This window comes from Nuphar pumila, chromosome 15 (assembly GCF_984573655.1).
Source record: "Nuphar pumila chromosome 15, dmNupPumi1.hap1.1, whole genome shotgun sequence".
Taxonomy (NCBI): domain Eukaryota; kingdom Viridiplantae; phylum Streptophyta; class Magnoliopsida; order Nymphaeales; family Nymphaeaceae; genus Nuphar; species Nuphar pumila.
Window position 1 is genome coordinate 4755680 of NC_143263.1, and position 144179 is coordinate 4899858.

Sequence of the window (144179 nt, forward strand, 5' to 3'; positions counted from 1 at the left end):
AACAATGTCAGGTCTGATGATAGTAAGATATTGTAGCCCGCCAACGACGCTTCGATATAAAGTAGGATCATGAAAGTGAGGAGCATCATCTTTTGATAACTTGGCAATAGAGTGCATGGGAGTAAAGATGCGCTTTGCATCAGTCATAGAAGCTCGTTGAAGTAAGTAAGAGCATATGTGTGCTGACAGAGATATAGACCGAAGGAAGCATAACGAACCTCAATACCCAAAAAGTAATTTAGACGTCCAAGATCTTTAATAGAAAGGGCAAGACTTAAGCAACCAATCATCTGTTTAATTGCAAGAGCGAAACTTCTGGTGATGATAATATCATAAACATAAACTAATAAATAGACACTCAGACCTTTATCTTGAAAAATAAACAGAGGCATAAGAGTGAGAAATAAAAAAAACCACAAGATTGAAAATAAGAGTTGAGAGACTGGTATCAGGCGTCTGGGGCCTGTTTGAGTCCATACAAAGCCCGTTCCAATTTGCACACATGATGAGGGTAAGAGAAGTCTCACTACAACAGAGCAGTAGATTAGCGACGACCACCTTCCGTCGCTAATCCGTCGCTAACCATGTTAGCGACGGATTAGCGACAACGCGGCGACAGTATGCTTACGTCGCGAATATTTCGACGCTAACTGGCGACGGAATAATTCCGTCGCCAAGTCCGTCGCTAATTGCGACGGAATAACGAGCGCTATATTCCGTCGCCAATCCGCCGGTACTAAACGGCGACCACGGCGTGGCGACGGATTTAATTCCGTCGCTAAGCCGTCGCTAGATTAATATGAATAGCGACGGAATCATCCGTCGCAAAAACGAAAAAAAATAAAAAAAAATTTATTTAAAAATTAATTACGGAGAACTGTACAATTTATATTTCCTGTACAATTTATATTTCCTGTAAATAAAAAACAAACCACACAAAAAAATTCATATAACAAGTATCTATAATAATTAATCGTTCCACCTTAAAACTAAGAAGTTTAATTATTTACAATTCAACAATTACAATTAGGAAAAATAAAAAAAATAGAACTTCTTCAACACAGTCCTCTAATCATCGCCAAGATTTTGTGCGTCTTCTTGTTCATTGTCTTTATCTGTCCCTTCAGCTCCACTACCCTGATTATCGCTAGCAGCCTACACAAGAAAAGAACAGTCAGTATTGATAAACAAAATATAATGAAATAAATTACACACTATATGTGATTCTATCATGTGCTCATGTGTGATCTAAGGCAATAAAAAAACTCTATATGTGATTCTATCATGCTCATATGTGTGCTAAGGCAGTCAAAAAATTGAATATGTGATTATAGCATGTTCATATGTGTTCTAAGGCATATAAAAAAACTCTATATGTGATTCTACCATGCTCAGATGTGCTTTAAGGCAGGCAAAAAACTATATATGTGATTCGATCATGCTCGTATGTGTGCTAAGGCAGTAAAAAAATTGAATATGTGAATATAGCATGCTCATATGTGCTCTAAGGCAGGCAAAGCCAAAATTTTTATATGTGATTCTATCATAAATGATATATAACATGTTCATATGTGTTCTAAGGCAGTTAAAAAACTCTATATGTTATTATAGCATGTTCATATGTGTGCTAAGGCAGTCAAAAAACAGAATATGTGATTATAATATGCTCATATGTGTTCTTAGGCAGTAAAAAAACTGAATATGTGATTATAGCATGCTTATGTGTTCTAATGCAATCAAAAAAACTTTATATGTGATTCTATCATGCTCATATGTGCTCTAAGACAGACAAAAAGTTAAATATATATATATGTGATTCTATCATGCTCATATGTGTGCTAAGGCAGTAAAAAAATTGAATATGTGATTATAGCATGTTCATATGTGTTCTAAGGCATCTAGAAAAACTCTATATGTGATTCTACCATGCTCAGATGTGCTTTAAGATAGTCAAAAAAACTATATATGTGATTATACCTGAGAGGGACCTGGAATCGAATATCCCCTATCCTGAACAGCGGCCTTGATCTCATTTCGGAGAAAGGGGGCGACGGTGTATTGGAAGTAGTTATTCAGTGATTCATTAATGATCTCGCGTACATCATCACCGGAAAGAATAGTCGGCTGCTTGGAGCTTATGTCGGCGCAAGAAGTTGGTGAGCCGTAACTGAAAGAACCAATAACTGGTGAAGTGTTCATATTACTCGCAAACCCGAACACGCGACCTTTTTTGGGTTCACCTGCTGCAGTCACCCATGCTGTAGGATCAAATGATGGATGCTGAGTAGCGTCTTCACCATATCGCTCTACCATTTGTTGCTCATATGCCTCCTACAAAATAATGTTTAAAGTATTCATTAATAATTAATGATAACATTATGATGACTTGCATATATATTGCAATGATTATTAATAGAATTAATACATACCGTTGTCGTTCTCGCCTTCTCTGATACGAAGACTCCCGTGGTCTTCCGTTTATGTGTTTCTACAAACACATCCTTATATGGTACACTGCCTCCTTTTTCTGCTTCCTGCGAAGTTAAATGACAAAAGATTTAGTACACAAATTTGCAACTATACTTATAAAATTAATATTATATATTGATGAGTTGCCATTTTCTTTAGGTGGCTCCCAAATGTCTTAGATCCACCTGTGTGTAGATGGGCTTCGGGCATCTTCGATCGATTTTGTGAAGCCTTCGCAGAGCGATTTTTAAATGCATCTCCCGCCCACATATCGCACATTTCATCCCAGTAATCTCTCCTGATAGTAATAGGACCATGGCCCTTCCACAGTAATGGATCATCTACTACGCCAGATGCTTTTTTTGCTGCAGTCTTCATAGTGTGCAGCATGTCTGCAAATCGATTGGCAGCCACCTTCTGCCACACCTTCCTTGCATCATTTTCTTCCACCGTAGTTGCAAAGCGATTCGAAGCCTACAAATATTTTCAGAAAGTTAGTAGACATTGCTTAAATAAATTAAATATGAAACACATTAACTATGACGAACAACTGTATACCATGAATGAGGACCACAATCTGTCTAATACCTCCTTTGGGTACTCTTTCCATTGAGCAACTGGTCCTGGTAGATATTGAAGAAGTGAATTCCTAATCTCCCGTACTACTTCTTGTGGCTCAAACCTCGTGCTGCACATGAATTGTTACACAGTAAATATCAATATAAAATATTTAAAAGATATGCAATAATTGAAAACAAAATACTTACGGTCGATTATCGATATACACTATTCGAATGAGTCTTCTTGTGCCAGCCTGTGAAGACCCTATTTCCTGTGTTGGCTGTTGACTTGTGCGATCAACTGGTGTAGGTGAGTCGTGTACAGGCGCAACATCATCTGTAAAAAAATACACACCAAGTTCTCAGAATGTGCATTTGAACTAATCAAGCATCTAATTAGTTATATGATATACCTATCACAGGAGCCCGTGAAGATGAAGGTTGAGCCTGGCTACTACTGGATGAGCGACCACTATAACCTCCACGAACCATATTCTAACAAATAACATATGTCAAATAATTCACATCAAGTATTACAATGCATTCAAGTCATTCACATCAAGCATTGCAATGCATTCAAATAATTCAAATCATTGACATCAAGTATTGCACTAATTCAAATCATTCGTTAATTGCATAAATTATAATACATTCAGATAAATTACAATGCATTCGAATCATTCGTATCAAGTATTACAATACATTGAAATAAAATTTTTAATCATTCACACCAAGTATTGCAATACAACTCACATCAAGTATTACAATGCATTTAAATAGAGGTTTGTAGTATAAGATTTTTTTCACTAGCTTGAGAATTCTTCCTCGTCACTAGTTTGACTTTCTTCTTCTTCTTCTTCTTCTTCTTCTTCTTCTTATTCTTCTTCTTCTTCATTGTTTGCCCATCCACTTGGTACATCATTTGGATCACATTCCTCTATGAATGTTTCATCAGCCAATGGAGATATGACATGCATATCATGCGCAACATCGTGACCATAAGCGAAGTCACAGACATCATCTGATTGATAGTAATCACTGTCTTCAGCTAACTCATCTTCTTGTAACTGATCATACTCGGGGTATAGTTTGGATTTCACCTTGCAAACTGCCCACCATTCATTTCTATCTGACTTTTTTATACTCGGATATGAAGTATAATAAACTTGTTGAGCTTGCGAGGCTAATATGAATGGTTCATATGTTCCAAACCTGGATTTATGATTCACCTCCACATTGCCTGAAGCTTTGTCGAGTCTTGTTGCAGTTGGATCAAACCAATGACACTTGAATACCGTAACCCTGTTATTCATGCCTAAGTAAGTCAACTCCATTATTTCCTCTATAACACCGTAGTAATCATGTTCATTTTCACCGTAGCTGCTACCCTTGACACACACGCCACTATTTATCGTTGATTTGTTTATACCATAGTCTTTTGTATGGAATCGATAACCATTTACGATATACCCGTTGTAGCATTGCACAACTTTGGTCGGACCATTTTCTAAATCACATATTCCTTGATCTTTAACATCACCATGGCGAACCTACGCACAGACATAAACAATTATTGTGATCACGATCAATTAAGTAACTTAGTGTTGTTTATAAGTACAAAATTTATGTTAGCTTCTTTACCAACTGTTTCAACCACTCCACAAACTTAGTTTCACGTTCTTTTTGTACTTCTGCATTAGTGAGATGTGAAACTTTGCTTTGCAACTCCAGATCAAATCGTCTGCAAACCACAAATACTTATATTACCGAGCCATGTATCCACATATAGAACATAAAAGGATTTATAATTGAGTTGCATATACATATACTTACTCGATGTATGGGTCGATCGCTGAACAATTAAAAAGAATATAGATGTGTGCTGCATCTTTCTCTCGATCTGTCAATAGCCTTGATCGGCAACTACCAAATGCATGCCCAAGTCGTTGAAATATCGACAGCTTGTCAGCTACAGTTACTTGTTCTCCATCATCGTTACGGGGCGGGCATGTGTAACGTGTTGAAATATGAGGTTCGAAGTACATAGATGAGAAATTTGAAATCTCTTCTAAAGTGTACGCCTCACAAATAGAGCCTTCTACTCTTGCTTTATTACGAACCTTTTTTTTTAGGTCGAGCATGCATCTGACAAGAATATACATTGCAAATTTTAAATATCTGTCATTAAAGAGACAAATATAAAAAAACATATACCTTTCAAATGGGTACATCCATCGATATTGCACAGGGCCACCAACCCTTAGTTCATATGGCAAATGTATGATCAAATGTTCCATAACATCGAAAAATGCTGGCGTAAATATCTTTTCTAACAGACAAACAGTGGTGATGACAGAGTCCTCGAGATTCTTTACATCTGATACAATGACCTCCGATGCGCACAATGTTCTGAAAAATCCGCTCAACTCAGACAATACCCCCCATATAGGTTTGTCTAACATATCATGGAATGCTAGGGGTATCAATCGTTGCATAAAGATATGACAATCATGGCTCTTCAACCCATATAACTGTCCATCGTCAATCTTCACAGCCCGAGCAATGTTAGAGACATATCCATCTGGAAATCTCAGTTGTCTCAACCATTGACATACATGTTTTATTTGATCAGGTCCGAGCACGTACTTCGCCTTTGGTTTCAGTACTTTGCCATTATACTCTTTGAGTTCCAATTCTGGTCTTTTACATATTAATTTTAAATCCATACGGGCCTTCGGATTATCCTTCGTTTTTCCTTTAATATTCATTACTGTATTGAACACATTATCAAACACATTTTTCTCTACATGCATCACATCCAAATTATGTCGTATCAATAGGGTCGGCCAATACGGTAGTTCCCAAAAAATAGATTTTTTCGTCCAATTGTGTTCCTTCCCAAATCCACGGAAGGGTGTAGGACTGCGGGCATCTGTTAATACATCTGGAAAGTATCGCAATCTTCTTAAAATCTCTATGCCAGACAATCTTGAGGATGGACCTTCCATTTCAGTTGTGCCTGCTGTAAATGCATTATTTTGACGTCGGAACGGATGATCGCTGGGTAGAAATCGACGATGGCAATCAAACCAGCAAGGCTTCCTTCCATGCCTCAATCTAAAAGCTTTGGAATCCTCCATGCAGTACGGACAAGCCAACCTCCCATGTGTGCTCCAACCAGATAACATACCATATGCAGGGAAGTCACTGATTGTCCATAGAACAGCGGCCTTCATGTTGAAATTTTGTTTTTTGTGGGCATCATACGTGGTAACACCGTCATCCCACAGTACTTTTAATTCATCAATCAATGGCCTTAGATATACATCAAGATTTTGGCCAGGTGAGGTCGGACCAGGGATCAACAGAGACAAGAAAAGATTTGGACGTTTCATACACAAGCTTGGTGGAAGGTTGTACGAAGTTACAAATACTGGCCAGCATGAGTATGGAGTTGATCTACCCCCAAATGGATTAAATCTATCTGTACATAGACCGAGTCTAACATTTCGCACTTCCATTGCGAAGTTCTGATGAGTACGATCAAAGTGCTTCCAAGCTTCAGCGTCAACAGGATGCGTGATCTTGTTTTCATCGTGTCGAACTTTATTTGCATGCCATCTCATGTGTTTAGCTGTCTTTGAAGACATATACAATCGCTGCAATCTAGGAGTGATAGGAAAGTAGCGGAGCGACTTGTATGAAACTTCCTTTGATCTCGTTCTACCATTGCCTCTTGTCTTTGGCTTGAACCGAGGATGCTCACATGACGGGCATGATATGTCGTTTTCCTGCTCCTTGAAATACAACATGCAGTGATTTGGACAAGCATCAATCTTTTTGTAACTCATACCTAGAGCGTTGACCATAACTTTCGCACGATAGAAATTTTGTGGCAATTTCTCATCTTTAGGCAACATACTCTTCACAATCATGCACAAACGGTCAAAACATGATTGACTCAAATTATACTCGGACTTCAAATTCATTAGTTGAAGAACTGCAGACAAGATAGTGTGACTCTCACAACCGTTCCAAAGTGGCTCATCAGCATCTTTAAGTAAATCATAAAATCTACTAGCTGCATCGTTTGGTGATTCTTCATCTACGACAGTTCTTACATCACTAGAACTCATAGCAGAACCCAGTTCTGTTCCTGCAACATCAAATATCAAATTCGTATATGGATTATCGTGCACCACATTCACCCGTGCATCAAAATCGTTTCTAAATTCTTCTCCATGAAACGCCCAGTTCTGATAATCACTCACAAAACCCTTCCTGTATAGGTGATGTCTAACGCCATGAGGTTCTACAAATCGATTATTCTTACAAATCTTGCAGGGACACCTAATCCGACCTGTGGGATCTACCGTACTGACACTCGCCGTTGCAAATTCAATAAAACTATCGACACCATCCATATATTCATGCGATAACTCATTGTCCACTATCCTACGGTACATCCATTCACGGTTTGCAGTCATTCTGTCGTATGATGTTACGAATAGTATCCTAACGAATTAAGAAAAAAACAATCAGAATGCGACGATGAAGAAAATATCAAATTTATCATGAAATATACTATGTCAAACAATAACAAGAATTTTGATGCATGCATTGATAACTTAATATTTTCATGTGCAAACTATTAATGACATGATACAATCATTTGAAGCATGCTTTTATTATAAAATTTCACATGGAAGTCAAAATCAAATTGAAAGTAACTACATGCAAGCATGAATACAATTACATCAAACATTGCAATACATCATAATCATTCATATCAAATAAATGGCAAACATGTACCTGCAGCAAACACACTTCAATATCTCACTAACTACTACCATGCTTAGCATGGACTCCGTACTCCAAAAATAAGAACACTTCCATATTTCTACATTAAAATCATGCTCAGCATGATCTCCGAACTCCAACAAAGCAGTCCTAGATATCAACAACTAAGTGAGTGTGTGAACAATAAAGTGCTGCATTCAATAAATTAAATAACATGTGATACGTTTGCATCACTTACTCACCACGGGTATTTACCCGATTTGCATTGTTTTTGTCATTTACTTACCACAGGTGGCCGAGCACGAGTTGGTTCCGTTGAAAAATCTGCACAAAAACAAAACAAATTAAGTAACAAACTAACTAATCAAGAAAACAAATTGAAGTAAAACTAACTACCAGTAGACATTAACAAACTAACAAATTGAACAACATGGACAACTTGTATATATACATTATAAAAAAAATTTCAACTTAAAATCCATATGGACAACATATATGCAAACTACACTTAAAACCATATGGACATCTTATATACACATATTACAATTTTTTTTTCAAGCTAATCACATGGACAACATAGGGATCACATAATAACTTTTTTTTTTTTTAAAAAGAGATCACATGGGCAGCATAGGTATCCATAACAAAAATTCTTTTCAAAACAGATCACATAGGCAACGTAGGTATCTCATAACAAATTTTTGTTAAACCCAGCCGAGTGGAAGAGAAAGAGATAGACTAAGAAGGTTGGAGGCCTTGTGCTCAGCCAAGCTCCCTTCCACAGCCCCTTTTCGCGTTTTTCTCTCAAGGTACGGGTATTTTCTTATGTGAAACGTTTGAGAAATCGAGTAGAGGTAGGATTTCCATGCATGTTTTGATGGAAATCCATGGCGAATCAGTGGATCTACGAATCCACTATGTTATATTGATATTTTTCCTTGTTTTTCATTTTTTTTTCAAAAAGAAATCCATGGCACGATCGATGTGGTATGGGTGTCGGCTGACAGACCAGCCGAAGTCAAGCCGTGAACCCTCGTTGTTGGCCCAGCCGAGTGATCGGCTGGGTATGATCCCTTTATTTCAAAAAAAAAAAATCTTTTTATTCACGTTGGTGGCTGTTGGCTGGCTGGCAGCCAGCCGAGTAGCACTCGGCTGACTGCCAGCATGCTGGCAGGTGCGCCAGGCCCAGCACCCAGTCGGCTGGGTGCTAGGCGAGCCTATGACAGGGCCATAGCCGGCCCAGCCGGCCCAGCCGACAAAAATTCTTTTCAAAACAGGGAAGGGGGTTAAACCCCCTGCCGGAAAGGCAGTTCCGGCATGGGGGGTTGACCCCCTGCAGTGCCTTCACGGCAGGGGGGTCGACCCCCCATGCGTTTCCGGCAGGGGGTCGACCCCCCTTGCCGGAAACGCAGGGGGTCGACCCCCCCTGCCGGAAAGCACGGCAGGGGGTTAAACCCCCTCCGTTTCCGGCAGGGAAGGGGCGTACCCCCTGCGTTTAGAAGAAGAAAAAGAAGAAGAAGAAGAAGAAGAAGAAGAAGAAGAAGAAGAAGAAGAAGAAGAAGAAGAAGAAGAAGAAGAAGAATATTACCTGCGCTTCGCCGGACGGTGGCGGGAGGTTGACGGGGAGCGGCAGCTGGCGAGCGCCGACTGGCGAGCGGTGGACGGGGAGCGGCGGCTGGCAAGCGGCGGTGGCCGGACGGTGGCGAGAGCCGACGGGCGGCGGGAGGGAGCAATACAGCGAAACAGGGAAAAGAGAAAGAGGGATGGGATTAGGGATTTACGCGACATTTAGCGACGGCTTAGCGACGGCAAAATTCCGTCGCGAAGCCGTCGCGAAACCCAAATACCAAAAAAGCGACGGAAAATATTCTGTCGCTACTCCGTCGCTAATTAGCGACGGAGTAGCGACGACAGAGTTCCCTCTCTAAATCCGTCGCTAAAATGGTGTTCTTGTAATCAAAAGTAGCGACAAAAACATGCAGTCGCTAATCCGTCGCTAAGTAGCGACAGATTAGCGATAAAAATCGTTTCCTCGCTAATCCGTCGCAAATTAGCGACAGATTCTATCTCTAGCTAATCTGTCGCTAAGTAGCGACGGGAAAAATCCGTCGCTAATTTCCGTCGCTAATTAACAATTTTCTTGTAGTGTCTTTAAAACCTTGAGGTTGGGCCATATAAATATCTTCAAAAAGTAAACTATTTAAGAATGCATTATTAAAATCCAATTGATGAAAGAGCCAATGTAATGAAACCGCAAGTGCAAGAACAACACGAATAATGGTGGGTTTAACAACGGGACTAAAAATTTCAAAAGAAATGATATCTTCTTTTTTATAAAAACTCTTAGTGACCAGACGAGCCATGTAGCGAGCCACTGAGCCATTGGTATGCCGCTTGATACGAAAAAACCATTTGAACCTAATGACATTATAGTAGGATTGAAGTGAAATGAGATGCCAAGTATGATTGAGTTGGAGAGCGTAAAACTCATCTTACATAACGGCACACCATTTAGGGTCAAGGTTAGCTTGTTTAACGATAGTGGGTTCGGGTGCTAGTAAAACAAAGCTGAAGCAAGCAATGAAAATAGGATAGAGGAAATTGAAAAACGCTCAAGGCTTAAGAGAGTTGGTCATAAAACGAGTTATCATGGGATGAATATGATCGGCTAACGAGACCATCATCAGTAGAAGAAGATGAGACAATAGAGGATGAGGGTGAGAGTCAAGCGGAGTATGATACAACATCAGCGGGAAGGAAGACCACAGGAGAGGTAGGAGTAGGGGTGGCAATTTTTGACATGACCCGCCAACCCGCTTCTTAGCCGGGTTCAGGTTTGGCTTAAACGGGTTCGTGTTGTAAACGGGTCGACCCGCCTAACCCGTTTATTAAATGGGTCAAGTTCGTGTTAGGGGTATGCCAACCCGCCAACCTGTTTAATAAATGGGTTAGGTGGGCAGGTCAACCCGTTTACCCGAACCCGAGCCGCCAACCCGCCCGCCAACCCATAAACTTTTCAATGTAAAACCCTGAACCCGACCTGCCAACCTGTCCGTTAACCCGCCAACCCGTTTACCTGACCTGACTCATTTATTAAAAGGGTTAACTGTGTCGTGTCGGGTTACCCTTTTAGTAAATGGGTCGGGTTCGTGTTTGCCACAACTGACCCGTTTAATAAACGGGTCGGGTTCGTGTTGAGGTATGCTGTCCCGCCGACACGATCCGCCAACCCGACCCGATTGCCACCCCTAGGTAGGAGCAGTCAGACCGGGTGAACTTATTGCCATATTCCACTAACCTAGATTTTGGCTAAACAGATTTGGACTCGAATGGTAAAAAGCTCATACTAAATCCATTTTTTTACAAATAAACAGATTTGAATACCAGTCATACTCGAATATTTGTTAGATTTGATAGAAAAAATCATAATTATATCCACACCCAATTGTAATCAGATATTGTTTTGGCTTATCAAATGCAACTAAATATAATCGAATTTGGTCGGGTATTGGATAAAATCGGATTTATTAACATCCCTAATTTATCCTAACCACACCTGTCTTCCGCACCACAATGACCTGCCATGTGTTTGACCATCTAGTTTGGGCATTGTTTTATCATGCAAGTTTTGCCCTCAAATAAAACATGAATATATCCTACTATTTTAATCCAAGGTCATTATTAAAATTTTAAAACCTATAATCCCACTTTATAAAAGGGGATTCATCCCATAAGAAGAAAAACTAGAAGAGTTAGCCCATTAGCAATGGAAATGAGCACCAAGTTCACCATTCTACTCTTCTCTCTAACTTTTCTTGCTCTCCACTTTCCCTGCACCAACTCTGCTGAAGTTGGTTCTTCTAAAAAGAACCCTTCTGAAGAACTTGGTAACTCTCTCTCTCTCTCTCTCTCTCTCTCTCTCTCTCTCTCTCTCTATATATATATATATATATATATATATATATATATATATATATATATATATATATATATCATGGATACCATGTTTTTGCCTTAGATATAACTTTAAGAAACTATTTTTGAGAATGAGCAGAGGAGGAGAAAGAGTTTGATTATACAAAAGGAAGCAGTAAAGGGCCAAAACACTGGGTGCAGATCCACCCTGAATGGAAAGCTTGTGGCAATGGAAAGAGGCAATCCCCCATTGATCTTCTCAACAAAATGATTGTAATTTTTCCAAAACTTGGGAGACTGAAAAGGAAATACAAGTCTGTCCATGCTGTTTTGAAGAACAAAAGACATTATATTATGGAAAGTATTAGATTCTTACCATCCTTTTCTACCCATTTGAGCAACCTACTGAGGTTTCAGCCTAAAAATAAAATAAAATTTGTTTTTAATAAGTGTGTTATGATCCTATATGCTTTTGGCTGGTTGGACAAAACCCAAATGTGTCTTACATGTCCTAAGCCACCAGTTATTGTTAACCTTCCTACAAATCTAAAAGTAAGTCCCTAATTGCCCCATAATATCCTACAATCATTTCATTAATTTCCAAATGCTAGGGATGCAAACAGTTCTGATTCGAGCCCCATTTAAAAATTACAATTATACATGAGCTGGTAGATCATGTGTCATACCCCCATTTGACCTGCTCTCATTTAGATATGAGGCAGTGGCAAAGAATGTGGGCAGTTTACCGTTTATGCAGGGGACAATCTATAGATAGAAGGTATGGAATGTGAACCACCGTAACTCCAGTGACAAATAGACCTAGCACCCTGCCACAATAGTTGCCTGCCCCTCTCATTATATAAGGGATGTTCATCTCTTAAGAGGAACACGTTAGCCCATAACAATGGCCATCAGCACCAAGATCATGATTCTCCTCTTCTCTCTCACTTTATTTGCCCTCCTCTTTCCCTGCACCACCTCTTCTAAAGCTGGTTCTTCTCAAAACGCCCCCCCTAAAGTTGATTCTTCCCAAAAAAACTCTTCTGCAGTTGGTGGTAAGATTCTTTTTCTCAGAGGGATGTAAATGGTTCGGATTCTGATCAGTACCATAATTGATTAGTCGGATGTTGGCTCAACGGATTCAGATTCAGATGGTAAAAAAACTCATACCACATCCAGTTTTTTTACGTGGTCGAATTCGTATATCCAACAATATCCATCAAATCCGGATATTTGTTGGGTTCAGTAGAAAAAAAATCAAAACCATATCCACACCTGATTATAATTGAATATAGTATCGGCTTACTAAATCCTACTGAACATAGTCGGATCTCGGGTGAAATCCAATCAATTGTGATGACTCTCTCTCTCTCTCTCTGGATTGCCTCCATTGATATTTTGACGAACTTTTCCTTTTGAGAATGAGCAGAGATAGAATTTGGTTACAAAAATGGAAGCAGTACAGGGCCGCAAAACTGGGAGCAGCTGGACCCCAATTGGAAAACTTGTGGCAATGGGAAGATGCAATCCCCGATTGATTTTTCCCGTGAAAAGATGACAATTTCTCAAAAACTGGGGAAACTGCAAAGGAAATACAAGCCAGCCCATGCCGTTCTACGTAACAAAGGCCATGTTGTTATGGTTAAGTACTGATCCTCTCTATTTTCCTTTCCTAACTATTTTAATAAGTGTCGAATCGGTTTCATTTAAAAAATAAGCCACCTAATTGCTGCCTAAGGATGGCAGTGGACAGGTCTCCACCCTCGCCTCATCTCAAAATCCTGCCCTCTATCCCTACACGGGTTTTGATTTTAACCTACATCACCATTTCATGTCCTCCATCTCCGGTCCAAACGGGGCAAGGCCCCGTTTCCCCTCGGTCCATTGCCATCCCTAAAGAAAGATTGGGGACGAGGTGGGGTGGGGCAAGGCGGGGATCGAGACAGAGACGGGGCAGGGAGGAAAGCCTAAGTCCATCCCCACCTCCATCCCCGCATGGGTTTTGATTTTAACCTCCATCCCCATTTCATGTCCTCCATCCCTGATCCAAACGGTAAGAGGCAGGGCCCGCCCTGTTTCCCCGGTTCCACTGCCATCCCTATTTCTGCTGACATACCTACAAATCTAATTAATACTAATCCTTCCAAAGTTTTCTAACCTCATTTCATTACTTTTCAAATGAGCTTTAGTTTTCCATGCAAGTGGCAGGACGCATGTTGGTGGCTTGACTTTTAAGTCTACCAAAGCTGGGTTTATTTTCATAATTTTTAGAGCATGACAATAAACCAGTATTGTTTACTCACAAGCATAGTGACAAAAGTTTTTATGGGCAATTTCTCGTTTTTCAAAAACTCATGAGAAATTGAAAAAAATCCATAAATCTCGCATTTTTGGCAAAATCTCAGCAATAAAAAAATAATTAAAAAAATACAAAAATTAATTTTATAAAAAAATAGTAATAAAATTTATTTAAAAATAAAAATGTAGGATTTTTTTCACGATAAATAGCCGTTTAAAAAGTAAATATCGCATTTAAATCACGGTATTATGTTTTTTTATAAATCTCGCGATATTTTGAAAATCTGGCGAGAATTTGCCATTTTAAACTTTCAGGCAATTTCTCGTGAGATTTTCCATAAATTTCTCGGTATTTGTCACACTGCTCACAAGGGCTCCGCACACTAGGTCGGTTTGGAGGGAAGGTCAGGTTCAATATGCACACTTTTAGTGTTCTGCTGCACCTGATCACCCTCCATCTTTGAGATGCAGCTTGTCAGTTTCCCGGCTCAAATCAGGTGCAGCAGCACATTAAAAGTGTACAATCATATTGTACCTGATATTCCCTTGATCGGTTTGAGGCTTTAAGTTCAAGGTGGTGGAGCGATTGACACTGCTGGGTGTGCGTCCTTTGCTGCAAAGCCTAAGCCAAATGGTCTATGTTCCATTTCCATATGGCACTCCTGAGCCCATAACGCCACGTACAAACCATATGGTGGTTTCTCCAAGCTAAATCCTAAAAAAAAATGTAATTATTGTCCGTGTTTGTTGGTTATAGAATTATAGGTAGGGGTGTCAACGTGTCAGGTTTGGTTCAGACCCAGGTGAAACCAGACCCAGACCTGATTTGATATGTCCGGATCTAATCAGACCCACCATAAGAAAAAACCATACCCAAATCTTATAAGGGTTACATGAGCCAGACTCAAACATTACCCGGTAAAATAATTTTTTTTAGCATTTTTACATTGAAAAATTACAGATCTTAGTTGGAACTCGGGTCGGTTACATGAACCAGTCTCTAACCATACCTGGTAAAATAATATGTTTTTTATAATTTTGACATTGAAAATTTCTGGATCTTAGTTGAAACTCGGGTCGGGCCCAGGTCTGGTATGAAATTTTACAAACCATACCCGGCTTCATATATTAATCGAACGCTTTGGGTCGGACCCAGATTCTAATCTGACCTTATTTATCACCAAACCCTAGCCTTATAGTGTTTGGTACGGGTCGGGCGTTGAAGGTAATAGAAAAGCTATTTCTTTTCTTTTTAGAACAAAGATATATGGAAGCAGTGAATATTACAAAGTGTTCGCGTTATATGCAGCAGTGCTGCATGGTGCAGCGCCACAGACAACCACCCATCTTGGCATTTCTAGAGATGGGTGTAGTCTCGATCTCGAGAAATGTTGAGATGGGTGGCTGTCAGTGCGGGCAACATCACTGCAGCTGCATAAAAAGTGTCCTCTATTACAAATGCATTGCTATCTTTGATTGAGTGCACTTAATGGGAGGGAAGCAAAACATTGAGGGGGTAGTCTAATGATTTTGTGTGTCTGATAAATGGACTTGTTTTAATTTATCATGTTTGGTTATAGCTGGAATGGCAAGGAGATGCTGGAGCTATTACAATCAATGGGACCGACTACAGTCTGAAACAGTGCCATTGGCACACACCTTCTGAGCATACAATAAGTGGGACAAGGTAGTAATTACGCTGTTAACTGCACTGTGAATCAAGAATAATAAAGCTAATTATGGTCCTAATCTTTTCTTTTTATCTCTCATGGTGAGTGTTTGCAGATTTCAAATGGAGTTGCACATTGTTCATGAGAGCAATCAAGGAGCCAGAGCTGTGGTTGGAATTCTTTACAAATTTGGGTCACCTGATTCCTTTCTTGTCAAGGTTGAAAACTATAATTTCTAATTCATGTGCATGTTTATGTAATCCTTTGTGTGTGTGTGTGTGTGCGCGCGCGCGTGCGAGCCTGCATCCGTATTGGGGCATACTTTGGGTCAAATATCCAACAAATCTTGATCCATCTAGTAAGATTTGGTACATATCCATACTTGTTAAACAATCAGTTTTTGAATGAGTTTCCAAAGTAATGCTGCAATACAGAAGTATTTCATAAATATTTGCCATTATTTAGCTAATTATTTGTTTGTTTATTCACGTATTTACATATTTGTCAGATGATGAATGCAATAACAACAGTTGGATCAGGTCATGATGCTGACATTGGAATTGTCGATCCAAATGATATAGAAATTGGAACCAGAAAATACTACAGATACGAAGGCTCCCTCACCACCCCTCCCTGTACTGAAGGAGTAGTTTGGACAGTATTGAAAAAGGTATGCATTTAGTACATCAGGGTGCTAAGCACCCTGGCAAGGACTGACTCAGTTCATCAAGATCGGGTCTGATTGGCCTGCAAAATAGGCCCAAATAATGCTATGGATCATATTCATATCAGGTTACACCCTGATCCAGTATCTTGGACTTGGATCCAGTTCCAACTCAGATTTGTTGCATTGTCTGTATGTCCTGAAATGTTTCATATAAGCGAATAAAGAGACTTCGGACCTAGAAGTTGATCCTGAACTGGGTAAAGTGTTGAGCTCAGTCATATCCAGACCCGGACGTAGCTAGATCAAGCCCATTTACTGCATCATTTGCAGCTTTCTCACGTGCAATCAAGGTAGAAGTATGTACACTGCAAGCCTTTGGAAACATATAAAGATTAGCCCCAAAGGGGTTTGGCCTAGTGGGATGTGACCTGAGCCGCTAGGCTGGTGGTCTAGGTTCAAATCCCATGGGTGTCACCCCTTGTGCACAAGCCAAAGCATCACGACAACCTTGGGGAATGGGGTAAGCCCATGGAGTTTTACGCTGCCAGGACAACGACCGTAAGTACGGCAGGCAAAGCCAGCACGGCTAGGTCTTTGATCCGGGGGTGGTTTCTCCATGTAAATATAAAAAAAAAACTGGGTGAGTCAAGTTGGGTTCAACCAAGTGAGCTCAGTTTTGTCCAGTCAACTTGTGTCCTTATGAGTGCATTAATTTCAAACTTTGCACCTTATACTTAAAACTTAAAAGGACAACGTGCCCTTTGATTGATTAAAAAAAAGAAAGGATGCATTAATTTTGGCAAATGATTTAGGAAATATGATATGCCTCTTAGTGTCTCTGACTGTTGCTATTGTATGTACAGGTGAGGAATGCCTCAAGGGGACAAATTAATGCATTAAAAGGAGCTGTTAAAGATGTAAGTAATTACATTCGTGGAAAAAGTTCAAAGAGTAAGCCAAAATGCAGTCAAGACCAGGTGGTTAGAGCCTATGTTAACTCAGTATGAGTCAACACATGACCAGGTGGAAGCTTGTCCGGGTCATGCAGCTCAGTCATGGGCTAACTCGTGATGCAGGCCAACCGAACTCAGTCATGTGGAACATTGAAAACTTGGCTTACTGGGTGTCTGATCTGAGTTGATCAAGCTAAATCGGTCGATATAATTTTTAAAATTCAAAAAATCATAAAATAAAAAAGGGCCAATTCAGCTCGAATCAGGCTGATTCTACCAACTTGGGATTGAATCAGTCTATTTTTTTAATGAATGAAAACTGATTGCAAAAACATTTACAAATGAAGGAGTCCAATCTGGACTCATATCGGATCATTGTCTGTTCTGATTTTGAAAACGCTACTCTTGCTTGAAACTTGGCTAAGCTGTTCCTGTCCCTGTGAACGAATTTAACCATGACTCGTTGAAAGCTTAGCAATCTAGGGACAAGGCTATCCAAACCCGGTCTGGTTGGATTCGATTCTGATAACACTGGTTTTGATGTCAAAAATTTAGTGCAAAACCATGCTAATTGCCAACACTAAAGAGAATTGCTTTCTTGTTTCTCAAAAAAGTTTATTTTAAAATTGAACCCTTTTTTAAAACTATAACAACTTTTAAAATGTGTTAAGTTGGTCTTAAACAGTATATTAAATAGGAGTCCTAGTCTCGGAGTTTTACGTAGCCCGGCGGCGATGACAGTAGGTATGGCAGGCTGAGCCAGTGCAACCAGGTCTTCGTGCCGGGTGCAGTTTCTTCGGGTTATAAATAAAAAAAAAACAGTATATTAAATCTCTTGTTCATTTTGAAGGTTTGCACCGCCATGGCGATTACCCATGTAGTCAGCGGGGTCCTGTGTCAAGCTGAAGGCCCAGGATCGAATCCCACTGGTGCATGGGGGGTGCCGTTGCTTTTATCACTGTTGGGGCACTTAGTGCTGGCTGGTTGTGTCCTTAACCCGGAGTTTTACCTCTCAGGGAGGCAGGTCCGTTAGGGTTTTCCTTAGTCATTTTGAAGGTTTGCTAAACTTTGGCTGCTCTTTGATTTTACAGGGTTATGAAGAAAACTCTAGGCCAACTCAACCCCTCAATGGCAGACCAATTTTGAAGTACAATTCCATGGATGCTGAGCCAAGTCATGAGTTGTAGAATCTTGCAGCAGTGAGAAGAGTTTTTAGGATGTAGTAGAAGTTTTTGGAGTGTAATAAATAGTACAGATGATAAATAAGCAAACCTTTAATTTCAACCACTACTGGTTGATGCTTTGGTGCTTTGTACTCTTGCTTTTGATAAGCAAGGACAAATTTTTTTTTGAAAGAATAAGAAATAACCGTTGAAATAAAAAATTTATTAGGAACTTATACTTTTTGTGGTCAATTTGTGGCAATAATATTTTCTCAGAATATCAGTAATGTCTTTGTCATATCTACAACCTAGGTCATCCCAAACTCCGATATCTCTGGCAATGTAATGGTCCCCCCCCCAAAAAAAAACTACTCAAACATAGATCATTCATGCAACGTGAAACCCGGACACTCATGCACAGATCACATCATGTGTGTGTGCACGCGGGCGTGCATTAATTTGTATTCATGCCAGGGCTGGCCAATGGACTGGACCTAGGGTGGGCAATGGGTCGGGCGGCCCAGTCGACCAAGACAACCTGGCCCACCATGTGGCAGGTTTGGGTGAGAGTTTTAAGCCTTGGCCCGTTAGCTACTGAGATGAAACCCAATCCACTTATAAACGAAGCAGGCCAGGCTCCGGCCCATGCATGGGCTTGAGTTATCTAATTATTTGCTTAAGATGTAAGTTGGTAACTATTAGTATTTACTTAATTTGTTGGATTAACTTTATGAAAACTACAAAGATAATTAGTTGGGTGAATGGTAAGTTGTTACTATGTATCTAGTTTAAATGCATTAATTTTATGGGAACTAGAAAAATAATTAATCAAGTGCACTGTTGCTTGACTTTTTTTTTTATAGATTCAGTTGGTTTACCACTTACATCATTGAATTTTATGGAATTGTGGAGATTTTGCTTGTCTATGATGTTAATGGAATATGGAGCTTTTAATTAGTACGATGATGCATTACCATGCATGATGCATGCATCCATCTGGAACAAACTGGTCGGCCCGTTGAACATTGGCCCATTCAGTTAATGGGCTAGGTCATGGGTTCCTTTCCAAACCCAAGCCCCTTAAGAACCAAGCCTAAACCTTACCCATTACTAAATGGGCTAGGTCATTTCCAATCACTTTTCATAATCACAGGATTCAATACAAGTTTCTTACTAAACAAACCATGTAGATCACAACCGTAACATTTGATCTACAAAAAATCAGAAAATTTTGAAAAAAAAAGTGATTTTTACTCATTAGTTTGGTACCTTCATTAATAGCCAATATTTACCATATATATACATATATAGTCTACAAAATCCAATGAAAATGCAAACCTACAAAATGGGTACAGTGCTAAATGAAATAGGCTAATATATTACCGGTGTTTTTTCAAAATTCTGATAGTACAAATGTGATCGATATGTTTGTTTTTATAGGAATCACTTCTTCGAGAATTTGAGTTGGATGCATGGATAGGTCTTTATAAGGTTTAAAAATTCAATGGCCTACAATTTTCTTAAAATTTTGAGGCTCTAATACTATTTTTTTCATCCAAAACCCATGATCCAAGTATCAATTTCTAGTAAATCAATCACGCTGAAGACATCTATGGGGCCAAATTAAAAAAAAAAAAACTAAAAATCCAGTATAATGTTTCATTTAGCGACATGCCCATTATATATATATATATATATATATATATATATATATATATATATATATATATATATATATATATATATATATATATATATAGAGAGAGAGAGAGAGAGAGAGAGAGAGAGAGAGAGAGAGAGCTGTTTCTGAACTTCACCATGAGATGGAATGTTGCAAGTTCAAAACCCATTGGTATATAGGTGGTTGAATAACTGATAGGAGTTTGCCCAACCCTAGCTTGCCTTTGAAGGAAAGAAAAAATAAGAACACTTCAAAAATCCGTATTGTTCATAACAAAATCGCCATTCAATATCCTTCATCAAACACTTCAAAGAATTATATTTTTCATAACAAAACCAACATTCAGTGTGCAAACAACCGCTGGCACACGCACACATACACAAATTGTGGACACACACACAGATATTTCATCCTATGCAATAAGGAAAGGCAAAACTGCGAGCATGAAGGCTTCATAAGCAGAGGTGCCCGAGCCCGTGTATGCTATATCCTTCTCAAACTTCTTTGTCAAGCCCTGTGCATTCATTCAATAAAAAATATGCGCTTTTAGTACCCGAAAAAGAAAAGATGGCGGATCAGGTGCAATTACATTGCACACTAAATGTGTGCCGCTGCGCCCTGGCACCCTCCCTCTAACTATTGGGCCTTACAACCGACAGGCCGTATCTCAGAGATGGAGGGCGGTCAGATGCAGCGGCACACATTTAGCGTGCAATGTGATTGCACCTGATCTGCCCTTGAAAGGAGTTTGACAACTCCGATAACTCTGCCTGTGCAATCCCATTACGCACCAAAAGTGTGCCGCTGCACCTGACCGCCCTCCATCTCACCGCTGGGCCCCACAGCTGACAGGATGTATCCAGAGATGGAGGGCAGTGAGGAGTAGCGGCACACTTTTGGTGTTCCATGGGATTAGACCTGATCTGCCCTTATAGCTTTACATCAGCCATCAACATGTCTCAGAAATATCGTGGTAAGGCAAGATTTGAAGATTTTTTTTTGTCTCAAGTAAATCTTGGAAAAAATAGAAAATCAAATGTATAATAATGCAATGAGAGAGTGTGTACTAAAAGCATTAAAAACTAAGAGAAACAAGAATTTGAAAAGAAAACATCAGATTATTTTTTGGAAATTTCATCATGCTTGAGAAATTTATACATCATTCTGAAGTAAGCTCATTTCCAAATCATCTGCAAAATCTCCAGAAGGAAAAAAATCATAGCTTTCAATATCTCATAAAAAATGTTATGATATCTTCAGAATACCAACAATATATTTTTTCAAAATATTAGCGATATTCGTCACTATGCTGTACTGGTAGAGCCAGCAGCAAACACCAGGCCTCAAGAACTCAACAAATTCTTCATTCCCAAAAAAAAATAGATAACTTTAAATTTACAGAGCAGATTCAAAGAAAATTTCTTACCTTCACAATGAGACCGCACCTGCACCAAAGAACAAGTAGAAATAAGCAAAGAGAAAACAAGGGACAAAATTATGAATGATTGTAGTGTTCTTCTGGGGACTACATGAATAGAGATCATGCTAATGAACTTCCGTTTCTGACTGTGAGAAGAAACTCTTAAGTTCACAAGCTTGGTCACCTTTCATTTGATGCATAAAAAAGAAGCAAGCAAGAGATGCATACTCTATGAAATTATCATAATTGGTGGCCTTGGCTTTGCCCGTTGGATCATACTTAAGATGAGCACTTCAAGAATGATACTGAAAATCCAAGGCTGAGGAGCGCATCGCGCAGCTCGTTGGCGTCGATCTTCCCACTCCGATCTCTATCAAACTTCTCAAAATTTGACTGAATTTCCAAGATAGATTGATAAGATATTTTTTAAGAAAAAGGTTATTAAAGGTGGAGGTCAACAACTATGAGAAAAAAGAAAACATGCCTTTGTGTCCTAGGCTGCCACCTGAGGTTTACAACGGAGAAGATCCAGTGATAGGGCCAGAGTACTTTGTAAAGTACTCGGGACACAGAAAATCGTTTAATGCACCCCTCCCTCTCCTTAGATTATAAACGGAGGCGTGGTTAGGTGATCGGGCGTAAGTACTTTACAAAGTACTCGGGCCACACAAAACACAGAAAATCGCTAATGCAGGTAGTTATTTTCTGTTCTCGTGTTTTACACAGAAAATCACTACCTGCATTAGCGATCTTCTGTGTTTTGTGTGGCCCGAGTACTGTAAGTACTCATGCCCGATTACCTAACTAAGCCTTCCTTTACAATCTAAGGATGAGGGGTGCAGGGCCTGAGTTACCAAATCCAGGCAATTTTTTTTTTTATGAGGAACCTACTTAGGAAGGTGAAGTTTCATTTATTTGAACAAGCTTACCCTACTTTTTGGAGCCGAGTTTGGGTTGGCTCGTCTAGGCTCATAAAAAAGTCCGGCTGTTCAAGCTCGGTTCATGCTCAAACCAAACTTGAATAGCCTTTGTCCATGTTCGCTTGAGTTGAGCTCGAGATGCTTGAGTCAAGCTCGGCTCGACTCAAGCTGAACAGTTTTAGTTGAAAAGTTTTTTGAAAGAAGCGGAGGAGGGTTGACATTCAAACTCACCACCTCTCCCAAAGGAGAGCAACGTCTTATCCATCAGGGTAGGACTCTTTTTCTGCTCATTTTGTTAGCATCTTACATTAATGAGGTCAAGGATAAGCTTTGCTCAACAGAAGCTAGGTGACTCTCCAGGGGCAAGGGGTGTGTCGCAGGTTTACAACAATTGTAAGTACGGCAGGCTTAGCCAGCAATAGTAGGTCTCGGATCTCAATGGAGTTTTTTCCATCCTTCATAAAAATAAAAAATTGGAGTCCACTTTTTTATTTTGGCAAACTGGGGGTAGCACCAAAGGATTTGAACCAAGAACCCTAGGTTAATTACGATCATGTGGCCGAAAATAAGTAGAATAATGTTGAATATTTAAATATGACTAAATTGGTGACACGGGCAGGGGGTCCACTGCCAGTGCCTTATGAGTCGGTCATTGGTGTGTAAAATCAGTGTTTAAAAACCTTCTAAGTCAACCCGGTGACTCAATTGACTCAGCCCAACTCGGTCAAATTAGTGAATGACTGATCAGGAATTCACAGAACTCAGCCGAATTTTGCATCTCACCCAAGTCATTGGTTGAGTGATATATATATATATATATATATATATATATATATATATATATATATATATATATAAAGAGAGAGATAAAAAATATGTCAAACCTGCCCACCACCCTTCTTATTAGATTTTTATTATTCTTTTCAAAATTCTGACTGTAAAGATGTGATCTATATGCTTGTTTATACAGGAATCAGTTCTTGGAGTATTTGATTCAGATGCATGGATGGGTTTTTATAAGTTTCAAAAATCAACCGTGTACAATTTTCATAAATTTTTGAGGCTCCAAATACCATTTTTTCTATTAAAAAATCATGATCCAAGTGTCAATTTCTAGTAAATCAATCATGTTGAATACATCTGTGCAGTGAAAAATTTAAATAAAACACCAAAACCTTTTCATTGAGTAGGTTTGGCATGTTTTTTAGTAGGTAGGTTTTCATTCCTCTCTCTCTCTCTCTATATATATATATATATATATAGAGAGAGAGAGAGAGAGATTATATATTTTATATATAATTACATATATATTATGTATATTATATATAAAGGGATGATTATTTATATATATTAATAAAATGTATACAATAACATATTTTTACATATTATATACAATATATTGGTAATATACTTTCAAATTTGCATATTATATAAAATATAAAGTTGACATTACCCGACCAAGTAACCCATGATGAGCCGAGTGGCAAGTCACTGGTTTTTAAAACTAAACCATTAGCAATGGCCCTTATCAAGCCTCTTCATCTAACAAATAGGGATGATGGATCAACTACATGTATTGCATTTCACATAGGCGGTGTGGCTCATGTTTCTGGTCATGTGATGGCAGCGGCTAAGGGGAGACCCACACCCAACTCATCAGATCTCAATCTCCATCAGATTATTTTTCATGTCTTTCGCTTTTACGAAAACAAAGTCCACTGCTTCTGTCACTAAGCCACCTCTAGAGAGAGAAAAAATTAGAGACATGCCATATAGGTAACACTGCCTTTGCTGGTCACAATTGCATACTTTGAGCGTGCCGCTGCACCTGATCTCCCTCCATCTCTGGCATAAAACCTGTCAGCTGTGAGGCCCAACAGAAAATGGAAGGCCCATCAGCGGCACACTAAAGTGTGCAATATGATTGTACTTGATCCGCAGTCCTATCAAACGGGGGATCTCAGAACAATGCTTACTGGGATTTACATGCATCGAGTGTTCCAACTTCCAACCAGACATTTTTTTCAGTAAATATCAGCAGTCAAAATCTCATGATATTTTGAAATTCTTTTATAGATCTCATGTTTTTCAGAAAAAAAAACTAAATTAATAAAATAAATCACCAAATTTTAAATAATTTTTACAAAGGAAAATTTAAATGAATTAAAATTAAAAATCAAATAATTAATTCCTGCTGATATTTACTGTAAAGAAAGGGGCGGCAAGCAATTCCTTGGATTTTTTTCATGTTTTTTGGAATGAGAAATGCTGATATTTGTCGCAGCGATTCCAACTTCCGGGCTGATTTGTTTTGCAGTGCTTGCCGGTTTTTTCAGTGGGTCTGGTGTTGATTCTGCTTCTGTAGTCCACCCCGTAAGCGACTAATTTATTTGTCCTCTGATTCTACTTACAGAGCCAGACGCTAGTAGCTATTGAGATACACACATTTGTGTTTTTTTGATGAATGAGACACTTGGACGTGAAACGATTTCACAGGTGCAGTATGTACTGCGTTGGAAGTTTCTGAAAGTTGATTCCACAAACTCCCACCTGATCAAAGCTGAACACAAGACTGATAATTGTTAGTTATATCCTGATTCACTGCAAACCGAGTAACCAACTTTTCTTTTACTTTTTTTTTTCTTATGTAACATGGAGAAACCACTGTAATGGTTCAGACATCCCATAACGACCAAGAAGTGTCACGTTAACCATGGACCAGAGTCGATGTCTGCAGTATAAAAGTCTCTCTCTCTCTCTCTCTCTCCTATTACGCACTCATTATCAAAGTAGCAAGAGGCATTCCAAACTAGGGCTCACGCACCAGACAGGCACCCTGAGTATCGAACTCTCCACCTTCAATTTGAAAGCCTCAAGTAGACCAACCAACCAGGTGTATGGTGCCCTTGTGGGCAGGCAAACAGAGCAACTTGCAAACCAGACACCAATATTTATCCAAACAATTTCCAGGCAAGGCAAAGTTTTTCGAACATTTCCATTTTATATCTTTCTTGTCCAAGGCAAACTTTTGCTGAAAGCGGACACAGAATGGTCTATTTGGTGCAAACCGGTCTCAAGTACTCACAAACTACTGGATCAAAGATTTCCATAGTCTATGAATCTGGTTTAATTTGCGAATAGCATCTTAACACATCAAAAATAGCACTAACAAAATCTGAGGCTTACTCTGAACTTTTGAGGGATTTAGCATGGTGTTGGATGTGATCATCGATGAAGGTAGAAATGAAAAAGTATGAATGATCATACCCAGGCTGCATTCGCAAAATGAGAGGGGCTCCCACACTCTTGCAGGCCTCCTCAAACCTGTGAGCCAGTAACTGATCATTCAAAAACTTGTCTTCATCTCCCTGCATTTAAAAAGGTTTCCAACTTTAATCCTTGTAAAGGCCAAAAGACCCAAATGTTCTTGTGCAAAGGTATATTTCCCTTATATGCCTGGTAGATTATAGCTGAAAATGGGTAAATTTCTGTCTATTTCTTCGCAAAAACTTCCGGTGTGCATATCTTTAATCGTTTAACCTTGTGTCACCCCTACCTATGTTGAACTACAAGTGGATTTTTAGTTTTTTACTAAATAAAATCAAGTGTGCCATCTTATGATGGTGTAAGTACAAAGGCTACTCGGGACAACATGACTTTCAACACGAGCAATGGTGTAACCCTCCTTATGGGAGTTGATGCACATGTACCAGACCCTGAACACTGTAGGAAAGGTCAAATGATGCACCATGCTTCCACACTGAACATAGTGCACCAGGAGCAGTATTTTCCACTACAAACGGTTATGCATCCAGGAGCACCACTATTATGATCCTATGGAGACAAGCTCTCACCCATTTTTTTAGGCCCTCGTGCTTTATCAATGCAAAGCAATCCAAGTGTAAGTTACATAACAGTCTATATTATGTGTCGGTTCTGTCCATATCATGTGGTAGTTGCATATGCAAACTTAGATGCATGTTTTTAAGATAAAAAGGCAATGTACTAATATCCACCTGATCAATTAGGATAGGTGCCGAAAATTTGTTTGAGTTCTTAACCAGACAAGTTGCATCATATTCCTGCAGGTCAAAGGCATTAAGGCTGGAGTCATCAAGAACATCAGGAAGGCAAGGAAATTAAACAGCTTGTTCAGAATCTATATGCAACTAAGAATCAAACATTGTTCTTACCTCCCAGAGAGATTTGTCGCTGCCTAAGTAATTTGAGAAAGCCTTCTGACCCCATGGACAATCTATAGGATTTACAATTGGTGCAAAGGCTGAAACCGACTGTTGCAATGGAAAGTGAAAAGAGAGTGAGTTCATGCATCTAACCCTGTGTTCAACAAAAAACAGGCCAAGAGACATACCTTATAACTCAAAGGATTTTTTAGGTAAATTGTCAAAGCACCATGCCCTCCCATAGAGTGCCCAAAAATAGAAGCACGTGAAGTATCAAGCTGCTGAAAATTTTCACTTAAAAGCTTAGGCAGCTCATTCACAACATAGTCATACATTCGCCAGTTTTTCCATTTCTCTTGAATGGCATTCAAATAAAATCCAGCACCTGCACTAAGTATATGGAATCTAAGGACAAGTACAGGTCTCAAATCATGCAACTGGAATCTTTTACAAATCCTTCAGCGTACTTAACTGCTAGGAGGAGGCTAAGATTTAGAAAAGTGAAAAACCACATAGAAGACATTCAAATGAAGTATCATAATTTTTTTAATGAGCAAAATGTTTCTGAAATCAAGGAAGTAGCATACCCACACCAAAGTCCCAGCTGTCTGCTTCTCCCTCCACATTCAGGCCTCCTGTCATTTATGGAAAGGATATGACATTATATTGCGTGTATCAGGAACAACATTTCAGTGTAGTTTTAACATGGGATGATATTTATGACAAAGATTTTGGGCTGGAAGAACCAAAGTCACTTGGCAAGAATTTCCACTGGAAGTATCCATCACCAAGAAGATGGAACAACTGCAGTACAAATACCCAAGATTCCAAGAAGATAAATATGCCCCGCATGACTTGACACCAGAAATATATAACCTTGGATTGTGGGGACAAAATACATCAAACATTGTGATGAATTAAGCACAAACATAAGTCACTATTTCCCTCTCTTGATTACTAGAAAAAATCCATGAGAAGAAACACAGGCATCATTCTTGTAAAGTTACAGCAACCAATCAGTGTCGCAACACAGAATATTATAGGCATCAGTTTGTATTTTTGGAACTTCCATGAAGAAATGCTTTGGACTTGTATAGAAGAGGTAGAAAGAATATTTAAGCCCCGTAAACTTTGCAAATTATGGATGGCATACATGCAGAATGGCAGAACAAAGCATCATTTCTTATAGCAATCAATCATGAACCATTACAAAGAATATTGAAACAATCATCAACAGTGGGCGTTCTGCTAAAAACATTTCACGAATAGTCTTATGCACCTTTTCCTATCATGAACACATCCCATTAGTTAAGGTCATTTAGCAACTCACTTGGCGACGTATCTGGAGCAACCAACACAATACCCTCACTAGAAGCTGCACGTTGAGCTCCAGATTTAATGATAAAATTCTCATCTGAGCATGTGAGCCCTGACAACCAGTAAAGAACCTGTCGAAAAGGCAAATGACCATTACAAGGTTATGACAAAGAACAAACATGGAGACACCAAGATACATGTATTTTCCTGGTTAAATGAAGAAAATGCAAATTCTGTCATTGGTCAAGAGAAAGCTAAACTAAAAGCAACACACAGAGTAGTATGTACTATGAAAACAACTTGATTCTTATATAACCAACATATCAGCAGCACCACATAAGCAAATGATGAATCTTTGCAATTAAAAGGATAAATTTATCAATGATACATGGGTTTCCATACTCAATGAATGGTGCTAGCAGTTTCCTGGGAAGAACATAAAAGAGTGGTGAAAGATATTTATATACTTGCAGCAACCCAAGTTGGTGGCATCTGTATTCTCTAAAAGTTTATTGTTTGTGGAGTTGTAGATGGAGGGTTTCAGAGCAATTCATAAACCATACAAAATCCATCAAACATGACTATTTTATAGGTCCACTTACTATCTTAATTGGTTTTAAGTGCTTGTTCCAAGGTATACTTAGAAGTTTTCCTGCAAAAAATGATCGCCCCTTGTCCCCAGGCTTCACTTCTCTTAACTCTAGTGCTCCAAGTGGGTCTAACAACCAATCTATACGGAATGATGGACTCAGCAATCTGAGAACTAAATCTTTTATTTCACAATACTCAGCAACAGCCCCAGAGATAAAGTGATGCAAACTCACCTGAGCTACAGAAATTGATGTTGTGTGTGGCTTGAACATGGATTTTTCCATGGGACCCACATGTGCCTCATATGAGTCCTTTTGGGACTTCGTTTACACAACCCATTGTGAATGGGATATGGAAATAAGGGGCCGTGTGGGGTTCCTTGGATGTCAAGGTAAATAACAAAAGGAAAAAACAGAAAATAGAAAGAGAGGTTTGTGCTATCTTTTGGGAAAGAGCGAACATTAAATGAAGAGAGAGGAAGGTTCTCTCTTGGAGGATGGTATGTAGCAGTGTTGTGAAAAGCGTTGAGGAGTAGCGAGGCGCTCCACCAAAAACCGAGGCAAGGCGTAAAGCGTAAGCTTCAAATTTTTTTTTAAACTTTAAAAAATTATAAAAAAATATCTAAAAATACAAATAAATAAAGAAATGCTTTATTGATGAAATAACGACAAATAAGAAATAGAAAATCTCAAATAAGTACTAAAAAATATGAGATTAACATATAAAAGTAACTAAAAACTGATTATATAACTGGAAAATATATGAGATTAACCAAAAAAAAAGTTAAAATTTACTAAGAAACTGATTATATAACTTAAATAACTGGAAAATATATGAGATTAACCAACAAAAGATAAAATATACTAATAAACCGATTACATAACTGGAAAATATATGAGATTAACCAACAAAAGTTAAAATATATGAGATTATTCTAAAAATATGAGATTAACATATAAAAGTAACTAAAAAACTGATAAAATAACTGGAAAATATATGAGATTAACAAAAAAAAAATTAAAATATACTAAGAAACTGATTACATAACTGAAATAACTGGAAAATATATAAGATTAACCTACAAAAGTTAAAATATATGAGATTATTCTAAAAAATGTGAGATTAACATATAAAAATAACTAAAAACTGATTACATAACTGGAAAATATATGAGATTAACCAACAAAAGTTAAAATATACTAAGAAACTGATTACATAATTGAAATAACTGAAAAATATATGAGATTAACCTACAAAAGTTAAAATATATGAGATTATTCTAAAAAATATGAGATTAACATATAAAATTAACTAAAAAATTGATTACATAACTGAAAATATATGAGATTAACCAACAAAAGTTAAAATATATTAAGAAACTAATTACATGACCGAAATAACTGAAAAATATATGAGATTAACCAACAAAAGTTAAAATATAGTAATATACTAATAAACTTATTACATAACTGAAATAACTGGAAAATATATGAGATTAACCTACAAAAACTTGGTTGATTATGTCTCTGAAATCTTGTTGTAAAAAAAAAAAAAAAATTGCGCCTCAGGCTTGCGCTTTGAGGCACAGAGGGCCATGCCTCAAGGCGAGGCGCGCCTTTTGCCCCTCAAGGCACATTTTTGATAACACTGGTATGTAGGCTCTCTCTTGGGCTCTTGCGTAAGAGAGAGAGAGAGAGAGAGAGAGAGAGAGAGAGAGAGAGAGAGAGAGAGAGAGAGAGTCTCTCTTGAGTGTGGCTTCTCTTGGGTTTGAGAGGAGGTGATCACTCTTGGGTTTAGATAAGGTGAAGATAGATCCGACACAGCGAACAGGTTTGATGGATCGACAGTTGGACTATACACATTGATGTGTTTTTTTTGTGTTTGAAGACAACCGAGGTTTAGGGTGTAGTTGGTTGGGTGATCGCTTGTTTATTTTGACTCGCTCTTGTATTTGCATGTGGCTTGGTTATTAATGATAAAGCTCTTGGTATTCTTCCAGTAAATGTAAGTGTTTTTGCCAAACCACGTAAAATCCTTATTCTTGTGCATGGTTTATTTTTTTGCTGGTTATATTGTGCTTGTGTGTGTTCTCTATCCACACCAGTCTCAGATCCGACCTACTATGATTATGGACTTGGGCCCCCAAAATCTCAACAAGTGGTATCATAGTCGTTGGTTCGTAGGGTGAGTGGTTTGAAGGAGTCTTCAGTTTGAGGTTGAGCAATTTAATGGTAAAAGAAACTGTGGCTTATGGCAAAAGAAGAATAAAGGATTTGTTGATTCAACACGGTTTGCACAAGGCTTAAGTTGGTACATAGAATAAACCGACTACGGGTAAAATGGGCAAAACGATAAAAGGAATAAAGTTCAGGGCTTGCCTGAACTTGGTTCATGTTGTGAGCTAGACTGTTCTAGCCCCAGGGAGAGGGGGTGTTGATTGAGAGCTGGATGGAATGGACTCAAGCCAAGGTGGAGAATGTTGTGTGTGACTTAAAGATGGATTTCCATGGAACTCGTATGTTGTCATATGAGTCCTTTTAGGACTTGGTTTACACAACCCATTGTGAATGGAAATAAGGAGCCGTATAGGGTTCCTTGGATGTTAAGGTAAATACAAAGGCAGTGTTGTGATCTCTTTTGGGAGAGAGTGAACATTAAATGAAGAAAGAGAAAAGGTTCTCTCTTGGACGATGGTACATAGGATCTCTCTTGAGCTCTTGGGTATTGATAGAGAGAGAGTATATCTCTCTTGAGTGTGACTTCTCTTAGGTTTGAGTGGTCTATTTTGGATTTAGAGAAGGTGAAGATAGATCCGACACAATGAACAGGTTTGACGGATTGGCAATTGGACTACACTCATCGGTGTGCCTTTCTGGTGTTTGAAGACAACCGAGGCTCAGGGTGTAGCTGGTTCGGTGCTCTCTTATTTATTTTGGCTCTCTTGTATTTACATGTGGTTTGGTTATCAATGATAAAGTTAGCGGTACTCTCTTGGTAGTTGGTAGATGTAATAGTTTTCACCAAACCACGTAAAATTATTACTCTTGTGCGTGGCTTATTTCTTTGTTGATTATATTGTGCTGATGTGTGTTCTCTATTTACACTGGTCTCGGATCCGACCTAAGGCACCAAAAATCTCAACAATTGATAGTGTGACCGCCTCCAGAATATTCATTCCAAGTAATCAGAGCAATAGACGTAGAACACAATCGATGAATCACCAGTTTGCCTAATTGATCTCCAACAGGAAAAAAAAAATTACACCACCACTAGACAGAACTAGCTGAGTACCAACCATACCATGGATTGCCCCAATTCGTTAAGAACAACAAACAAAGGAAGATGACCTAACACAAGAATCTCCCATTTCCCTAGTCCATCCCCATTTCAAGCAAAAGAAGAAATAAAAAGAAGAGGGAGCACACCGACAACAGAGTCTTCATGACCATTCTACTTTTAACATATCCAACGGATTTTGTTGCTGAAAATCTGTACTAACAATAGAAATGAAATAAGAATCACCAACAAATCAAGCATCCCCATATAAAAAATACAACAAAACCCTAAATTTCAAAGATAATTAGAAACCACCCACACAGAACAATACATGGTTCCTTTAACTCCGAGTTGAGAAAATTATATTACAAAAAAAAAGAACTACACAAAGCATAAGAGATCACCCAACAAATCCCAAGAGGAACTAATGTGAAAACCCACTAAATTTGCAATGAGACAGAGGGAGGGAGAAGAGGGGATCTTACGGGAAGCTTTTGAGAGTGGGCAGAGGGAGGGAAGTAGATATGGAAGGTCATAGAGCAACCGAGGGTTGGGCTGAAATGGCGGTACCTCCTATTGTATCCCCCAAACATCTTCGTGCTACTGATCTCAGTTGGCTTCTCCATGATCAGGAGGATGAGCAAACCCTAACCCTGGATCTCTCTCTCTCTCGAGTGGAGCCAAGTAGAGTAGAATCAGTAGAATGGGATGAGTCTTCGGCGTGAGGTGCAAATATTTGTCCATTAAGCACCTGATCGCCCTCCATCTTGGGGACAGGGCCGTGTGAGACCCAAGACCTGATGGAGGGTGATGGGGTGCACAGATTTTTGTGCAATCTTATTGCACCCGATCCGGACTTGTCTTCGGCAATGTTGTTAAAATCGGTTCAGTAGTACAATCGAATCAAATCCATTTTGAATAGAAACATTTTTTAATTCAGAAAAAATACAAAATAAATGAAAATTAACAAAACATTATATACCAACATAGATGTATGAAACTATTGAGCTTGAAAGGTTAATATTTGGTGCTATTTAAGGCACATAATTATATGGAGTTATTTCGGTTCAAAAATATGACTTTTTGAGTAATGAAATTTTAGTGCATTGTAGACCGATAATTTTTTAAGCTCCTAAAAAACCTGCTTATGTGTCACAATCATATAATTCAAAATATTTTTCACTAAACAAAACTTGTAGATCACATTCATAGGATTTAATCTACAAAAAAAATCTAAAACCTATGATTTTCAACTCAATAGTTTCATATAATTTTGTGCCTTAAATAGCACCAAATATTAACCCTTAAAAAATGTTACAAAGTAGCATTACAATCCATTAAATAAAACAAAAAATGTACACCTTACCTTCCACGTGATCTTTTTGTCAAATTCCCAGATGATCTTGTAAATATGAGGGTCGATGCCTCATCGGCCTCAACCTACAAGCTTTTTAAGAGTTTTTCATGTTTTCTTAAATATGAACCTAAAGGATTTTACAAGGTTTAAAAATCGACAGTCTATGATTTTCATAAATAATAAAGCTTAAAAAATCATATTTTTTGTCCAAAAAACATAATACACATACCATTTTCTAGCAAATCATCTATGTTGAACACATCTGTAGGGTTAAATTTGTGAAAAACAACTTGAGCACATCTGTTGGCTCACGGTAGGATGGTAGTACTACAAAAAAATTTGTAGAAAAATTAGTATGCAGCCACAAATTTTCTTATATATATAGAGAGAAAGTGACCACTAGAGTTTTGTTGAGCATCCATCACACATGTGATGGACGCTCAATGTTTTTTCCACACAAAATGCTGAAAAGCGTCAAAAATCACGAAAAACAAGCTTTAGTGTTGGTTCTGAAGCATCACTAAATGTCCCAATTTCGCTGGAACCTTTAGTAGCGCTCAAAACCATTCCTAAAAGTCTTTTTCAAAGTGCGTCCCCTAGGCGGTAATAGTAATGCTTCAAAAGTGCCACTAATTTATAAACTCACAAAAAATAGTATTTTGTGAGTTAGTCAGCTACCACCTATTCTCTCTCTCTCTCTCTCTCTCTCTACTAACCGTCTACATGGTGTGGACAATATTGTTTTTCTTTTCAAACCATATTTTGTAAATCTGATCCAAAAAATGTACGTAGCAAGATTCATTTGCGAATAGACTGTTGGTTCATGTTTTTTCAACGAAAAAATACAATTTTAAGAGGTTTAACATTTATAAAAATTCTAAACCATTGTTTTTTTAATCCTTACAAATCTTACTCACGTATTATAATTGGATGATTCAGAAGCTGATTCTTACTAACTAACCATGTAGATCACATTTGTAATGTCAAATTCTAGAAAAAGAACAAACAAAAAGAAAAAGAAAAATTCTAAATATCACATTCCCTATCGTCAGGAGGAATCTCTCTCTCTCTCAATGCTATAAATATTTTAAAATAGGGTTTATTGACTGAATAAAATGCATTCGTTGCAAATTTATTCCAATCTTTAGTCTGAATTCTGATGTAAAAGTTTCATCAATAGGGTTAACCATTTAAATAATATGTTAACCTCCATTACTTTTTTTTTTTAAAAGGCAAACTGGGGTTAGTCAGACACCTATCAGTTATACAACTATACCATTGGGTTTTGAACCTGCAACATCCCTATACAAGCTAGCCCCCCCTTGGTAACCTCCATTACTTCTTTGCTGGAAAGGAATTCCTATTCATCCAGGGAACAAAGTAAACAACAGTGGAGGGGAGCCAATATTTTTTCAAAATACCAACATTGCGAAAACCTCAATGTACCCTTAACCAATTCAAAACAGGGGTCGATTCAAGTGAGTTTCACTTTCAAAACTTCATGTGATTTCAAATCAGATGTATCCTAAGTCTCCTTTTCATGCTTTTTAGATTATTTTTGCCAATCATACTTTATGAATGTGACAGATTATTTTAGTTGAAACTGAATTTTGAACATGTTTGTGACACGTAAGCAAGTTTCTGAAAGGGATTAAAAAATCAGCTGTCATATGGATGCGTATTCTATGGTACTCAACTATCACAATATGAATGCTTTTAGTATAGTGTTCATCTGTCATAACTTATGATGATACACAGTTACACAATTTACATAAATCTATGTTTGGTTGCATTCAAATGTAATTTTGAATCTCATGCAAATGTGAGAATAAATTTCATAGAAAAGTTAATCAAGCATGTGATTTGGTATCCCATGCAAATGAGAGAATGAATCAGTTCGCATGTATGTGATTTACAATCTCACGCAAATAATAAACAGAATTATTCAAAATCACATTTTAAGTCTCTCATGTGATTCCAAATCACATGAAATGCAACCAATAAAACCAAGATTTAAACTTTCCCTTCAACACAAGGATATAATTTGTATCCATGTTAAAGTTAATGAAGTTACGATGGTTTATCATCGTGGCCCTGCAGAAACACATGGAATACGGTGTTTTTCTGCGAAAACTGTTAGCTTTTTCCGCTATGCAAACGGGTCCCTCGCCAGCTAAGAAGGAAAAGTACACCTAGCTTCAACCTTGCAGCAAGGGACACCACATATGAGTTCTGAACTTATGGTCAATTTGGTGACATTCACAAGTGGCCCCTACCAGCTGAGTAGACTGGAGCCTTTGTTGGCAATACAGAAAATAAATTAGCATCAACAGTAGGAAAAAACCGGATACCAAGTCGGGGTAGTTTTACAGGTGGCAAAATTAGCTTATGACGGCTTATTTTTTATACTCTCCCCGGAAACGATATAGTTTTCCAAACCTATAACCAGCGTGTGAGATTTTCAGGAATCATCAGAGAAAACACTGCAACAGAAACGCATGCACATCTCGTGAAAGTCGTCCCCACCAACACCATAATCACCCCTAGTGAAAAAACCCCCAAAAAATAACTCAAAATAAAAAGAAAAAGGGATTTCAGAAGATGCATAAGAAGAGGGTAAATTTCTGCTTCATTTTTTGATATGCCTCTCTGCCATTATTTTTTCTGGGCAAAACTTGAATATTCCCAACTACTCACCTCCTTTATCCAACCGCAGTGCCGGCCGGGTGCCAAGGGTGCGTTATTCTGGGCACCACAGAGGAAAGAAGAAGGCCAGTAGGGTAGCTCACCAAAGAAACCGGCGTAGGTAGGATCTTCTACCAACATCACCAAAGAGGGCGGTAGTCTAGCGGTTTTGGGGGTCTCTGGATGAAGGCTTTCGTGTGAGCATTTATTGATGTTTGGTGGGAATTAGAAGTTTGTGTGAGGAAAGGGGTATGTGGGTTGTCTTTGTTTTCCTTGTTTTTTTGTCTTGTGGGTATTGGAATTCTGTGGTGGAGCCGTGTGGTTTTACATCTCTGAGGTAGAGAAAATGGAATTTGCTTTGTGGGTGTTTAAAATGTGATCATGGAAATGCTTCAACTGTAGAGGTTTGGTTGTTGGTAACTTGGTAGCTCTCAAATGCACGTGTTTGATGCGTCGTATTTTGTTTAACTAGGTTGACAGGCAGACTTGAAGAGGTTTTTCTTTTCTGTTTTCTTTTCTTTCTTTTTTTCTGTTTTTTTGGGTTGTGTCCATTTGTCTCTCAGATGGGTCTTGTTTGTTTTCTGTTTATCAGATGAGATTTTGATCAGAAATTGGTTTCCACATTTTGGTTTTCCGTGTTTGGCACGACCACGAGATGAAGAAGGAAGTCTGACATATTCTTCAAGATTCAAGTCTTGGTCTTCAGAATTAGGTTTTTGGTAGGCGGGGGAAATTGATATCTCCTTCTGGGAAGGTGGAAGAAGGGTTGGATCTGCAAAAGAGTTAGTCTGGTTTTGTGTTTGAAATTGGCCTTTTTGAGCATTTATAAAGAGGATTGGAGTCCTTTTGAATTCTCAATATCTGTTGTGGAGTGATCTGACTCCATAGACATGGTTGCCACCGTAGAGGGAAACCATAATTCTGTTCCTTCAAATGGTTCTGCTCATAATTCTAATGGAGTAGAAGAAAAGCTGGATGAGCTTCGCCGGCTTCTCGGGAAAGCCGATGGTGATGTGCTAAGAATCGTTGGTGTTGGAGCTGGTGCTTGGGGCAGTGTCTTTGCCGCGCTTCTGCAAGATGCTTATGGGCATTTTCGCGAAAAAGTTCAGATTAGGATCTGGAGAAGGTCTGGAAGGTCAGTAGACCGAGCAACAGCAGAACATCTGTTTGAGGTGATCAATTCAAGAGAAGATGTTCTCAGAAGATTGATCAGGCGCTGCGCGTATCTGAAATATGTCGAGGCCAGGCTTGGCGACCGGACTCTGCATGCGGACGAGATTTTGAAAGATGGGTTCTGTTTGAACATGATCGATACGCCGCTTTGTCCGCTGAAAGTTGTCACGAATTTGCAGGAAGCCATATGGGATGCAGATATTGTGATAAATGGCTTGCCTTCGACTGAAACAAGGGAAGTTTTTGAAGAGATCAGTAGATATTGGAAGGAAAGGCTTAGTTTCCCTATAATTATCTCTTTGGCGAAAGGAATTGAAGCTGAATTGGAGCCTGTTCCTCGTATCATCACTCCCACGCAGATGATTAATCGTGCAAGTATGGTTTCTATCCATTTATCCATCCACCTCTGTGTGCGTGTGTGAGATTTGATTTACTTTTCAGAAGTTTGTTATTCTCATTTATCTCAAGCATGACTTCTTATTTTTTTGCAAATTATGGTATTTTGACCTATCCTGACTATCATACGGTTAGTAAGTGAAAGAAGATTGAATCGAATTTCTCATTGTGATTATTCTCTTTACAAGAGGTTAAAATACATAACATCAAATGTCGACTAATCTTGGTCAATCTTTTTCCTAAGATGTAGGTAACTAACTAGAGGATAGTTGATCATCAAATGTGATCTATCTTTCGATCTATCTTGATTGATCTTTTTCCTAAAGTGTAGGTAACTAATCAGTAGATAATGATAAGGATAAAACACACAATATTTTTACAATACATTTTTGCAGTATTACAGCAACTAATAGTAAGTGATGTGGCTAATGAAATTGGTAAATCAGTGGTTCCTGTTTGGAGGAGAACCGAAGGAATAGGTAATAAAATAAAAATGGATCCAAGTATGTGGGAAAAATTAGTATGATGTCTTGATCTTTCTTTGTCTCTAACCCCATGCCCTGTAATAATGGTGGGGTAAATTTACAAGTACGCTTTGAAAATAAATGTCTAGTAGGTGAATTTGGATGAGAAATAAGGACTTACCTTTAGCATTTTAGCTGTCCAAAACATTCATGAGAGTTTTGCTTTTATGAAATATTTTTGAATATTGATAATGAAATAAGGTTTTGCAAGCATTGTCTGAGTGCAGAGCTTTTTATGTTTAGTACGATAAATAATGTAGATGTACTATCTTGTGTCAATACTTAGAAATCATATTCATGGACTGTAAACATATATCAAAGCCTAGTTGCTTCATAAACAAGTAGGCCTGTAGGACAACGTGAAAAAGCATGTTTTGACAGTATGAGTTTGCCGTAAGCTTCTTTGTTGAGAGTTAAGATTTTTCTTGTTCCGCAGAAAATGCATGTTTTTCTTTTCCAGTTAATCTTTTGTTGCACTTCTTGATCAGATTTGTTTTTTAGTGCTTACTTCTGGAGGTATGAAGGTCAGGTCTTTTCACATATTTTGTTCTTATATATCATGGTTTGAAGTCTTTGGACAACTGGTTTTTGTTAGTCGTATATCTAACTCATCTCCTGTACCATAGAACCATAATGGATGAAATTCATATATATGTTGCTAGCAAATATTCAGCAGCTGAACCCTCTACAAATTACACACAAATTAGGGAAGGCAAGCAGCAAGCTTGCAAATGTATCCATTTCCATATTTGGAACTTCTAGCATCTTCATCATAACAGTAGTGACCATTTGGCCATATGATTACATTGACGACATTTCATCACATCCTCCTAATGATTTTGTTTAGTGAAATAGTTCTCACCTGGTTTTCCTATAAGTCATTGTGATGCCTGAAATCCATGTGCTTTTCCTCTATTTCCATACAATAACTGTAATGTCCACATCTGTTGTGGGCTGATTGGTGGTGAACACATGGATGCTGCTGCTTTCTCTCAGATAATGTTGTTACAAAACATGGTCCTGGGCTGCAGGGATAATCACTATAACCCAGCAGATGATGCAATAAGCAGTTTTTCCAATATGGATGTCATAAATATACAGTCTTGGAAGTCTTTGAGATATTTGAAAGCCACAACCGGCTCATCCACTTCCCATGACCTCAATCTCTGCTGCCAAATAAAGACTGATCGGTGGTTAACATCATGCAACTGCTACTTTCTGGTTGTTTTCAGATGACTGGTTATGTGATACAGGTTCTGCTGTAATAGTAATGGGCAGACCTCGTATAATGATGTAATGAGAGGATTTGTTGTCAATGTCATGATAAGGACATATTATTGTTCCAGCTGTCTGGGATGAGGCTTTTTGAATCTAAACGAGTCTGTTGAGAATTGCCTTAAACAGTTCTTCTTGCTTGACTTAAATAAATTTCCATGTGGTTTATGCCATCAATGTGTCACAAGCAGTCTTCTAGTCAGTGACTTGATGTAGATTTTTTTTTAAAGGGTAGTGTGGGTCCACCTAATGGATTTTTTTATGACAAGAAACCGATTCTTCATAAGTTGACTTGAAAACTCTAACATTTTCTCTTTCCACATTCACCTATTCTCTTTGGCAAGTAATCTTTAGGTGCCTTTGAAGTGCCACTTGTGTGACCCGTTTAAGGATCTGTTTGGGAAGTGGACATTGGAAGGAGTGGTTTTTGAGAATCAAGGTTTTCCAAACTCACTATTAGTTGTTTATCACAAAGAAATTGGAATAGTTGGAAAGGCACGGGATTCTCCCTCACCAATTCCTTCATTCCTTTCTTATGGATTGCTTATTTGCCAGTTTCTTCTTCTGTAAACGTTTTTTGTTCTCCTGAAAACTTCCAGTCACTTGTTTTTTTTTGTTTTACTCTATACTATTTCATTTTTCATTTCTCTTTCTAGTTAAAAGAGGCCGGGGTAGGCCTAGGAAGACTTGGATGGAGATGATAGGAAAGGATATGAATGCTTTGAACCTCACCGAGGACATGGCATTGGATAGAAATGATTGGAGGAAAAGGATTCATGTGGAAGACCCAAAATGAATTTCTTTTTTGGTTCATATCGCTGACCCCAATTGTTTTGGGATGAAGGCGTAGTTGTTGTTGTTTGTTTGTTGTTGTTGTTGTATTTCTCTCTCTAGTCTCCTGGACATGATTGAGAATCAAAAGAATTGATAACCTGAATCATCTGCAAATAGTAAGTGTTCTTAAAGAAGGAAAACAATCTCAATTGCTTCCAAATCATTTGCTCAAGTTTCCTCCCAAGTCATCTCGACCACTTCCCTCCAAATAAAACTCCTCCAAAACATATGCTAAATTAGATGACTGAGGAAACAATAGAATATCAAAACATGGACAAAACATTAAAGTGTCTCCATGGATATAACATGCATATTGACAACTTTGACACATCGAGCACAGGAGTGCAAACAACTAAGGTCTTCACTGCATACCATACCCTCCAACAAATTTACTAGGATTATATAGTTTGTCCTTTTTGGTGAAAACTTACCCTTCCAATGACTCCAGTGATAATTCGTGGTAAAAATAGTAGAACTGCATTTTAAAACTTCAGAGTGCTGAAATTCCGTGTAGTTTCTTTGGGAGTTGGAAACACACTGTTGACCACTGCGTGGAAATGATAAGAATCATTTCTCCTGGTTCAAATTATGGCATGACTATTTGCTTTCATTCTGATGATGGTAAACTTCTTAATTAGATGTCTTCATATTCTTGTATGCATGGATTTGGTATGTCTGCATGTAGAAGTCAGCGGCTTCAGTGCTAGTTTCATCTAATCAGAATTAAATGAGCACTTGTTAGGTCATTCATTCTGGTGTGGCCTTCATCCACACGTGATTAACTTTCCATTCTACTGTTTTTGTGATTGAGCCCATTATTGACCTATTAGTCCCGTTCTATGTCTTAAAGTTGTCAACTGAAATGATATAGGATTCACATTATTGTGATACTTTCGTTTAATATGATTTTGTGATATGCAAGTCTTTCAGTTAATATGATTTTGTGATATGCAATACTTTCGTTTAATATGATTTCATGAAATTGCATGAATATATACATTGCCACTATATTTACTTTTGTTTTACATCCCTTGTCTTCTAATCCTGTGGCTTCCAGGTGGAGTTCCTATGGAGAACATTCTTTACCTTGGAGGGCCAAATATAGCTTCGGAGATATACAACAAGGAATATGCTAATGCTCGAATATGTGGATCTGAAAAATGGAGGAAACCTCTTGCAAAGTTTCTAAGGCAGCCTCATTTCATTGTGTGGGATAACAGTGATCTTGTTACACATGAAGTTATGGGTGGTTTGAAAAATGTGTATGCTATTGGTGCAGGTACAACCTTGTATTGTTTATAACTGCAAACAGTTGTGAGTCTACAAGAGTAAAATTTATATGTAAATTTTTCCTGTGCGGTTAGGCAGTGCTAGCGTAGTGTTTGACGTGGTATCTTGGATTTACATATCTACTCCAAGGGCCTCAGCTTCTCCTTTGTGCCTCCCATAGTCATCAATTCTGACCAGAAATCAAAGGGAGTTCTTTTGGATGTTATTCTGTTCATTCTAACATGTTTATCCCACCAGGTTGCATGTAATTAACTGAATATTTGCTCGCTGCAGCTTCTCAATAACCATAGCCCAGTTCTGTACCCTCACAACCAACTCCACCACAATTATTATGCCAGAGTTTAGTTTTAGCCATTCTGTCCCATCTCTTCTGCAGCAGCAATGTGATTTCCATTTGTTTTGTTATAATTGGCAAGCTAAACTGAATGAGTTCTTGCGCACTTCAATTTATATGGTAACTTTTTATCGTCTGCAACTGTTATAAGAATCACCAGGCCTTTTAAAAAATTGTGATAACCACTACATTATCTTTATCCCCATACATTTCCCTTATTGAAATATATCCTCTGTTATGGCAGGCATGGTTGCAGCTCTGACCAATGAGAGTGCTACCAGTAAATCTGTTTATTTTGCACATTGTACATCTGAAATGATATTCATAACTCACCTGTTAACGGAAGAACCAGAGAAGCTTGCTGGCCCATTGTTGGCTGATACCTATGTTACTCTGTTGAAAGGTCGTAATGCATGGTATGGACAGATGCTAGCAAAGGGGGAATTGAGTCTTGATATGGGTGACAGCATCAAAGGCAAGGGAATGATTCAGGTCTGTTTTCTGATTCTTTAATTTGCACCTATAAAAATATACTCCACTTAATGGATGTGTATATCTAGTGGCCGCCCCCCTCAACACACACACACACACACACACATGTCTGTGCGCTTTGTAGCACAGTAGTCTGGATAAATAGCAAAATTGATTTACCTTAATTCTTTGATACTTTTTTCTGTGTCCAGGGTGTCTCTGCTGTACATGCATTTTATGAGCTGCTTGGTCAACCCTACCTCAATGTGTTGCATCCTGATGAAAACAGACCTGTTGTCCCACTTGAGTTCTTACCCATCTTGAAGACACTTCATAAGATACTCATCACAAGGTTAAATTTTTTTCTGTTTTTATTCATTTTACTTAATTAACCTTGTTTTTTAGTTATCAACATTTTGCTACATAAAATACATCTATTTTAAGCTAATGAACTTTGTGAGTGAATGGAACTTATCTAACTTATGATAGTTAATAGTGATTGAATTCTATGGTTGGACATTTTGGTGGATCAAACGATCAGATGGGTGGACTATTTACTGGAATTCATTTATTCAAGGGGTGAAACTACCATCCTTAGAAACGTCTTTTGCAAGATTCTGAGCTGGTTCAGTTTTTAATGGCCCTATTTTACCTGTGTTTGTAAGCGGAAACTCTGGAGATGATCTTAGTTCATACCGGCTTATTTCAGAAATATTCTTCATCTCATTAATTAAGATGACCAGCATGTCAAACATGCATAGTATTCTAACGTTTTGTTTGAACTCACAGGGAGCTATCAACCCAGGCCATTCTTCAAGCTTTAAGGGATGAGACCATGAATGATCCCCGTGACCGAATTGAGATAGCACAACGGCATGGATTTTACAAGCCATCTCTTTTGGGACAACCTTGATCAATGGCATTTGAAATCATGCTGCTTCATGTGTGGAATGGATGTGAGAATCTTTCAACAGGTGTGTTTATAGGCTTGATGGGCATGTAGAACACTGAGTGTCATATTTAGTTTTTTTTTTTTACCATGGAAATTTCGTCTTTAATCCGCACATCAGGCACTGTCCAGAGTAGTCACATTGTTGCTAAATAATTAATAGAATTTGCTTTGTATTGTTTTGCACCTATATTACTCACCCAGTTCATAGAAGATCACTGTGGTGCACGCTTTTGTGCTAGTAATGTAGCCAAGAAGTTGAGAACAGTTCAACTTGTATAGAGTCTATAGACCAAGCTCACTGCTCCAATTAAGATGCTGGAATCGTCTTTTTGGCCACGGAATGTGGTAATTCTAGATAAAGGATAACGGATATTTAAAACACAGGGAAAAGAAAAAAAATAGTAACTATTTTGATTGCCTCTCTATAGTGTTGATAGCATCTTTCAAGCAACGACAATAACAAAACTTTCTCATTATCTGAACCAGTTGCCATTCAAAGATGAAATTTCCAATAAATGGTGCAGTTCTCACCCTGCAAAGCAATAGGGTCACTGGCATAGTCAGTCTGTGTGATGAGGCCTGTGTGGCACCTGGTGATCACGACCAGGTCAGCCTGGTGAGCCTAGGGAAAACTATCACAACCACACAACAAAGAGTGCAAGATCACAATGGGGCACGCAGGCACAGTCTTGCAAGCGTGAGTACGCACAATCACATAGCGAGAGCAAGAATGCAAGAAACTTCTTATAACAATTGTAAAACTGCACAGAGAGAGGGGGGGTCCTGTATCACTTAGTATACCGGGGATCTTAGGGCAAAACCCATTGTTACAACACTTAGAGAGGGTGAAAGGGTATTACATCAGGTAGAACAAAGGAAAAAGCTTGGTAGTCCGGAATACGCTCTCCCGCCTAAGTTAACACCATCCTCGGTGCTATTCGCGAGGGTCCTTGCCGCCTTTTCCCCTTATACTTTGCCAGTTCCACTGGCTTTAGTTTTTGTTTCTCACATCGGATCGTCAACTCGTTTCCACCATTCCCAGTGTTGCCAATACTGCCAATTCCATTTCTGAGTAATCTTTTTAAGACTCGGAACCTTTCTCAGAGTTCACAAAACTCGGTCTCTTGGGTGCCCAACTAGTTCGTCAACTCTTGGAATGTGACCTTCAATTCTTCGACCTCAGATCACCATCTAGCTTCATAAAATAATCTTGTTCCCTCTCGGCAACATTAGAACTTTCTCGGACGTCTGCCGATAATTCTACCAACTTTTTCTCAACTTTTGTCACTTGTTTCTTTAATGGGCCAACCATTTCCTCCGGGTGGGAACCTTCTACTGCCTCTACAACAACTTTTTTTTTCTGCCCCTCTTTATGGGTTTCCCAAGGAGTTCACTTACTTTTGAATCTATACTGAACTGAAACAATCACCAAGGGTTTCAGTACCAAACCTTCTTTTTCTTCCCCAGCTCTCGAACAGGCTATGATACCAGTTGTCACGGGCTTAACGAGGCTCGTGCGGCACCTAGTGATCTCGACCAGGTCAGCCTGACGAGCCTAGGGAAAATGGTCACAACCACACAACAAAGAGCGCAAGATTGCAACAGGGCGCACAAGCGTAGTCATATAGAGAGAGCAAGAAGGCAGAGAACAAGAGATAGAGAGAAATAATGCAAGAAACTTCTTATAGCAATTGTAAAACTGTATAGAGAGAGAGGGGGGGTGGGTCCCGTATCACTTTGTATACGGGAGATCTTAAGGCAAAACCCATTGTTACAACACTTAGAGAGTGAAGAGGTATTAGTATTACATCAGGTAGAACAAAGAGAAGCTTGGCGGTCTGGAACACTGTGATTGTTGAATGGAGAACCTATCACTCATTGCTGCAAAATCATCTCTAAGACAGTATCACCAAAGGGATAGACAATGTGGAAATGACAAAGTTCAGCTGATCTCAGCTTCATAGTCGTATGCTGTCATACGTATATTCCCAAACCTAACTCTTTTGGTTCAGTTTCAACCATCCATGCTGGCCTGTTCAAATATAAGCATTAGTCCAAAATGCAAGAAAGTGTGCAACAACAAAAGCAATACATGCAGTAGGAAGAGAAAGATACTTGTTCATTACGAAGTTAATGGTTCCTTTCGATGCACGTTCAAGGAGAGTTTTTCTAGCCTCAACTGAGATTCCTTCAGGCTGTGAAAATTACTGATAGAGTTTAACAGGCTTCCATGGAAATGTTTCCCCAAATCAAGAATCCCATAATTACAAACTTGTGAATATTCTGGTGCATTTCCTACCTCTTCTGGGAACCAAACTACTGGCTGAGTACTTCCTTCAAGAACTGCCATTACGAATGCAGCTGTAGCAGTTCCCACTGATCTGACATGAATAATAAAAAAGATATCATGACACGGTAAAGGCATGTGCTTCCTGCCGTGATAAAACAAAAGGATTTGCAGAATACACATTAATATAATCTATGTTTTTACAGACATTCCCGAGGTCATATACCCACAACCAGTTCAGTGGTATGTCATGAAAGAATAATCACAGATACCCCCAGAACTGTTTTCAAATTCAAATAATACATTCAAATTGCACTCATCCAACTTATGTTTCTTGTGTCATTTTATTGATATCTAGGCAAGGTACCAAAATGGTTATCACCATTAATCGGTGCAATGAAATATCAGAAAAAAACAATTAATATGGGAATCAATTGTAAAGGCACGGCAATCAGAGAAGCATCTAATCAGAACTTACTCTGATAGTCTTTTGTGGCTGTAAATACCAACTGTACTCCGCCCATTTGAGCACTCCAGATCCACCTGCATAGAACCAATGCGAAATTTGATAGAAATATAAAATGAAGAGTTCGAATGTACAACCTTATTTAGATTTGTTTTTTACTATGTCAGAGAGAGAGAGAGAGTTTAAAATCTTTCAACCTATGAAGTTGCTAGCAAATTCAAATAAGCAAATGTAGTAATAGGATTTGCAGAATTCAACCTACACGAAATCTAGTCAAGCTGAGGTAATAACTTACTCTCATTGACACACGTTCTGCAATTCCATCAAATGCTCGAACAAGTGGGTCAAACAATGTTACCAGTTGCTGGACCTTGCCCCTGTCCTTCAGAATTTCCTCCATTACTTCCATGGGTGCAGTTCAAGGTTAAAAACACATAGGCTTCCTACTTTGCAAACATAAAAAATTCCAATCTATAGGTAATTTAAGCAGCGGGCATGTAAATTATAAACAACAGTCAACAGGTTTTATCGAGAGAAAAGAAGAGTTAAAGCAGTAAAAGCAGAAGAGAAAAGGCGGCTAAGAGGGGGAAATTTTGTCCACAAAATTTGGGTCAGAATTACCCAAGTAGGATCCAGATGCATGAGTCTTGGATTCTACCCAACCCAATAACCTTACCTGACTCATTAGACAGTCAGCTTGGTTCTATTGGGTTGGCCTCAGTTCAGGCTTGCATCAGCACCCAACACATTGACACACCCTCACTGAGAGGGATATTGGAAAACAACATCATAGGTTGACCCTTCATGATAGCTCATGTGTTGCAGTATGACTGGGTCAAACAATAGGAAAACCGATTGCTTCTTTGAAGAACTTGATACCATAACCTTTAGCGACAGTCAGTGACAGTTACAGACTATGTCACACTGACACTCCATTTTGCCCTCCGTACCCGTGTCGACACACATGTCCCCGTGTTGACATGCGTCAACACCTGGACACACCATTTTACCCTCTGTGCATACAAGTTTGTATTCAATTTATAATTTATAATTTATAATTATATTTTCAACTTATAACTTTATATTTTCAGTATATAATATATATTTTAGATATAGCACATATATTTAAATTATATTCAGTTTATTTTATATTTATGTGATATTTAATATATATATACAGCAGTGGCGGAGCCAGAAGTTTTTCGTTGGGTGGGCAAACTTCGGGTCTCTGAGACAATGCTATGGTCTTGAAGAACGATCCATTTATTCAGACCAGTGGCGGAGCCAGAAATTTTTGGCTGGAGGCACAGTCTTTGGTGCAGAGATAAAACTTAAATAAGCATTTTGATGCTGTTGGTTTTCGTTTGACAGTGTTTTGTTTGTTGATTTCACTAATCTCAGACTGGGCCTGGACCGAAATTTGCAGTGTTTTTTGTGGATTTAATTAGGCTCGGTTTGAGAGCCTTGCACTGAGATGGAAACACCATGTCCATGTGCTGCCAAAATGTGGCGTCTGAGGATGGAGTTGCCAAAAGCATCCTTTGATGAATGTCTGCAGCTCCCAAACAGCAGAGAGCATGAGAACACGGGGGAAGCCACAATATAGCCCCTATTGACTGTCACACGGCTGCTGCTGTTTCTTTAACACAGCTGGGGCACGTAAGGCTCTCAATCTGGAGTTTTACATGGCAGGGAGGTGGCCTCATTAAGTGACTTGGTTCTTGGTGAGGGTTCCTTTGTCATAAAAAAAATGCTCTTAAACAGAGCCTTAATGTGTGAAATGGCCGAGTCTAGTTGCCATGATGTCCAGACAAGAGAGCTGACATTCACGTTAATAGAAAGTTCAGAGACAAACCACAAGTAGAGCTTGGCTTGTTTTATGGACAAATATAGTTTGGATTGGGCATGGTTTCTTCCGTATTTGGGAGGTAGGCGTCGGAGGCAGTTGAAGAATTGTAAAAGTGAAAGGTCTTCCCCTATTTTCATGTTTTATTTTCCTTTTTTTCAGGATTTCTGGATGAAGCAAATCTTTAATTTATTTCAAGATGTTCCCTTGCCGAGAAAATCCTGATACTGAGATTTGTGATATTGGTTGTGCTTCACATTTTAGGTCTTGGTGCACGTCTTTTTCGAAGTTGCACGAATCTCCTGCATTGGACTGCTTGACAAACCCAGACAACATCAAGTTGGGATGGAGCGATCCATTTTTTTTTTTTTGGTTTCTAATTCTGGGGTGGGCGACCGCCCACCCATGCCCACCCCTGGCTCCGCCACTGATATACAGCTGTGTCCCCGTACCCATATTTTTTGGAATTGCCGCGTCGTACCTGTACCCGTACCCAGGTGACATAGGTTACAGACTTCCCTAATCCTTAAATTTCCACAGCGAAACATTTTCGAGAAATCCTGATAAACATAATTTTGAATATTAAAAGATTCACATGCAATAACCCTGTAAGGAATCTGTGGCTTACTATTATATATGGGTCATTTCACGTGTACTTGAAATACAAAATGAAATCATTTAAGAAGATTACCGCAGGGACCAGATTTGCTATCGCCAACATTCCCCAATTCCAGAAGAAGGGTGCTGTACCAAACCTTGCACTCATGGTTGGCACTCCTAACACTTCATGAGTGCTTCTAACTTCAGGTAAGTTCCTGCAATAAAATGTGCGTATATGAGAAATACTTTCACTTTTTGTTCTTCATCTTGCCTGAATGTGGAATATTCAAGAAATAGTAAGAAATTCACAGTTTTGTAAGACAGCAATAAAGAAAGCAAGATAAGGATAAATAAGATGCACCCTTTGACGTATACTTTTCAAGAGGAAACATGTTCACAGATATATGTTACCAGAATTCATAGGATAAGTTGATAAATCAGCATGAGAAAAATACAGAAATCCAATACTTGTTGCTAAATGATGCAACTTACAACAGATAAACATCTCTCTTTCCAATCCCTTTTCCAAAGTCAATGTTAAGCATCCCACTATATGGTCTTAATTTGAGTTTTTGCCCTGATAAAAGAATATATTAGGATCATTACATATTTATTTAGGTGAATCATCCAAATCAAGAACATAGTAGTTTTAGATATGGTATTACCTACCTTTATTATAGGAAACAACGTCTTCTCCAAGAAGCAGAAAACTAGTGGCTAATATGGTTGGACCAGCCCCACCAGAACCAGCTGTATAATAGTAGAATCTGCAGACAGTATTAAGTAGAAATTCAATAAGATTCTGTTGGGAGCATATAGGCTAATATGTATCCCCCCCCCAATAGAAACATCGATCCTCCATACCAGCATAAGTAGGCCAAGTAATTATTTATATAACATCATAGTAAAAAAATATCACTGATATTTCAGGAATAACATGAACTTATGACAAGTTTATACAGATTGATAACAAGGGCACACCTTATCACAATGGTTTGAAATATTAAAATAATCAGTAGATATTATCACAAAAACAATGTGATACACACGTATTTACAAAAAAAATAAATTGAAACCTTCTTGCTTTACTTTTTTATTTGTCTACCTTTATGCAAATCTAAAGATACCATGTATAGTCTTTTCTTTATTTTCTATTTTCATTTTCGAAACAAGAAAAGATTATTCTGAAAATTTATGATCGTCTGCAGTGTTTTTCATTGTTCATGAAGTTACCATGTATAGTCTTTTCTTTATTTTCTATTTTCATTTTCGAAACAAGAAAAGATTATTCTGAAAATTTATGATCGTCTGCAGTGTTTTTCATTGTTCATGAAGTTCACTGCTATTAGTAAGACTTATTACCAACATTGACGTAACAGACTATCTGTCATAGGATAATAAGCTTTTATTCTGTGAGCTCCATTAACAGAGTAGATAAGAATGAAGTTATTAAGCATAATTTGTGTGCTCTTATTACTGAGCATAATCAAGAAGAAACTTGCATTGATGTGTAGGACCAAGTGGCACAATGTAAACTTACCTTAGCCTCTCTGGTTCATAAGTGCCTTCATTTCTTGCAAGGCGTACGAGCTCAGCTGCCATCACTGTCATGATACGGGCAGAAATTCATCACATGTTAGTACGATGCACATGAAAAGGGTTTGCACCCAAAAGAAAATCTTTTTTGGAGAAAATTTGTAACTGACCAGAAGATGGGATTCACATCCTACTGAGGGTCTTACAAAGGCTAGCAAAATACTGGACTTGAGGGTCTTAAAAGTGCTCTTCACACAATTAAGAAAACAGCGATTACAACAATAAAATACAAAACGTGGAAATCCTTTCATGAATAAGACCAGACTACATATGGGCCATGTTGACAATCAGTTGACTGCTTATCAGTCAATATCAAAAGTGTGTGTCAACTAAATTTTAAATTCTCAAAGTTTCAAACTACTTCCAACATACATCATTGGATATTTTTATAAACATCATCAGCAAATGATACTAGAATGAAATAGATCATAGATTGAATTAGCCATTTTAATCAAATGATAAAGTAGCCTGCAATAGGATTGCAGGCCCAGAACAACTTTGGAAAAAGATAGTGAATAACTAATTCAAATGCAGATGAATGCATGACCATAAAGTCTTCAGAAAAAGGAGCCATATAAATGGGCCAGCAAAGTCTCACCCGGCACCATACATCTGTATCTATCACACTCAATGGATACATTTTTGGGATCTTTGTATAGTTTGCAGATGAGCATATGGACTATCAAGCACATAGGTATTCATCATTTATTGGAAATAGACACGATGTACAATACCACAGTTTTCAGTTTACCCCAAACATCCCAAAACATAGTTGGTTTGACTGAACTTCCATGCTACATCATTTGTACAAATTGTTCCAATAGGGATCTTGTATGTGAATGAGCAGCTCACATCCAGTACACTGACCTTATGCACGGTATAATCATCCCAAGACCAATTGCCCTGACAAACGGAATTGAGGTTGAATGTCAATATGCACCTAATATGCAGATTGAAGCCCTAAATGGTGGACTCTCCATGTAAGATACATTAATTTTACTTAATTTAGGTGCCCCTGATCCTATCAGATATGTCGTCTATGTTAAACCAAACCCAATCTCGGATCGTAACACCTGCTACAAGAATCCAAGAAACATATCACATTTATAAGCAGGCAATCATTTGGCTATTGTCAATGAAGTTACAAGTTCAAACAGCACAATCAATGACGTGATCCACTGAAATTCAAAGGCACAAGGAACCTCATTCTCAGATGCTAATTGCACATAATTAACATAGCAAACAGAGTACATACAAATCATTAACAAATCACTGAGACCACCAATAAGTGCTCTCAAAAAGCAGTCCAACCATTTGAGGAACTGAAAAAGTAAGAAATGTCTAGCACAGCCTGAAAATCTGGTGCTGATATCAAGCCAAGGAAACAGAAAAGTTCACTAGGATATATCATACTCATCTTTGTCTTGCAACCAACTAATTTTAGTAAGGAATTTGGAACCACTAAAGCTGGTTTCACATATTCATACTCGGTCAGGAAACCAAATGCAGCAATAAAGTCTCCAGCCACTTAACCAAGTAAAATAGAACCGAGTTACACTGGATTTCACGTAAAAAAATTTTTTTTGGACACACACCATTGCTCACTCCAGGGTATATTCCACCAGTTGTTATTGCTGGAACATTAGCATCCACTGCTTTCTGGTGAACAGATTTTGCCCGATATGCATAGGTCGTATCATCACATACATCCAGATAGGCAGTCTGATAAAGTATGGAGAGTAAATATAAAAAAAGAACCATGTAAGGCCAACATACATAATCAAAATAACCCACATATTATCACAATGGTGATACCATTTGAGTATAATAGCTGTAGGAAGAAATAGACACACTAGCGTTTCTATGATTTTTCATCTACATATGTACATCCATTTTTAGTGCATGAAGCTCATGAAAGTTGATTGTATCTGTTGACCTTGGTAGAAATTGCAGCTTCAAGTACATTGCACTTCTCTCCCTGCTGAAAAGGCCCAGCTGAATGAACTACAAGATCTACATCTGCAGCTGGTAACATGCAATTCAGTGAGAAAAGGAATGTTTACTACTTGAAGGAAGATCAAACAAATATCTGCATGTATCTACTTTGGCACCTTAAATATCAATTTAGAATGACAAGTGCACATCCTCCATACTACAATTTCAGACTTTAGTGTTGTATCATACAGAGTTATCATATCTTTTTCTTATAGCATGCGAAAAGGCCTAAATAGCCACCATTAAGAGAAAAGCTAAAAGCATTTATAATAGGCTATATATAAAGTTACAAGATCAATCGGGCATTATAATGGCGAAACTGTCAAAAATAATATACATGCACCTTTCAAAGCTTCCACCAATGCATCTATATTATTGATGTTGACTTCAACAAACTCAGAGTTTTCACCAAGTTTAGACACTAATGCAGCACCTCTTTCCCTGCCATACAAGGCAATTTAATCAATTTAGTGTCTGACCTGAACATTATTATTCACTTACTGCAATGTAGTACAAGAGAACTTCTAAAAACTGCATCCATGCCAATAGATACCATGAGAATCCATGTGAAAATACAACTTTTGATCACACCAAGACATCCTTAAATTTAGCATGGAATTGATTATGGAGTTACTGAAATAAATAATGCCATACAAAATGAAAACAAATGAGCATTTGATTATCAAACTCATTTTAGTCCTTTTAAGTTCATATCAACAAAATGGTCTTATATGTGAATTTAAATATATTAGCCTGGCCAAATGTAACCGGTTTCTACTCTTGAGTATGGTTCAAATCCATGTTGTAAATCCTGTGGTTGAGGCCCTCATGGCTAGCAGGTGGCAGCGAGGTCCGGAGGCCACAGTTCTCTTGTGGTCAAATTCCAGAGGGGTCTCTAGGTAGGGCATTCCCGTGATTTTAAGAAGGTGGCCAGCTGTGAGGACAACCATGTCACCTGGGGTTTAGTGGTTTACCATTCGGGCAACTGAATGGGTTCCTCATCGTCATCATAAAAAAAAAGGAACTGTATCTACTTTGCATAAAACATAGAATTAGATAAAAGATAAAAAATATGCAGATACAGAAAAACCAAACATAAATATATGCATGCAATTATATATATATATATATATATATATATATATTATGGTTAATATTTGGTGCTATTGAAGGCATGGATCTATTGAGCCAAAAATCATAGGTTCCAGCTTTATCACCTCAATTTGACAGCATAGATGTGTTCAGCATTATTTGTTTGCTAAGGATCAAACCTTGGCTCATGTTTTTTTGATTTTTTTTGAGAAGATGTTATTTCGATTTAAAAATATGATTTTTTGAGTTGTAAAATTTTAGAGCATTGTGGGCATTGAGTTTTGTATCCCTTGAAAAACTTGCTTACATGTCACAACTACATCATTCAAAACTCATTTTCTACTAAACAAATCATGAAGATCACAACCATAAGGTTCGATCTATAAAAAAATCCAAAAGTTATGAGAAGGTGATTTATACTCAATAATTATGTGCCTTCAATAGTACCAAATATATATATATATATATATATATATATATATATATATATATATATATATATATATATATATATATATATAAGAACTGAACATATTAGGCCCCATTTCTCGTTTTACCCGGTTCTGCCCTATAGGTTTTAAGTGTTTTATGATAGATCTAAAATGTTAGATGTGTTTAGCATGATTAATTTAGTGAGAATCGACTCTTGGATCATGTTTTTTTGAGAAAAAAACATGATTTTATGAGTCGGGAAAAACTGGTACCTTCATAGCCATTGATTTTGGATCACCGGAAAAACCTTTATACAGGTCAGATTTCGGCGATCTAAAAGCTGGTTCCCACTAAAAAAACCTATAGATCACATCTACGGTGTTAGACGTGAGAAAAAATACGATTTTTGAAGGGGCCTAACGAGACCTAACGAAAAAGGGGGGCCTAAGGAATGCCTAAGGAACACATTACTCTATATGTATATATATGTGTGTGTAGAAAGTATGTTTGGCAAAATAAACTCTCATAAGTGACAAAATAACCGTTATGCAGTCAAATGCCTTGGGATTTAACTCAAAGAAATTCCAGCAATATCATAAATTTTCATAATCAAAATCCGTAGATTATAATGCCAATCATATAAATATACATAAATATATACATGTGAGATATTACACACGCTCACGCATAAGATTAATATTTAATCATGTCATTTGTACTGTATTATATAGTGGCAAATCTCCATCAATTCATTTTTGAAGTAGAGCCCCAATTTTTTTGGATGCGAAATTTTTTGGTGCTTTGTGTGCCATTGATTTTTGAAGCACTTGAAAAACTATGATGATGCCAATCATATAAATATACATAAATATATACATGTGAGATATTACACACGCTCACGCATAAGATTAATATTTAATCATGTCATTTGTACTGTATTATATAGTGGCAAATCTCCATCAATTCATTTTTGAAGTAGAGCCCCAAAATTTTTGGATGCTAAATTTTTTGGTGCTTTGTGTGCCATTGATTTTTGAAGCACTTGAAAAACTTGTTGCATCACAATTGCATGACACAAAAGCATGTTTATCGCTGAACAAGCCATGCATATAATACAGACAAGGCCTGATTTCAGAAAGCAGTCCGAACACATATACACACAATTTAAGATCTGATACCCAACAAAACCATAGAAGCGGTACATACAAACCAAAACTCTAAAATCTCGACATTAATTGCGGCAAGAAAACTTAATCAATTTCCAGGAGAAATGCCAAACAAACAAAAAAGATTCACTTAGACAGGCTCGAAATCCCGGTGGTCGGGAAGAAATGGCTATGGCCGCGAAGAAATGGCGAAACAGGAAAGGCTAACGAAAACCTGTTTCTCCCCGCAACGGCCATGCGGAGGTCTGGGCAAAGCTTGGAGAGGGAGACGGCCGTTGATCCGCCGAGCCTGCCTGTGCCCCCGAGAATCAGAACCCTTGATTTCTCGACCCCTCTTCTCTCCTCCCTCTTCACCAAACCCTCCGACGACGGCCCCGCGCTCGCTCCTCCCAATTTCAAACTGACCATCTCTCTCTCTCTCTGCCTGCGGGTTCCAACGGTCAGTTTTCTCTTATGCTTTCCCCTTATCCGTTGATATGACGTGGCGCTTAGTTTGAAAACGGTGACGAGCCATTTTCGAAAGCGCGCGAAGGTGATTGGATTTTTCTTTTGATTTTTACTGGAAGAAACCGCCTCAAGATCAGGTACCTAGCGGCGCTGGCTCCTATTTACAATCACTGTCGTAAAACTCCAAGAGCTTATCCCTAGTCTTCAGGGAGTCGGTCTCTATGCTTTCACTTGTGCAGCAGAGATGACGCTTATAGGATTTGAACCTAAACCACTGGCCTAACGGCCTAGGGTATGAAAGTGATTGGTTGGTTTGGAGCATTTCGAGCTCTGCTGGACCTAGGTCTGGTCAAAGGGTCTAGGGAGCAATGAAAGAGTTGGCTCATGATGAACCGATCCAGACCAAGGGTTGTTCGGCTCTGGTTTGTGAGCTTGCTAGTCATGTGTCAGAGTTACTAGAGTAAGAAGTGGATATGAGAAACTTTGCAGGGCTTGGAAGACCTGGTTAGGTGGGTTCCCTTAAGACATTCAAGTTGAAGGATGTCCATAGTTTGATAGGGTATGTGTCTCTCTTACTGTATGGCTACAAAGTTTTACATGCATGAAACGATTAACAAAAGGACGATTTATAAATCCATCTTTAACCTTCATGCATAAGTGGTTGGTACCAACTACCAGTGATTTTTTTTTTTTTATAAAAAAGTAACAAATGGCTAAAAACAAGAAGAAAAAATGACAACAATTAAATAAAGGTAGACATGTTTTTTACTTAAAAATGATTTTTAAGCATTTTCACAAAATATCCTCGTAGAAATGTTTAAAATGCAACTAAAAGAAGTATAATTTATAACATGGAAACTACGTTTTAAACAAAAAGAAGCTTGTTCGCATATGAACAGTGGCTCCGTTTTCTGAGAAGTCAAATCCCTCCTCAAGCAGAAGACTCCTTCACAAACGCTCCACTCTCCCTCCCATCTTTCTCCCCCCCGAAGTCTGTTCAACGATTCTCAGATTTTTTTCATACATTTGTAGGGTTTTCTTCGGCTCTCGAGAATGGCGGCCGTCGAGAAATCGGGCGATTTGGAGGAAGTACTGAAGCCGTTCCACCAGAGGGCAGCGGAAGCAGAGGTAAATTCCTCTCTCTCTCTCTCTCTCTCTCTCTTGGGGACCAACTGATCAGATTTAGTTTTATCCCGTCGTTCAAAATCGTGTTATTTGATTTTGTATCAATGTAAAGGGGACGATGATTCCGTGAATTTGGAGTTATGATTTTCCCTATTTCGTCTTCCCGCAAATCGGTTTCGTTCTGTATTGTTTGTTTGATTCTCGTATTCACTTCGCTTATCTTGACGATACCGTGAACACGCTTAGGTGGTGTTTGGATGCAACCACCTATCCAGATGAACACGGAGAAGGTGGGATCTTCTATTATAGATGATAATGCGATTTCCCAGCTTATCCCGTTTTTCTGTGTAAGTGGGTGGTGCACCCTAAACCCCCTACTATTTTTGTATAGTGACAAAGGAGCTATTATTTGTCACCCTTGGTTTTTTTTGGGGGGGTTATGATATCGTACACTCTCAATATCTAGAACTTGAGAGCACATCTCCTCTTATTATCGGATGATAATGTTGCTGAAGATTGTAAGATCATTGTCCAATCCTGAGTCTGGATGAAAGGGGTCTAGGGTACTTTCACATATGTAGATGATTATTATCTATTTCTAGATAAAGAAGATGATTATTATCTTGTTTTTTTCTAGCTAAAGAACTATGTCACTCCGTCAGTCTTAATGATACCATAAGCACGCAGTTATAAAATTAATTATCATGTCGAATGATTGGACGAACGTGATGAAAGACAAACAGAATCTATTGAGAAAAACAATGTTTGGGAATTATCTGATCTGCCTGAAAGCAGAAAAACTATTGGATACTATGGGTTTTGGAGTTAAAATATGCCATGCTACCTCTTCATGGACATCCAATTGAAGGAGCTAACTTAACATTTTTGAATCCAAGATCACAAGTAAAGGCTATGAATCTGGGATTGAAATGAGATGAGCATCTCACAAGTGGCTTGGGCTTGGCTTGTTATAACCTCTGCTCGAGGTCGTTTATTTAATAGATGCGCCAAGGTCAAACTCAATCTAGAGCTTGTTTAGTTAAACCAATTGAGCTTGAACATGATTTTGAGGTGCGTATATATATATATATATAATATCATTTGTCGCACAAGATGCTTATTGTCTAACGGTTTTATGATTTTCTCTCAAGTGAGACATGAGTCACATGACAGGTTCAAATCCTGGCCCCTCCTTTACAAAAGTAACTTTTTTCTTTTCTCAAGGAATAACTAAGCTTGAGATTAGCTATTGATTTGAGCTTGCTCAATCTGACTGAGCAAGTTTGCACATGCATGTGTATGTTCATTACAAGCTCAGGTGATGCACCAAGACTTGGACTACCTGGGCTCATGCTTGATTTGGCCGAGCTCATATACAACCTCAGTGTCCAGGTATGGTCTTGGTGAATCTGGATGTACCACAAGAACTTGGACGCACAAGGGTGTGCTCCTTCAACTAGATAAGAGTTAAAAGCATAGTCACCTGTATTGTTCAAGGTAATTTCTCGGCAAGGGATTTTCTTGGGGATATTTTGAAAAAGTGTTTTTTTCTCAAAAAAATCTTGGGAAAAAGAAGATTTATAATTTGAAAAGGTGTAAACAATAATAAGAAATATAGAAAAATAATAGATTTTGTATTAGTTTTCTGCAAAAGTATAAAGAAACAAAATTTAAAAGTTTTTAAAATTCAAAAGAAACAAAAAATAGAAAAATTGAACTTAAAATATACAAAAGTAAGATTTTTTAAAAATATTGCAAAAATATAATGATAATATCACACAAATATCGGGAAATTTTCATTTTGTTGATATTCTGAAAATATCATGATATTTTGCCAATATTATCAGCCTACCTCAAAGTGGCTATAATATCGCGATATTTTCAAATTTTCAATGGTATCAACGACTATGGTTAGAAGGTTTTCTTGAAATCCAGGTTTCGAAGATGCTGAATGTGAATGCTGATTCTCTGATTCATTATATGATGTTTAGATCGGTCAGATAAAGTGATTGTGAAATGAGGTGTTCTGCTATGAATCCTGATAGGGTTATCTAGAACTACCAAGGAACTAATGATGAACTAGGCCCCTTTCATATTATCATAATGGGTTACATGTTGTGTCTCAAAATTAGCTTTGCACTTGCAAAAATTTTTATACTTGGACAATCATGTAACTTTTCAAAGCCACCTTATTGTAGATTTGGAGAATTGTATACGTGAATGCATCAACCAGCAGAGTTAAATTACTGCCTAGTTTCTGATGCACACTAAAATAATTTACACAGCTCATGGACTCATTGGTAGTCCCAAAACTTTATGTACTGAGCAGTAACTCATTGTAGTTATCGGGTTCATAGTTGCCATAAGCTCCCTGGCTTCTTACAAATACACTTCCTAAGAAATCTGCCTCAGGATCATGGAACTACATGCTTCCAAAGTTCTAGGGGAAGCATGCTTCCAAAGTTCTAGCGGAAGCATGCTTCCAAAATCATTCTTCCAAAAAATGGGAAGCTCATCCCCTGATATGAGAATCGAGCTTACCTGAGATTGGAAATGTATTGCTCTTACTAAATGACTCATGCTTCCTTTTAAAAATTCACATTTTTCATATAAAACCTCCATACATGAGGGGTGTTTGTTGGTAAAAAAAGCTAAAAAATGTATTCAAGTGAAAACACTTGCTGCAACCATTGCTTTCTTATTGCTTTCCACGCACTTTCCAGTTTCCACTACTTTATACTTGCATTCCCTCAAGTTTCGTGAACACTTCATCCTTCGTTCATCAGGGTATCTCTTAAATACATGCTTCTCACCTTCTGCTTTGTGCCTCACTTTTTGGTGTCCACTTGCTGGTACGAGCATCTCAAGTGCATTAAGCCCATACACTGGGAGAATTTTGCGTTATTGCGTTCATATTTAATATTATTCTTGGTTATATGTGTGCACATGCATGCACACAAACTCTTAAAGTGGAGTTGATGGCTTTTAAACGTTCAACATTTCTTTTTGTTGAACCAGGCATAGCTGTAACGAAGTATGCGGAAATATAAAGAATGCTTAAAGCATTCACAAAGTCCTACAATGGACAAATACAAGAGAGAGAACAATAGAGAAGTCCACTATGGGACACTACACCAATCCTTAAAAGGTAACACATAAAAAGAATATGAGCTTTTTTAGAGAGAAGCTCTAAAGCCTTACCAATACAAGAGGGGGAAGCCCCTATTTATACATAATGAAAAAGACAAAAAGGGGAGCACCATTGGGGGCTCCCCATAGATCCTTCATATGTTATATTTTTCCTCGTGATAAGAGTCTGACTGTTCACTCATAATTTGTGATTGACAAAAATGCTAATAATGCTTTTCCTGTAGCTCTTCTGTTAGCCTGCAGGATTTATGTGTCTAAAGACCTTATCATTCACTTCAAGAAAGTGGTTTTATTTGTTTTCTGTTTAACCTTGTCCTTTTGATAATGAAGATTACGTTGACTCATACTATTAAAGGGCTACACCAGATTTGTTTCTTAGTTGAATATTGGTTTGCAGCTGTCACATAGAAATGAACATGCTTGGTGTGACACGGGAGCTTTGTAAAATTAAGATGCAATGACACACACGACACCCTTCAAAAGCATACACATTCATAATACCTGTATGATTGTGTACATCCAAATTTCTTAACCTAAAGCAATAAAGCATGAATACAATCTTCAGTGCAGATTTTTTAACAACTTGGTCCATTAATAATATACATTAAATACGTTGTCTAAGATAAAATTGGCATGCATGTTATCAGTGACAATTTTAGAAGGAAAAAAATGCATGCAACTACAGAGAAACAGATGAAGTTTGGGTCTTGGTGTTAACTCTCTGATGAAGATTTGATTGTGTCCATGAAGTGTCTGGTGCTGTGTCTGCTTCGGCAGCTTGGGCATAAGACACTCATGCCAAGTAAAGTGTCCAGGTGACAGTTTTGTGGATTTTGTTCATCTTATACAATTTCATCTTCTTTGCTTTGTAAACTAATCATTTTTTATCTTCCTTTTTTTTGTTTTTAAAATTTTTAAGATCTCTCTTAGATTTAATGTTCATATTGATAATTAACGATTTGTGATCTGTAGGAACGGTTGACAAGACTGGAAGTCCTATTAGAAACTAAGGAAGGTATATCATCGTGTCTAATTTAAAATTAGAAATTCTATAAGTATGATGGATTGAAGTTGAACCCATTTATTTGGTTTGGCAGGACACTCCACTTCTGCTAATGAGGAGTTGTTGTTGCAATTGAAGGACCTGAAGGCCAAATTAGAAACTGCAGAAGCTGAGATGATATGTCAAAGAACAGAGGTCTTTGTTATACTGGTTCTTTTTTTACTCTTTTATCTTTTTTGAATATGTTATTGATTTTTTTTTTGTTTTTAGGCTTTGAAGGAAGTGCAAAAACTTGAAACTGAAAATACTAAGCTTCAACATCGAATTCTTCATCTTGTTCGAGCTCTGGAAGATGCAGATAAGATGTTGACATCTTATAAAGGTAATCTTTTGTTTAAACCTCATGAACATCTTTTTAGCTTTAGCTTGTTCTTTTATATTATAATTCTCATCATTATGTCTGTTAAATGTTGCACAAGCCCACTGAAAAGTTGAGAAAAGAAAATAAAGAAAGAATGTGCACACATTTTATAGCCATTGATTCTTTAACCACTGGTGCTTTATCCATTGAACTCATTCATTTCATATTGTTTATCAGACTTGGAACTCTGAATAACATGCAGTCTGACCTTCTATAAAGTTTTGGAAAAAAATATCCTTTTTGCTTGATTGGCCAATTTTGATTGGTTTGAAGATGTATTCTTTGTCTCCAAAGGGAATTGGGCTTTCCAAGTGATTCCACGATCAACAAGGAACTTGTTAGGTTCCTATTTATATGATGGAAAATGACTTATCACCTCCCTCAATTTCTTCGTGCTAGCCTATGCCCTAGACTCAGAAAGGGTGTTGATTCAGTGTGTGATCTGGTGCGGTGTGCATGTGTGGGTGGGTTTTTTTGTGTATGCCCTGAGGAGGGAGGGGTGGGTGGGGGTGTGGGGGGCTGGGGATTGTGCAGTTGGATGTAAAGGACAGCTTGTTTGATTTTGTTAGTCTCCTTATCTTGGATCCAATCTGTTTTTTCTTAGTCATACATGGGAATCTTATTCTTCTGGTAACATCCCTCATGGACTCATCTGGGTGGGGCTAGATCTTGCATTTCTGGAACAAACTGGTTCTCAACATTATTGGTTTTCATGTTCACCCACTTTCTGGTTTATGTTTTTTTGTTTAGTGTCACATGTTTGTTGGCTTTTTTTTTTTTGCAATGGTTAATTATGATTGATGTGCAGTTTTCATTTAGTTCTTAATGTTTCCTTCTGTTATTCTACTTTTTCTTTTTTAATTTTAGTTTGATATGTAATTGTCCATTTCTCTCTCTTTTTTCCTGTATCCATATTTTGGGGTTCTTTAATCTTCAGGTTGTCGTTCATATCATTTTTTTTTCTTTCCTAAGAGTTTAATAATTTTGGGTGATAAATGTGCACCAACCACCAAGTCATTCTAAAAGATATCAACATGCAATTGAAAACTATATTGGGTCAAAGGATGTAATTTGTTATGGTCTATTTAGTATCAATGTACCTTTGTTAGTATGTCTAGAGAACGAACTTAAAATTTTCATTTCTCTATCTAACCATTGGAGAACACATCTTAACATGCAAAAGTGCTTTCTCTGAACCCTGTTGGTTATGAAGTGGACCATGATGTGCACGTGGCTATTTAACAGGGACACTTCTAACCACTTGACAATAGCACACCTGCATTGGCATGATGTAGGTGTGGGTGTGGCACCTGATACTGCAGGATGCGGGTCAGATGCTGCATTTAGTGTAGATCCTAACTGATTGTTTTTGTTTTCCATGATGTTTTTATGATCATTTTCCCTTTTTATTGATTAGCAAGCAGTAACTGTTAGAATATAATTGATTGCTTTCCTTTAGACTTTTAGTTCATTTGAGCGTGTACACCCCCGCACCCCTGTGTTTTGAAATTGCCATGTCACACACACCACAGCTGCGCCGATGTAACATAGTGGTGCAGACCGACATCGAGTCAGTTCGCCATCAAGACACCGAAACAAAATTCTATTGTGGAAGCGGTCAAAGTGAACTTTCAGGAATATGATGGTGACTAATACTACTGGAATTCGCCTCAGTAGGTCACTGAATTTGAAAAAATGATCAACAGAGAAAATTCAGACAACAGAAATATCTTTTCAACGAATAAAAAATCATAATTTTTCGATATCGAAGTGTCAAGATATGATACGAATAACAAGCCTTTCTGACACACTAGAAATACAGTCACCCGAATGACTGTACTCTATGTTAAGGCCCGTTTTCAGTGACTATAAAGATAGAATCTATCAGCGGACTGAACACACGGAATGTAGGGGAGTTCGTTAGCTTTTTAACGAATCTAAGCATGCACAAAATGAACCTATATCTCAAGAAATACACTCCAATTACTGAGACTGGGTCAGACGGACCAGAATATAGAAACACACAACAAACACAAACCCACAAGCTTTTATTTCCGATTTTAATAAAGTTTAATAAAGCAATCAGGTTTTAGCCAAACTGATGGAGACGAAAATTGGCCGGTTCAAGCCACAAACATGTTCCTTCAACTCCAATAGTCACAAGATAAGAAGTGCAGTCCATGCAGTACTATGGGTCACGAATAGGAGCGACGGTGCAATCCGAACAACAATGGTGGACGCCCTTCACGTCCGGCACGATACCACGAGGATGGAGGGCGTTCTACTCGGATTCTCCATGCTTGAATACTCCAAGTTCAGCTCAAAACACCAAAATCACTCATTCTTTCTCCAAGTGTCTTCTCAAAACTTTTTCATAATTTTTCAAAGATGCAAAAAGACCCCCTTGCAATTTTCTAGAGCTCTTTTAAAGATGGAGGAAAGTAGTTGTGTCTCTCATTGGTCCTTTGGGAGGCCACCTCCCAAGAGGCCAATAAAGGCCTATCTTTTGAAAATTTTGTCTTACTCTCCTCTTGGCTGGCCAATGGAGAGCCACCAAGAGTGAGATGATAGTTCTCCGTCGGCGGCACCTTTAAGAGGCCCAATGAGGATGGGCGGTGAGGTGACTGGATTTGATTGGACCCTAAAATGGTCACTTCACACTTTGGCCAATGGAACTTTAAAAGAGTTGGCCAATAGGAGGGTTCCAACCTAGATGGATTAGACATCCAATAATCAAGACAAAATTGGATCCAATATCCAGGTTCATGGCCGAAACAAAAAATAAAACTATCCTTTTACCCCTTATACCCTCTAGTGCCACAAACAAATACTAACAGGTACTAGAACTATCCAGATCTGTAGAATCCGACACCTATAAAAAAACAAAACAAAACAAAAAATACAAATATTTTTGAGTGATTCAAAAGTCACAAAAAAAATGAAACCAATATCAAAAAGAATTTTTTGAGATGGATGAAACAAAAATCTTAGAAAATTAAATAATATAAAATGATCAAAATGCCCCTAAGATCCATTTGGACCCAAATGGGTCGAATTAGGAATGGATCTTTTGGGATAAGACTTCTCGGATTGGGTCTTCAAAGATGGATCGCTCTGTTGCGACTTGCTAATATCCAAATGCTTTAGATGCTCTGCATCATCCCCTCCTGGGTCGAAGGGCTTTGTCTTCGGAGCCTGATTCTTCTCAAGTGGAGCTCCATAATCCCTACAAAATTTCAAAAGATAATCAAAGTAGAGTTTGTTCCAATTGCAATGACTTTGATTAAACACAACAAACTAAGTTGGATATTTACGAAAATATTCATGTAAGCATATCAAAATATCCAAAAATCCATCAAAGATGTACAAATCAACATGCTTTTCAAAATTCAATTCATAAAAATTTTCTTGAAGTAAAAATTTATCCAAAATTGAATATTTAACAATTTTTCCTTGAGTTAATGCACAAACAGTTTAAGATAAAGTTGGATCATCAACATATAAAAATTTTCTTTTTAAGATCACTATAAGATGCAGTTTCTTTTTCAGAACTAGCATTAAAACACATTCTAGAAATCAACAATGTAAGCCTACTACAGAAATTTTCTCTAGATGCAAATGTAATATGCACTTCATTTTCAACTTCAAGCAAATCCTGATGAGCCCAAAAAAAAAATTGGGGTTTTCACACACAAAATGTTTGATATATTCAACTCATATTTAGGACTAACATGGATAAACGTACTCTATAAAGGCTCACCATGAAAAAATTCTTTCTCAACTCCTAAATGCTCAACAAAATGGTTTTCTTGTTGATCCTCATTACCCTCGTAATCATAAAAAATAGATGGATCCTCAACTTTGCGCATAGGTTCCTTGCGAACCTCATCAACTAATAGGACCTCTTAAAAAATAGGTAGGGATTCTTCTTGGACTTCCTCATCGACATCATCGAATATTGGATTGTCAAAGATGACACGGGAAGGTTCCTCATGAGACTCTAAATCAAATATCAAAGAAATTTGGTCCAACTCTTCAACTTCCATTTCATTGAAGATGGGTTCACCAATGATCTTACATATTGGTTCCTCGTAAACCTCATCAATCACAATGGCATCCCCAAATACAGGCAGGGATTCTTCTTCGATCTCCTTATTGAATTGGGGATCTACCTCGAGATCAACACCAAATTCGACTCCTTCGCCGTCTTCGATCTTATTGAAGATCGTATCCATGTGAGACTCATGGTTCAGCTCTTCAGACTCTACTTCCTCTATGACATCCGCAATTCTCTCATCAAACTGAGGTTCTTCTTCGAACTTATGACTCACTCTCAATGCACTCGCTATCCTAACCCTAGATGATGCAACATGCTTATATATGGATGGGTTGGGTTGGGGAATGGATGATGATGACACACGAGCACACCGACTCGTAGTTCTATGCAAAGAATTTACATAGCTTAACACTGGGTACCTCAGGCACAACTCTCTAAGGTAGCTATGGGGTAGGAACTCAGTTCTAAGCTTATGTTTCATGTGATCTCACTGAATAATAGGATCCTTATGAGATTTCTTGGAGAACTGTCCCAGCATAACATAGACAAGAAGAAGAGAAAAACACAAAGAGAAAGCAGTGAAGAATAACAGGACGTCTCACTCTAACCGAGTGATGTCTTTTGATATATATATATATATATATATATATATATATATATATATATATATATATATATATATATATATATATATATATATATATATATATATATATATGCGTGTGTGTGTGTGGTTGTTACAGTTACAATAATGCCCCTCTCTCACACGTTCTTACATATACATATCGGGTCTGGATATGGATCCAAAACCTGTATATATTCTAACAACCTTGATGAACACGTGATTACTTGAGCCATCTCCACTAAGTGGTAGCTCGACCCTTCAACCTAAGGGCAACTAATCCTACGTTCTTATGTTCAGGAACTTCCTTGAACACCATGACATTCTTGACTTCTCCTAACCAATCTAAGTAGTCCTCCGGATCAGATGATGCATTAAATTCGGGGATTTCAAATTTTGTCCTGGCTTCTCCATCTTGGGTGAAGTCGTTAAGCCTTTCAGTCAATTCTTCGACTTGACGCTGCAAGTCTCTATTTTCAGATCTAAAATCTCTCCCTTCATTTTTGAAAGCGTAGTCACTGCGACCATGACCTCCCTGTCGCCTGGCCATGGCAAACACAACTTAGGATCTCGCTATGGTAGATGACACCTAACCTAGCCTTTAGACAACATGAAAATATGAATCGTGTCGAATTAAGAAATCCGACAACCCTCGCTCTAATACCAATAATGGTGCAAACCGACAACGAGTCGGTTCATGATCAAGACACCGAAACAAAATTCTATTTCGGAAGCAGTCAAAGTGAAATTTCAGGAATATGATAGTGATTGATACTACTGGAATTCGCCTTAATAGGTCACTGAATTTGAAAAAATGATCAAAAGAGAAAACACACAATAAAAATATCTTTTCAATGAATCAAAAATCATAATTTTTTGATATCAGGGTGCCAAGATATGATACGAATAACAGACCTGACTGATGCACTAGAAATACAGTCACTCGAATGACTGTACTCTCTGTTCGGGTTCATTTTCAGTGACTATAAAGACAGAATCTTTCAGCGGACCGAACACAGGAAATGTAGGGGAGTTTGTTAGCTTTCCAACGAATTTAAGCACACACAAAATAGACCTATATCTAAGGAGATACACTCCAATTACCAGGACTGGGTCAGACGGACCAGAATGCAGAAATGCACAAGTTTTTATTTTTGATTTTAATTTTTTGGGTGATTAAAGTTCGACCTGCACAGAAAATATACTTCTAATGGTGAATTCTCCAACTTTTGATAGTCCTTCCTCCGAAACCCAACTCCGGTTAGACAATGCTCAACTCAAACATGAAAGATATTCAACCACACAAGATTTCAAGAAATAGCTTCATAAATCCGAATTCTTTCAAAGACAAACAGATTTCAAATATGGTGCAAACACAATCCAACTCTAACAATGAGATGACAGATTCAAGAAGCAATAACAACATCCACAACACAAGTTTAATAAAGCAATCGGGTTCTAGCCAAACCGATGGAGACGAAAATTGGCCGGTTCAAGCTACAAATACGTTCCTTCCACTCCAATGGTCACAAGATAAGTGCAGTCTAAAACTGCCACCAAGGAACACACACAACACTATGACTCACGAACAGCAGCGACGGTGCACTTCAAACAACAATGGTGGACGCTCTTCACGTCTAGCATGATACCACGAGGATGGAGAGTGTCCTACGCGGATCCTCCAAGCTTGAATACTCCAAGTTCAGCTCAAAACACCAAAATCGCCGATTCTTTCTCCAAGTTTCTTCTCAAAACTTTTTCAAAATTTTTCAAAGATGCAAAAAGACCATCCTGCAGTTTTCTGGAGCTCTTTTAAAGATGAAATAAAGTAGTTGTGGCTCCCACTTGTCCTTTGGGAGGCCACCTCCCAAAAGGCAAATAAAAGGTTATCTTTTGAAATTTTTGTCTTACTTTCCTCTTGGCTGGCCAATGGAGAGCTACCAAGAGTGAGAGGATAGTTCCCCTTGGGCGGCACCTTTAAGAGGCCCAATGAGGATGGGCGGGTGAGGTGACTGGATTTGATTTGACCCTAAAGTGGCCACTTCACACTTTGGTCAATGACACTTTAAAAGAGTTGGCCAATAAGAGGGTTCCAACCTAGATGGATTGGACCTCCAATAATCAAGACAAAATTGGATCCAATATCCGGGTTCATGGCTGAAACAAAAAATAAAACTATCTTTTTACCCCTTATACCCTCTAGTGCCACAAATAGATCCTAACGGACACTAGAACTTGTCACCTATAAAAAAAACAAAAAAAACAAAAAATACAAATATTTTTGAGTGATTCCAAAGTCACAAAAAATGAAACTACATATCAAAAAGAATTTTCTGAGATGGATGAAACAAAAATCTCAAAAAATTAAATCATATAAAATGATCAAAATGCCCCTAAGATCTATTTGGACCCAAACAGGTCGAATTCGGCTTGGATCTTTTGGGGTAAGATTTCCCAGATCTGGTCTTCAAAGATGGATTGCTCTCTTTCTCCTTGCTAATATCCAAATGCTCTAGATGCTATGCATCACATAAGCACGTGTCAGATCTTTAATGATGGGATCTTCAGTGTATGTGAAAATTTTAGTATGCTAATTACATATCAATGTATTTTGTAAGCTTTCATGTGTGTGTGTGTGTTTGTGTGTTCAGTGCAAATATGTGGCTCAAGTGCAGGACATGGAAAACACACAAGGAATTTTAAGTCATGACCTGCGTTCCTATGTTAGCAGTCTAGGACATGAATTATTGAGGAAACATATTTCTATTTATAAAGTCTATCTCAGCGTCATTGGTTTTCCAAGAGTTTATTACCAAGTGTGTGAAGATAGTGTAGATTGTTGTGTTGGAAACGGTCGAATTGGAAAAACTTACTCTTGCTTGAATTTTTCTGTGGTACTGTAGAATAAATACAATAGTCCTAGTTATGCTTTTCTGTTATTTGGGCTTTGTTTTATTATTTTCAAGCTTCTGATTTGGTTTTGGTCATGTCTTGTATTTCTATTCATATTTCAGGTGGATCATGCTAGCTGCTGTGGAGACAAGGAAAATATTTGGACTTTTTTATAGCAATATGGAGATTTGCTGCTTGAGGACCATCCTTTTCATTGCTTTACTTTGATGCACTATCCTACACGAAGCTGAACATGATGACCCATTTAAAATGATAACACGGGCTCTGTTTTATGTATTTGGAAGTAAAGTTTCTTTTGTTTTAGTCAAATATAGCAGATGAGACTTATTAGTATTTGGATTCACGTCTTGTCCATTTATTTAGGTAATCCATTCTTGAGTGAATCGATGTGTGTATTTAAAGCGCACTCATAGTAGCGACACCTCTAAGACATTCTTCAATATGTGCAATAGTCTACTATTATACCTATAACGCTGGGTCCATAATTGGACAACCTCTTCTAGAAAAAGCTCTGAAGCCATATTAAGTATATGACATCCCTTTTTACTGTTTTGAGGGCCTCATAGTGGGTCTCTTTCAATATTGACAGTAGAGTAGCATATCTGTTTGAGAAGAGAAGCAGATGGACTCAGATATGGCTGTGTATTCACTTATTTTGCAGTGCTTGACTTTTCAATCCTACATCAACAACAACAACAACGCCTTCATCCCAAACAATTGGGGTCGGCGATATGAACCAAATAGAAAATCATTTTGGGTCCTCCACATGAATCCTTCTCCTCCAATCATTTCTATCCAATGTCATGTCCTCGATGAGGTTCAAAGCATTCATATCCTTTCTTATCATCTTCATCCAAGTCTTTTTAGGCCTACCTCGACCTCTTTTAGCTAATAGATTTTCTCATTTTTCCATCCTTCTAACTGGATCATCATTAGGCCTTTACCGAATATGCCCAAACCATCGTAAACGATTCTCACTCATCTTATTTTCAATGGATGCAACACCTACCTTTTTACGTATTTTCTCATTCCGAATCTTATCTTTTAGTGTATTTTCACACATCCATCGAAGCATACGCATCTCAGTTACACTCATTTTTTGCAAATGATGTCTCTTGGCGGCCCAACATTCTGTACCATATAGTAAAGCGGGTCTAATTGTCGTCCTATAAAACTTTCCCTTCAACCGTAATGGCAATGATCGCACAACACTCCAGTTGCACTTTTTCATTTCATCCACCCAACCTTAATCCTATGATTTACATCACCATCAATTTCTTCATTCTTTTGAATGATAGATCCCAAATATTTGAAATAGTCATCCACCGCTATTTGTTGCTCACCAAGCTTCACTACACTCTCATCACTACTTCGTTGCTTACTAAACCGACATTCCATATACTCTGTCTTACTCTTACTCAACGTAAAACCTCTTGCTTCCAAAGTCTGTTTTCATAATTCTAACTTAGCATTAACCCCAACTCTAGACTCATCAATCAAAACAATATCATCAGCAAACAACATACACCACGACACATTTTCTTGAATTGATCTCGTAAGTTCATCTATCACTATAGCAAAAAGGAAATGGCTTAATGCAGATCCTTGATGTAACCCAACCGTTATAGGAAAGTTGGTTGTCACCCCTCCACAAGTGCGGACATTGGTTACTACTCCTTCGTACATATCTTTAATTATACTAATGTACTTGAGAGAGATACCTTTCTTCATCATTGTCCACCAGAGAACATCCCTAGGTACTCTATCGTATGCCTTCTCCAAATCAATAAAAACCATATGCAAATCTTTGTTCCCCTCTCTATATCTCTCAATAAGTTGTCTAAAAAGATGTATAGCTTCCATAGTTGATCTTTCAGGCATAAAACTAAATTGATTCTCCGATATCATGACAACCTTCCTCAACCTATACTCAATCACCCTCTCCCAAAGTTTCATAGTATGACTCATGAGTTTTATACTATGATAGTTTGCGCAGTCTTGTATATCACCCTTATTCTTATAGAGAGACACCAAAGTACTCTTCTTCCACTCATTAGGCATCTTATTTGTTCGCCAAATCTTGTTAAAAAGATTTGCCAACCATACTAAACCTTTCTCTCTCAAGCATTTTCAAGCCTCGATAGGTATACCATCCGGGCCAACTGCTTTTCAATCCTATATCAGCACTCTTAAAAAAAGTTTTATTATCTATGCTTTCATGTGATATTTGTCATGAAGAAAACTCATTACATTTTAGGTTTTATACTGATTTTTCATTTTTCGTGCTTTTCTGTACATGTCAAAGAATTTTAAAGATTTTTAAAGAGCTCTAGGCTTTGTTTCTGTTTATTGTCTATAAAAATGGTGAATAAAAATGATATTTATAAATATTTATAATCAATGAATAAAATCAGGTTGTTGTTTGGATAACTGTTTTATTGTATTTGACATTTATGGACTCCAAGTACCCTCTGAAAAAACCCTGTTCATTGCATTGCACCTCTCTCTGCATTTGTGTTGGGTGTTTTCTTTCGCCATTGCCATAGCAGCTCTGTGCATCTCTCTCTCTCTCTTAAATAATGGTCATTTTCTTATTTTTTTGCCTCGGGTTGAAGGACATGAGTTTTGAATTCAACTGTTGGATGTCAGGTTTTTGTTTTAAGGTTGCTTCTATTTATTGAATATTTTGAGTTCAGAGCAAGTGTTGATGGAAGTTTGTTTCTGCCTTTCCAAATCATTTTGTCACAGTTCATGTTGAACATGTTGAACGCAAAGGCTGCTTGTTGACTTGGTTTGATATATATATATATATATATATATATATAGAGAGAGAGAGAGAGAGAGTCTGTCTATCCAAAATCTACAACCGATGATAATAGATGGTGTTCCTTATCTAAGGATCAAGGTTTTCATTTATCAGACTTTACATATTAGATTTTTATCACTCATTTAGTGAGCAATATGTTTTGGATTATGAATTTTAGGTGGTTAAATGCATTTTTTAAAATGCTAAAAATCAATGGCCCACTATACTTTGTATTGTAAAGTTTTAAATATATTATGAGCCATCGATTTGTCGCGCTTTAAAAAATATGCTTATATGTTGAAAAGTTTTTGTGTAAAGCATATTTCTTACTAGATAAATTATAAAGAACAAACATTTGAGGTTTGATCCATGAGATGTCAAGAGTTGGAGAAGGGGAGCTGTCCGATCATCGTTGTTTGTAGATTTTGGACCTTCCTTTGATTGGTCTTCCTTCCCTATATATATATATATATAAGTAATAATAGGGTGCTCTCGAGCACCTACTCTCACCTAGGGATGCACAATGAACCGAGCCGGTTTGGGCCCGGTTAAGCTCAGCTCGTGCCGTAAATGCGTTGAAGTTGAACTTGTACTAGCTTTGAGGCTTGGATTGAGCAAACAACGCAAGCTTGATAAAGCTCAGTAGGCCTGATAAGGCTCGATCCCACCCCAGCATGACCCTCCCCTTCTCGAGCTCTGCCTCGACCCATCCCTTCTCAAGCCCCACCTTTGCCTTGCCCCTTCTCGAGCTACACCCCGACTCACCCCTTCTCCAGCCCCACCATGACCCACAACTTCTCAAGCCCCACCCTTGCCCCATCCCCCTCTCTCTCTCTACCTGTTGAGCTCGGGCCAACTCGACCCAGATAACCATTATTATTTACCCAATTAGTTGCATTAATTTTATGAAAACTAAAAAAATAACTAGTTGAGTACATGGGAACTTGTTAATTATTTATTATTTACCTAATTAGTTGGATTTGGGCCAGCTTGGTCCCGGCCCGACCTGCTTCACATTGGCTCATTGGGCCAATGGGTCAGATCATGGGCTGCTCTTCAAACCCGAGCTCGTTAAGAACCAGGTCGGTCCGGACCAATGCCCACCCCTAACAAGAGGGCAGTGGGGGCAGTGGTGTCGAGAGAGAGAGAAACCCGTAATAATGGACAAGCAAATTACCCAGTGTTATCAGACACATATCTGCCACTAATCACGTGCGGATCATCAACAAATTTTTTTTAAGTTAAAACAAGAATTAGTGGTGGTCATGACCACTGCTAAATGAACCTAATCCAATGCTGGAAGCACATCCAATGTTAAGGTCATCCACTCTTACTGCTTTTCCTATATATATATATATATATATATATATATATATATATATATATATATATATACCACCGAGGTGGTATCCCATGTGGTAAGTGGGGTATTGTGTCAAGCTGAAGGCCTAGGATCGAATCCTTCTGCCACATGGGGTGGCTGTTGTTTTGGTAGGGGTCTGCCTAACCCTATATATATATATATATATATATAGTCACTAGAATATACGAACTAGAAATATGAGAGCTAATGTGTGAACCTCAATTTTCATGGATTTTTTGTTTTATTCTCTTGAATCTAACCATATTGATGTGATCTACATGATTGGTTTGATAAGAACCTGCTCTTGAATCATCCGATTTTGATACATAAACGAGATTTTTATAAGGCGTTAAAATCAATGGCTCATAATCTTCATAAATATTCAAGCATTCAAAAATCACATTTTCATCAAAAATACATGATCCAATGATTGATTCATAGCAAATTCACCATGCCAAGCATATCCACATGGTTGCATTTGCAAAAAAATTGTTGGAAATGCCCATATTTCTAGTTTTTATATTCTAGCGACTCTCTCTCTCTCTTTCTCTCTCTCTCTCTCTCTCTCTATATATATATATATATATATATATAAAGAGAAAGTCACTAGAATATGAGAACTAATGTGTGAACCACAATTTACATGAACTTTTTATTCTTTTCTCTTGAATCTAATTGTACAGATGTGACCAGAATGCTTGGTTTCATGAGAACACACTCTTGAATCATCTGATTTTGATGCATAAATGAATTTTTTTTAAGGCTTTAAAATAAATGGCTTATATTCTTAATAAATATTGAAGCATTCAAAAATCATATTTTTTCATCGAAAATACACGATCCAATGGTTGATTCCTAGCAAATTCATTATGCCAAACACATCCACATGGTTGGATTTGATTATTACACAAAAATAAATACCTCCAACAACACCAACATTCTCGCCATATTTTTTCTTTTATTCCTCGTGCTACTCAAACTTGCATACAGGTGTGCAAGTAAGGTTTCTCTCCATGCATATTGATTGACGCGATCTAGGTCTTGCAAAAATTGCATGTATGATGCATAGATCGACTTTCCACCAGTTTAGATTAATAAGCATGTCTCAAAGAAGTAGGGCAAGAATGCTCTCATTTCTTTCTCAACCTACTCCCGACCTTCCCTACCACATACACTAGCTTATAAATCTTGCACCCCTCTCCTTTTAGGGACAAAAATGTTCCTCAGCTATGACAACTTAATCCTTTCTTCATTAAATGCATCCTCCTTGCTCCGAAATGAATATCACATAAATGTTTAAAATCTTTCCATCAATGTCCACTCACTGGCTCTACGTGACACTTCAATCCGGTGATTTATGCCACGTCCTCCAACGTGATGGTCATCTCAAAATCTCTAAAATAGAATATGTTGGTTGATGGATTCTATAACTGGACAATGGCTTCTAAGAGAGGGCGACCAATGTTCCATAGTATAATCTCGAAGAATTGTAAAAAATGCATCTCATGCAGCAACTCCTTTACTTCCTCAGTTGGTCTTACATACCATTGATGTTCTTGGAATCAGTAGAATTGTTTCAAGTGAGATGATGGATCTTTTGAATCTTTTACCCGCGAATCCTACAATCACAATTAATTTTATTAAAATCAATCAAATGAATCATTTTATGAACTATATATAGTAGTTTGTACATTGTAGTGCAAGAATCAAACTAGTTATCTTAACATGTTTCACATATACATGAATCAATGAGAAAATAATAGTTCATGATTCACACACACACACAAACATACACACATATAATTGATACTTGTTCAGGAGCACCAGAACTTGTTCCTCACTGCAACATCTTCTTCAAAGCTTATACTTTCTCCTCCAGGATCAGATGCTCTGACTCGTGAGGTTGATCCACCTTATGATAATTCAATACACTTTTCATCTCAGCTTGATAATCACCCTCAACATCCAAAATTGCCAGAGGACCCTAGGATGCATCTACTTTTTGAAACTCAACATTGAGTTTATCATCATCCACTTGGTCAGGTACCTCCATCCTCATCTCGTCATTGTCATAACAGATAACCTCATCCCTAGCCTTATTTATCCGGGCATTCAGGTCCATAACAATATCAGAGTGAGTTAATGGGTCACTCTTCTTTACCACTAAGTGACCTTCTCTCTCTTTAGATACTTCCGGGATGGGTGACAAGATTGTGGCAACAAAGCCTTCAACTTTTTTTAAACATTCTTTCTTAGATATGGGCCACTATGAAACTGTTAGTTGTTGTTTGGCCAACTTGCTTTCAATTTCCTACTGAGTGTTTGAGTACAATTTTCTAAGTTTATAAAGAGTGTATTTTCTATGGAAAATGGCAGATTTCCAAACTCTGGGCATTGGACATGGTTCCCTCTCTATCCACGGGTCAAGCAAGCTCCTTCTTTTATAGTACCATTCATGAGCCAATTTTTCTGTTGTGCACTAATAATAGAAGATGATATGAGTGTGGACCCCTACAACATAGTTCTCTCAGTTTGCATATTGTATTAAACAAATTAAGAATTTCTTATAATACCAAGACATAGAATATAGGTAAACATATGTGCAATAGGTATATGCGGACAAAAAACCCAAATCATTAAGAAAAAAAATAAACCATTGTGCCAACATACCATGTTTATTGTACAAGATCCGCAAAATATAAACAAAAAAACTGGGAAACTGAAGGATAGAATAGAAGCATACAAATCATCAAAATAAATGGAGAAATTTTGTGTTTAAAAAAAAAAACTAGTTCAACAATTAAATATGTGCTTACCAAAAAAAATATCATTGAAGATTATGGAATACTTGAGGATGAATTCTCGCCGAAATAGTTGCCGAAATAATCATCGTCGGGAAGCAGGTTGGGCACCATAAATAACCCTAAAAAAATCTGCAAAAAGATTCTGGGTGGTGGTGTTTCGGTTTTTATACTCATGACATTCACACATAAATTATCTGTGAACTTTGTGAAATATGTGCGAGGTTTCAAAGTTTGAGCAAAGTTCACAAATAAATTATTTACGAACTTCGTAAAATATGTGCAAACTTTGTGAGTTTTTGCGATGTTTCGAAGATTATAACATATGTAAAATGAGGTTCACACATAAAATTATTTGCGAACTTCATGAGTTTTTTGCGATGTTTTGAAGATTGAGAGTAACATATGTAAAATGAGGTTCACACATAAAATTATTTGTGAACTTTGTAACATATATGCGATGTTGAAGTTCGAGATTAGCAGGAAGTTCTCACATAAATTTTATACAACCTTTGTGATGTTCGCAAGAAAACATATGTGAAAGTTCTTTCAAGTGGTTGTTTGCGTTACTCCAAGGTGCGAAGCAATATATCGTGCGATGTTCGCCAATTCTGCACATGCGAGGGTTATAAAGGTTATAGTGAAGTTGGGTGTTAGCAATTTTTAACATTGGGAGAATAACAAAAATTATAGGACAAAAATGTCCCTCAACCATGACAACTTAGTCTTTTCTCCATCAAATGCATCCTCCTTGCTTCGAAATGAATATCACATAAATGTTTGAAATATTTTCACTGATGTTCACTCACTAGCTTCACATGGCACTTCAATCTGGTGATTTGTGGCATATCCTTCAATGTGATAGTTATCTCAAAATCTCTGAAATAGAATGTGTTGGTTGCTGGATTCCAGAACTGCACAATGGCATCTAAGAGAGGACGACCAATGTTTCATAGTATAATCTAAAAGAATTGTCAAAAATGCATCCCATGCAACAACTTCTTTGCTTCCTCCGTTGGTCTTACATACCACAAATGTGCTTGGAACCAATAAAATTGTTTCAAGTGGGATGATGGATCTTTTGAATCTTTTACTTGTGAATCCTAGAATCATAATTAATTTTATTAAAATCAATCAAATAAATCATTTTATAGAATATATATAGTATTTTGTACATTGTACTGCAAGAATCAAACTAGTTATCTTAACATGTTTCACATATACATGAATCAATGAGAAAATAATAACTCGTGATTCACACACACACACACACACACACACATATATATATATATACATATAACATTTTAAACATTGAATCAAACTAAAAGATAAATATATAGTTGATACATGTCTTGGAGCACCGGAACTTGTTCTCCGCTGCAACATTTTCTTCGAAGCTTGCACTTTCTCCTCCAGGATTGTATGCTCTAACTCGTGAGGTCGATCGTTCACTATACTTTTCATCTCAGCTTGATCATCACCCTCAACATCTAAAATAGTCGCAGGACCCTAGGATATATTTACCTCTTGAAACTCAGCATTGGGTTTATCACCATCCACTTGGTCAAGTACCTCCATCTTCATCTCGCCACTGCCACAATAGCTAACCTTATCCCTAGCCTTATCTATCCAGCATTCAGCTCCGTATTATTTTTCTTTTCCATTGAGTGACCCTACTGCTCTTTAGATACTTTCGGGATGGGTGACATGATTGTAGCCACAAACCCTTCAACTTTTTTTATACATTCTTTCTTAGATATGGGCCACTATGAAACAACTAGTTTTGTTTGGCCAACTTACTTTTCATTTTCTGCTGAGTGTTTGAGCACAATTTTCTGAGTTTACAAAGGGTGCCTTTTCTATGAAAAACATTGACTTCCCAAACTCTTGGCATTGGACGTGGCTCCTTCTCTATTCACAAGTCAAGCAAGCTCCTTGTTTCATAGTACCATTCATGAGGCAATTCATATTTTTTCTGTTGTGCATTAACTGTATAAGATGATTCGGGTGTGGACTTCTCCAACATAGTTCTCTTAATTTGCATATTGTATTAAACAAATTAAGAATTGCTTACAATACCAACACATTAAATATAGGTCAAAAGATGTGCAACAGGTATATGCAGACAAAAAACCCAAATCGTTAAGAAAAAAAAAATAAACCATTGTGTAACATACCATATTTATTGTACAAGATCCGCAAAATATAAACAACAAAATTGGAAAAATGGAAAATGGGAGGATGAAATAGAAACATACTAATCGTTGAAACGAATGGAGACAATTTGTGTTTAAAAAAAAATACTTCAGCAGTTAAATATGTGCTTACAAAAAAAAAATGCCGTCGAAGATTCCAGAATACTTGAAGATGAATTCTTGTTGGAATAGTTGCCAAAAAAATCACCTCTAAAAAGCAGGTTGGGCACCGCAAACAAACCCTAAAAAATTCTACGAAAAGATTTTGGGTGGTGGTGTTTTAGTTTTTATACTCATGACGCTCACACATAAATTATCTTCGAACTTTGTGAAATATATGCGATGTTTCAAAGTTTGAGTGAAGTTTGCACAAATTATTTGCGAACTTCATGAAATATGTGCGAACTTCATGAGTTTTTTGTGATGTTTCAAAGATTGAGAGTAACATATGTAAAATAAGGTTTGCACATAAAATTATTTGTGAACTTTGTGAGTTTTTTGCGATATTCTGAAGATTGAGAGTAACATATATAAAACGAGGTTCACACATAAAATTATTTTCAAACTTCGTAACATAAGGGCAAACTTTGTGACATATGTGTGATGTTGAAGTTCGAGATTAGCATGAAGTTCTCACATAAATTTTATGCAACCTTTGTGATGTCTTCAAGAAAAAATGAACTCCTTTTAAGTGATTGTTTGTGTTACCCGAGGAGCGGAGCAATATATCGCACGATGTTTGCCGGTTTCACACTTGAGAGGGTTAAAAAGTCATAGTGAAGTTGGGTATTTACGATTTTGGACATCGAGAGGATATCAAAAATTGTTGGGCATCTCTAAAAATAGGTCATATTTTGCGTGAAGTACGATCATTTTTTGAATTTTATTTGGGTGGCACTTTTCATGCCCATACCCAAGAATTTGGGTTTGGGTCTTGGGTATGGGCTGGATCAGGTACATGGTACAAATCCGAGCCATTGACAACCCTGGCAAGGCTGCACCACACTCAAAGTCCTGAACCTTGTCTTTAAGAAAATTTACATTTTGAGTTTCTCCTTTTTGCCAGATATTTGAAAAAGAGGCCCATGTTTTTCAAAAAGAAATTGCCAGTTAGGGGGTCGAATGAGATAGCTGGATGGTTACATTGTACAATGAGGGGCCTGTTTGAATCCCATGGGGTTAAAAATAAAAAAGGAATCCTCGGTTAAAGTAACTTAGCCGTGGGTTGAGTATAATAAGATTACTAAATTGTCCCTATTTCAAAATAAAAATATGCAAAAACACACGGTTTCAAACGAAAGGCTGGAGGTGATATTTCATGTGGATCCTAAGTCTTAACCTGGCTGGTAGACGAACCAAGCAACTCGCAGCCCAGCTTGGTTCGTCGTTCATATTCGTCAAAGGAGCTCGGTGAGACCAACAGTGAGCAGCTCGTACAACATAATGAGCCGAGTACGAACAATGGGTGTTCCATTTGGTTCAGCTTATTTTTGATCGTATAAATAGAATATATACAATATGTACATGACATGAAAAGTGCCTTAACGATGGGTGGTTGGGTTGTGTGGCTGTGTTAAAGAAGAACGGGTTCGAATCTTGTCCCGAACACAAGCCCGAGCCTGAGCTGAGTCCACAGATAAACGAGCCAAGTCCGAACAAGCTGTGTTCGGTTTGTTCGGCTCATTTACCATCCCTACTTAACTATCAAATTTACTTGAGGCCTCTATTTGACAAGTTAGAGAAAAGTTGGATCTTTAAATCTCTTTTCAAAACATGAATACTTTTTCCCCGAATATCAGGTAAAAGATGGGTGGGTGTTTGCATCACCCATAAGGTGAGAGGCAAGTTTTTTTTTTTTTTGCATATTTTGTCTGAGAAAGCCGGGGGTTGGAGACAATGCCACAATTCTGGCAGCTTAAAACGCCAGGGATAGGCACCCCCAAGGCTTATGATGGGCTTCGGCTTACTCAAGAGGGTAGTGCCCACAGGAGTCGAACCCCGACTCCTCGTCTAACAGCAGAGACCCGCCCCAACTATGCTAACCCCTTTGGGGGAAGAAACAGGCAAGTTAGGTCTTGAAATGTCTTTTTAGAAAACATTTTCCCTAAAAGCTGGTTGGGTGTTTGTTTCACCCCAGAACTTTGTACACACTCAATTTAATAAGACAGATCCTTAGAACGGCAGTACAAAACACACCCACGGGAAATATGTGGTGGGGCACCCGGGCCCAGATGATTAATACGAAACCCCTGCTTTCGTATGAAAAAACTGAGTTGCCCCTTCCCCCCATGGGGGATCACTTTCCCACATCAGAGTGGGTTTCGCACGAATCCCACTTCCCGTGGGTGTGCTTGCAACAGACTCCCCCGTAAAATGGAGATTTCCCTTGACTGTTTTTGTCTAGTGTGCACGTCTTAAAAGCATATTATACCATTCCGGAAAGGGTGGACTAGACTAATAAACGTCAACCAAGGCTTTGTCACTAATGGAATCTCTAGCCAATAATAGAAAAATATTAAGACCCCATCTCATCATTAGCACTGAGGAGCTCACAAATTCATTCCAAGATTTACGGTAAGAAAATGAAGAGTAATAAAATATTAAATGGACAGGATCAGTCAATTAGGATGTCTTGTTGAGATTAACTTATATATAAAGAAACTCTCTAAAACATTTTATAAAGAAAAAGGCAAAAAGAGTAGAAGCTTGCTGACACTGTGACCCGTTACCAACAAAAGGTGAAAAATAAACACCTGTTAACTGCAGCGTTTCATTTGAACCACCATCTCCATCCAACAGATCTATCCGACCAAGAATAACGAGAGAGAGCGCAGGTATGCAGAAACCCATCTGATACTGTCCTCTCCACAAGATCCCCATATGTAAGAGAGAGAGAGAGAGAGAGAGAGAGAGAGAGAGAGAGAGAGAGAGAGAGAGATCCACATTCTGATGCTCATTGCCATAGATTGTATGACCCCATCTAAGAATATCCGAGCGGCACCCACATTCTGATGCGCACTATCACCACCGACATCTACATGAATCATCCACCCAGATAACCTATTTGTCGGCCATGTCAAGGAGCTCCATCTTCATCGCTTTTCTTATCATCTTTTGGTATATCTCCAACATTGGAGTCCTCCTCCTCAACAAATACTTGCTATCCAATTATGGGTTCGGCTACCCAATCTTCCTCACAATGTGCCACATGGCCGCATGTGCATCTTTTAGCTATATCTCCATAGTTCTGATGAAAATTGTGCCCCTTCAGACCATTAAATCATGGCAACAATTCATGAAGATTGCAGCTTTGGGGGTGGTGTTTTGTGGGTCTGTGGTGGGAGGCAACATATCTTTGAGATACCTGCCTGTGTCCTTCAACCAAGCCGTGGGTGCCACCACTCCTTTCTTCACTGCATTGTTTGCATATCTGATGACATTCAAGAGGGAGGCTTGGGTCACTTATGCTGCACTTGTTCCTGTTGTTGCAGGGGTGATCATTGCCAGTGGGGTGACCACTTGCTTTTCCTCTTCCTTTGTTTTTGTTTTTGGTGCATTAACTTGCTTCTGTTGTTCTTATTATATGTTGTTGTTGGTGTTTACTCATTGCTACTGGTATCCTGATTGTTATGAGTTTATGATTATGGTTCTTTTTCATCTTAATTTTCCCAATTTTTTCACACGTATACACACACACTTTTATGTGTATGTCTATTCAATTTTATGCCTCACTTGAGTTTCCTGAAGAATTATTGGAATTGTGAAGTTCAAAATTGTTAAAACTTAAATGTTAAAATGGTATAAATAACATTTGAAGACAGTAAAGAAAACCCTTAATCCCAATAGTAGATACTAGTATTAAAAATTGCATAGAGTAAACTAGGACTGGTTTTCTCGTTGGTTTTATTGGTGCAGGGTCGGTAACGTAGAGGGCCATTGACTAGATATACATGATTGGAGGTGTCTGCAATGGGCATCAATATAAAATACAACAGAACATTTTAATTGTACATATGAATGATAACATCCCATAGCCAGCTATCCATGAAGACATAGATATCAATGTGTGGCAGTGGAAAGTCATCTTTTGGGCAAGCCTTGTTAAGGTCTAGTATCGGGACTGAATGCAAACAAAAACTTGTCCATTCTTCCTTCTTGACCAGTGACTAACTAATTGGTTCTTCCACTGGGTAGCTGCTACTGGCAGCTTCCGAAAGTGACTAGGATATATGGCTTCATGCGATAGGTATCGGTCAGGCAGTAATGAGTGACTAACTGAAGGGAAGGAACAAGGGAATGCCCTGCTTGCAGCTTGGCCTCCCCTTCGGGGGCTCCAACAAATTCAACAAATTAATTAACTCTTAATGGTCCTTTGGCTAACTAAAAAGCATCAAGTTTCATCTTAGATAATCACTGAAATGATGGAATGAACTGAGAGACAACTGTTTAGCTCTGTTGGCCGACAAGGCTTGCAAATAGCTTGTGTTCTTCATAACACGTAGAACTGTGAGGGTCCAAGGGATGACACCTCATCTCGGGTTATTTTAGTTCTCAGTTCGGGATATTGACAAGACGGCAATGATTAGGGAAATGGTGAATTCCGGGAAGCTAGCTGGCACCGATTCCCTGCATGTCTAAATTGGGGCTGACATGGCTCCAGAGTCCAGACTCCAGACTCCAGAGTCCAGACCCCGTCCATGGAGATATAGGGGACTGTTTTTTTTTGTGTGTTTTTTCCTTCACCTCAGTATCAGGGGTTTCACAAAAGGGTCAAACTTTATCCCCCTGTTTTCCCCCTTTCGTGAGTTCCTTTTGTCGGGGGTTTCATAGGCAGGTCAACTTTTCTCCCTTTTTGGGGGAGAAATCTCCCCCCTCCCTCTCCCGTGACCCCCCTGACTGAGGTGAGAAATATTCTCTCTCTCTCTCTCTCTCCAAGAGTCTAGGCTGATCCTACTAATCTATTTTATCTCTCTCTCTCCGACTAAGGCTGACTCTATCTCTTTTTGTCAAGGTTGTAAGTATCGTATCATAACCTGTATTGGTCAGGCCCAAAATAAGATAGGTATTGTAAAAAATTATAAATTTTTGAAAAAAAATCTAAAAAATCATAACACATGAAACAATGAAGAAATGCAAAAAATGCAACCATAAAATCACATATGAAACATTTATGTCTCTATGAGTTGCATAAGAAATCATCAAACATCAATTTTCTCACAAAAACAATGCAAAATATTAAATATCTTGCAATTAAGAACATGCCACAAGACTATACTTTCATATTACATAAACTAAAATATTATGGCAATAGTTGTACTCGATTTTCAATCGGGTTTCATTAATTACTTGAGTGTCTCATTGCCATGATGGATCATTTGATGTCATCTTTGTTGGCGGAGTATGAAACTTGATTTCTACCTTGATATAAATCTTTTATTTTCGCGGATCATTGGCGGGAGGCAGTGCCCCCCCAATAAGAAATTTTTTGGAAGGTAGCTTTGTGAAAAAATGTTGGAAATGCACTTTTTTTATTTTAACCCACTTCTTTGGGTGAAAAAATGGTGGAAATGCACTCTTGACGAAATCACGAAAGCACTCTCCCCGGCGCAAATATCGCCCCCAAAACGGTCTCACGGCTCTTAGGGTGCGTGGGAAGCTGTCCAGTATGTTCTATATGAATGAGGGTTTCGGCCCTCAAACGCTCTTTAATACCCAAAAACATAAAAACATGGTTTTGCTTAGTTGATATTAGGCACATGATGCATACAACTACAAACAATGAATAGATAGGATTCTTTTATGAAAAGTTTGTGTGCTATTATTTCTTAGTTGTGACTAAAGCATATGATGATAGCCTTTATCTTGTTCTGCCCTTGTAAGATGCATCATGTCTGGGATGTACCCAAACCCTATTTAGCTGGAGTTCGACAACCCAAAGATTGTTGCAACCTGACAATCCCTTGGGTCAGGTTCTTTCTCATTGAGAAAGAAGGCAATGGTGTCGTGGTAGCTGATTCATTTGAGCTGTGGTTAGGATTGATTCTAGTAGCTCTTTCTTACAAAATTCACTCTAGTGTATGTTTTGTCATTCATCTGCTGGGTAGTTGCTGTGGAAAATTCCACACTTGGAACATGGGATTTGTTTATGAAAATACAGCACTATGTAGTTGTCCACAATTTCGCATTTTTTTAACTAAGTGAAAGCAATTTTTATTCTTGGCAGGGGGAGCCCAGTTTTCACTTGTATGGGTTTATTATGTGCATTAGTGCAACTGCAGCAAGGGCTTTCAAATCTGTACTTCAGGGCATTCTGCTTTCATCTGAAGGGTAAGTATTTGATTTTTTATATACTATTCGTTCTCAATGTGTTAAGATAAAAAGAGTGCTTGAGAATACACCACTTGTCCATTTATATTTTACATGCTGCAGCACTAATCAGTGCAAGTGACTGTTCTATTGTTTTTTGGTTTGTTTCATCTCTCTCTCTCTCATATACTGCATGATACGTATCCTCTAACTGGTCCAAGAAAATCTGAACTGGTTATTTATTATAAGAGGATTACACATTAATTTATTTCAAATTTCTAATACTTGAAGAGTTTGTGGTAGGATGGTAAGGACAGATCCAGTCCTTGAAGAAGTCTTAAATCCTTAGCAGTGTAGGAAGTTATCTCTTCATGTTCTATGTCAGTAATTCTATTTGGACCAACTTTTTAGTCACTATTACCAACATGAGATAGAAAATAAATCAGTCCCTGCGTTGGAAATCTTGAATATCTGGCATTGCAAAGTTAATACAGCTCTTACACCTCTACTAGTGATTCTCACTTACAATCTGCAGTTTATTAGATGTTGGGGGTCTCTTGCTGCACTAGTCTTGAGGTTTCTCTCTGTCATCAAAGACTCAAAGTATTGTTTGTGGAATGGAGCTTTATCAGAGCATAGGAGTTCGGCTGATTCCTTGTGGAATAGAGCTTTACCAGAACATAGGAGTTCATCTGTGGGGAACATTGAATGTTGAAATGTTCTTAGGTTTATAGTTTAGATTTTTAATCCATCCTTGTCAAAACCCCCATTAGGGATGCATTAAGATCACATGCTTCTGCATGTGCACATGCATTCTTTCATTTTTGGAGCCATTGATTTGTACTGGTTAATAATTTAGACTACACTATGAAGCCATATGCTTCTGCATGTGCACATGCATTCTTTCATTTTTGGAGCCATTGATTTGTACTGGTTAATAATTTAGACTACACTATGAAGCCATGGCTAGTAGTGCTGCCACCATGTCGAGGTTCTCATATTATTTCTTATGGCATGCTTACAGGTTTTTTTGGAAAAAGTACTTGGCCTCAAGTACTTGCAACATTTTTTTTTAAATGTGTGAAGAAATGGTTTTTATGAAAATATCTAATGAAAATCTATAAGAAATTTTCTTTGACATGATGTCTCAATTGGTAAGTTCATCCTGACTAAAGAGCATATTTATTTGTATTATAAATATAATTGTTTATTTGGTCTGGTTTCTCATGCATTGGTTATTTACTATTAGACATTTTTTGTAGCTTATTTTGGGATCAGACATGCATTGTTGGCTTGTCTTGGCTGTCTATTGTCAAGAACCTAAGAGTTGAAGCCACCAAACCTTTCATTAAAAGATAGATGCTGATCAAATCCTGAAAGCCTCATCTTGTAGATGCAGTAGCTATCTGATATCTATTTTTTTAGCACCTTACTGCTTCCTTTTTCTTTTACCCGGCGAAAAATTATCTGTTTTAATGTGTTCTTCTTTTATTACAGGGAAAAGTTAAATTCCATGAATTTGCTTCTTTACATGTCACCTTTAGCTGTTCTGGTTTTGCTGCCTGCCACCATCACAATGGAACCCAATGTATTGAATACCACTCTCTCTCTTGTAAAAACTGACAAGCTTATGTTGATTCTTCTTTTTGTGAACTCTACGATGGCTTATTCAGCAAACTTGTGTAACTTTCTGGTGACGAAGCATACAAGCCCATTAACTCTCCAGGTTGGTGCTTTATGTTCTTCCTATTTTTGGAATCATGTGCCTCCTTTCTCTTTGATTTCTGAACTCTAGAGAAGAATGGTTTTTGTACTATGAATTATGTGTGATGTAAGATACGGTAGGCTTCTATTAAAAAATAAAACATTGCTGTCCAACAAGATTTCTTGAAATCAAGAGCAGGAAATGGTGATCCACTGATCATCTGACTTGAATTGTGTGACTTTCTACTGGTTTGATCTCATCCTCTGTACTATGACATAACTAGGTCACTTTAAGCCACATCTTGTTGGGTCTTGGATCAATTAGGGCTTGGTTTCACATGGATACTAAGAAAGAGACCGGTACTCAAAATAACCTAGTTTTCTCTAGTCCTGAAACAAAAGAAATAGCTTACTAGGAGTGGCTTTTTCTCTCCTGGAGACTTTTCTTGGATCTTGGTCAAAGGCTTTCATTTATTTTTTTTATGCATGTGAATCGTGATTTCATACTTCCTGGAATGATGTCATTTTAGATGCAAAAAGGGAAAAATCTAATCCACTTCTCTTTTTCCTTTTGATTGTAAGAACAAAGAATTAGAAAACCCTAAGGGTGGGTTTAAATCCCTTGGATCTCACCTGAGATCCATGGATCTCTAGTCAGGTAGGCCCTCGGATCCTTGGATCTTAGATCCCCTGGTTGAGAGGGGGTTGGATCAAGGTGTGGGCTCCATACCTTGATCTGCATGTCTATGGGTTTTGTCAGAGATCCACAGCATTCAAACACACCCTAGGGGAAGAAAAATCCTATTCACGAAGCAGTTGCTTTTAGTTACTAAATTGGGGATATATGGTTCTTGTTCCTTTTTTTGTTATCCTGGACATTTTCTTTCATTTAGAATATTGTTAATTGATGTGTTACTTGGACAATGACACGAGTGTTGGTGTTGGGCATGGCAGGTTTTGAATATATGTATGGAGGGAGAGAGAAGTAATTAAGTAAAAAGTAAAATAACTATTTCAAATAAAGGGGACATCCTTGGTTTTCTCTTCCTTGTATATGGCACCACACAATTCATGAAAAATATGAAAAAGTTAGTTCTTAAATAGGACTCAATGGGGCTCGACTGTGGTAACAGTGAGAGAGAATTTTTTTCCAACTAGCTTGACTCCATCAACTGAGAGAGAGAGAGAGGCGAGTCTTGAGCCCTTTGTGTATAGTAAAGGGGCATGCCGACTCATTTTCGTGAAGTTAGGACCCAATAAAATATATAGAGAGAAAATAGGATTTAAACAAGATTAACACAGAGTGTCTGACATCAAACACTTCGTGTTTAAGACACTCAAAAGTGCCAGGCACACGACACCAAGTTTCCATTTTTTACTTGGGCATTTCTATGTTGAAAAATGAAGTGTCCATGAAGTCTGTGGGAGTGTCTGGTTGTCGGTGTCCAAGTGTCGGCCACTAACACACTAACCCCCCAGAAGTGTCAAGGTAACATAGGTTGATTGTCTTCCTTCTATTGAGTGCTCAGCCTGAAATTCTGGACTTCACCTTCATGATGGGCCTTAAGCATAAACAAAAGTGAAGTCGTTCTGTTGATATGCATAACAGACATGCTTAATAGATGTATGTACTTCGATCATTAGGTGAGACCAAGATTCTTTCAGTGGAAGGGAAGTTTATCTTTTTTTCTTTTCCAGTCAAATGTTTCTTCTCAGGAATATTGACAGTTATGCTGCATATGTTAGACTAGCGTTGTTGACTATGTAGTGTTTTCGTTATCACAAGGACTGTTTTGTCATTAAGACTGTAACATACTGTTCTTTATTCAACCAGGCATTATTTGTTTTGCATGGTTTAACCTTTGTCTCCAAATTTTGACTTATTTTGCGTTGACCTAAAGGTCCTAAACACTCCCCACTTCAAGTTTCTTCCTTTCTGGGGTTTCCCACCAAGGATTGTACAAGATCGGTTATATGCTGCAGCAACCAAGTGCCTTTACTCAGTTATGCCTTCTCATGTATGTAATGACTTCGTGAGGTATTAAATGGGCCGCTTTTCTATATGTTGATCTTTAGCAGCTGAATCATAGAGCATAGAGTTCTAGTGGAAGAACTCTATCCATAAATTGCCTGAACCACAACTTCGCTCAAAATCCAGCAATATATCATTCGTTTTTGCAAGGATGGGCTCTTGCAGTGGTTGTGCAATTTTGGATGTCTTCCAATTACTGCCACAGAAATCACACTGCCTCATAATGCGTACTATATATGATGCCTACAATCCTTTAAGATGAGTTCACAAGATGCCTAACATTGTTGGCAATCATCTTAAATAATCTTATTGCATTTTTCACTCCGTTAGTTATCTTGGAGGAACCAGTTACAGACTTTTTCAACATTGTGCTTTGCAAACTGTATTTTGTATCATATATGTTAATATGGGGGGGTTCACATGATTTGTAATGCTTGTTCTTGAAATTTCGTTTCATGGCCAGGTCTTAGGTAATGCAAAAGGTGCAGTGGCAGTTGTAATTTCGATTCTGCTATTTCAAAATCCAATCTCCTTTATAGGAATGGCTGGCTATTCACTTACAGTGTTGGGAGTTTTCCTTTATGGAGAAACAAAGAGACGATACAAATAGCAAGTCTGCGTTTACCACTTCCAATTATTTCATGGTTATTTCTTTTGAGGATAGCCAGAGAGGAAGATGGGAAAATGAGGCAAGGAAATGAGTTGGTCACAAGCAGAGATGGCATTTTTCTCTGTTATTGGTTATAATCCAGTCGAAGCACCATCCTATATTCAGATTTATGGATATTCCCCTGTTGGTTATGAACATTACTTATTGAAGCAGTTCATTGTAGGCTATGTTTGTAGAGTTTTGGTGAAAGGGTTCTTGATCTTCATGTTCCACCCCACGGCTATTGCGAGAATTTTCAATAAATCTTGTTATTGTATTTAGTTTCATCTCATGGCTTTATGTGTTTGTCTCTCATCTAAGCAAATCGAAATAAATGCCAATCTAGTGAAAATTATTGGTTATCTTTTGAATATATTATGGAAAAAGATTGATGTTTAAGTAGGCATTTTAAACAATTTAAATGTACCATTGTGCTGTCAAAATATCCATTTTCTAAACTTAGCTTAACATATTGCAAAGATTGATATTATTGAAATTTTAAGGACAATTTCTTGGGGAAACTTTATTGAATTTAAGTTTACTTTTATTTTAATATTGCTTTTATATTATTTACTTTATTTAACTTTCTGAGTTTTTTTTTTGAAAAACGAAAGACAGTTGCAAATTTGAATATTCTCTGATAAAAATGAGCAAAAGTTGGTCAGTGATTAAGTAGGGTGATATGTAACCTCTTATCAAGCTTCATGCCTTCAACAACTTCCAGTTCGTTGAACAAGGTTTTACCATCCTGCATACCATGGACGCATGGAAAACTGAGGTTGCTGTATATGTGAGGCTATTTTCCACATCAACTGTACAAGTCAGGCAATCTTACAGCGATAGTAATAACTCCCTCTTTGCCGACTTTCTCCATAGCCTTAGCTATCGATTCACCAATCTCTCTTTCTCCGTTTGCTGAAATTGTACCCACCAGCTTATATAGGGACTAGATTAATATTTCACTTTGTAAAGAACAAGTAAATTACTCGGTGCACAAAAGGATACGATGAAGTTCTCTCTTTTTTTTGATACAATGAAGTTCTCATTTTACGAAGAGAGAATAAAAACTACGCTCAGATTTATTAGAATTTCATTTGAGATCCAAGTCAGAAACAGTAAATTGGTATATTAAATGATGATTGTTGGGGAGGAAAAAAGACATCATTTTCTTGTGAATCACAAACCTGAGCTATCTCCTCTGACGTGCTGATCATTCGCGCTTTGCCTTTTAAGTTGGTAACGACAGCATTAACTGCCATTGAGATGCCCCTACGCAAATCCATGGCATTAATGCCTTCAGCAACAGATTTACAGCCTTCTGCAAAGATTGCCCTCGTCAAAACTGTAGCACAAGTGGTACCTGCAGCAAAATTGTCCTTAAGAATTAAATATATCCACACAATCATGTTTTTGTTTAGCAACTAATAGAGACTCATACACAGGAAGATATAAAAAAAAGGAAAACCAGATCATCCTACTTAAGGAAAAAGAAAAAGAAGGAAAACTCATGCCATCAACGAATACTGGATCAGCTTTGCTTCCTGCCACCTGTTAGGATAAGCAATTTCAACAAGCAAAGCAACAACTATAATAAAACAAAATGTCTGCTTTGCATGAAATGCTCACCCCCACCCCCACCCCACCAAACACACATGCACGTGTTTTGTAGAAGACAGTTGACCCTAAAATTACACTCTATCACATAATATGGTTTCCAAGTCCTTTCTTGCCCTACTTTTATACAAGAGGTACCCTGTTTTCTATAGCATCCTTCTTTGCTTCCTATTTTTATTGAGTCATAGGAAACAGGTCAATTTCAAGACCTGCTAGAATGTTGCTTGTTAGAATATCTTCATATATTTATACAAATAGAAGCACTTACAACTAGGGGCCCTAAGTAAGGTGTTTACACGCTATATCTTAGCGTATATCCACAAAATCAGGCATATCCACAATATCAGGAAATACAGCAAGGCGTATAACGCATATACAGATGGATCTCATTAACTGTATAACAGATAAGATTTTCCCAGAATTCAAATTCGTTTTCTTATCGAGTGCTACGTTGAAGGAAACCAAATGTACAATCTTTTTCTATTTAAGTATGTACAGACCTGTAACAAATACAACAATATAGAGAAAGTTTGTTTATCTTTTTCTCCTCCTTGATTTTTTTCTTCTCACATGGTATCAGAGCATCTATGAAAAGGAGTCTCTGTTTTTTTTTTCTGTTGCATCTCTGCAGAAGGCGCATTCCCTCGTGCAAATGGAGACTCGGATGGAGTCATAGCTTGTTTAAGCCTAGCCTTTCTCTGGTTGGGTATCCTGTTTCTCACTAGGTTCTCTGGTGAATCGTCCTCACCGACATAATAATCATTCCTGTCGGATCCTCACCGGTGAAGTCGCTGGGCCTGTTTCCCCGACAGATCTTTCCTGGCAGGATCTTTCCCAGCATCGCGATCTTTTGCTAGACCTTCCTCGCTAAATCTTTCAGTGCCCGATTCCTATCGTTGTTTCTCAATAAGCAGCATCTGACGCCCCTTTTCCATCAATATTTTTTCTATAATAGACTCCGTAGAACGCTCCTTCTCACCAGGCTTCCACCGCGGCATCTCTGGGAGCTTCACCCTCAGTATTTTTGGACACCACAGTCGATTACTATCATCTATCGCAGCTCATCTGGTTTCACAGTATCTCAGGTTTGCGTTCTTTTCTCAACTACTGCATATTCAGAACCATGTCTCAATCTACCGGTTCTTCACAAGACGAATCAAACCCTTACTACATACATCACTCTGACAACCCTGGGATGTCGTTAGTATCCCAACATCTTACTGGCGATAATTTTATTATGTGGGAAAGGGCTATGTGCATGGCAGTGAGTGCGAAGAATAAGATGGCCTTTGTTGATGGGACACTGTCCAAACCTAACGGGCCAGCTCATATGGTTGCTGCATAGATTCGATGCAATGACATGGTTTTATCATGGATATTAAACTCTCTTCACAGAGATTTATCATCCATAGTCATTTATTCTAAATGTGCAACAGAGGTATGGAAGGAACTCTGAAAAAGATTTTCTCAATCCAATGCGCCTCGAATATATCAAATACAATATGATATCATCAATTTAAAACAGAATCATAATTCTATTTCTGTTTATTTTACCAAATTCAAAGCAATGTGGGATGAATTAGAACTCTATGACAACTTACCATCATGCTCATGTGGAGTTTTGAGAGATATTCAAGAAATGCGAGATCATGAACATCTCATTCAACTTTAATGAGACTCAATGAAAGCTATAATTCCATTCGGAGCCAAATGATATTGATGGAACCATTGCCAAGCGTCACCCAGGCATATGCTTTGTTCATCCAAGAGGAGAGACAACGAGATCTAAGAGCAACACTACCATCGGAACCCATTGTCACAACCATTGCCCACAATAACTCTATAGATGATCCAAGGATGAGAAACGGACGACCATGCCCCAAATGTGAACATTGCAGAAAAATGAAACACATAAAAGCACGATGTTTTCAACTTCATGGTTTCCCGCCTCGTCAAAATTGAGTGCCTTCTAATATCAAGACTGATGCCCGGATGCATGTCAATGCAATAACCTACACTGAGCAAATTGTTAACCAAGCTGTTCCTCAATTCACACAAGACCAATATTGTAAGTTACTTGCTGTTATACAACAAGGAAACACCACCCCACAAGCCAATCTCGCATGTAACAATCTTGTTGCATCTACATATCTTTCTTTCAAAAACATCTGGATCCTAGATACAAGAGCTACCGAATATATCACTTGTTCGTTGTCATTATTAGCCTCTTCAAAACCATTTTCTCATGGTTCTCCCGTCAACCTTCCCAACGGATCTTCAGCATGTGTTTCACACATTGGAGATGCGTACCTTAGTCCTAACATCACCCTTAAAAATGTCCTTTGTGTTTCCTCTTTTCATTACAATCTCATTTCCATTGACAAATAGATTCAAGATATGAAATGTCATGTCTTATTTAAACATGATTCTTGTGTTTTATAGGACCATCACTCGTTGCAGATGATTGGATTGGGTAAGGTGCACAACAAACTTTATATCCTTGAGATGTATGACAACCCTGATCGAGTCACATTTACTACCAATTCGTCTTCTCATTTATGGCACCACCGTCTTGGACACATATCCAACTCCAAACTTGATGTTTTAATAAAATCTTCCATGATTCATGCTTCTCTTGCCAATAAAGACTGTGAAATTTGCCATATGGCAAAACAAACACGTTTGTCATTTCCAAATAGCAATATCTCTACTTTGTCACCATTTCAACTCATTCATTATGACATATGGGGAAGTTATCAAACCCCTTCATTAACATGAGTTCATTTTTTTCTCATCATTGTGGATGATTATACTCGTTGCACTTGGGTTTTTCTCATGCATCATAAATATAAAACTTGTGGTTTATTAAAGAATTTCATAAATATGGTTTATAATCAATTTAATTTTAAAATTTTTAAACTTCGTTTTGACAATGGAATGGAGTTCTTTTATAAAGAAATTACAATTTTTTTGGATAAAAAAGGGATCATACGACAACATAGCTGCGTAGCCACCCCTCAACAAAATGGAGTAGTGGAACACAAACATCGTGATCAATTAAATGTTGCTCGTGCTCTCAGATTTCAAGGAAACCTGCCTTTAAAATTTTGAGGGGAATGTGTTTTAACCGCTGCTTACTTAATCAATAGAATTCCCTCCAAGCCTTTGTCAGGAAAAATTCCATATGAGCTTCTACACAATAAACCACCAAATTTTATGCATTTACGAATTTTTGACTGTCTATGTTATGCTCATAATATCAAGTATGAGCATAAATTTGACAAAAGAGCTAGAAAATGCATTTTTATTAGTTATCCATATGGACAAACCGGATACAAAGTTTATGATTTAGAAACTCATGAAGTTTTCACAAGTCGTGATGTCCAATTTTATAAAAATAATTTTCCATTCACCCATGAAACTCCCAACAATGAAGCGGAATTGGTACTTCCCTTACCTATTCATGACACTTGTGATAACCCAGACCCGCCATCCATATCAACTCCAGATCCATCATTCGATAATCAGGAGGTATCTGCTCTCGAACCAAATGACTCTGGTCCCCACAGATCTACTAGACCCCGGTCTCAACCATCTTATCTCAAGGAGTATTTATGTTATGCCGCAAGTCCCATTCTCCAATTTGACGCACGAGAGGTAAGCCTTAAAACATATCATCCTCTTTCTTCCTACCTTAGTTATGACTCTTTTTTTAACCCATATTGTGTTTTCCTTTCAGCCATCACCCATAATCTTGAACCCAAAATATATGCTCAAGCTGTAAAACATCCTCATTAGCAACATGCTATGCGGTCAGAAATCAAGGCATTAGAAGACAACCATACTTGGTTTTTAGTTCCTCTTCCAGCAGACAAACAACCCATCGGTTGCAAATGGGTATATAAGGTCAAACATAACTCTAATGGAAGCATTCAAAGGTATAAGGCCCGCCTTGTTGCAAAGGGTTACACTAAAATCGAAGGTCTCGACTATAATGAAACCTTCGCCCCTGTTATCAAGATAGCCACCGTTCGTTGTTTACTCGCCCTTGCTGCAATAAAGAAATGGCATGTCTATCAAGTTGATGTCAACAATGCCTTTTTACATGAGGAAGTTTACATGGATTTGCCATCAGATTTTTCCCGACAGGGGGAGAACTTAGTATGTCATCTTAACAAGTCTATCTATGGGCTCAAACAATCCTCCAGAAATTGGTTTTCAAAGTTAACCTCTTACTTGACAAGAGAAGGATTTCACCAATCAAAGGCCGACTATTCACTTTTCTCCAAAATTGATACAAATGGGAGCATTTCCGTCCTTGTATATGTGGACGATATTATTCACCTTATTCATATCAACAAGCTAAAAGATGACCTCAATGCAACAATTTGCCTCAAGGATCTCGGACCTATTCGTTATTTTTTGGGTATTGAAGTTGCCAGATCCAACCAAGGTTTCTTTCTCTCACAACGGAAGTATGCCTTAGATATTTTGAATGATACTGGTAACCTTGGGTCCAAACCCACAAGTCTTCCTATGGATCCCCGTCTTAAGATACATAATGATCAGGGTGATCCACTTCAAGATCCAACCATTTACCGCCGTCTTGTTGGTCGTCTCATTTATTTAACTATCACAAGGCTTGACATCACTTATTCGGTTCACATTCTCAGTCAATTCATGCACGATCCTCGGGTCCCACATCTTCAGGCTGCACATAAGTTACTTCGTTATATTAAAGGGACACCGAGACATGACATTTTCATATCCTCTCAAAGTCCAATCCAAGTCACCGACTATTGTGACACAGATTGGGCTGCTTGTCCTATGACTCAAAAATCTGTTTCAAGGTATTGTACTTTTCTTGGGAACAACCCCATTTCATGGAAAACTAAAAAGCAACCCACAATTTCACGTTCACCAGCAGAAGCCGAATACCGTTCTATGGCTCAGGCAACATGCGAGTTAACTTGGATTAAATATTTATTGCATGATTTTGGGATTCAATATCCTCAGTTGATGCAACTATTTTGTGACAATCAAGCAACCCTACACATCGGAGCCAAACCGGTCTTTCACGAATGAACTAAACATATTGAACTTGATTGCCATCTAGTTCATGACAAGATTCAAAATCGCACCATTCGAACTGAATATGTTCACACCAGTCACCAATGTACCGGCATTCTCACCAAGGCAACTGCGAAAGATGTTTTTGACTGACTCAAAGGCAAGTTGGGCCTTCTCAATCCTCATGCTCCAACTTGAAGGGAAGTCTTAGCATATATCCACAAAATTAGGCATATCCACAATACCAGAAAATACAGCAAGGCGTATAACACATATACAAATGGATCTCATTAACTGTATAACAAATAAGTTTTTCCCATAATTCAAGTTCGTTTCCTTATCGAGTGCTACGTTGAAAGAAACCAAATGTACAATATTTTTCTATTTAAGTATGTACAGGCCTATAACAAATATAACAATATAGAGAAAGTTTGTTTATCTTTTTCTCCTCCTCGATTTTGTTCTTCTCACACTATAAAAGGAACTTAGGACAAACCTATAGGTTGTCCTATATACTATTGGGACATATTTGACTTTTGATGGAAAGGTTGTGATTCGGGTAAAATTCTTAACCAATAATAATTAGTAGCAAATTCCCACACAATATGGATCCGATTTTCACAAATTCAGCATAAATTCAATTCACTAAACAATGCATATTCAACTAATCAAGCTAGCTTTATGAGGCATGCTAAAAACTAAGGCAATAAGATAGCAACATGCAAGTTTCCTTATACTTTCACTATTCAGATTCATATGCAACTTTAGAACAGATTCATGCACTATTCAAATCACAAATTTCAGTATTCAACTCAGTCCTAGATCAACTCTAAAACAGGATTTTTTTGCAGCTTTCAAACTAGCTACACGAATCATGCAATACAAGGAAAAATCGGCTACACCAATTTTAAGCAAATATCAATCAGTCACAACCAACAGTCCGTGTTTGATATGGGATCAGACCAAACACAAACAAGGGTATTTGCAGATCTAAAATATGCTTGAAATATGTTGCCAACAATATACTATTATGCTGTACTCGTTGGGTCAATCCGGTGACTGGGTTGACTCAGCCCAAGATCGCTAAACCGAGTACAAACTTGTTTTGGACAAAACCCAGTGGAGTCACCGAGTTGACCAGGCCGAGTCATGGGCGAGTCATGTATATATAAAATATTATAAAATATACATAGTATATACATATATTTATATATTTTATATAAAATATGAAGTTAACATGACCCGACCGAGTCACCGAGTTGACCTGGCCGAGTCATGGGGCATTCAAAGATGAGCCCAGTGACGAGTCAATGAGTTTTAAAACCATGGTTTATTAATACGTGTTTCGGGATAACTATGGCAAATATGCAAGATCACATAGAATAAACAATTAGAATTGGATCTGGGTTAGATCTGAAACAGATCATACCTAAAATAATGCGTAGAGGGATTGAGGTCACCATGGTTCATTTTTTGTTTAACAGACTTTTCATTTCAAAATTGGAGAAGAAGATCTCTTCAACGTTCTCGAAGAGCCTTTTAAAGAGAGAAAAAACTGTCCTCTCATTGGTCATCATGAGAGGCCAAGTGAGACAAGCCTTTTAAGGTTTTTCTATCTTTCTCCACTTTGTAGCCAAGCAAAAGAGAGGGACTCACAAGTGCTACGATTGGCTTTTTAAAAGGACACCTTCCTTTTCTGCCAATTAGGAGGATTCACACTTAGCGTCGACGGGGTCTTCTCAATTTGAATTCACGTGGATCTTGGGTACGAATTTGGATCAAAATATAAATTTATCTATCTGGATCTATAGAATTTAGTTGTTACAAAATAAAATAAAAATAAAAATAAAATACAAAAGCATTTTTTGTGGTTTAAAAAATTCACAAAATTAAAACCAAATTATAAAATATATTTTTTGAGATGTGTGTAACAAAAATCTCATAAAATTATCATGTGTAAAATGACCAAAATACTCTTGGGTCCTAAATTGGCTCCAATGGATCAAATTTGATTTGTGTATGTTTGACCCTGTATCCTGAATCATAATTTTAGTTTTGGATCTTCACATGTGTAGTACGAATCTTGATGTTCAACAAGTTTGATCAGACCAAATAAGAAAAAACAAAAAACTATAAGGTATCAAGGTAAAAAGATAAACCTACCGTTGTACGAGAAAACAATAACATAATGCTATTTTTATCACTATAAAATGTGAAATTATGGCAACATATCTGGTTTGGTTTGGACCCAAGTGAAATCAAATTTGAACTAGATTTTCAGGTACGGTATCTGGTTCAAACCCGAGTATAAGGGTCTAGTATAAGAGAAACTATACCTGAATCTAATAATAACTACATGAACCAGACTCGGTAAAATAATATTTTGTCATTTTTACATTGAAAAATTGCCGGTCTTAATCGAAACTCGGGTTGGGCCCGAGTGTGGTATAAAATTTTACAAACAATACCTGGGTCTATGTATTAATCCGACCTTCGTGAACCGATCCAGTTTTCTTATTTGTCATCGTACCCGAACCTTATAGGGTCTAGTCAGGGTCGGCTCTGGGTAAACCAGACCCGTTGACACCCCTATTAATTAGCAATCCACGTAGACACATCAAATTACAATTTTATCCTCACCTCAAAAGATTAAGACGGGTCAGGTCAGAATGTGCTCTAATAGTATTCCACGAGAGCACTTGTGGATGCCGTTGAACTCAAGATGAACGACATCCAAAACCGGTATTAGTGTATTACCGTTGGAGGTGCCTCTGACCTATCCTCTATCAAAGATTGAGGAAGAGCCGTTCGGGTGGTCTGCCAAATCACTGTGAGAAAGTGATTGGATATCCTCACCGTTCATGGAAGTGATCAATGGTCACCATGACTGCTGATGATGATATCAATATTAACTTTTTGGTAAGCCCCACAACTTGCACGAGAACCGTGAGATTGAAGCAATGGATGGTCAAGATGTCAGCTACTTTCTTAAAGTGATTTGACAGTTCATCTGATCTGCTCTAACATTGACGCATACGCTTACATTGTTTCATATAATTTCAACTATTGTGAAGGGCAGTATTAGTCATTTAGTCTGCATGAAAAGGACTCCCGTCATCGTCGGGTTTGTTTCCCTTCCCTCCCTCGTTCCTGAGAAATCAATTTCCCTCCCTCTTTCTCCCTCCATTTCTCTGAAATTCCGTCGGATTTTGTAACCCGGCATGTCTCTGGTGGATTACGAATCGTCTTCGGAGGAGGAATCAGAGAAAGAAGAAGAAGTAGGAGATGGAGAGAAAGGATGCGGAGGACAAGGGACGAACCCTAGCTCTTTTCCCTCTCACTTGAACCAGTACGTCATCCCTTCATCTTCTTCTCGCAATCGACATCTTTTGATTCTCGCGTCTGATGGTGGAATTTCGGAAATTACGTCTCTCGGCGATTCTGCTCTCGGGCGCTGATCAGATTGCGGGAACGCCGCGCTTTCTCAGGCGCTGCGGATTTCCCCCCTTATGCGAATCCAAGGCCTTTTTGGCGTCTGGTTCGTTGTTTGATTGCCGTGACGATGGAATTTAGGTCGTTACAAAGGAAAGTGATGGCGTTTTCTGCTGTCCGCATCGCTTTCGCTCGAAAACCCTAATTTCGTCTGATTCTTTCTCTGTAGTCTGTGCTACTCAATGGAATCTTTGAGTTTCCTATAGCGATTAGTTTGTTGATTTTGGGGGATTTCCCCTATGGAAAATACTCACTTAGCAATCTGTTTAGCGTTTTCTTTCGTTAGTTTTTGTAGAAGACTCTGCAGAGAACTAGTCATGGAATTGGTTGTTGCTGGTTGCAATTTAGGTTTTGGTTTCTGTGGGTCGGTGATGACAAACTGGGTTCTTCCAACTTCTCGAGGAAATTTGCACGAGAATTGAACGCCTTTGCTTTTCGATAGGCTCTTTTATTTTGTGCGTGTGTGTTTTTTTTACTGCGTTAATTATGTGTTGAATCAGTTCACTTCTATATTAGGTTTGGAGATTTTATAGTGAATTGTGCTTTTTTGCTTGCTTTGTGGGTGGAGGACTGAATTATTGAATTTTGGTTTTATATTTTCAGCAACCTGGTAGCCTCATCATATGAGCACCGAGATGAGTCACTGAATGCATCTACGCAAACAATTCAGAAGCTTCCTGATGTCTCTCTGCTTCTTGATTCACCTTCTTTTACGCCAGATCAAATGAATGGAAGTGATCATTCCTCTAGGGTTGCAGCTGCTATGGCTGCCCGTTCACTGAAGAAGCGAGAGTCAAATAGTTCGGTTCCTTCGAATCCACAAAGAAAAATTCCTAGGGGGAACTTGCCTCCTCAGAGAATTCAGCCAGACACTCTTGGCGGTCTTCTTGTGCCCCCACAAGTTAGTGGAAGGTTCGATATAAGTTGTTTGTTCTTCATGTTACGGTTCTGCGAGGCCATGTTAGCCATGCTTTTATGCTTTGCCTATCAATTCATGTCTTTTTATCCTGGAATCACTGATATTACTGATGCGTGTGTACTCTATGGAAGGTGGTTATTTTCATCTATGTGATTCACTTGGGACATTCAGATATATTTATAGTGTCTATGGGGTTTCTTGTGATTCTTTTGCTGCATACTTTTTGTGCTTTCTTGACTATCATTCTTTTCTTGTATTGTACTTGCTAATGGTACTTTGCTTGCTCAGCTATTAGTTGCCTCCTTTTAATTGGCACAAATAGAGCTTGAATTGGTATTTATTTCTGTTATCTTTTTCTTTCTGTTTCATTGTTTTATTAGGTAAGAGATATTTGAAGAGAGGACTAGGGTGATGAGAGGAGGTATCAAGGGAAATATATGGATATAAAATGTAGAAATAGTTGTTTACAAGCAATATAGGCATAAAAAAGGATTGGTCCAGTATGTAATAACTGATTGAAGGGTTTCTATATATGTAAGATATTAGTTTATACATGTATATGTATGTACGCAAAAAAAAAAGGTTTATATGTATATGTGAAACTGCCAAGAACCCTGAATGTACCAAAATAGAGAGGATGGAAAGAGGAACAAGTTAGGGTTTTTCAAGGAATCCTGACCTCCATAACCAATTGCTTGGTTACAAAATACTTCTTTCATTAATGAGAACTCTTTACAATGCTAGTATTTATAGGATTGATCAATCCCTTACCCCAACTGGACTTGGATCCTTATTGGAATTTAATCTATCTAGAATTCTGGATTCAACTTGATCTAACCCAAACAGTTTATAGACTCAAATAGAATCAAACGATCTATACTCATTCCAAGACCTAAACCAACTGGGACTTACAAACCCAAATTAATGCCAAACCCTTACTGTGAGTGCATGTTATCATTTCACCATGCTTCCATACACGCCTGTGATCTACCAATTTTTTTATGAGCCTCTAGATGATGCCTATCACCTAAGGGAGCCAACACCTAGATGCTGCCTAATGCTTTTGGCTGTTAAGGTTACAATAAGTTACACTTACATTTCATTCACGATGCTAATGGTATGTATGTCATTGATTTTAATAATTTATTGTATTTTCTTTGCTTTTCTTGTTCTTTTGTTCTTGATTAGGCTGAGTAGTCCTGCCTACACCCTGATTAGTCTTTTCAAGGGTCTACCACCTATGTGCCAACTAGCGCTTATAAATATGGAAGGGGACCACCCAACCAAAGGAAGGTCTAAAATCTAAACAATGATGATCGGATGACATTTCTTATCTAATGATTGAGTTTTTCATTGATCAGACTCTATATATTGGATTTTAAGCGCTAAAAATTAATGGCCCACAATATTTTTTAAGTGCATCTCGAGCGATTTATTTATGTTCTAAAAAGCATGTCTAATCTTTATGTAAAGCATATTTCTTACTAAATAAATTATAAAGAAAAAATATGTAAGATCTGATTGATGAAACCCTCAAACATTTGAGAAGGAGAGCTGTCCTATCATCATTGGTTGTACATTTTGAACCTTCCTTGGGTTGGACGATCCCCTTTCCCAAGAGAGAGAATTCAGCCTTGGGATGCATGCCCTACAGTTTCTTCAATAAAGAAAGGAAAATAGGAAAGTAACGAGGAAGTTAGAGAGATAGTGAATTAGGATCCTCTTCCTTTGGGATGTTCTTCCACAAACCGAAACACCTGGCTTCCCCAAAAGCCATTTAATCCATATAATCTCTTATTCTATACAGTAACTTGAGTCATGACCCTTTACTCAGCCTTTGTTGTTGATAATGTGTCTTGCTGTTGCTTTTTGCTTTTCCATGATATTAGAGAACTTCCAATAAAAACACAAAATCCTGTGTGGGAGAGTCGATCGCGTGTAAATCCTCTAAAGTCGACATCACAAAAGACTCTAAGATCTAAGGTTGAGGATGGCGAGAAAAACACCCAAAAATGCATGGTATCCCTCACATACTATGTTACATGGACACTTTTCCTAGGTTAAAGTGTCGGTGTCGAACACTTCCCGACACTGACACCAACACCTACACTCCTGGACATAGCATTGACACGTCATTTCTAAAATCAGGAGTATCCAAAATTTTGGACACGCGTGTCGAGTGTTTGAGACCTTAAAATGTGTTTGGATACGTCGTGTCCAATGAGTGTCCATACGAGTGTCTTGTTTCCTGCATATGGACATGGGTGTCCAACTTTGTGGTCACTTCCATGTTAAATAAGGAAGTGTTGAGTATATGTTTTTTTGCTCTATGTTTTACCTTAGAAGTGTAGTGGTTGATTAGTCTTGATGATATGTTTTTGTACTTACAATCTTACATGTTTATATTATATCATTGAAATTTGTGTAAATCATCAAGGATCAGATTACAAATGAGAAAGGAATGTGCATTTTATATTTTATTGTTTTATTTGCATAATTCCTTAAATGTCTCTTTTTTCTCTCATATATATAGAGTCATGTCCAAGTGTTTGGTTTTTTAAGACTTGATTGTCTGACACTTCTTCCCATGTCCGACATTGACACCAGCGTCAGTGTCCAAGTAACATAACTCACATATATGATAATCTATGTCATAGGGACTCGACAAAAGGGTCGTCGCACCCGTGTCGATGCAATGCTGGTGCGGGTGCTGCACTCGGTGTGGCAAACCCGTCAGAGAGAGAGAGAGAGGGCTAGGGTCGTCCTCCTTCTTATGCTCCTCGTTTTCTTTCTTCATACCCACAAACACAGAGAGACGGTGGGGCTGGGTCCTCCCTGGCTCCTCCTCCATCTTCTTCGTCTTCTCCTCGTTCTCTTTCGTGGAGAGAGAGAGAGAGAGAGAGAGAGAGAGAGAGAGAGAGAGAGAGAGAGAGAGAGAGAGAGAGAGAGAGAGAGGTGGTGATGACTTATAAAAGGGGATGGGGTTACAAGATACCCTTTCCCTTTTATAACAAAAAGGTAACCAAAACCTTGAGGTGCGCTTCGCCTCAGGTACTGAGGCGTACGCCTCTCACAACATGAGACTCTCAAGTATCCGTGGTAAACGAGCCTTGGAAAGCTGAAACCCCGATAATACGTATTCGACTGCATCAGAACGACCTTTGTTTAATGATCAGATTTGGAAAGCTGAAACCCCATCTGCAAATAATCAGATTTCTTTTTTTATATTTACCTTAGGCGCATCACTGCAACGCCTCAGTACCTTGAGCGTGCGCTTCGCGTCTGAGGCGTACGCCTCTCACAACACTGGGCCTAATCACTTCTAGTATGAAGAACTAAGCATCTCAAAGAGCCGTAGCATGGTATTGAGGCCGTCCATAGCCTAGTGCACGCATCACAAGTAGGTTTTGGGTTGTAGGTCTTGAGCAAGAGTATAGGTCTGATCTTCACTCATGAAAGCGAGCGGAAAGGCATGAGTGCAAACTGACATTGTGTGGCAGCTGACCTCTTGCGATAGTTTTGAGCATAAAAGTAATATATAATAGTAATTTGACAATGTTTGAATAGCATACTATAATGAAAATTAACGTAAGAATAAATTCATGCATAATTGTAAATATCTATCATCATAATTCATATACGTGGCATCAATCTTGTGCAACTAAAACCCCGAAAAGAAGAAAGGTGACCCTAGTTATGTTTGATCTGGGCCTGTATTGGCTTGCCCTAACGCATGCAGGTAGGCTTTTAAGTCGGCCCAAGACTCCACTAACAATGGTTCGTATATGTATTTTTGGACTTCACGAGGTACTTTACTTCTCCGAGGTAATTATTGACATCAGTGTTATAAAAACACATTTCTTTATTTATTTGTATTTTTAGATATTTTTTATAATTTTTTAAAAGTTTTCAATTTTTTTTTTGAGGCTTACGCTTTACGCCTCGAGGCTTACGCCTCACCTTGGTTTTTGGTGGAGCGCCTCGCTACGCCTCAACGCTTTTCACAACACTGAATTGATCCAATTATATGTATATGTCTCACCTATTAGGATATATTCTCAAAAGTAAATCAGATCTAGGTTCAATATGGGGATTATCTTACATCTTATTCAACCGAGTCCAACCCATTTACTATATCCAACTTGAGTGCTATGGATTAAATTCCTGCTTCTCCCTGTGTCACATATAAATTCAATAAATTTCCATGTCTCAGGTCATATGCAAATTGAATAAAGATACGTGAACCAGGTTCTGATCCAGATGGGGATCCTCCTTGTCTGATCCAATAAGAGCATTGGTTCATGCCTGGCTTTGTTGCATCAAATTTGGTCCGATACCAGTCAAGATCCAACCAGGTGAAGCCCTGGGACGTACTCCTATGCCAAATTATTTCTTACAGACATGCCCAACATGGTCAATTGGCTCAATCATTTTAGGTCCATTCTGGACTAATCCATCTTCGGTGCAGCTTCATAGGGATGCAAACTATTCAGATCTGATTGGATCCGAAATAGCCAAAAATTGCAAAACTTTCATCCTGGATCCAACTCATTTGCATCCCCACTGCATCAGTTGTCCATGTCTTCCTTATGCATTTCCAGTGGACGGATACTAATCGGATTTAGATTCTGGTTTGGATGTGAGAATCTAAATCCAAATCTGACCCATTAGGCTATTGGATTTGGAATGTTTTAATGAATCTGACTGAATGATAACCAGTCTGTTTGATATCCAAATCAAACCCAATCCAATTGACATCCCCACACGGCTACACCACCAGTGCTCTCACCAACCATTCAATGATTCAACATTCAACCATGGAAAGAACAAAAAACAAATCTTCAAAATTATTGAAAGAAAAACCTTGAAAAAATCACCACAAGTTTTTTTATTATTTCAAAACAAAATAAAAAATCAAACAATCAATCCCCCACCATTCTTGCATCATCATACCAATGAAAATAACTAAATTTTTTTGTATATAAGTCCTATTGCCAGACACTGACATGGGGAAGGGTAGCTCGTAACTGGGTATGTTTTGAGTCTTTTGACTTGAGTAAGATTCAGACCTGGGTCTGCCTTGACTCAGCCTGATTCAGACTTGGCTCAAAGGAAACCCAAGTTTGAATCAATCTAAGTCTGCTTTGAGTCTTTTGAAAGTATATATATATATATATACCCTCCTGCAGCCCGCACCCAAGTTTTTTTAAAGTGCCGCACCTGCACCTATATGACATAGATGATCCTAAGGATAGGATTAAGATGAACCGATTTGGTAGAGGTCATGAACAAGGATTTAGAAAAGGATAGCATTAAGATGATCTTTGAATATGGGGAAACCTAAAAAGGATTTAGATGTTTTGATTTAGAAAATGACAAACTTTATATCTCAAGGAATGTTTAGTTTTTGGAGAATGAAAGTTTTTTTTTTAAAATGTGCCTAAGAAGAACTCTGAGTATTCCTTTTTATTCAAGATATTACCTCAAAATAGTAATGAGATTTTATTTGCGAATGTTTGTAATAAAGAGCCACAACCCAATCTCCAAGATGGTGAGAATATTGAATTAGAAGAACCCAAGGTAATTCAATATAGAAGATGTGCAAATGATAGACAACCTAGTGCTTTAGAAAATTATACCAACTTAGAAACCCAACGGCTCTATGCGTCGACAGATGGAGTTAGAATACCAGATCAGACCTTTAGACCCCGTGATAGATTTGTTTCATATAATCTTTTTCTCCACAACATAGAGCTTGTCTAGCTAACATTGTCTTACTTTGAACCTGCCACATATAATCAAGCAAAAAAATATCTTAAATGGAATTAGGAGCACTTGAAAAATCTAAGACTTGAGAAATATTTGATTTGCCTAAAGGTAAGAAAACGATAGGTTGCATATGGGTTTATAAAGTTAAAACTAAGAGTGATGAAACCCTAGAAAGAAACAAGGCCAAGTTAGTTGCCAAGGATTATGCATAAGAATACGAGATAAACAATGATGAAACTTTTGCACCTATAGTTAGGATGACTTCAGATAAGATCCTCATAGTTGTTGCTGCTGTTAAAGGTTGGGCTATCTACCAAATGGATGTAAAAAATGCTTTTGAATGAAGATTTAAAAGAAGTTTATAGGGATACACCTCCTGGATATGAAGCTCCTCATGTTATGGTGCTTCAATTTAGAAAGACTCTTTATGGTTTAAAACATGCACCTAAAGCCTTGTATGATCATTTTAGATCTCTTATGCTCAAACTTGGGTTTAAATCTTGCTATAATGATACTGCCATGTTTACTAAGAAATCTGATGTAGGGATTGTTATTCTCCTTCTTCATATTGATGAAATGATCATCACAGGTGAAGACAAACAAGGAGTAAAGTATATTAAATGTATTCTTAAAAAATATTTTAAAATGACTGATCTTGGATTTCTTAGATTTTTTCTTGGAATTGAGGTTGCTTATTCTCTTAGGAGATATTTACTTTCTCAAACCAAGTTTGCTAATGATATATTTGACAGGTCAAAAATTACTGACGAAAAAATGATGAATACCTTTGAAGTTATTAATGCCAAAATGAGGATTTGATGATGGGATACCTTTGGATGATCCTACTCCATATCGCCAAATGATTGACGCCTTAACTTATTTAACTATTTCTAGGCTTGATATTGCGCTTGCGGTTCATACTGCTAGCCAATTCCAACATTCTCCCACCACAGTTCACATGACTGCTATGATGATGATTGTTAGATATTTGCAAATCTCTACCTCTAGAGGTCTTTTGTTATCCTCCTCCTCTTCTCTTGAGCTGATTGCTTATTTTGACTCTGGAGAGAAGATTCAAATGATTCGGCCCTCAACTATTGGTTTTTGTGTATTTTTAAGTGATTTTTTGGTGTCGTGAAAATGCAAAAAAATAACAAAAGTTATCCATTGAAGTTGAGTACTGTGTAATGACTACTACAATATTAGAGATTGTTTGGATGCGAAGATTACTTGAAGATATGTGCATGCATATGCAATCACCCACAAGGTTATACTGTGACAATAAAAGTGCTATCTACGTACCCGCCAATCACACGTTTCATGAATGCACCAAACATATTGAAATGGATTGTCATTATGTTTGTGAAGAGTACATGAAAAAGACTATCATCTTGACTTATGTAGCATCGAAATTTTAGTTCGCCGACTTCTTTACGAAAGTTGTTCGACTTTTTTACGAAAGTTGTTCCTTTTTTCCGGTTTTATTTTTTGCTTGCCAAACTTTCGGTGATTGCACCGTAAATTTGAAGGAGAGTGTTAAAGTATGATATATATATATATCTTGATGTATTATATAAAACCCATTAGGGGTATTTTGGTTATTTCATCATATGTAATTAGGTGTGCCCATTAAGGGCACTTTAGGTTTTTTTTTTTTTGGTATATAATGTTCTTTAGCTAAAAGCTAAAGGACATTATAGTACTTATCCCATAGAGTTGTTGGGGTCCCAACGGCTCTATTTCTAGTCGCTCGGGATGGTTCCAAGGCCTTATGACTTATGAGGTGGTTGTTGTGTATATATAAGGGTTGAACCCCTTTATAAACTCTATGCTTGTTCTCAAGCACTCTCTCAATAGATTTTTTATATTTTTATGATTGTCTCCCTTGCTCATAAGTGGCATTGTGTTTGTAATTGTATCTTGACCCTTTAAGTGGTCTCCATTTGTTTATGTTGTACTTGCCCATAAGTGACACTTGTTTGTATTTGCCATATTTCATTACAAAAATTACACAAAAAACAACAAATACATCAAAACAAGGGTCAATATAACCCAACGTCAAGCATTGTTTCTTCATCTACGATGAATTGATACTGATAGTGAGCAAGAACTACTCATGAAACTCCTTGTGATAAGAGAATCTCAGTCATAACAGCCTCATGCTAACAATCAACATTCAAAGCTAGCAAATATCAAAATATTATGATCGACAACTCGATATAGTCGATACCCTCAAAACACTATCACCACCTGAAATAGTTGTCCAAACTGTAACTTCTATCACAACGTAACAAACACAACGCAACAGAACCAGCCTCCACTTTGCAGTTTCCAACACAAGATTGTTGAGTAAACTCCAAGAATTCCAATAAAGTCTACAACAAATGTTTACCCTTCAGAATAGGTGAACCAGTGCCGATAACAAGCAAGAACAATACCCAAAACACCTCACAATAAGGCAAACTGTGATGTAGCCAACCAAATTTACCGATTAACACTTGAGATTAACAGTATATTAGAGAACCACAACCAATATATCAGCCCAATAAGGTTGAAACCCTTGAAACTCAATTGCTGCCAGAAATAAGCACCCAAAACCTCAATGAAACTCAACAATAACAATCACAAACTGATGCCATATAGTCACAGATAGTAAAATTTCCCACTGATTTTATCACAAGCCGACAAGACCAAAACTCCAAAAATACTAGTATCACCTGTAATAGTACCCTCAAAAGCACATTAAAACTCACTCAAATCACTATAGAATGCACCCAAATGGCATCCAAATGCTTTCGTACTGAAAAACAACCAAAAAGCATCCAATCCAAAGCAGCAAAAGCTACCAATAAGGTTGGTATGAGCAGATTTCTCAATTCTGGCCCCAAGTCAACCTATTATTCTGAAAATATTAAAATTTTTGTAGAAAATCCAATATTGATCTACCAAACCCCCATGCCAAATAATGTAGATTCAGAACTTCAACTGGGAATGATGATGCCATCACCTCGAAAAATGAGCCCAGCTGCGAGAGAAGCGAAGAATGAACCCTCCGACACCCTTCTGCTACACTATGATGACCTCTCCCTAGTAGGGAGAAGGGCTTTGATACCATATCACATGAGAAAGAATAAGCATTAGGGAGAAGGCACAAAGCAAAGAAAACTTCATTAAGATACAAAATGAATGGTTACAACTTACAACAATATATGAGGGTATATTCCTCACTACAAGACAAAAATGGTTGATTCTATAGCCCTACAACTAATTAAGGCAAAAAATACAATAGTACCCCTGTAAATAATGACATGTACATAAGAAGGGATAGCACAGTGAATAGTAAAGCTCATATTACACATCTTAACAGAGTTTAGGAAACCTAGAGTTTTGCTAATTGCCTAATTCTAAAGTTCCTAGTCCTATCCTAACTCATTACAGTTCATTTGGGACGTCCTTATTTTATATAAACATTATATGTTGATGTACAAAATTATCCTTCACATAATGTTACAATACCCAATATACAATATTACACACAAATGACATAAATACCCCTCTATTACATTATATATCCTCTTCTAACACATACACACACGTGTGTGTGTGTGTGTGTGTGTGTGTGTGTGTGTGTGTGTCAGAGAGAGAGAGAGGGTAGCTGCCTACACCATCTTAGTGGCTACCACAGCCTACCACAAGCAAACAAAGGATTTCCTGATTGTTTCTCGCAAATCTGACCCTGCATATGCATTCAACATGGTCGATTTGTTAGGAAATGACACTTGGATCGTTTTTTGATAAAATATGTTTTTTAAGCTTTGGATATTTAGTAAAATTTTACACTGTCAAGTTTGAAACCTCATAAAAACCTACGCAGCATCGGAATCGGACGATGCAAGAGTCGATTCCTATAAAATCAAGTACGCAGAACACATCTATATGGGCAGATTTGAGAAAAACACAGAAAAGAACCCTTAAAAAACCCCGTAGGCTGCAGTAGGCACGGATTGGTGTAGGCATCTACCCTCTACTCTCCTATGTAGTCAAAAGCACTAGTCGGTAGACCCCTAAAAAGATTAGTCGAGGACTAGGCAGGGCCAGTCGGACTAGTCGGTACCCCAATTAAAATATAAAAAAGTATACAAAATATACATAAAAATATGTTTAATTCTTTTTACTAATAAAATGTTTTCATTACACAAGTACAACATTACACATGCTTTCACAAAATCTATTAATATACATGACCAGAATATACATATATATAATTGTACATACACACTCATATATATATATATGTATATATATATATATATATTCAATTATTCATAACATATTCAGTATAATCAACAAGATCTGCTTCCAGCCTTCCACAAAAGCACAATAACACATACATATATAAGTAACATATATACATAAAAAACAAAGCAACACACACATATAAAAACATAATCAATTAAAATTAATTGTGCATGCTTTCAATGTTTTACAGAAAAAATCCCAAAAGCAAACACACACACACACACACACACACACACACACACACACACACACACACACATATATATATATATATACATGATAAGTAAGCACATTTTCATCATTTTACATTACAAATCACACACGCACACACACACACACACACACACATATATATATATATATATACAAACAAATAACAGAATATATTTTGGGATATAATATCAACCTAATAAATCTTTGTCATCTTGTCCTTCTTGGGACAAATTGAAGGGAGGACAATATGTGAAAAGGATGCCTTAATTTTCTTTTTCCTTTGGGATGTAGTATCAACCTTATAAATTTGTGTCATCTTATGCTCTGAAAATTGGGACAAAATGAAGAGGGGGCAACCCATAACGGGGATGAGAGTCTTAGGTCAATATAGGATCTGTTAAGAAACTTGAGGAGGTGAAGATTAATTCCTTTGTTTATTTTAAGTAGATCCTATAGTGAAAGTGGAGGTTGCAGCACATTTGACAAGGTTAGTTGCCTGAAAGTTCCAACTACGTACTGTGATGAGGAACATATGGATGCTAATCCTTTTAACTGTGTTTATGCGTACTTTTGCTTAAGGATATCTTAGTGCTCTCTCTCGTGAGACAACAGTTTGTGCAAGTCACCATGTGATGGGACGTTGCAAGTTTGAACCCCACTGGTATGGGTGGTTGAATACCTGACTGGTTGTATGGCCACCGATAGGGCTTTTCTATTGGAAAGGAGGGGGGCCTTAATCCCAGCTTGATTATCAAAAAAAGAAAAACTTCTTTTTCTTGATGAGGAATTTCAACAATTTCATGGCTAAACGATGGTGTGACCGCTACTTCACATGCTCTTACGAATATGAAGGTACCAGTTATGTTGATGTTTGAAACACCAGCAGTCTTTTAGATATTCCAACTGTTTGGAATCTTGTTGCCACTATAAGCACCTTACTTTCATTTCTTAATCAAACAAATTAATTCCATGTTTTGTTTGTTGGATTGTTCAATATTTCATCTTTTGAATGCTCAAGCTTGTTATCTTGATTCGTGGAAATCTCTTTACAAAGATGAAAAGTACACATAAAATAGTATATTTTATCATGCTGCTTTAGTCCAGCGCCATTCTGAAGCTCTATTTTGCTTCTGAGCAGGAGTAATGTTGTAACTGAAGACGTGGACAAGCTATTTGTAAGGAGACGACGTGAGGAAAGTGGTGGTCATTCTAATCATTGAGATGTTTAGCTACCTGCTCACGTGAATGTATCATCCACTAACATTTTGATAAATCACAAAGTACAAGATTGTTCATGCTGAACATAGTGGGATTCCTTTAGCTTGGAAAATGTACACGTCAGAAAATGGTTATTTGTGTTTCACATAAGAGTAGTTTGATTTTAATAGGAAGTCTTCTGTTGTTTAAAAGTGCTCCAGATCCCTATTACAAGCTTACAATTATATCTTAAAATGCTCATTTCTGGCAACGGTTTGGGATGCGACTGTTTTGAAATTTGTCTCTAATGCCATGCCGTCCATATATTGAATTGATCAACATATCTGCACGAGGGTTAACACTAGAAGATGTCACTTTGGGTTACAAATCTGTATTGTACGCTTACAACTGGAAATGATTTGAGATGGAACTTTTTATTTGAAACTATCTTTAACTGCTCTTAACTTTTATAGAATAGGCTAACAAATTTTTATTGTTAACACTGGATGATTTTCACTTTTGGGAGGCAGGTCTCTTCAACGCTAAAGCTTTCAAGGGTAATCAATGGTATTGTTCTAATAATATCTGTTAAACTGAGGAATAAAGTCCATAGAAGGTTTTTAGTAAATTGGTCCCTGCCTTATAACCGATTTACAAAATAGTCTTGCCTTATGCCATTTTTGCAAATTGGTCCCTGCCTTTTCATTATCCCTTGCAAATCGGTCCTTGAGGTTAACAGTTAGCTTTCCCGAAGCCACTGAGCAAGAATCGGATCCAGATATATCAGGGAAGACCAAGAATACCTTACAAGAATCGGCTTCTGGACTTCAAACTTTGGAGAACAGTAAGTTGGAACATAATATCAAAATTACTCTACAAACTTTTTTTTTTTGAACCCCCTACCAGTTATACAACTATACCATTGGGTTTTGAACCTGCAACCTTCCAACACAAGGTGATGTGTGCAGCCCACGTCGGTTACTCGACTTCAAACTTTGAAACACAAATACTTGAACATAAAATCCAAAATTATCTTAACAGATTTTTCACTTTATACAACATGATAGTGAGAATATATTTAGAAAAAAATGTACTATATGACAAAAATGATGCATTTTTTGAAATGCTCAACAAATTTTGAAATCCGCCTAAAGTCAAAATTCACAATTTTTTTGTTATAAAAGGAACTTTTTACCCTTCATACAAGCAAATTTCCTTCAGATACGAGAACCTCCTCTTAAATATCCAAATATGAAAATTTTCTCCTATATATACGATTTTTCTCCCAAATATGTGCTTTTTTTTATCAAAATGAGAATATGCGAATTTTCTCTTAATTATATGCAAATTTACTTGTAAAAGCTTTAGTAACACTTTTGAAGCTTTACTATAGGTTTTAGCAGTGCTTTTGAAGAGCCATTAAAGGTTTTTTAACCTTTATCAGCACTTCAAAAGTGTCACTAAATATTTTTTTTACCTTTAACAACTCTTTTGCAAACATTAGACACGAGGTCCTTTTCCTAACATATCTTGACATTCACAATAATGAGTTGAAAAGGTCCTCAAAATGTGTGAATTGTTGGAGTGTGGAGCTTAATTTCTACCTTAATATAAATTCATAATTTTCATGAATCTAACTTCGCCGTATGTTTGGGGGGGGGGGGGTGTTGTAAGGGGGCAATGCCCCTTTCCTTGTAAGGTAAGCGTTGGGGATGTGAGCTCCCGAGGTGAGAAATTTTGGAAGGTATTTATTTTTAAAAGGTGAGCACATTTTGGGGACCATGATTGTGAATGTTCTTAAAATGTGCGATCCCTCTTTTAATAAAATCACATAAGGGGCACATGAAGGAGGACATTTGCAAATGTGTGAGAAAATTCACATGTTTAGGAGCAAATTCACATATTTTGAAGGAAATTTATATATTTGAACATTTGAGAGGAAGTTCACATATCAGGAGGAAATTCGCTTGTGCGAAAGGTAAAATTGTTTTTTTACAATAAAAAATTTGTGAATTTAGACATCGGGCAATTTCAAAAACTGTAAGGTATTTCAGAAAACATGTCATTTTTGTCATAGGGTATGGTCATTTTTTCAAAAAACAAACAAACAAACTTATATGACAATTACCATCTTTTTGTAGACACTAAATGGTGTGCTCCTCATCTTGTGATTGAGCTATGCATGCAATATTATCTAATAAGCTACAATTTAAAGAAGGCTACGAAAATCTTGTGGATTGAAATTTAGAAGTGTCACCCTACGCTGCACAAGCTTCACCATGTCATGACAATAAGATTGGATTTTCACTTAACCGTAAAGTATCAATAACTGGATCCAGTAAAGAAGCCTTAGGGTCGGACAGGACCCACGTCCGTGCCACCTAGCTAGATCGTGCCCGGTTCTAACAAATTTGCAGCCCTGCACACCAGCTAGGCTTTACTTGGTTGGTATACAATATGGTTGCTCAAGCAACCTAGCATGAAAATTTTGCATCTATTGTAGCAAAGAAAGTGAAGTAGGTATATTCTACGTAGAGTTACCGGGTGTAATAAGAGTGGAGCCAGAAGCACTTCTCTCTCTCTCTCTCTCAAATGACGATGAACCCATTCAGGATTAAGACACATTGAGCCCCACCCCCGTCAAGTGACCCGGTTTTCGGCGATGGTTCCTCTGTCATATGAAAAAAATGATCCAAGTAAAGGGTCCTATTCTACATCTCTAGACAGAACCTGCAAATTGCTCACGTATCTCATCTCATGTTCATCAAACTATCAAACGTGCAATTAGCAGCTTCATGGTTAGCCATAAACATAGGTAAAAGAACAGAAAAATGCAAAAAAGAACTACAGTGAGGAACTAAATCAGCAAGGCCGTGGTTAGCCATAAAGCTACCTAAAAGATGACGTTGGAAGACAAATCAGAAGTATCCATGTGAAGCCTATCTAGTGCTTCATGTGATTCTGTAACAAGTTGATGATTTCAACATGGTGTTTTTGCTTAGTTTAGGGTATAAAAAAGGAGAAAGCACAAAGAAAGAGCACTTTGCTTACACAATAGATAAAGGGGTGATGGTTGAGAACCTTCATACAAATCCATCTGCATAGGTGCTTTGTCACCAAGAATAGTTGACTCTCACCAGTCAAGAGAGAGAGAGAGAGAGAGAGAGAGAGAGAGAGAGAGAGAGAGAGAGAGAGTGCAATACCAACTTGTAGGTGAATTCCCAGCTGATCAAGTCTGCAAGTATCCAACTTATAGGTCATGCATCTTTCAATCTTAAAATGATGAGATGATTGTGATTAGGATGATGATGATGATAACAATGGTAAATAACAGTAATGTTGACAAGCTCAAGATAAGTGTTCTATTCTGTTAGATATGCCATTACGCTCTGACTAGTTATGGATCTGAGTTCTTACCAGCAACCTTTTTTAATCACAGAGAGAAATTGAGTGATAGATTTGCACTTTTACTCTTTTAGCACCGAATATGGAACATCCAACATCACTCTTACCAATTGAAGTAAAGCTTACGCTCAAGGAAAACCAGCAGGGATATTTTTAACATGTACGGCTTGTATGTGATAGAGCCATATGAATGATAGCGATCGCTGCAACAGATCCACGGTATAATTTTTTTTAAAATCTGGGCCATTGCTTTATGCACACAATAAAGCCCAACCAGTTAGTGCCCAAAGTTTACCAACTTAATCGGCGAAAAAACCTGGTTGACTCGGCCGGGCGCATCATGGCTCTGGGTGAATCAGGACTTAGGAACTGTTTGGATGACATCCAAAATCATGTTAATAATCTGGTTTTGGGTTTCAAACCAGGTTTAAATGCTAAACCTGGTTTTTTTTTCACTGTTTGGGTGCACAAGACCAGGTTTTCCAAACCTGGTTTTGAACCCCAAAACCAAATATGTGAAAACGTGGCCTCACCCTGTTTTTTTCGCTTGGACAGGTTTTCACAAAGCTGGTTTATAATGTGGAGTGGGTGGCGTGGGCCACACAGGCGCAGCCATTTCCGGGCTGGTGGCCGGCCGGTCATTTTTTTGAAAATACATAAAAAAAAAACATTTTTGGTCATTTTCCCGCCTGTTATCAGTGGGAAAATGGCCGGACTGGCACTGCCGGGCAAGGCAAGGGAGGTACCAGTCTGGCCATTTCTGGCCGGCCAACGGCTGAAAATGGCTGGATTAGTAACAGGCTTAGGCAAGGGCCCTTTTGTTTCAGGTGATTTTCTTAGGAAATTAATTAATTGCCACGTTGGCAGTGTTTCCCAGATCCTACCAAGGTCAACCATCCTTACAGATGGAAAAGTGACAGCTGGCATATGTGGGCCCCAATGTTTCCTACGTCCTTCCTCTTTTCATGTGAAAATCCCTTCACACCTGTTGCATGTGAAAGGATTTCCATGGAAAATCTGAGCTGGGGCATGTTTGGAAGTGAGAAAGATGTAAGAAAAGTGATGAAAAATGAAAACATCATTATGAATTTTCTGCCCTTTCCAAACTGGAGAGACTTTTTCGCTGAGAGGGTTTTTTTAAAAATTAAGTACACTTTTTGATAGGAAACATTCCTCTGTTGGGAGGGGGGAGGGATAGAGGAATATTTCCTACCAATAGAAAATTTATTTTTACACTCCCCACCACCCATCTCAACACATCTGACCACCACTACCACCCACCACTTTCATCACCACCCATCTCACCTCAGGCAGCATTTTTTTTTTTAAATTTCCCACTGTTTTTCTCATGCTACACAAATAAGTGAAAATTTTTCTTTTGGAAAACTTCTCATATCAAAACATCTCATAGGCAAAACTTTCTTTTCCTATGAGAGTTTTTCTCAGCTTCCAAACGTGCCCTAAGTTCTCAACATTTGACAGGAACATTCAAAAATTGGCACCAACTGTTGGAACTTTGGACAACCTACCCATGTTTTTTAGTAAGATTCCACCAAGTCAAGGTCCTGAAAATGGTGCTGCTTGACATATATTTAGTACCAGATCAATGAGCTTACACAACTCAATAGTCACTAAACCATAGGATATATTACGACAGGTTGAGCTAACGCGACTAGGTCTCCGAATCTGAAGGTGGTTTCTCTGTGTAAATATAAAAAAAAAAAAATCATTTTTAAGAGAAAGTGGACCAGAAAAAATGGCCCGGTGTTAGCTCATCCTTCTGAATCAGGCTGAGTCATATACATGTGAGAGGGGATCCTGTAAAACGCTGGGTGAGATTGCTAATCTCAGCGTTTTACAAAATCCGCATAGCTCATTAATTTCCTTACGTGGAACGGACAATGCTGATGAATGCATCTTGGCAAAGTCAATAAACACCATGTGAATTAAGCAATGCCATCAATGCACCTATCAATTTTGTTTTCATTTTCTCCAATTTCAGCTTCGCTCACTTATTCTAGTATAGATTTGATGACCTACGTGCACATTGATATGTCCACATGGTGCAATATACAATATTACCTGAGAGTTTATAAAATTTTATTTTATTTTTTCTTACAGTCAACATGTGATTAATGTAAGAACTTAAAAAATTAAAAGGAAGGGGTGCAGGATGTCAAACACACGTTCAAAGGAAGCAACTTGTTTGACATTTTGGGGCTACCAAATTTCAGCAAGAATCTTCTTAAGGCATCTTATTCCATGTCTCACATTTTTGAGCTACCAATTCACAGAGGTATATAGCCACAAACTGGGTTTATATTGATAATACGTTTAGGTGGATTTTTTGATGCATATAATGACAGTCATCATCTGAGGCAGACAAATAGGGACTCTCAACGGGTCAGGTGAGACCCGAAACCCGACCCGAACTTCAGTCCATTAGGTGGGTTTGGTAGCCAAATCAGGATCCAATTGAGGTTTATTATTTAAGTTTTGGATTCAAAGTCGAACCTGAATCCGACTAAAAACCTGGCCTGATTAAGTGTAAATATCAGGTTTTAAGCTAGTTAGATTCGGGTTTGGTTTAAAATTTTTTCATTCCAATCTGATTAGGCCAAACCCGATTAAGTCGGCCTTGCTAATTAATTCCTAGATCCAACCCTTTTGCATCCCTACAGAGAAAGGATGGGGCTGAATGTGGACTGCTGCAGATATGGTTTAACAAATAGGCCTAGGTTAATAGATCCTCTACAGTAAGTTTTAAGATCTCCATGCGCGTGCTACACCTACGTTTCAGACCACCCGATCTTCATAATCGGACGGTCTCTTGCATTTCATGCATGACTAGTCTTGGTACTAACCTTCCCCCGTTTGCAAGAAGAGAATGCGTTTAAGCAATTTTGTTAAAATCAGTCTGAATCAGCCAATTCAGACCGAATCGATCCGATGCTTATTCAATTCATTTTTTAAATATTTTTAAGGGAGTTAAAAAATTATTTCGATTTTTCAACATCTTAGAAATTGATTCTTATGGCACGATAAAAATTATAACAAAGTAAATAAGCAATCCTGCAACCGTATGGCTAAACTTAACATATAAGTAAATAAATAAATGAATAAATATATTTACTACAATCATTTGTATGTGCAAGCAACCTAGCAAATGGGGCAGGACCCCTTGTTTGTTTATTACTACAATCATTTGTAACACCATAGATGTTTTGTTTAGTGGGAACAGGCTTTTGGATTACCGGAATCCAACCCATGTACATGTTTTTTCAGTGATCCAAAAATCATTGGCTATGAAAGTATCATTTTTTTCGAGTCATAACATGTTTTTTCGTTGAAAAAACATGATCCAAGAGTCTATTCCTACTAAATCGAGCATGCTGAATACATCTATGAGGTTATATTGTGTCAAAACAACTTGCAACGTGAGATTCAAACTAGATTTTAGGTACAATTGATTGTACCAAATATAAACCCTATATATGCATGGTTTTGTCTAACATTAAATAAATCACATTTAACAATAATTGCATTCAATTGATTAAAATGATCAAAATACCTTTTAAAACAATGATATTTCTAAAATAAAATTGGGAAAAGGTCCTAACTGAAATTAGGTGTAGAGGACCATCAAACAGGGTTTTCAATATGTTTGTTCACAAATCCAACATCATAGATATGTTCCACATGATTGATTTGGCCATTTTGTGTTTCTTTACTAAAAAAAATATGATTTTTTGAGTCCTAAATATTGATAAAATTTTTAGGCTTTTTGAGTTCCAAGCTTTAAAAACCTACCAATATGTCAGAATTAGACGAGCAAAGAGTGAAATTTTGTAAAATCGTGCATGTAGATCACATATGCACAGTTAGATTTCAGAAAAAGGGAAAACCTCTGAAAACCCTTATTCGATGGCTGTTTGCATCTAAAAGAATAGACAGCTACGCCCCGTTATGTGAAAATATGTTGATACTTGTTTTTGATTGGCAAAAAAGATGTGTACTTTTGTTTTTTGAAAGGCAAGCTGGGTTAGGTGGACTCCTACCACAACAACAGCCACCCCATGTGGCAGAGGGATTCGATCCCGGGACTTCATCTTGAGACAGGACCCCACTTAAAGGTTCAAAAAAACTCACATTTTACATTTAATTATGCTAAGTATACATTTACTTTTATGAAAAAAGTTTTTGACACTTTTTAAATGTAAATTTACAAAGTACACATTTACTTTTTATGAAAAAGGTTTTTGACACTTTTTAAATTTAAATTTACAAATTACACATTTGCTTTTTTGAAAAAGGTTTTTGATTTCCTTCAAAACCAAAAACTCAACTTACCTCAAAAAGTAACCATAATTTAAAAAATGTCAGTACTTTTTAGAGACTTTTTAGTCATTTCAATTAATTGAATGAAACTAATATTATATACAATCAATTTAATGTTGCATCATTTCTTTGACCCTACTAATGTTTAAAAAAAAAGGTGCATCTCTTATTGTTCGTCATAGAGAAACTTTTCTTTCCGAGTCATAAATCTAACCATGTATATCTTATATTTTTTTCTTTGTTATTTTTTCTATTGCTGTGGTTTATTTTGGTTTTGCACGTGATTTCTTCACACATGTATACATATATCTATATATAATACAATTTGTTTTACATTTTTCATATAAAAAGTAAAAAAAAATTGATCAAATTTTCAGCAAGCCCATTTGATTTGGTGTGGAGCTTTGCATCAAATCCTCTCGTCATGCAAATGGAAGACCTCAGATCAAAGGGTTTGAGATTCCTAAAACCCTAAAAAACCATATATATATATATATATATATATATATATATATATATATATATATATATATATATATATATATATGTTGAGCCAAAGGTTCTCGATCCCTAAAATGTTAGATTCAATCATAATTAGAGAAAGCACCTCCTCAACGCGCTCTCCCCAAAAGAGGGAAGCGTGGGAGAAACTGGTTTTTGTTTTTTACTCGTTTCTCTTAAGCTATCCACTCATTTCTCTATCACTTCTCATTATTTTTTTTGTATTTTCACCTAGTATTTATTTTTTAGCTTCCCACTTGTTTTTTCCTTCATCTCTCCTTTATTTCCTTCTAGTTTCCTTTTTCTCTTCTTACACGTTAATCTAATTTCACACTTCATACTACTTTTTAACACTAGCTTCTCCCGCTTCTCTTCACGCATCGCTTCGTATCCATTCACCTTCTTGTTAACTATAAATTGAACCTAGACTAAGGTTTGAATGATGTTGATTCCTTAACCAAGAACACACCCCCACCACCATCACTTTTACCACACCGTAAATTTAACATGGGTCAGGACGTGCACATGCAACCCACACCAGTCCCCTGCTCAATCTAATCATTTTCCTTTGGCAGCCCCACCAGTTGACATTCCTTAAAGGCTTCCGTCACCTGCTATTCCGATCGTACCGTCAAACCTACCGTACGCTACGCAGCCCCTCCTTTAGTGTACGTGATATCTTCCAATATATATATATACATTAAATGCAAAGATGAAGCCTTTATCGAAGGCCGCATCCAACCCATCTCTAATTTTAAATTCTTAAACAAACACTAAATTCGCAAGGCTGGCGTTATATATATATATATATATATATATATATATATATATATATATATATATATATATATATATATATATATGATCTTTCACTTTCTATGCTGGTGCATTCTTTCGCCTTTGTGGATCTAACAACCAAAAGTGTGTTATTTTTTTTTACATGTAGCCACCAAGAGTCAGGTACCAACAATTTATTTTAATGGGTTATATCAAAGTCAATAAGCTGGAAATATACAACAGATGTAAAAAGTGCAAATAAAAATATAAAATAATTTAAAAATACCAATAAAACTTTTTGTTAATATCATAATAAGATGTGATACTTTCAAAACAGGTGATATTTTGAAAAGATTGCATGTTAGTATTATATTGACCTTTGAAGAGATCACAATATTCTAAACGGCAATATTTTGGCATATATCAAGATTAACATCCTTTCAAAGCAACCGGGAAACAAACTCGAACAAACAAAAGTAGGCCCGATGAAACTGAGGATTAACCATGCACCATGATATCTGGACAAACATGGATTTAGTTGACTGAATGATTCGTAGAACTGGTAAATGAGCTGAAGAAGCTCAGTTTGAAATGTTCAAGCTTGGCTCATTTTTGTAGTAAGCCAAACCAAGTTTAAACCGATAATGAGCCTGAGCTAAATAAGCTGAGCTTGACATTTCAACGCCATTTACAAAAGGATGTTTTTAGCATCTTCATCCTCTCAACACGACATTTTGGCGACAGATGAAAATAGTGTTTTCATCTCAATTTAAGGCTCCCAAAAATAGCCTAAGAGTTTTTGGTATGTTTTCGTTGGGGGGCGCAAGAGCTTTCTTTGCATATGCATTCAAGACTAGAGTAAGAAAATTCCCTGTTTATTTTGTTTCCCATGCAGAAAGTCAAGATCAATATCACAAATCATGTTCTCAAGAAAATCTTGGCAAGAAAACATCTTGTGACATTTTCAAAATTTTGGTTTTTCTCCAAACAAATTAGCATACATAGAAAATGCAAAATATAAAGATGTGAAAAGCATAAATAAAAATACAAATAATCTTAAAATATCAAGATAACTGTTTTATCTTGTTAATATCATAATAAGATGTGGGGTTACTAGAATATGTTAACTGAAAACATGTAAACCAAAATGTGAACTAGGTATTTCTGACACTTTTTTTGCAAATCCAACCTTACAGATGCATTTGGCATCATCCATTTGCTAGGAATCGATTGTCAAATCATGTATTTTCCATGAAAAAATGTGATTTTTGAATGCTTAAATATTTATAAAAATTCTAAGCTGCTGATTTTAAGCCTTAAAAGATTAATCTTATGCATAGTAATTGGATGATCCAAGAGTCTGTTTCAATAAAACCAAGCATCTAGATCACATACTTATGATAAAATTTAACAAAAAAAAAAACATAAAAATCTCAATTCATACTCTAGTTCATATATTTTCAATTAACATATATTATAGTGGCCCTAAGATGTGATACTTTCAAGATTGAAAATATTATATTTTTTTAGCATTATATTGACCTTTGAAAAAAATCTCAATATTTCAAACAAAAATATTTGTGGCAAGTATCAGGACCAACATCCTTTTAAAAAACAGGAAACATAACCCGATCGAACAAATGTAGGCCTGAGGAAACTGGGGATTAATCATAAACTAGACAAACATGGATTTAGTTGCATGAACAATTAGTAGGGCTGGACAACCAACGGGGGCTCCGGTTGTCTGGTAGGAGCAGTGAGTACACGTCACCTTATGTTGGGACGTGGTAGGTTCAAATCCCAATGGTACTGTTGTGTAACTGGTTGTGGTCGGCCTAACCCCAGCTGGCCTTTAAAAAAAAAATAGTAGGGCTGGTCAGCAAGCTGAACAAAGCCCAGCTTGAAGCGTTCAAGCTTTGCTCATTTTCGTAGCAAGTCAAGCTAAGTTTAAACTGATAATGAGCCAGAGCTAAAGGAGTTGAGCTCGATCTGGTTTGTTTACTTATATAGAAAAAATACTTTGTTTCATAGCAGGAAGTAATTGGATTACAAAAAAATACACTGCTTCAAAGTTGAAAGCAATAAGATTTTATTTGTAAGACTACTGTTTATAAATAAAATATTCAGGCGACTAAACGGTAAAACCATTAGGAAAAAAACCAGTTGACCAGATTTGTCATATTTTGAATTGTGAATTGATCATGTTTATCATATTTTTACCGTCTTGGACAAAACACGAATGGTGCCAAAAGTGAGGGGCATCTATGTCTTTGTCAGTTTGTTATGTGATGTAGAATACATTTAAAATATATACATGTATAACTGCTTAATGACCTTTATACGAGCGGAGCCAAACTGAACACACCCAATGTTCATATTGGATTAGTGAGTTTATTTTATGGGTTCAAACGAGCTCTTTACAAGGCTGAACATGAGCAGCGTGTCTTATTTCCCAGCCCTAGACATTCGTACTCTTAATTAAAGTGCTTCAAATATTTTATTTTCTTTTAATTTATATAGATAACGTTGCGCGGATATTTTGTCTGCACATTGTAAGTAAAGCATATATATATATATAAAGATTCAAAGTAGCGACAGTTATTGGTATGAACACTTCAAGCTTTCAAGCTCAGATGGTTTGGCTAGTTTACCAGCCCTATATATATGAGAACTAAACATATTAGGCCTCATTTTTCGTTCAGCCCCATTATGCCGCATTGGTTTTAAGTATTTTATGAAGATCTGAACCGTTAGATGTGTTTATCATGCTTGATTTAGTGGGAATCAATTCTTGAATCATGTTTGTTCGATGAAAAAACATAATTTTCTGAGTTGGAAAAAACTGGTACTTTCGTAACCATTAATTTTGGATCACCGGAAAAAGTGATCCAAAAGCCTGTTCCCACTAAACAAAACCTATAGATCAATCTACGGTGCTAGACGTGAAAATAATACATAAAACTACGATTTTTGAAGGACCCTAACGAGACCTAACAAAAGGGGGCCTAAAGAAACCATATATATATATATATATATATATATATATATATATATATATATATATATATATATATATATATATATATAGAGAGAGAGAGAGAGAGAGAGAGAGAGAGAGAGAGAGAGAGAGAGAGAGAGAGCTGGTTATAGGTACGAACAAAACCCAGATTATTCAGCACCTTTTGATGGGTCCACCATACGCCCACTAGATGATATCATGAAACTTGGGATATGGCCAAACCAAAAACTAAAAAGAAAATAAAGAACGAAAGAAAAAAGGATTGGGATTGATTAAGATCTCAAGCTAACCTTAGGTGAGTTTGCTCATGTCATCAGTGGATGTCAGCAGTGAATGAAAGTTCATCACAAGCTTAGTACACCATGGATAAATTGTTAATAAAACGTGACCAAGTTCTCTGAAATAGTGTAATGGCCGTATTTTACAAACTTTGGAGTTCATGAACTTGGTCAAATTTTTACATGACGCCAGAAGGTTCCAAGTCTTGGGAAGCATACCAAAGTTGCTCAAGTAAGCTCATGGATTTTTTTACTAAACAATTTGGTGATTGTTCCCTGTCTGCAAGATATGATAAGCAAGCTCACATGTATAAATAGAGATCCAAGCGTATCTCCAGATCCCCACACAGAGTTCCCAAGGGGAAAGAAAAATTAAGGCATCGGTAAGAACACAAAAACGGCTCTACTGATCCCATCGATTCATCTAAGCAGGAGAAAGTGGCAGTGGCATGGAAACCCGTTCCTTCGAGGAGACACCCACCTGGGCTGTCTGTGCTGTCTGTGCTGTGTTGATTACTCTCTCCATCCTCATCGAGCATGCTTCACAGATTGCCACAAGGGTATCTTACATATCTCTCTCTCACTCTCTCTCGACGCGGTTAGCTGATCAGCTGTAAAGTACTTGGGCCACACAAAACACAGAAAATCGCTAACACGTGTAGCGATTGTCCATGTAAAACATAAAATTCAGAAAATTACTGCACGTAGCAATTTTCTGTGTTTGTGTGAACCGAGTACTTTGTAAAGGACTCGGGCGCGATCACCTCTCTCTCTCTCTCTCTCTTAAAAAGGGTAGAGATTGACCTGCCAATTAATCCTTTCCCTTTTTAGTATCTTTGGAGAAGAAGGAAAAAGGCTCTCATCAAGGCGCTTCAAAAGATAAAGGATGGTAAGAAGTGTTTGAGGAAAAAATGACAGTAGTTTTTCTAGTGTTACATTTACTTGATTTCTACATTAAATAGAATGGAAAAATCTTACAAAGGGTATCTGTCTAGAACTCATGCTGATGGGCTTCTTATCTTTACTGCTCATCGTTGGAGAAAAGCCCATCTCAAAGATTTGTGTGCCCAAGAGCGTTGGTAATACTTTCCTCCCATGCTCACCCCACCAAGGAGAGCGCGCAGAGACGAATATAGACAATAAAGAACTATCTTCATCATGTGAAAAGAAGGTATGAGAGAACCATATCTTAAGAAAAAAGTTTATGTTTGGTTCCTATTTTAATCTTTTAATTTGAAGTAAGCTCATATGTTTGCATATGAATTGTAGGGTATGGTTTCTCTAATATCTGAAGAAGGAATAAAGCAGCTCCACATCTTCATATTTGTACTGGCTATCTTCCATGTGGTCAGCTGCCTTGTCAATATGACCCTAGGGTTGGCCAAGGTTTGTGGACTGCCCTTCAAGTATATCTGCCACTTTTGTATAGTTATGGGGCATTAACTAAGTTATGAAAAATGAAACTTAGATGAAGAGATGGAAATCATGGGAAGATGAGACTCATACTCTTGAATACCAAATTTCCAACGGTAAGGATAATACTTTTTCATGCATGCATTATAAAGAAGCTGTGCTTTTCTTTGTTGTGGGAACCAATTAACAAGTACACTGGACTTAAATTTGCAGACCCTCGAAGGTTCAGGCTCACCCGCCAGACCTCTTTTGGACAACGGCACTTGAAGTTTTGGAGCAATCATCCTCTCCTGCTTTGGCCTGTTAGTTGTTCTCTTGCATGCCATGCAATTTCTCGCTTCTTATTTCACGATCGCGATATTTTCAAAAAGGCTGATATTATAACGAAAAATCTACAAAATTTCCAAAACATCACCTATTTTTGAAAATTCATGTTTTTATCACTTTTTTATATTACTTATAATTGTATTCGTATATCTTTTTGCGTTTTTTTATATATGCTGATCCGCTACATACATTAATTTGTTTGAATTTTTTCGAACACAAGATCTGTGAAATTGTAGACTAAACTGTGGGAAATGAAAATCGGATATGTATCGGATCATGCTAGTTTTCAACAGCTGTTGGCCATGAAAAAGACCCTGTACTCAACGAATTTATATGCAAGGTCTGATGGGGGCTTGAATCTTTTTGGGTACTGTTGGGCTCTATATAGACCCGATCCAGTTTGTACTTGCAGAAGGATCCACCATATGAGTCCCTTTGGTTTGGATTCTGTTCAGAACTAAACCATTGTTGAGATTCGCATAAGTTTGGGATTGGTAACACATTAGCACCTATTTTTTTTTTTTTGAAATGCATGCTGGGTCAGGCAGACCCCTGTCAGTTATACAACTATACCATTGGGTTTTGAACCTGCACGTGCACTAGCTGCTCCTACCACACTGGCTGTCCATTCTCATTTTGTGAATATATATATATATATATATATATATATATATATATATATATATATATATATATATATATATATATATATATATATATATATATATATATATATATACCCTCATGCTTCCAAACTCCTAGTCAAAACTCATAGCATAAGGCCATTTTCATCGACCCCACGTACAAATGTAATTAGCATGGCCATCTATTATATTTTTATGACGTACATATACGATTGTCTGATGGTTGAAAATTCGATAAATTATATGCCATTGGTTTTTAAACTCTCAAAAAATCTGACATACACATCAAGAAAAACATGACCCAAGAGCTGGTTTTTATTGAACCAAGCATGTACATGACATCCGGGAGGATTAGATGTGAAAAAAATCACTAATTTTTTTTGCTTGGGGTTTTAGAATCGACGAGGGTATTTCTCTCTCTCTCTCTCTAACACAAATGTGAAACTTGTTTAAGATTTATATATGTTTTGTTGATAACTTGATATGTAGGTGGCCTTTGCTCGTCAATTTTACAAGGGAGTATCAAAAGCTGATTACTTAACCCTAAGGCATGGATTCATAACGGTGAGTTAACTTCTTTAATCTAGAGAGAGAGAGAGAGAGAATGAATGCATGTGAATCCAACTAACAATACTTAAACAAACTAATAACGTCCTCTCATTTTTATTCTTTAAGGTCTTACGTTTCTTTGTGATCAGGCTCACTTCGCTAGTGGAGGTGGGAGCAGCTTTGACTTCCACATGTACCTGGCCAGTGTCCTCGACGAAGACTTCGAGGCAGTCGTCGGCATCAGGCACGTGGCAACAGCAGATCTCAACTACTCCAAGAAATTTAAAAAATATTTAAATTATTAAATAATGTATTTGACTCTCTTTAAATTAAGAGATCATTTTTATGCAGCGGTGCCGCATGTTTAGCATGTAGCTCCACTACTGTTGACCATCTATCACAATGTTTCTCGATATGGACACCGCACCCATGTCAAGAATATGCCAAGATAGATGGCTGTCAGGCATATGGCTGCATGCCCACCATGCAGCTATGAGACGTGCTTGTGTGTTCGGGGCGAACACTTTTATAAGTGTTGGGCCCTTTAAGAGGGGGACGCAGTATGATGGGGCCCCTTTAATAAGGGGTACCCCTTTTTTTTTTTATAGATAGAGGGCAACCACTAGGTGGCTCCTCCCAGTTGGTCAGTACACTTTGTAAAGTGTTCTGTTCCGAACATTGGATCTGCTTTCAATGTGAAGGTGCACATAACGTGAAGTCTTCTTTTAATATCTCAATATTTAAATTCCTATGTTCTTATATTCCATGGTCGCTTTGCAGCGTATGGCTGTGGATCTTTGCGTTATCTTTCATTTTCTTCAACGCTGTTGGTACTCTCTCTCTCTCTCTCTCATCATTAGTATAATGCAAGTGCCAGTACAGATGTTTAACAATCATAATTGCTTGGTTGTGCCTTGATGCAGTATTTTATCACTATTTTTGGCTGCCCTTCATCCCCCTCATGGTAAGACTGAAGATCCCCTTCTGTTTTAGGTAATTTACATATTGACGGCTAACATATGACAAAATTATATTTAGCTGCCTCAGGTTTCAAAGATTTAAGATAGATGCCGAATCTTTTAAAAAAGTGCTCAAATGGCTCCCTGAGTTGTTTTTCTATGCATCTAGCTCTTGAAATGATAATTTTAACCTTTTCTCCTCCATCTTATTTTTATTTGTAGCCCTATACTTCCATAACTAAGTTGAATGGTAAATAAGTAAATTTCAAAGAGAAAAAACAACTCAGGTGGTCGTCTAAGAAATTTCGCAAAAGATTAGGTGTCTATCTTAAATATTTGAAACCTGAGGTTATTAAACAAAAATTTGTCATATTTTAAAGTCCCTATATGTAAATTATTCTTCGTTTTTATTTTTTATTTTCGAAGAATACAAGAGAACCCATTCTTGAAATTTATGTCCCCCCCCCCTCTCTCTTACAACAACAACAATAATGATAGTAATAATAACAACAATAACAACACGGATGTCCCTTAATTTTGTATTATTTTGAGTTTTTACTTATGTTTATTTTTTTTTGATGTAGATGGTTTTGGTAGTTGGAACAAAGCTACAAGTGATCATCACAAGAATGTGTCTTCTGAGTCACCAAGAATCAAAAGTTGTTGAAGGGACATTGTTAGTTAAGCCCGATGATAAACTCTTTTGGTTTGGTCGACCTCAGTACCTCCTCTACCTCATTCACTTCATCCTCTTCCAGGTAAACTTCTGCCTAGACATTGTGAACGGGTCAGATGCAACTTAATCGGATCTGGCGTAATCAGATTCAGATTCAAATTCGAAAAAAAAAACTTTTAGTGGAATTGAATCCAATTAGCTAATTAACCTGATTGCTCTTTTCTTTTTCAAAATAAACCTAATTGGATACACTTATACACACATCGGTGTTCGGGTACAGAGTCGAATTGTAATGCAAAAATCTGAACCGTTAAACAGATTCAGGTTGGTTAGATATCTGACCCGAACCCAGAGTCCTTTCACCAACCTAATATAGAGCAATATTTCCTTTTGAAATATAAGAGTGGGAGGGGAATGATTATCTGTGTATGTGACACTTATCCAGCTTTACTAGTGTACAGATTATCAAGCCATGAACAATGTTGGCCAAAGGAGACATGGATGCAGGTTTTCATGGGACACCCAATACATGCCATTTGAATTGTGAGTCCCATTGATGTGCACTTGATGGTCTACATAGCGCCAAGGCTTATTGTGTGGTCTACATGTGTAGCACTTGAACATTTCTTTAGATTGCTCAATATTCCAAAGTCATTGCCAACTTGAGTTAAAAATTTGCAAATATTGTTAAATAGCTTTAAATTTTGATGAATTCAAATTTACCATCCCATTATGATAGGCTTGATGTGGTAAGTAATATTTTGTTTTTCTCTTTTTACCAACAAAAACAACATTGTATTGCCTTTTTAGTTTTTAATGTCTAAAGCAATGTGGTTAATTGTGGTAACCCACAAAATAATTCACGAGGCTTGTTGTCAAAAGAATGAGTTCAATAGTTGGTGCTTTTGTAGCATAGATATGTAGGGAATGTCTATAATTGAAGTAATCTCTCTTTGGCATCCAAAGCTGATTAATTTCTTATTATGCAATCGTTGCAGAATGCATTCCAACTTGCATACTTTACATGGAAAACTGTGAGTGAGATAACTGTAGACTGTGTGTCTTAATTTGAGATTTGAGAAGCTTAAGCTCACTTAATAACTAATGTCGTTTCTGTGCAGTTCGAGTTTGGAACAGGGTCATGTTTATATGAAAAGGAAATACGTATCATACTAAAGATTGTACTAGGTGCAGTCGTGCAGTTCATATGTGGCTATGTAACTTTGCCTCTCTATGCCCTAGTCACACAGGTATTTTCCATAGCCTAATGTTGTTGATGCAATAACTTCACATCTCTGATTATATATATATATATATATATATATATATATATATATATATATATATATATATATATATATATATATATATATATATATATATATCCAAATCCTGACCTTATAAGTACTAGACCAAGAGCTAGCAAAACTAAACTAATCTAATCTTCTAAATTTGATTAACACATAAACCATCATATATTTTGACATGGACTTCCAATTCCTTGCATTCAACAGATGGGCAGCAGGATAAGAAAGGCAGTGTTCACGGAGCGCGTCGCCAACGGCCTAAGAAATTGGCACGAACGAGCGCGCAAGAATGTGAAGAAGAGCAAGCACAGTGGCAATGGCAGCCTCTCACCCAGTTTCTCACCCAGATATCTTCTTTCAACTACTAACTCTCTAAACAGTGACTCATTGCTGCAGAGCGCAAACTCAACACCTGATTATGTTGCAATTGATGCTTCTAGGCTTGAAATGAGAGAAGTGGATGACCCTGTTCAAGTTACTGCTAACATGCATCCAACCAATGAGACCTATAATGGTGAGATCTCATTTGGGTTTCAGCAGGATGCTTGACATACTGTGACATTCCATACGCGGTTCTTTGTAAATATGGATCAACTCAAACATTTCAAATAATCTAAATTACAGCACTCATGCACTGTATCTTTCAAAAAAAAAAGCACTCATGCACTGTATCAAATACTAAGTTTACAAAAAGTTCTCCCCTCTTTCCATGTTTTCTTTTTCTTTGGAAATTATTATTATTATTTTTAAATTTTTCGAAGAGACTATTGGTATGGTTTAGACATACTGGGGTGGCGATGTGCCACATTGACCGTGACTCTATTTGTCTGCATTGTAAAATTCCTTGGGTACCCACTCCTTAGGAAGTGTAGTTCTGAGTTGACGCCGCAGCCACTACGGGGCTCCCCTTGGTTGGACAGAACATTTGTAAACTGTTCTTTCCTGAACGCTGGATGTGTTTCGCTCCTAACCAGCCACAAATTTCTCCCCATTGCTTTGGCCTTGTGGCAAGGAACGCACCTTGAGTATTGAACTTCCTTTTGCTATTATTATTAAGTAATTTACAAGAGGAAGGCAAATTTATGTGAAATTGCTCAGTTTACCGCCTGATGTGCTTTCTATTCACCTAACAGTAATAAACTCATAAAAATGACAGTTTCAACCTTTTCTTCGGGTAAATGATATGGATGAGTTTCTTCGGGTCGATTTCTTCTAAAAGAAATTGAAAACTGGCTCTTATTTATGTGGGATTAGGAGAAGATAACTACTCTCTCTCTCTCTCTCTCTCTCTTTTGTTTTCACTTAATAAAGGTACATGTCTTGTTGCACCTGAAATCTTGGAGAGCCTAACAACGTGCCATAGGTATGGCACTTGGTACGGTGCTTAGGGTTGAAGAGGTGTGTGTGTGCATTTCACTAATTGCGTCCTGTGCCTAAGCTTGGCATTGGACTGTGCAGTGCACAAGCAAAAAAGGTATGTGCATGCGACAGATTGGGTCTTGTGCCTGAGTGTGGCACTGAGCTGTGCAAGGAGCGTGACATGTGCACCAGCATGGTGTAGTGCAGATGCAGCAACAGATGCACGAATGTGTGTGAAGTGCGGTGGAAGTGCCCCAAGAGTGATGGATTGGTTGGTTGCGGCATGCATGAGGCAGTCGGGCCAGCCCCGTGGCAAAGAGGCCTTGCCCATGTGTGCAGAGTTTGGTGCACATGCATAACAGTAGTGTCACGTGTTGCACAGACCATTGTCGTGCATGATGCATGTGGTGTGCGAAGCACAACATGCGGTGGGCACATGGTTGCAGTGAGCTTGGTAAGGGTTTGGCATGTACAGCAATGTGCGCAATGTGGGCACAATTGCGTGCACAATCTTTGAGGCAATAATTCAACGAGCATTTGAAGTTGTTTGGGGCCAAGATCAAAGATTCACCATGTAAATGGACTATGGGGAACACATGGGTGAAGGCGGATTTGAAAAGTTCGGAAGTTGAGAAATTTATGGTTTCCCAAGTGTTATTCGGGTTCCTCTTGCTGGCAGGGGCTTGGCTCCTAAAACACCTATATAAGGGACCTCCTGTTTGAGCTGTTTGACACATGTTGCAGCAGTTTGGCATATGCACCCCCTATATCGCACGGGCAGCACTGAGAGTGCATGGGGGTGTCTGTGTGTAGTTCAAATCTCCCATGGGGCGTAGGCAAAGGCCTTGGGTGCGCAGGCAGACAACTCTTGGTGCGGCGATGTGGCCCCAACCGTGCCAAGTGGCATGGGTTTGTGCAAGTGAGTGCACAACGCCGACGAACGAGTTTGGGTGGTGCTGTTCGCTATGGCAGAAAATCATCAACTGGTCTGTGGACTGGGGTAGAAAGACCTTGTCCCTTTTGTGGTGAGGTTATGGTATGGGTGTGCCCATGGGATCGTGATCTGCTCCATGGCACGCGAGGCTAAGCCATCTGTGCGTTGTTGGCTCGGATGACTGGAATTGAGGAAATGTGGCTTGTAATGATGGTTGAAAGCATGACATACATCGATAAAGGCTTTGGGATGTGCCATGCTCCCCATGACCCGTGTTGGATGTTGGTTAAGTCTGTAGTGCCGTGAAGGCATGTTTCAGCTATTGCCAACATGCCCTTGCTTGTGGGAGTATTAAGACATGGTTGGTTTGGCGGTTGAAGGTGCTAGCCGGTATGGGACGGCTGTGCATGAAAGTGGTGATCGGATATGTGATGGACCATGTTCGAAAGGACTTATTAGAAAGAAGAGTTTGCTAAGTTGACGTTCTGTTGGGTAAGAAGTTTACGTGTAGGAAGCACGTGCTGTGAGGCTGACTAGGCCGTAGGGCCTAGTGCCGCACGGGCATTCCTTGGCTTAAAATGCAAAAAAAATTGGCTTTGGAAAAATTAGCGCGTGACATGTCTAATGTGAATAACAAATACATAAAATACAACTAGGGAAGCATTCAGGCATTCTAGTCTGTCAATTTTACCCGGCAACCCAATATTAATTAACCGATCCTGGGTGCCTCCAATATTGATTAACCGATCTTGAATGCCTCCAAATCGAAACCTCTAGGTTTACATTAAAGTGGTATGAGAACCAAAGTCCTGTTCATATTTACTATGCCGGAAAATGAAAGCGAAGAAAGCATGTAAGAGATCATAGTTGAAAGCAAATATCCATCAAAAGAAGCGATGTCTTTAGAGGCGATGGTTTCCAAATTGAGCGGTGATGTCTCGTTGATTGCTCAAAAATTGAATAAGCTGGAAGAGGATTAAAACACGATGAATCATTGATTTGAGGCGTTGGAACAACAACACGCCATCTCACATAACATCTAAAGAAGCGGCCACTGGAAGAAGAGATTATTCATGATGCTCACAAGGAGAACCAAACCTCAAGTTGATGAAGCGACACCAACGATCATTAGTCTGCAACCAATATTCAGTCCAGAGGAGGTTCTGGTGAACAGTGACAACGTGCTACCGATCAACTCACCGCCGATACTGTCACCACCATTACCACTAACCTGGTTAAACCACCAGATCCCTCCTCCATCTACTGGTAAGACCCTGATAGCCGACGAGTCCTCTGAGACTGTTGCAGATCTCTCCTCCTCCCCAATGCCCCCCCCCCCCCCCCCCCTTCATCTTTTCCTCTATTTTTGACATGCCAGGACCTAGATGCTGACATCAGCATGTCCTGCAACCGTCCATCGAATGAGGTAGACTGGCAAAGGCTTAACCCAACGATAGTGAGCTGCGGCCCACCACCCGCTGACTCCCTTCTCTCATCATGGCGGCCCAGCGGGTGAGGGAGGAATCTCCCATCGGCTGGCCGCCATCTGGAGACTTGGTGTTGAATGGGGTAGGCTAGCGGGAGCCCCACCCAAATCACCGACAAAAGAGGTGGTGGGAGCAGGCTCATCGTCCTCTCACAATTTCCTCTCTTTTCTTTGCCTTAATGGGGGTGGGAAACCTCCACCTGATGAGACGGGTGAAGTCGATTAATTTGTGAATCGATTCTCCCTTGTTTCATTAGGTTGGGCTGTTGTAGGAACCATCTGAACTATTTTCCTGAATTGGTTCTATCCTAAAATCAGGTCTTGAACAGGTTTGAGTTCGATATAGACTATAACCCTACCAGGTTCATGCCAAAATCAACCAGTTCTGGGTCCAAACCCATCGGTTTCAATCCTACATATCCTATGCTCTTCTATTTTGGGCCCACACTCAATCCTAAACCTTACACATTCTATTCATTTGTACCCAATCATTTTTTAAGACTCTCCTGGATCCATTCAACCTAAACTATATTTGAACTTAACTCATATGCTTAACATACCTGACCTATATAAAGACCCTTTTGTCTCTCTACTACACCAGCCATTGGATGATCGTCTCTTCATTCTGCACTTGCTTGGACACTCTTTGGATCATATCGCACTAGTGCTAGTGGATATATGTCTTATAGAAGTTTCAGTGGGTCATTATTTTTTGTGATTAGAGTGCAATTGAAAGAAGTGTAAGCGGGTTCAAGACTTGAAAGCAAGTCTTCTCCAACCCTAAAAGAATGATGCAGGAGCAAAGCGATATATATCTGGGTCTACTTTCATTAATTGGATAATTATTTGAGATCCATTTTATTTTAGTTTGAATATTTTCTTATCCAGGTCATTGTAACGGATATTAGATCTTAGTAATTAATCCATATCTCTTTTTAGTAGTTTAATAAAATTAAGATTTGCTTTCTTAATTGGTGTTTATCAATAATAATAGATTAAGTCAACTAGAATTAGAATTCTTAATTGGTGTTTATCAACAATAATAGATTAAGTCAACTAGAATCAGATCCAGACCTCGAATCTAAACCAAAACTTGGTTCAAGCTTAAAAGCTATTTCTGGAGTCACTGTCGTGATAAAGGAAAGAAAGTAGGACAACTCAATGGGACATCCAAGCAGGATGAGATTTGAAAACCCAACTAAAGGAGTCTAGAAGATTCAATGAGAAAAGAGTCTTGGATTATAAGCTAAAACATTCTAATTATAGAGTCAAAGATCTAAAGGGAAAGCTATTGAAAGATTCTAATTTTGTAAAAATGCTAAGATCTCAAAATAGAGATCAAATACATTGTAACAAGGAAAACCTATCTCACTGTAATTCAATGAGTATGAGATAGGAATATCAATCGTGGATGTAGCCATTCTTTGGGCTGAACCACGTAAGCAATGTCCTCTGGTGGGACCCTAAATTTTGGATCGATTTTAAAGACACTTGGCCAAGGTTTTTAGAGACCTCGATCAAGGTCTTTTGCCTTCTCAAATGGATCCTAAATCTAAGGTCCCACCACCTCCTTGTGTGTTCTTGCTTTTACATTAGGTTTAGGCTTGTACAACATTTGAATTCTAATCTTATGGTTGTTTATTTTAACTTTAGTTCCAAGAAACCCCGCAGTGAAATATTTTTGGCTTTCATATATCTTAAACTTGCTAAACCAGCATAGGCTTTAGTTTTATGATTTCTAAACCAGAAACTTGAAAAAAAAAACAGGTTGCAAATTTTTTAGGTTAGATGTATTGTGCACAGATCTAGATCACATATGCTGAACCAGCATCCAGATCTGTATCCAAATGTTTCATCAAATCCAACCACAGTTTAATGATACGCACGTTCCCACTCACTGCCGTGATGCAATATATAATATGCTGCATGACACATGGAAGTCAGATCAAAATGACTTAAACTATTACAAGCATCCCACAATGATAAAAATATATTTTTTTTCTTCTTGAAGTTTGTTATTGTCTGCAAAAAAGAATAAAAAATCAAATACCAACTACTCAATGAGAATATTTCGTTTTCAGAAGACTAACTAATAAGAAATGAGGATATAAGTTGGTGTCATTTTATTAATCTGATCACCCATTTCAACAACCGATCATACCAATATTATGCTGAAGACCCTAAATGTGTCTTGAGTTGCTGAAATTAGTTAACCTTATTCATGATTTGGACATCACCAAAAATCTGTTAGCTCAAGGATTTGAAAAGGTTAACTAATTTGTTCATGTATTGGATGCCGCTTGAAACAAGCTGGTAAATGATGGGCCTACAATAGTTCATGAGATATCCTAGATTTCTTTCTATTGGAAAATTGTTCTTTTTGAATGGAAGAAAAATTTTATTGGAAGAAAGATTTTATTAGAAGAAAATACATTCATGTTGAGTACATAGAGACTGTTGGTGAGCAAGTGCCTCATAAACACTTAAAATCAACGGAGGGCAAGAGCCTCTCAATCCTAATATAAGTGATGGGATTATGTGGTCATAAGGATGACCGTTAGGGGAGGCCAACATTAATGGTCATCGATCCATCTCTCATAAGTTAATTATATTCTAACTAAAAGTAGTAGACTTAATTGTAATTCAAACAGCTGTTAAACTCAAAGGGTGTAGCCGTTGAGTTGAAGGGGGCATTTCTCCATGTGTTGTTATTTAGTTTTTTTTACAAATTAGTCCCTGACTTTTTATTGATTTGCAAATTAGTCTTCACCTTTTGTGCATTTGCAAATTAGTCCCTCAGGTTAATCTCTGCTAAAATTTTTGATGGAAACCGTTAGGGGTAGACGATTGGATGGTTCTGCCCTTACAAAAGACCATTTTGAAAAATACGGAAAAGGTAGGGACTAATTTGCAAAAATACAAGAAAATGACTCTTGTACCCTCGTCCAAGGACCATTTTAAAAATGACAAGTGCCCATATACAACGTTGCCAACCTTAGAAATAAAAGAAACTGAGGGCTGTCCCATTATCAAACATGATATGTGGTACCAACGGGGGTCTCGCTTGTTTGGTAGGCGCTGTTAGTGCAGGTAACCATGTGTTTGGGGGCGTTGCAAGTTCAAAACCCAATGGTATACGGTCCTGGGCCTAAGGCTTGCTCCCTCCGCTACCACCATAGACTTCCCAATTAAAAATTCAGGTGACGTGTTGAGGTTGTAACATAAACTCAAGGCACATCTCAACACTATGGTTAGGTAGACAACATATTAACGGGAGGACTACTCGGCACTAACTGCAGGAAAGGTGGGGACTGATTTGGAAATGCACAAAAGGTGAGGACTAATTAGCAAATAGATGAAAAGGCAGAAACTAACCCTTTTACTTAAAGCACTAAAAGCAATGGTTTTTTTTTTTGTTGTTGTTGGAAGAGGAAGAACCCTCACCAAAGCGAGGAAAACCTCGGGTTGGGCCACCCACGACCACCCTGCCTTATTTGGATGTGCGCCAGTAGGGTTTGATCCGGTGCCTTTATCTCAGCACACTCACACCCATCCCCCACCCACACGGGCGACCCCGTTGTATGGTCCCTCAAAGCAATGGTTGAAGGTAAGAAATTCAGGAATCTTTATAATTCCCACCCTAACAAAGAGAAGAGTAAGATGCCGTGAATAAATCAGTGTCCCCGGTGATTCATTGCATAACCGTGCATAAAAAGAAAGTGTCATGATAGGGCCAAATCTCTAAACTTACCTAACTAAACAGGTAACTTAGAGTGTTAACATTTAACATCTGAACTTCATTCCTTCTTGGTATACGAATCTTCCTTCGACTCTCTGCCAGTAGCTTAATAGGTGGAAAACAGCTAAATTCGCTCAGTAGACTAGGTGCATTCCTTACCACCTAATGGAGTGTTAATTTGGTTGCACCCATTTATCTTGCAATATGGGATAAGCTGGAAAATTGCATTATAAAGAACAACACAATTTCCAAGATTCTCACTTTTCTGGATAAGTGTGGTTACATCCCTTGCCACCCTTAGAAATAAAAGTTTGGGAAAAATCCCCTTAAAAAAGATCTTGAAGCTACTAATTTGGCACAAGGGATATCCCAGTTAATCTCATTCCTGGTAGCATCTTCTTGTCACATTGCATTTTCCATATATAATACGCATAATTTTAAATGTCTTTCATTCAGATAGTCACATAAGAATGATATATATGCCATTATTCTCTTCAGTGATCTACATCCTGTTATTTTCTTCACTATGCTGCAATGTAGAAGCTAGTCCTCAAAGGCTGAAACTCCCCACCTGATCTTCATGTTCGTTCGCATGCATAAGACAGTGGACCCAGTATTCCAATATTCGGATATATATAAGCTGTTGTAAAGACGGAGACGTCCAAAAGAATTACAGGGTCCTTTTGGCTGCATAAGATTTCCGACCAAACAGATCCCATCGTTTGACATAAGATGGGTTTCATCTTACATTCAATCCTAACCGTCCAACCAACTGCTAGGATTGGTTCACATTATCACCAGAATGTGGACTGATCCTAGCCGTCCAGATGCATCTAAGGAAACAACGGGCAAGTATATATGGAAATGTTGTTGGTATTAAAATCCAGCCCCACAAATTTTGTCTACATATATAAAAGAAAAGAAAGAGAAGGAAACTTCCATCTCCTTACCGTGCCACTAGTTTCATCATGTAATATATCAGTGCTTGACTTTCTATCATGTAATATATTAGTGTAAGACTTCTTTCTTTCCTCAGCTGACAAATAAGACGTCACTCTCATCTTCGTTCCTTAGTCTAATTACAGACAGCTAATGCCAGCACTTCTCTAGACCCCACACTCCCATCTGATCCTTATATAATCCCTCATCCCCTTCTTCATAATACCAAACCAAAGAACAGAGAGAATGGAGCCATCACACACTTCACCTCTCTTCATTCTCTCCCTCTGCCTGTCAGCTGCATTCTTCACCACCACTGCAGCTCAATCGGCATTGAACCTTACCGGAATCCTCGAAAGAGCCGGCCAATACACGACGTTGATCCGTCTACTTAACACCACACTAGCAGGAATTCAGTTCACCAACGAGCTCAACAATTCAAACACCGGCCTCACTATCTTCGCGCCGTCGGACAACGCCTTCAGCAACCTGCTTCCAACAGGCTTCCTTAACACTCTCACACCGGACCAGCAGGTTAAACTTGTTCAGTTCCATGTGCTTTCCAAATACTACTCATGGGACATGTTCCAAACCGTCAGCAACCCTCAGCCTACAAGGGCATCAGGACCTAATGGCACATATGGCCTTAATTTCACCTATATTTCTAACCAACAAGTGAATGTCAGCACTGGTTTGGTGGAAACAACGTTCTCTTCTGCACTTTACTTGACAAAACCATTAGCACTGTATCCGGTTGAGAAGGTGTTGTTGCCAGTGGACAAGTTCACTGGCACGAGTGTTGCACCCACACCATCTTCATCACCGAACAATAGTGCACCTACAGCTCAGTCACCCAATGCATCAACCACAGGTTCAACCGGTGGCCCATCATTGTCAGCATCCATCAGTGTTCATGGGGAGTGGAGTTCCAAGGGTACCCTGTTGGCTGCCTTAGGATTGTCCTGCATTGGTTTGTTGATGTGAGTGCAGGAGTTATGTTGATAGAGAGGTGTGAGGATTATATCATGTATGGATTGTGGCATTATTTATTTTCTGACTTTTGAGATTAATGTGGTCTGTGATATTATTAATTCATTTTTTGCATTGCATTTATTTCTGTTGCCGTCTGGGTTTGCAATATGGGTATTTTGTACATTCCTTCATTAGCAATATGGGTTACATTTTCAAGTTAGATTTTGCACAAGAATGAAAAAAAATTCTATCCTACAATATATGATCGACTAGGATCCCATGTCGATCTGAGCCATCCAAATGATGCATCTGCATGGTTAGAATTAGTTTACATTCTAAAAAAGGATCGTATCCTTTGACATAGGATACAAAGGATCCTATGTCGATCGATCCTAGCTGTCCCGCTGATGCATCTAGATAGCTAGGTTCAGTCCACATCCATGTGAGAATGTAGATTTATCTTAGTTGTTGGTTGGATGGCTAGGATTGAATGTATGATGAAACCCATCCTATGTCAAATGATGGGATCTGTATTCTTCACATTCTGCATGAGAATGTGTACTAATCTTAGCCATTGGTTGGACGGCTACGGCCGAAATAGGATGGATTCTGTCATATGTCTTATGATGGGATTTGTCTTACAAGATGAATTTGGGGCTTCATTAGAATTGAACAAGGAAAATGATTTATTTCCTCTATAGTGGTTAAAATTGAGAAAAGATATTCTGAAGGTCAAGGAGCAGGGCACTCGTGGAGCGAACCACAAGGGAGCATCCAAGGAAAATCTTGTTTATAAACAAGGCCAGCGGAATCCTTGCTTGACTCCACATGTGACAGTGGTAGAGCATTCAAATGTTAGTTAGGCACGTTCATTAATGTTTGTTTATTTAGTAGTGTTGGGCTCATATTTATTGTCTTGGAGCAGTAAAACAAAAAAATAATAATAGTTTGGTCAACTGGCCAGAAGGCGAGTATGTAGGACTGAAAATGTTCGGGCTCAGTTCATTTACTAATGGATTGAGCTCGTGGTTCGGCTCGTGTTTGTGTCTAGCCGAGTCGCTCGTCCCTAGGCTCATGTAAAATCATTCCATGTTATTTATACATAGAATATATACATATATTTTATATATTGCACTTAATATACACATATTATATTACACTTAATAATTTATATTTTATGTATATATTTTCTGGAAGCAGATCAGGTCATCGGATGGCCACGATGTCGGCATGAGCAAAAACGCTCATGTTCAGCATGACCTGATCTGCTTCCATATTTTCTATGCATCATTCTCTTTGTGTGTGTATATATATTATGTGTTCCTTTTTATATATTACACTTAAAATATATATTATATATAAAATATATGTATATTTTATCTATAGCACGAGCTCTCCGGATCCAAGCCAAGAGCTAATCATGGCTTGGCTTTCCAGCTATAGGAAGCCGAGTCATGAACTGCTCGGTTTGATTACCAGGCCTACCAGTATGGACTATGGAGTTAAGACTTTAATCTATTAGGGAAATGCCCAAAATAAAAAAATTTACTCCTGTCTTTGTATGAAATCATTGAGAGATCTGTATAGATTGTGACAAACGGAGTACGAGTTTTGTATCGTTGAATTAGTGCAACACAAAAGCATATTGAGATTAATACGCATTTTGTTTGTGAGAAGATCATATAGAGGAGGAACATAGCCTCAGATATTGCTGACATTTTTATAATATCACCGTTTTATCACAATAGTTCCAAGGGACAATATTATAAGAAAAACATGATATTTTAATTAGAAACAACACCTATTATTAAAATATTGCATTTTTTAACTTATTTAAAACATTTTTTGTTTTTGTTTTTTATGTTATTTACATTTAAATCTTTGTTTTATATCATATATTATATATTGATAGAACAGGGGTTTGTAGCTATGGCCTTAAATCATGCTCATTTGATGGGGGGTGAGACAGATAGATGTGCAAGTTGATTCTCAACATTTTAGGAGACAGTCAAGTCACCGTGCCTAAATATTGATACAAGATTCGCATTATTGTAAAACTCAAGAGTCTATGCTTTTTTGATAGAGAGAAAGGAAAAACGTTTTGTACACTTGGCAAACAAAGGCCTTGGTATTGACGGAACGCCTGCTTTTAATACATTTTGTTTATTTTTTGTGGATAACCTATAGCTATGATGTTTAGGAATGTCGATGAATCGAATTTTATCCCATATCCAACTGAATTGGATTTTGTTTATTTGCATTTGGTAATCCAAAACCATATCCGATTATAATAGAATGCGAATATGGTTTTGTTTTTTATACCGAATCCAACAAATATTCAAATTTGATGGATATCGGAGTCCGGTTACATGTAAAAAAACAGATATGGCATGAGTTTTCACCATCAGCATCCAAATCCGAGTTTGAATCCATTTACCCAACTTTTGATTAGTTGAATATGGTATCGGTCACATGTGACGCAACTGTTTACATCCCTAAGCGTGCATGGTTTGTTTAGTAAAAAATCATGTTTTGAATCATCCAATAGTGTTCCGTACTGTTGTGTTGGAAATGATAAGTGAAAGTTGTATTAAGTAAAATTTAATTAAATAGAAATGTTCATCACGGTTTGCTTGTTAGGTGCCATAACTTGGATCATGATTTTTTTTATCAGTCAGATGGTCTCATTGTCAATTTGTGGCAAGGTTACATTCTCGATCACAAAAGCATCTTTGTTGGTGGGACCCATTTATTGGGGTTGAGATCAGGTGATATTGAAAATCACCACCAATGGTGATTTCTCAATATCCACCGGAGCACCACCATGCGACTCCTTGTAAGTTCCTCTCAAGGGCAATTTTAATACTACCTTTGGTGGTATGGACATGCCTCTAGCGGTGGATATTGAAAACCACCAATAGTGGTGATTTTAATATCCACCTGATCCCAAGCAAACGTTGAGAAACCATCTTGATCTTGAAAAGAAAATAAGCTACTCCCCTGTCACTTTATTCTCATTTGAAATTGAAATGACATGAGTAGGGCTGGTAAATGAATCGAAGCAGCTAGGCTCGGTTTGACTCATCATGAACTTGTTCATGTTAGTATAGCTGGCAAGCTGGTCCATGAGCATATTGTTTAGCTTAAACAAGTCGAGACCGAATACAAGGTGTTCGGTTTGGGAGAGCTGGTGTAGATAAAAAAAATAAAAAATGATGTATAATATATATTTTAAGTATAATATATAAAAAAATGCATAAAATATATATACAAAGAGAGGATGCATAAAATATGCACTTGAGTGTAATATATAAAACATTTATATATTTTATTTCATGTATAAATAACATAGAATGTTTTTACATGGCTAGCTCATATTTGAATCCTCTCATTGAGGGGGAAGGCTATACACGAATGCGAGACGAGTCACGAGCTCACTTAACTGATAAACAAGCCGAGCCCAAACATGCCCTGTTAGATTCGTTCGGCTGGTTTACCAGTCCTAGAGGTCAGAAGATCCTGTTTGGATCCTTACATTTTGGACAAGACAATGCGCGTAAAGCGTTCCATGGAATGCCTGATAGAAAGTCGAACACCGTGTTCTGATTGAGGGATATGTACGTAAACTATAGCTGACTGAGCAATGTGCGGAAAGTGTTCGAGGTAATGTCTCACAGAAATTCGGTCACATGACTTGACGCGCTCTGTTGGAGGTGTGCGTGAAGTGCAGCTGGGTGAACAATGTGCTGAAAGTGTTTGACGGAACGCCTGACAGAAACTCGTTCATCTTTCTCAACGCTCTTTGTTGGGTATGCACGTGAAATGCAGCTGGGTATGCAATGTAGAGAAAATGTTACGAACATTCCAACAGTAGGAAACGAACCAAAATATGGGTGCCAAAGCTATGGAAAATACAGGAGTAGCTGAGTTGGAGTTGGTCAAGAAAAGCTTAGAGGCATGGATGATTCATTAACCCCAATGTACCCCCTCTGCCAAGTTTGATTGAACTCAGCTGAGCCTTCCATTGGTTTGCTTGAGTTAATCAACTCCTTATTAGGTTCCCTTCCAGACCCAGACAAAGCTAGGTTGACCTGGCATGTGGCAGCAGTTGGATCAGCAGCTTGACTTTTTGATACAAAGGCTACTTACCTTGTCATCGCATAAAAACCATAATAATTATTCCAACCTTACACCCATCCTTCTTTTTTTTTGACGATCAAATCTGTCTAGTTTAAGCTTAAGCTTGTACAGCATTTGGGTTCTAATCTTACCAATCTTTGGTTTAACTTTAGTTTCAAGTAATCCAACATAAAATATATTTCTTCCATCCTAAGCTCGCTAAAATATCATCAGTTTTGGTTTCGTGACTTCTAAACCTGTCAGAAACAAAGTTACAAAACAAAAAGTGAGTTTTTATTGGGTTAGATACATTGTATATACAACAACAACAACAACTACGCCTTCATCCCAAAACAATTGGGGTCGGCGATATGAACCAACAAAGAAAATCATTATGGGTCTTCCACATGAATCCTTTTCCTCCATTCATTTCTATCCAATGCCATGTCCTCGGTGAGGTTCAAAGCATTCATATCCTTTCTTATCACCTCCATCCATGTCTTCCTAGGCCTACCCCGACCTCTTTTAACTAATATATTTTCTCATTTCTCCATCCTTCTAACTGGAGCATCATTAGGCCTTCGTCGAATATGTTCAAACCACCGTAAACGATTCTCTCTCATCTTATTTTCAATGCGTTGAACCAGGTGGGGCCAGTTTTGTGATCCTGGCGATCCTAATCACAGGACGGATGCAACTTATTGACAGCCAACGTTAATACCATGATATAGCTATGCAAGGTTAGACCTTGACAGAAGAAAAGGAGAAGAGATAAAGTGAAGTGAAGGAGCCAGACAGCCATTATGTACATTCGCTATGTGATCCAACTTCAAAATAATGGATACTCTCTCTAGGAAAATGCATAAAATTTCAAGAAGAAATCTAATCCCCATTTTTGTTTTCCTTGTGAAACTTGGTCATATTCTTGCGAGGGTGTTTCCTGGGCACTCATCAGGGAAGAGAAAGCAATCGATGAGCTAGGTTATGGTTGCTGTATCGAGGAAGGGCCGGGTACTCTCCAAAAAGTTAAACAATAACATTTAGAAATGTGATTAAAAGTCATTGTAATCTACAACAAGCATAAAAATATTTTAAAACAAGATTTTTATTAATCCTTGGAAAATAAACTATTGAGATAAGTCGTTTTTTTCTACAAAGTCAAGAAACTAATTATAAGAAAAAATAAAAAAAAGGGGTATCAGTGGGTGAGTCTATTAATATAAGCACCTATTGTAATCTATGACAATTGCATCAAACAATGATAAAACAAGATTTTCAATTCAGGGAGAAAACATCTATTGAGATGATCATTTAAAAGTGCAATCGTATAGCCCACAGAACTAAGAATAATGGCACCAGAAATAATATTATTTTCATAAAGTAGAGAACCAGAAACAGGTTCACGAATACCATCAATATCTGCCGAAGAGCCGCGATGAAGGCGATAATAAATACAAAAGTAACGGTCAATGGGGGTAGGGATCATCAAAACACCGAACCATCCTATGTAAAGACTTGTTATCCAGTTGCAAAAGCGACCCAACTGGTGTGGCCCTTCTATTCCGATCAGATGGGGGCAGCCCCCCCCCCCCCCCCCCCCACACACACACACA

General features: G+C 37.8%; 8 protein-coding genes, 1 long non-coding RNA gene and 1 pseudogene across 10 annotated transcripts; 7 read left to right on the plus strand and 3 right to left on the minus strand.

The window, feature by feature from the left end:
* Positions 1–11595: 11595 nt before the first annotated feature.
* Positions 11596–18519, plus strand: LOC149814218 (alpha carbonic anhydrase 4-like). Its single transcript, XM_089989903.1, has 8 exons — positions 11596–11716; positions 13174–13385; positions 15623–15729; positions 15828–15930; positions 16221–16382; positions 17243–17296; positions 18183–18356; positions 18424–18519. The coding sequence occupies exons 1-8, from the start codon at positions 11596–11598 to the stop codon at positions 18517–18519; spliced, it is 1029 nt and encodes a 342-aa protein (XP_089846029.1).
* Positions 18520–25497: 6978 nt separating this feature from the next.
* LOC149814219 (S-formylglutathione hydrolase-like) lies at positions 25498–32593 on the minus strand. Its single transcript, XM_089989597.1, has 7 exons — positions 32370–32593; positions 28031–28148; positions 27288–27335; positions 26889–27085; positions 26710–26808; positions 26533–26598; positions 25498–25884 (listed from the first exon to the last, which is right to left on the minus strand). Exons 1-7 carry the CDS (start codon positions 32508–32510, stop codon positions 25699–25701), a joined length of 855 nt encoding a protein of 284 aa, XP_089845723.1. The 5' UTR covers positions 32511–32593; the 3' UTR covers positions 25498–25698.
* A 3197-nt stretch (positions 32594–35790) lies between these two features.
* On the plus strand, positions 35791–43385 carry LOC149814220 (putative glycerol-3-phosphate dehydrogenase [NAD(+)] 1, cytosolic). 2 transcript variants are annotated; one of them, XM_089989315.1, is made up of 6 exons: positions 35791–36420; positions 36519–37474; positions 41186–41407; positions 41997–42244; positions 42436–42575; positions 43013–43385. In XM_089989315.1, the coding sequence occupies exons 2-6, from the start codon at positions 36817–36819 to the stop codon at positions 43134–43136; spliced, it is 1392 nt and encodes a 463-aa protein (XP_089845441.1). In that variant the 5' UTR covers positions 35791–36420; positions 36519–36816; the 3' UTR covers positions 43137–43385. The 2 variants fall into 2 exon arrangements, with proteins under 2 accessions (XP_089845441.1, XP_089845440.1); XM_089989314.1 differs by having other exon boundaries at positions 35791–36047.
* LOC149814221 (uncharacterized) lies at positions 43155–68788 on the plus strand. The gene is made up of 6 exons (XM_089989316.1): positions 43155–43197; positions 56135–56230; positions 60350–60392; positions 60475–60575; positions 60651–60762; positions 68495–68788. The coding sequence occupies exons 1-6, from the start codon at positions 43165–43167 to the stop codon at positions 68506–68508; spliced, it is 399 nt and encodes a 132-aa protein (XP_089845442.1). The 5' UTR covers positions 43155–43164; the 3' UTR covers positions 68509–68788.
* Positions 43894–45370, minus strand: LOC149814222 (uncharacterized). The gene is made up of 2 exons (XR_016427948.1): positions 45291–45370; positions 43894–45207 (listed from the first exon to the last, which is right to left on the minus strand). It is a non-coding gene; the product is annotated as an uncharacterized LOC149814222 (long non-coding RNA).
* Positions 49036–55075, minus strand: LOC149814223 (uncharacterized). Its single transcript, XM_089989835.1, has 4 exons — positions 54870–55075; positions 52309–52406; positions 49915–49978; positions 49036–49141 (listed from the first exon to the last, which is right to left on the minus strand). The coding sequence occupies exons 1-4, from the start codon at positions 55061–55063 to the stop codon at positions 49036–49038; spliced, it is 462 nt and encodes a 153-aa protein (XP_089845961.1). The 5' UTR covers positions 55064–55075.
* Positions 68789–80631: 11843 nt separating the features above from the next.
* LOC149814224 (UDP-URONIC ACID TRANSPORTER 1-like) lies at positions 80632–88525 on the plus strand. The gene is made up of 4 exons (XM_089988806.1): positions 80632–81072; positions 83785–83888; positions 85365–85593; positions 88067–88525. The coding sequence occupies exons 1-4, from the start codon at positions 80635–80637 to the stop codon at positions 88211–88213; spliced, it is 918 nt and encodes a 305-aa protein (XP_089844932.1). The 5' UTR covers positions 80632–80634; the 3' UTR covers positions 88214–88525.
* A 9569-nt stretch (positions 88526–98094) lies between these two features.
* Positions 98095–111019, plus strand: LOC149814225 (uncharacterized). Its single transcript, XM_089988807.1, has 3 exons — positions 98095–98285; positions 99032–99340; positions 110767–111019. Exons 1-3 carry the CDS (start codon positions 98158–98160, stop codon positions 110846–110848), a joined length of 519 nt encoding a protein of 172 aa, XP_089844933.1. The 5' UTR covers positions 98095–98157; the 3' UTR covers positions 110849–111019.
* Positions 111020–114936: 3917 nt separating this feature from the next.
* LOC149814226 (MLO-like protein 2) lies at positions 114937–129567 on the plus strand. Its single transcript, XM_089989905.1, has 15 exons — positions 114937–115057; positions 123576–123703; positions 123975–124032; positions 124139–124314; positions 124413–124529; positions 124612–124672; positions 124770–124858; positions 126017–126091; positions 126226–126320; positions 126857–126906; positions 127000–127040; positions 127620–127793; positions 128710–128745; positions 128833–128961; positions 129226–129567. The coding sequence occupies exons 1-15, from the start codon at positions 114937–114939 to the stop codon at positions 129565–129567; spliced, it is 1692 nt and encodes a 563-aa protein (XP_089846031.1).
* An 8154-nt stretch (positions 129568–137721) lies between these two features.
* LOC149814227 (fasciclin-like arabinogalactan protein 13 pseudogene) lies at positions 137722–138459 on the plus strand (annotated as a pseudogene).
* The last annotated feature ends 5720 nt before the right edge of the window (positions 138460–144179 follow it).

Excerpts from the sequence above, each read along its gene's own strand:
- LOC149814218 (XM_089989903.1), top strand. The coding sequence starts at position 11,596 with ATGGAAATGAGCACCAAGTTCACCATTCTACTCTTCTCTCTAACTTTT. Across the intron at positions 11,717-13,173 it reads GAACCCTTCTGAAGAACTTG|AGATAGAATTTGGTTACAAA; the intron begins GTAACTCTCTCT and ends GAGAATGAGCAG. Across the intron at positions 18,357-18,423 it reads TTTACCTCTCAGGGAGGCAG|GGTTATGAAGAAAACTCTAG; the intron begins GTCCGTTAGGGT and ends TTGATTTTACAG.
- LOC149814219 (XM_089989597.1), bottom strand. The coding sequence starts at position 32,510 with ATGGAGAAGCCAACTGAGATCAGTAGCACGAAGATGTTTGGGGGATAC. Across the intron at positions 26,809-26,888 it reads AAAATCCTTTGAGTTATAAG|TCGGTTTCAGCCTTTGCACC; the intron begins GTATGTCTCTTG and ends CCATTGCAACAG. Across the intron at positions 26,599-26,709 it reads GCGACAAATCTCTCTGGGAG|GAATATGATGCAACTTGTCT; the intron begins GTAAGAACAATG and ends TTTGACCTGCAG.
- LOC149814220 (XM_089989315.1), top strand. The coding sequence starts at position 36,817 with ATGGTTGCCACCGTAGAGGGAAACCATAATTCTGTTCCTTCAAATGGT. Across the intron at positions 37,475-41,185 it reads GCAGATGATTAATCGTGCAA|GTGGAGTTCCTATGGAGAAC; the intron begins GTATGGTTTCTA and ends TGTGGCTTCCAG. Across the intron at positions 42,245-42,435 it reads AAGGCAAGGGAATGATTCAG|GGTGTCTCTGCTGTACATGC; the intron begins GTCTGTTTTCTG and ends TTCTGTGTCCAG.
- LOC149814221 (XM_089989316.1), top strand. The coding sequence starts at position 43,165 with ATGTGTGGAATGGATGTGAGAATCTTTCAACAG. Across the intron at positions 60,393-60,474 it reads CCTATTAGAAACTAAGGAAG|GACACTCCACTTCTGCTAAT; the intron begins GTATATCATCGT and ends TTGGTTTGGCAG. Across the intron at positions 60,576-60,650 it reads TGATATGTCAAAGAACAGAG|GCTTTGAAGGAAGTGCAAAA; the intron begins GTCTTTGTTATA and ends TTTTGTTTTTAG.
- LOC149814223 (XM_089989835.1), bottom strand. The coding sequence starts at position 55,063 with ATGGTCAGTTTGAAATTGGGAGGAGCGAGCGCGGGGCCGTCGTCGGAG. Across the intron at positions 52,407-54,869 it reads GCCGTTGCGGGGAGAAACAG|GGAAAGAGGTGCTGCATTAG; the intron begins GTTTTCGTTAGC and ends CTTGTATGGCAG. Across the intron at positions 49,979-52,308 it reads ATTGGTGGAAGCTTTGAAAG|TGATGGCAGCTGAGCTCGTA; the intron begins GTGCATGTATAT and ends GTATCATGACAG.
- LOC149814224 (XM_089988806.1), top strand. The coding sequence starts at position 80,635 with ATGTCAAGGAGCTCCATCTTCATCGCTTTTCTTATCATCTTTTGGTAT. Across the intron at positions 81,073-83,784 it reads GGGTGATCATTGCCAGTGGG|GGGGAGCCCAGTTTTCACTT; the intron begins GTGACCACTTGC and ends TATTCTTGGCAG. Across the intron at positions 83,889-85,364 it reads ATTCTGCTTTCATCTGAAGG|GGAAAAGTTAAATTCCATGA; the intron begins GTAAGTATTTGA and ends CTTTTATTACAG.
- LOC149814225 (XM_089988807.1), top strand. The coding sequence starts at position 98,158 with ATGTCTCTGGTGGATTACGAATCGTCTTCGGAGGAGGAATCAGAGAAA. Across the intron at positions 98,286-99,031 it reads TTTCCCTCTCACTTGAACCA|CAACCTGGTAGCCTCATCAT; the intron begins GTACGTCATCCC and ends TTATATTTTCAG. Across the intron at positions 99,341-110,766 it reads CCCCCACAAGTTAGTGGAAG|GAGTAATGTTGTAACTGAAG; the intron begins GTTCGATATAAG and ends GCTTCTGAGCAG.
- LOC149814226 (XM_089989905.1), top strand. The coding sequence starts at position 114,937 with ATGGCCGGACTGGCACTGCCGGGCAAGGCAAGGGAGGTACCAGTCTGG. Across the intron at positions 124,530-124,611 it reads TGACCCTAGGGTTGGCCAAG|ATGAAGAGATGGAAATCATG; the intron begins GTTTGTGGACTG and ends AATGAAACTTAG. Across the intron at positions 128,746-128,832 it reads CATACTTTACATGGAAAACT|TTCGAGTTTGGAACAGGGTC; the intron begins GTGAGTGAGATA and ends GTTTCTGTGCAG.